The sequence below is a fragment of the Rhincodon typus genome, chromosome 25, assembly GCF_021869965.1.
Source record: "Rhincodon typus isolate 14 chromosome 25, sRhiTyp1.1, whole genome shotgun sequence".
Lineage (NCBI taxonomy): Eukaryota > Metazoa > Chordata > Chondrichthyes > Orectolobiformes > Rhincodontidae > Rhincodon > Rhincodon typus.
In genome coordinates, this window is record NC_063356.1 from 15192544 (window position 1) to 15320596 (window position 128053).

Consider the following 128053-nt stretch of genomic DNA (forward strand, 5'->3'; position numbering starts at 1 on the left):
CTTTCCTGCTCCTCTGATGCTGCTTGGCCTGCTGTGTTCATCCAGCTCTACACCTTGTTTTCTCAGAGTAGAGGAGGTAACGGCCTAGTGGTATTATCACCTGGACTGTTAATCCAGAGATCCAGATTACGTTCTGGGGACCTGGGTTCAAATCCCACCATGACAGATGGTGGAATTTGAATCCAATAAAATCTCTGGAATTAAGAATCCAATGATGACCACGAATCCATTGTCGATTGTTGGAAGAACCTATCTGGTTTACTGCTGCCCTTTTGCCATCCTTACCTGGTCTGGCCTACAAATGACTCCAGATCCACAGCAATGTGGTTGACTCTGAACTGCCATCTGGGCAATTAGGGTGGCCAATAAATGCTGCCTAGCCATTTCCCAGGAATGAATAAAGGAGGAAAAAAAAGTGGGCCTTAATTATCAATACATTCCTCCTGTCACAATCGCAACACTGTCCAGTTAGCATATTTACATTTCAAATAGCAATGCTTGAGCAACACAGTTGAGGTAAGTAGTTGAGTTTCCTCACTTCCAGCACTTCTAGATACATGTCACGATTAGTAAGGCCGGCTTGGGCAGGCAACTTTATTTTTCAGGTTCATCAGATTGCTGTTTTAAAACAACATACGTGCTCTTGATCATAATAATTCAACTTTTTCTGTTATCCGGGGTATCTCAGGCAGGTTTGTTATGATAAAAAATAAATTATTTTACTTTTTGCACCATATTAATTGGCTGTTAATCTCACTGCAATTTGTGGGATATTATTGTGTGCTAAATTTAAATATGTTATCAAAATGTGCTGGACTGTAATTTACTACAATATTTCTTGTTGCATTAATATTACTGCAAATATATTTCAGATTTGGACATGATCTAATTTCAAGGTGTTTGCCTAGCTTTAGCAAATAAAACTTCCAACTGATTATAAGTTCAATGGTTCTGTGAAACAGACAATGTAAACCACTGCATCCATCAGTTTTTAACTTCTTTTTATTTTCTCTCTAAATATAGGATAGTGATTATAATGATAATCATTAACAGCTATCAGTAGAATTAATGGGCTGTATTTCCAAAACCCCAAACTGGAGCCTCTTAAAGTTTTACTTCAACCACTGGTAACAGTTGCAGGTTCTTGTAAAATTTTACAAAGCAGAATCCATGAAAGAAATACATTCTGCAAATGTTCAAGAGCACAAGTGGAGAAATCAACTAATTAAGAGTTCAACCTTCTCCCTTTTGTCTGATGCCGAGCTGCAGCGATCCATCTCACAGCCACAGAAATATAATTCTTATTTAATGGAAACCATTTTATCTTTTTACTCTTTTTATTCTTAAACTATTCAAAATGATGCCGGGTTGTGGTGACAGTTGAAGTTTTTCACTGTATTTTACTGTATTATTCGCTGTAAAATGCAAGTGACAATACATCATTCAAATTCAAATTCCATTGTTTTTAGTAAATCTGAGTGTTATCATGTTTTTCTATTCCAGGCTGCGGAAAATCAAACACAGACAACAGTCATAGAGTAGCTACGGATATTGATCAGGGATGGTGTGCCAACAAAGAAATTGGTATTTACCCTGACCCAACAGATGTATCCAAATTCTACCGTTGTGCTAAGATAGCTGTGCATGAACGCTGTGCTGGAAACCAGGTCTTTGATCAAAAATGCAAGTGTTGTACATGGCCTCGACTTCAGACATATCAAGACCCAACATGGTGTTTCAACAAGCGTGATGGTTTCTACCCTGATGAAAACAATGTTTCGAAATTCTATATCTGTGCTGGGCACCAGGTCTTCTGGAGGGAATGTGCCAAAGGACTGGTGTTTCATAAAGGTTGTAAATGCTGCAATTGGCCCATAACCAATAGGCAAGGTTACAGATAAGTTACAGGAGATGAAGGAGTCTTTAAGAATCTCTGTTGATCAATACCCAACCACATAACAAATTATTTTCAAATTTAATTTCTATTTCCACCTCTTGCCACCTTCCTCATTATTAGTACATCAGCCAAATGAGAACCTAGTGCATAAAACATGTCAGTTAGTTACAGCTACAGTATGAATCTCAATACATTGCCTTCATTTTGTTTTTCTTAATATACCAGGGTAACAGATTGACCAGTCATTAATTTCAATCTTGTTTTATTGTACCCTAATTTAACTAAATATTTACCATCAAGCTCACAGGACTTTGGCTTCCATCACAGGCTGAATACTTTGGACTTTTTTTACAATTCAATTTCTGGCTGAGGAATTACGTAAACGTAAACTCAAATTTGACCTAGTGAATGTTGAATTTAAAATTCTTCGCTGTAAGAAATAAAACCAAGACTTACTGCAAACTGTGGTGAGAATTTCTGTTCAGTAGCTTCTTTAAAAAACATTAACTGGTGGATCATCTGTCGCACTTTCAATGATAAACCCACTCCCACAGTTTCTGAAGAAGGGTCCAGACCAGAAACATCAGTTTTCCTGCTCCTCTGATGCTGCTTGGCCTGCTGTGTTCTTCCAGCTCTACACCTTGTTATTCTCACATTTGTCTCTTGTGTTATCTCCTTCTTTCCTTCTCATTCTGATTGTATTTTTTTTCCTCTCTCTCTCCCTCTCTTTCCGTTTCTGCTATTCTTTCCTGTCTTTTTCTCCTTCCCCTTGTATCATACCGAATTATGTACAATGCAGCAGGTTATAATGACGGTTTGCAGAACATGTACAATGGGAGAAATACAGCCAAGGGTACAGGCCACAATTTTGAAATCATGAGTCTGTGGAGAGATCCAAACTGCACTGACACTGATGAACCCTGAACAACAGTCAGGAAGGAAAAAGGTGGTGAGCAGAAAGTCTCAAGTGCTTGGGAGTGTTCATGATGGTGACTTGGTCAATTAACATAATTTCAGTTGTGGGTAAATTGTTGGAGTCAATTTATGAAATTTTGCAGATTAAAAAGACAACAGGTTAAAGCTTTGAACCTATCAAGTAATTTGCAAGTATATCAATGTAAAAGGGAGCAACAATTTTAAACAGTACAAGAATAGAGCACTGATTTTTTTTTGCAAGTGGACTGTGATTGGTAGAGGCATTGCCAAAGAGAATGTGCCAGTTAGATGATGACTGACAGTCAGCTGCCAAGCTTTGAAACAGGTGCAGTGTGCCGACATGTCTTTTCTGTCGGCAAAAAAAAATGACCATGTGTAAACGTATGCAACTTCAGTACATGCAAGTCTGCCACATGCTGAACACTACTGACAATCTTAAATTGGTTGTCAATTTAATTCTTAGCACAGTTGGGATTACCTAACAAATGTTGCCCATTTGCAGAATCACAATAAATCAATTTTATTCTCTCAGACTGAATTTGGGAGATAGTATAAGCATTCATTTAGAAAAGTAAAGATTAATTAAGGAAAGTCAGCCTAGAATTTTTAAGGGGAATCATATCTGACTAATAGTTGAAGTTTTTGTAAAGGAAGTAATCAGATGTGAAGAAGACACTGCAATGAATTCAGTTTACCTAAACTGGACAGAAAAGTAAAAGCCTTTGGGATAGAACGGAAAGTGGCAAATTTGATCCATAATTAACTTAATGATATGAAGAAAGGGGTATTCATTGGTAGATACTGTGCAACTGAATAGCTGTAAACAGTGGCCTTGCTTAGCACTCAGTACTTAGTGGCTTGCTTTTTATAGTTTAGATAATAAATACATTGAAAATGTGGAGGATAGGACACAAAGGTTTTAAGGTGATATAAAGCCAGGCTGTATGGTTGACAGTGATGACGAAAGCACTGGACTACAAATTAGGTGGTCCGGTTAGTTGGACAGAAAAGTGCAAAATAGAATTAATCTGGAGAAAGCATTTTGAGAGTATAACAAGACCAGGGAATACACAATAAATAGGACATTCTAAGTAGTGTGCAGGAACAGAGAGACCTCATGCCTACAGAACCATAAAGGGATTGGATTGATAAATTGATGAGAAACATTCCTGGTGGGGCATTCTAAAAGTTTGTTTGCAGTCCTCAGAGAGGTTCTGAGATGAGATCTTGAGGTCAGGAGATCCAGAGCAGCAATGACTACCTTGGAGTTTGGACTGATTTCTGTAAGTTGCAAGGCCCCTTTAAATACGGTGTTTTTGTCTGTTGATGGTGTGGCTTATTGCCTACTTTCTGAGGCTGTTGCGAAAACACTCCATGAAAAGATGTGGCATTACACAATACATGTGTAAAAGCCTGTATTTTCACCAGGTCCTCTGACAGTCAACTCCAGTGACTCCACACATTTACCCTCTTGCTCTGCCCTGTCTAAAAGTAAAATGTCATGGTCCACCACTACAGAAAGTGAAGGATCGTGCCCCCCTCCACCCCCAACAGAAATGAAATCACATCTCCCCTTTCAACTTAACTCATTTCCACTCTACAGACATCATACTACCAAAATTTCACTCTGGGCTCATACCAAATCTAAGGCATTAAAATGGGGCCATATCAAGAAACTGTTTGAGTGCGCTGGTATATGACATTCTTCCCTTCATTAGTTGGTGCACAGACTATAAGCACAGAGGTTATGCTTGTATGCTTGAACTATACCCAAAACTAAGCGGCAGAAGGATTCGAGGGGATGTGAGTTAAAACATTTTTTTTTAAACACATGGGGTGGTGGGTGTCTGGAATTCACTGCCTGAGTTGCTGGTGGAGTCGGAGAGTCTTACCTCTTTCAAGAAAGTACCTTAGGTTCTATAAGCTGCAGGGCTATGGGCCGTGCACAGGAAGATGGAATAGAAAGGGAATCTAGGAGTCTTTGGATCAGCATCGATGAGATAGAGCAAATGACTGCCTTCTGTGCTGTATCATGTTTCTATAACTATTTAGCAGCAACTTGGGCATTGTGAACAGTTCTGGTCAAGTGATGTACATTTGTGCTGGAGATGCTGCAGAGGAGATTTACAAAAATATTTTCAGGAATAGAGAATTTTAGCCTTGAGGAAATATTGGAAAGACAGATCAATTTCCTTGCCAAAGAGGAAGCAGGCTGGTGATTTAATTAAGGTGCATAAAATTATGAGAAGTCAAGATAGAGGGTTGTTAATTACAGGGAGTTGAAGAAACTTTATTTCACCAGATGTGGTAGAGATCTGGAACTAACTGCCTGAAAAGGCAATAGAGGCAGAATCGCCCACTGTGCTTAAAACATGCATGGGAGTCTATCTGAAATGCTATGCACTGCAAGAATACATAAGAAAGTGGGGTTAGGCTGGCACTGATATAATGAGCCAAATGGCCTTCTCTGTGTCATAAAGTGCCAATGATTTCTATGTTTGTATGCTTGGCAGAGAAGGGATAGGCAAGACAAGAATACCATAGCATGTGGAGGACCAGACAGGATCAGGACAGTGCCCCAGATGTGCAACTACCAGGTGGGGAAGGATTACTGACTTCAAGAATTGATAAGACTCAATTTTAACTCTTGTGTGGGAACGCAGCAAAAAAAACAGGATACCCTTCTGGCTGGCAACAGAGAGACTTACCTGATTTAATATGCTTAACTGACACCCCACCTGGCTGTTAAAATCTAAGTGAGAGCTGCAGTCGTTAAAATTATAGAATCCCTACCATGTGAGAGCCGACCATTTGGCCCATTGAATCCACACACACACCCCCTCCCAAAGAACATCACACTCAGATCCACCCTCCTATCCCATCCCTGTAACCCTGCATTTCCCATGGCCAATCCACCTAGCCTGAACATCCCTGAACACTAAAGGCAATTTAGCCCATAGTGCTCCTATAATGGTTCAACTATGGTTGAAGTAGCTTATCACCACCTTCTCAAGGGTAATTACGGACAACTATGTTTTAGTTTACCTTTCATAGAGCCTGCTACAAGGTAGTTGCAGGACCGGAGTGGGGGGAGTGTGTGTGCTGAATCGTACTAGGTGACTAGCTCATTAAATATTCCCCCATCCCTGCAGCCATGATTGCCAGAGAATAATCTCAGGAGCTACAGGCCATCTGGTGGGTCTTTTCACAATGATAACCTGGCAACTGTGGACTGTTAAACTTTCTAAGGTCTTCAGAAGACACTTCCATCTTAAGATACCCTCTCGTTTTTCAGGCCTCCTACCTCTCCTGGTACCCAAAGCCTCAGGCATGCTGATTGGTTGCCCAGCTCTAGAGAACTCTAACCCTAACCTGTCCTTCGTAATTAGATGGTGCTGATGGAGACAGTTTCTTAATTGTCTGCCTCTTTCAGGATCACCCTAGGGGTTGTGTTACTGGCATTTCCAAGTAGCTGACCCCCATCTTTATCCTGACACGAAGACTGTGAGGTAGGGACAAAAGATCCTCCCCAATAACTATGCAACAGATTAAATAAAAGGAACATCCCAAAATTGATTCCAGTCTCTGCAACATCTGATACACTTGTCTAAGCTTCGTACATTAATTTTGTTCATTTCAATTCCCCTTCTACGTATTTCATAAGTCTGATTAGACATTGCCTTTATATGCTGAACCTGAAGTGAGGGGCATTTTAGAATAAAATTGTCTCAACTGGCCCTTTAACAAGCTCAAACATGGTGACCTATGACGTTCCGTTATAAGAACATAAGAAATAGGAGTAAGAGTAGGCCAGTTAGCCTGATGAGCTGCTCTGCCACTCAACATGACCATGGGCTATAACTCCATTTTATCACCTGCTCCCTGGATCCCTTATTTCTCTGGGAGACAACAAATCTTAATATTAAGTGTATTCAATTATGAAGTACCCACAATGCTCTGGGGTAGAGAATTCCAAAGATTCACAACTCATTGAGAGAAGAATTTTCTCCACATCTCAGTCCAAAATGATCAACCCCTTATCCTGAGACTGTGTGTCCATGTTTGAGATTCTCCAGATAGTGGAATCAACTTTGTAGCATCTACACTTTGCAGAATGTTATATATTTCAAAGAGATCACTTCACATTCTAAACTCTGGAGAATATAGGCCCAGCTGGACAAGTGATCAAGGTTCAATTAGTTTTAAAAGCATAAACCTTCCATAAAAATTAAAGTTCTTAATTGGTGTAAGGCAAATATTAATGGTATGAGACAAGAACTTACAAAAGTCAATTGGAGTAGATTGTTCACAGGTAAAGGGGACAACTGACAAGTGGGAGGCTTTCAAAAGTTTGATAACAAGAGTTCAGAAGTATTATGTTCCTGTTAGAGTGAAAGGTAAGGCTGATATTAATAGACAAGAAAGATGTTGAGGTTCTAGCCAAGAATAAGAAAGAATCATATAATAGATATAGACAACTGGATCAAATGAATCTCTTGGAGACTATCAAGACTGTAGAGACATTCTTGAAAGGGAAGTCAGGAAGGCAAAGAGGGGATATGAAATAGCCTTGATGGATAAGATTAATCCAAAGATATTCTACATGTACATTAAGAGCAAAAGAGCAACTGGAGAGCGAGTACAGCCCATTAAAGATCAACAACGTTGCCTATGTGTTGAACCGCAGGTGACGGGAGGGATACTAAATGAATATTTAGCATCAGTTTTTACTGTGGGAAAAGAAATGGAGGCTAGAGAGCTCGGGGAAATAAATATTGATGTTTTGAAAACAGTTCACATTATAGAGGACAAAGTGCTAGATGTCTTAGAAAACATAAAGGTGGATAAATCTCCGGGACCTGATCAAGTATATCCCAGAACGTGTTGGGGAAGTTAGGGAAGAAATTGTGAGGCCCATAGCAGAAAAAAATCTACCATCGATAACCACTGGTGAGGTGTTGGAGATGTGCAAGTTGGCTATATTCTGCCTTTATTTAATACAAATCGGGAAGGAGAAGCCTGGGAACTATAGACTGTGAGCTCAACATTGGTGATGGTTATGTTGTTGGAGGTGATTCTGAAAGATAGGATTTACATGCATTTGGAGAGGCAATGGCTGATTAGAGATAGTCAGCATGGTTTTGTGCGATGGAAATCGTGTATCATCAACTTGATTGAGTTGTTTGAAGCAGTATCCAAAAAGATTGATGAGGGCAGAATGGTAGACGTTGTGTACGTGGACTTTAGTAAAGCCTTTGACAATGGTCCACATGGTACACTAAGTAGTAAAGTTAGATCACATGAGATTCAGGATGACTTGCCAACTGGATACAAAATTGGTTTGATGGTAGGAGACAGAGGGTGGTGGAGGAAGGTTGTTTTTCGGACCCGAGTCCTGTGACTGGAGTCCTGTGACCAGTGGTGTTCCACAGGGATCAGTACAGGTATTTATATACATTTATATGACTGAAATGGATGAGAATATAGGAGGCACTGTTAGGAAGTTTTTGCAAGACATCAAAAGTGGTGGCATAGTGGATAGTGAAGGTTGTCTAAGATTATAAAGAGATCTTGATCAATTGGTTCAATGGGGTGAGAAATGGCAGATTAAGTTTAATTTGGATAAATGTGAGGTATTGCATTTTGGTAAAATAAACAAGGGTAGGACTTATACAATTAATGGTAGAGCCCTGGGTGGTGATGTAGAACAGACAGACCTAGGGGTTAAGGTACATAATTCTTTGAAATTTGCATCACAGGTAGACAGGGTGTTTAAGAAGGCATTGAGCACACTTGCCCTCATTGCTCAGACCTTTAAGTAAAGAATTTGAGATGTCACGTTGAGGTCGTACACGATGTTGGTGAGGCTTACTTGGAGTACTTTGTGCAGTTCTGGTCTCCCTATTATAGGAAGGATATTATTAAATTGGATAGGATTCAGAAAAGGTTAATCAGGATGTGGCGGGAATGGAGGGTTTGAGTTATAAAAATAATCTGGATAGGCTGAGACTTTTTCCACTGTTGTGTAGGAGGTTTAGGAGTGACTTTATAGAGGTTTATAAATCATGAGGGGGACAGATAAGGTGAATAGAAGGGGTCTTTTCCCTAGGATGGGGGTGTTCAAAACCAGAGGGCATATTTTTAAGGAGAGAGGAGAAAGTTTTTAGAAAGGACATGAGGGGCAACTTTTTTTATACAGCGAGTGGTTCATGTATGGAACAAACTGCCAGAAAAAGTGGTGGATGTAGGTACAGTTACAGCATTTAAAAGAACTTTGGGTAAGTACATGAATAGGAAAGGTTTGAAGGAACTTGGGCCAAACACAAGCAAGTGGGACTAGTTTAGTTTGGGAACATGATCGGCGTGGACTTGTGGACCAAAGGGTCTGTTTCCATGCTGTATGACTACAGGCAGGAAAAAGAGAAGGGAAGAATATTGGATGAGAAATGAACAGTGGAATTGGGACACATTAGAATTTGTTTCATCTAAACATAAGTACCCATTGGATAAATTAAAGTACAATGAGTTTACATTCAGAAATGTGAGGGAGGGAATAATTAGTTACCATTATTGAGGAGTAGTATTTGAGAGCAAGAGTACAAAGAAAGCTCAAGGAGAAGAAAAGACTATTTAATTCAAATGAATTGATCTCTGTAGTATTCCAATTAATACAAGTGGCACCCAACAGTACCAAGGTACTCCCCCAATATCATTAACTTCACTAAACTATGTGGAAGATCATTCCAAACGTTTACCACTCCCTATCATAGAAGTTTATTTGTCCCATTACTGTAACTTTGTGGTTAATAATTATCTGTTGTAGGAACTGTGGAGGCAGTACATGGTACCTCCAGTACCTCAGTGTCATCAATTACAACAAGTATAAAGCTGGAGAGGCAGTGACTCAGTCCAAAAATGCGGAGAGTACTTGTTTTAATTGGTAAGTTTGATTTTAAAGAAAATAGCAAGAAAAATCAAAGCTCTATTTTCAATTTTTCAACAGTATATAAGATTAAATTATTGCTGCAATGTGTGTGAGAAAGATTTTCTGTAAACAATGGGCAGAAAATACTAAAATGTTAACCTTTGGCTTACTTGCTAAACTGTGTGCTAGATATACTTTATCTTATTGTGTAGAAAAAACTACTTGCAATAGCTTGTTTTTAAAGTAAAACTGTGAATCCCAAATGCTATGAAACATGAGAATTATGTCTCCATACAGGCTGCACCCTGATGTTTGATTGCCATTTTTCTGTGAAGCCAGATTAGTTGTAGTGGTAGTGAAATCATATTAAAAAGCTACTTAAAAGGTATGGAAGTGTGCAGTGCAAATTTCATTTAATTTAGATTGATTCTCTGACTGATAGGGACAATGTACAGGAACGTGAACTGAGGGGATACCAGATATAACTCTCAAAGCCCTACTCAGTTCCTGTCTTGAGCTCCTCTGTTAGGATGAGCAGAGCAGAAGTCAGGCAAACAAACAGGAACAGTTGAACAGATGGCTTAGTGACTGACTAAATGGCACCAGTATTGGCTGTCTTGGAATAGGCACCCAATGCAAACTTTCTGATGGCTGGCAATTGTATACCATACAGCAAGCTTGAACAGGGAGAAAACAGCCTGCTCCTATTTGGAGAGGGATGACTACATTCTTTATCAAATACATAGCAATTAGTTGTATAGATATATTATATTTCATTCATCGGCTTGTTTCTAATTAATCCTATTATGACATGTTACAACTTTGAACAAACCTTTCATAATTTCAAAGTTGATCTACCAGTGCTACTGGCAGGAGTTTTATTTTTGGGGGAGGAGGAATGGTTTATATGTAAACTTGATAGATCAAGTAAAACTGTTTCTAAATCTGGTAGTGTAGTGGTCATGTTACTGAGCTAGATATCTTTACTAGTAATCCATGGCATGTGTTCAATTGGTAGTTTATGAATTTGAGTTCCTACAAATGAATGCTGAAGATTAATGTTGGTATGAGTTTTTTTTAAGAGACTGTGAATCTATCATATGATAAAAACCCAACTGGTTCATGAATGTCCACAAGGAGAGAAAACCTGTTATCCTAGCACTATCCTTCCACTATCCAGTCTAGTCTCTTTTTGACTACACACCTGCAGAGTTAACCCTTAACTACCTTCCGAAGTGGCCTGGCAGCTCAGTCAGTCGTTTCGAACCTTTCAGGATCACCAAGGCTGGGCAACAAGTGTTGGTTTTGCCAGCAAAAGGCATATCTCAAGAATGAACAAGGAGCTACATTTCAAATCTGAATCTTACAATAAAGCTCAAAACTAAACATTTAATTAATCTAAGATATCGCTGCAGCAAACGCAGGAAACATTTTTTTCCATCAAAACTTTGAAATTAGAAGGACAAGTTATACACCACTAATCCATCAATGATATCACTGTTATTCACTGTAATGACTGGGTGCACACTCACAAGCACAGGTTCACATCCGTTGTATTACAGAAGTACTTAGTTCTAGCAGAACATGTATATGAGAATGCCCAGTCTCAGAAATGTTCGTTTGAAAGAAGGCATGGCCCAAGATAAGGAAAAAGATTTCATGGAAAGAGGGGTGTCTTATATATTCAAGAACACTTCCCCTGTCTACACTATTCCATTGTGCATTAGAGAATATTTCACCTCATTGTTGATAGTTGAGCATTTTGAAATATGTGGCACTCATGAAAAAAATCCTAAATCCAGTGTTTTTTTTAAAAACAAACTTCATGCTTGTTTTCTTTTTCTCTAGTGGGACTCATCCTGTTGTCCCAGCTACAAGTTGGTAAGTCACATTATTATTGCCAAATGAAAGTATTTCTACCCATTGCCTTTTGATTGTGGTCTATTTTCCCAAAGGTTCGATTTAAGTTTGAAATCCATGTAACAATCACTTTGAAGCAAAACCGGAACCAAACTTCATACATACACTTTTTCTTTTCTGAAAAAGCTAATAAAGTTGAACAAGGTCAGTAGTTTGATTATTTCACTTTCTGCTTTTAGGCATTGCTTTCAAACTGGTTTGCTACTTTGCTAACTGGGCCCAGCACAGACGGGGAATTGGCCGGTTTATGCCAGAAAACATTCCTCCGTGCCTGTGCACCCATCTGATCTATGCATTTGCTACCATCGATAGTAATCACAAGATTACTACAAAGGAACAGAATGATGAAAAACTTTACACGTCATTCAACAACCTCAAAAAACAGTGAGTACACATGTATTTCACAGCTGTTCTTTGTCAGATTAAGGTCTTTTCCATCTGGTTCCAGAAACATCTGTTCTGCCTCCACCACACCCCGTCTCAGCACCTTACGCCACCTAAAGACATGATGTTGGCATCACCCAAAGGCCTCCATGGTGCCAGCTCAACATGATTCCATATAGTGGTTTGCCATTCGATCGTTGAGTTGTATCACAGTGAAACCTCAAACTATTCCTACCTGTAATGGCTACACCCATAAATTTTTCAACACAGTTATAAACAACACTTTCATTGCAAAGGATTTGAAAACAGGAGCAAGGATGACTTCCTGGAGCTATACGTGGCCTTGGTCAGACCAAACTAGAGCATCATGTGCACTTTTGATCTCTTGACCTAAGAAAGGATATCTTGCCACATAGAAAGAGTCTGCAGATTAATATCTGAAATGGTCAGATTGTCATGTGATGAGACATTGAGTCAACCAAGCCTGTATTCACAGGAGTTTAGAAAATGGAGAGGACATCTCATTGAAACATATGAAATTCTGACAGGGCTGAACAGACTGCAAGTAGGAATGATGTCTCCCCTATATGGGGGACACAGGGAAATGTCTTGAACAAGGGATATGGGGTCAGTCAGTCGAGGAGAATTTTATTCACTCATATGGTAATGAGCCTTTGGAATTGTCCAGTACATTAGGCTACAGAGTTAGTGAATGCATTTAAGAAAAAAAATATATAAATTTCTAGATACTAAAAATGTCAAAGCATTTAGGGAAAAGCAGAAGGTTGACATTGAGATAGAGGATCAGCCATGATCATATTGAACAGCAGAACAATCTCAATGGACAGAATGACCTACTCTTGCTCCTGTTTTCTGTGTTTCTCTGAAGGTATCAATCTTATCTCAGAGTGATAAACTTCCAGATTCAATCCAACTCCAAGGCTTGGAACATAAATATAATCAAAGCCAATAGCAACAGTATTTCTGAAGGAGTGCTGCTACATTGTCAGAGGTGCTGATTTCAGTTGAGATGGTAAACTGAAGCCTGTACAGATGGACGTAAGAGATCAGGTCCTTCCCTGTGTTCTGGTCGATATTTGGCCCCCAATCAACATTTTAACCATTGATGCCATTGCTGTCTGTGGGAATTTTCTCTGCATGTTTTTTTTTTCTATATTACTACAGTGATGACAATTCAAATAGTATTTCATGGGTTATGGAAAGCTTACAAATATTGAGTGGTAATAGAAAATTCAATATAAATACAATATTTTTAATCCATGCTAGAAGAGGAAGAAGTCAATGAGATTGCTTAAATCGCCATCCCACCTAAGATCACGTAACAGAGAACAGAACAGCAATTATCCTCCAGGAGTGTAGCTTTCCTCAAACAAGTTAAACATTCTTCATTAAAACCCACTTTTAGATTAATTTTTGTCAACATTCCTTCAAGTCATGGCTAAACATATAAGTGCCAACAATCCTTGCACTGCCATTAAGTTCCTTCAATGCTGTTAGAAAGGAAAGATATGTATTTCTACAGAAAATTTCATGTCCACTGAATATCCCAAAGCGTTTTACAGCTTTTTAACAAAGCAAATGCAACAGTCAAATTACGCACTGCAAGTTTGACAAAAAAGTAAAGTTACCATAGTCCTACAAGACCATAGGGCTGCTCTCTCTTTGGAAGGAGAGAGATAACTGATGGTGATTTAACCTGAGGATTACCGCACCTCAGGGAAGGGGAGAGGTTGAGTAGGAGCATTCTTCATGGTAACTTCAATTATCACAGACCAGCTGCCCAGCTAACTGAGCTAAGCTCCACTGACAGTAAAGAAATAGATAACTAAATATGGTGTTTAATCAGGTGGTAATTCTCAGATCAGTGTTAGCCAAAGCAGGAGAACTTCCTCCAATGATGTAAAATCAAGAACTGCGGGTGCTGGAAATCTGAAACAAAAACCGAAATTGCTGGTGTGTCTGTGGAGGGAGAAACAGGTGTCAATGATTTGGGTCCAGTGACCTTTCAACAGAACCCCTTGTTCTTTTTTGAGTAGTAAGTGAGTTACTTTATGTCAACCATCAAAAGGCGTTGGCAGATTCTGGGATCATAATCTCCAGAACCAGATTTTAAATTTCCATTTTCTAACTCAGACCTGTGGGCCTTCATGCTGATCCCCACCTCACACTGATACAGCTCTTACCATTGGTGGTGGATCACAGTATGGACTCTTTCCACAGGGTACATCATTCTGGCCTCACTTCAGTTCCAACATTTCTAAGGCAGTCACTGGCCTCAGACTCAATGAAGGAGAGCTTTCTGGGAGTGACCTCACTGCCTATACTGGCACTGTGCTTTATCCTGTACCTCCATTTCCCTAGATCCATTGATATTATTCCTTTACAATTACTTATCACATTCCTTTTAAATAATTTTGTAGATGCCACCTTAATAGTCACTTCTGGTGAGGCTTCTAATAGCCATCAATTAACTTTCTCTTTATTTACCTTGGTTCTTCCAGCTTAAGTCTCAGTCTGAGTGGTGGCTCAGTGGTTAGCACTGCTGCCTCACAGTAACAGGGACCCAGGTTCAATCCCAGCCTTGGGATGACTGTCTGCGTGGAGTTTGCATATTCTCCCCATGTCTGTATAGGTTTCCTCCTACAGTCCAAAGATGTGCAGGTTAGGTGGATTGTCCAGTGATGTGGATTAGCCATGGGGAAGTGCAGATTTACAAGGATGGGGAGTGGTTTTGGTGTGGACTTGTTTGGCCAAATGGCCTGTTTCCACTCTGTAGGAATTCTATGATTCTCTGTTCCATTATTTTTTATTATGTTTGCCCAGAATAATTGCATGAGTTTCACTCACTCATTTACTGGCTGTCCATCTGCTAATAGTAGCCCACTCACCACGCTGTTTGTGCCACTCCCGGTCCTTGTGGAAGTTCTGGTTCCTCACAGCCCCTAACATCCCATTTTTCCAGTTGGCTCAACCTCAGGTTTCATTTTCTTCCCGATTTTCCCCATTCCTGTCTCCATCCCTTTCTTGATATCTAACCTAACCGCCAACCTTCAGACCTTGCACGCTACCCTTCCCCAAACCCTACCCTCACCAACCACCAAACCGTGCTTTTCAATATCATTTCACAGGCTATTGCCCACCACAACTCATTCCCCCATTCCAGGTTGTTCATTGGAAACATCAGGAGATTAAGCCAGACCGTTTGCAACCTTAGTTTCATACTTGATCCCAAGCTGAACTTCCAACTTCATATTCCTGCCATCATTATGACATCCCAGTACTAAGTCAATAACATCTCCAGACACCACTGCAGCCTCAGCAGATCTGGCGCTGAAACGTCCATCCATGCCTTTCTACCTCCACATATAACAATATCAGAGCACTCTTGGTTGGTCTTTACAAGAGCATACTACTCCTGTAAACAGAAGGTCATCCAGGGCTGTTTTCACCTTGTCTTAATTTGCAGCCAAATCCCCTTCCACAGTCATTTCTGTGCTTTCTGACCTACAAAGGTTCGCAGTCAAGCAATGTCCTGATTTAAGAATTCTCATCACTCAAATTTCAAATCACTCTTGCCTCATTCTCTCCGATTTCTGTAATCTCATACTGCCTCAGAGCTTTTTATACTGCTCCAGTTGTGGCCTCTTGTACATCCTTAATTTTAATTGCTCTACCTCTGGGATGCTCTCACTTTGGCTCTGAGCTCACTTTATTCCTTTAAAACCTACCTCTTTGAACAAAATTTTGGTCATCTGACCTAACATCTTTTTATGGCTCAAATACTTTGTTTTGTGGTATTCCTATCAAGCATCTTGTGACTTTGAGGCACAAGACTCTTGAGCCATCCATCCATTCTCTGGAATTTCCTTTCTAAATTTATCTCACTTTCAATTTTTCTCTCACCCTCTAGACCATCTGAAAACCTCTTTCTTTTATGCTTTGGATCACTTTTCACAATGCTCCGAGTGTTGCCCGATATTTGTTTTTACTTTTGTGGAGTGCCTTTTAACATGTCACTTGACTAAAAGTGCTAGATAATTAAATGCATATAGTATAATAGATATAGGGATAATCTTGTGTATTTTTGGCAAGTTATTTTTGCAAGTTACATGAAGTTCTTTGAAGACCTTAGCAAATTTTCTCACTATATCTTACCAAACTTACCTGATTACCTACCTACCCCACCTCTAGGGCATTACTCACATCCCACTCCAGCCCTGTCTTCGTACACACCATTCAGGAACAACACACTACTGCCAGAAAATGCCAGAATTAACTGGCATCCCCTGCACCTATGTCATCTCTAAAAGTCCATTATGCACACAGACAAACACGGTCAGTCTGGAGCTGCCCTGTACACTTCTTAATATTTGTCCTGGATATGGCAGACAGGGGGAAATCAGTGCCCTGTTTTGTAGATAGGGACTTTGAGATCCTCCTGGATGAGGTGGTACAGAGGAGGGACTTGATCTTCCTCAGGGCAGGTAGTGAAGGTCACAATCCTAAACCTTGCCAACCTAGTCTGAGGTTAGCTCTTGGGTTAGAGAAGCCTCAGCTGCCTGGAGGAAAGCCCAGCACTATGGGAAGAAGATCAATGTCCTTCTCCATTCCACCTTCATAAGTTCCACTGTCTTCTCTCTATCCCTCACACTCATTCGATCTCTGCTGCTATACACAAGTGATGGAAAGTTGATGCTCTACCACTCTCACTATTCTCCCACTCACCATCCCCTACACCAACCCCTGACACCACTAGCTCTGCATGCCCACTGCGCTCCCTACTCACTTGTTCAGCACACACCTCCCCTGATATAAAAGTAGCAGCTGTACCACCACCAAATTTCATCTCCCTTAACACCTACCTCTGTCTCATTCCAGGATGAAAACAGCTCCCAGTGGGACAGAAAGAGTCAAGACAGGTGGTGAGCTTCCTGACATTTATCTCTTCATCCCTTACGTGAACAGCATCCAGACTGTGACTGTGCCCAAGTGGCTGACGAACTGTATGCCCGAGCCGATGGGCTGGTATCAGAGGCTCCCTTGACTTATCGTGCCAGGACACCCTGACCAGTGCCTATCCCCCTTGACTTGACTGCGGTCTGCTGACAACCGTGACAAACTTCCTGCCTTCGTCACTGCACTAAACAGCAAGGCAAGACAGAAGTGACATGAGCTAAGTATCTCTAGAAGCATTACAATGATGGTGACCAGTGGAACCTGAAGTTTAGCATTGAAGTACAGAAGCAAATTTGTAAGTGGATCACAGATGTTCCATAAGGGTTCTTTGGCATTTGACATGTGTCAGCTCTATGTCTGTGAAAGTGATGAGCGTATCCTAAGGTGTTGGTGTCCTGTGTCCAACATGGAGGCCCTTCAGAACAAGCAGCAGGTACCCACTCCGACTTCCACCTTGAGATTTCTCAATGTTTAGCTTGTTTTGGCATATTTAGTAAAATAGAAAACTAAATATTATTGAGGTGATTGGGGTCATTAGCAAGGTACTTAACAAGCAATACTGCCTTTAATTGGCAACTTGCCACAGCCCAGCAAGAAAGTTATCAAAAGGACAAAAGATGGAGTGAGATGCTTCTGACATGAGGATGAACCTTGTTGGAGGTCCAGCTTGATTCTGAGTGGAATGGAATTGAATTAGCTTTATTGTCATCTATTCATGAGTGCACTGAAACATTTACAAGTTGCCACACTATGGTGCGATCTTAGGTACTAAGGTACCTCAGTCCAGATTCTTAAGAACAAATTCTTAGGACCAAAAGTTAGAAAACTATAGAAGTAACAAGTGCAGCATTATAGATCATAGGAATAAATTAGAAAAATAAAGAAAAAAAAGCTCAGAATAATAGACTCTCCAACCCAGATTCTGCTACAAATTTCACAATAGCCTATGTTACTCAAGCCCTGACAAGATTCCACCCATTATCTGCAGCACAAATAGATCATTCCACACGACTGATCCATGTTGACATCAATGCTCCACGTAAGTCTCTCTTGTCATCTAATACTCCAGGATAAAGCATTCCCAGCTCTTCTCCTTCATAAACATATCAAGCTTCTCTTTGAAGTCATCAGTGCTATTTGTCTCAGCTACCCTTTATGGGAGCTCATTCCAAATTCTACTCATCCCCTGGATAAAGAAATTTCTTCTGAATTCTCCACTAAATTTATTGCTAATTATCCAAAATTTGGCCCTTGCATTATATCCCTTACACAAACAGAAACATCTCATCATTATGAAAGGGCACTATAGGATAACTAATTTGTAAGTTTTCTACTAGACCACCTCAGTCGTTTCTCAAGAAAAGAGCCCGAGCTCTTCCTTAGAAATATATCTTCTTTGTTCTGGTCTCAGCTCTGTGACCTTTTTTCGATAGTATGCATTTGAACATCTTTCGAAAAAGTAATGAGTGAAACTAAGGCTGCCTCACCAATTTTTCAAAATCATACAAGTGGCACATAGAGCAGGATCACAGCTTTGTCCAGTAAATCATTAAAAATAAATGTTTAAACATTCATCAAGGACCAGGATCTTGCTGGATGATGCAATGGACTAAATGAAAGAGAATACATTGACATTACAAAGGAAAGAAACATTGTGTGATTTGTCTGATGCCAAGACAATAGGAATTTAACACAAAGTAAGGCTGTGTATTCACTTGGTCAATTATTCTGCAAAATAAAACCAAAGCATCCATTGTCAGCAACTCAGTGCAGAACATAATATTAAAATTCATTCCTATGGGACCATTTAAGTGATGCACTTTTGCACTGAAGGTGATAAAGTGCCCATGCAAAATGTTCTGGATATTTTCTAATCTACCTGTTCAAAAATGCAGTTACACACCACTGAAGCAGGTGGAACTGAACCCGGGCCCCCTGGTTTAGAGGTGTGGTACTACCACTGTGCCACAAGATCCTCAACGCTTAGACCTACTTCATTATGTTTAGATGTTGCACTAAACAAGATTTTGGAAGAAAAATCTTGTTTTCGGACTGGAAGCCTGTAACCAGCAGGTGTTCCACGGGGATTGATACCAGGTCTGCTTTTGTTTGTCATTTATATAAATGATTTGGATGAGAATATAGGGGGCATGGTTAGTAAGTTTGTGCAAGACATCAAAATTGGTGATATAGTGACCAGTGAAAAATGTTGTCTCATCATGATCAATTAGGTCAGTCAGCTGAGGAGTGGCAGATGGAGTTCAATTTGGATAAATGTAAGGTATTGCATTTTGATAAAACAAAGAAGGGCAGGATTTACACAATTAAGGGTAGGGTCTTGGGTAGTGTTGTAAAACAGAGAGACCTAGGGGGTTCAGGTACATAATTCTTTGAAATTTGAGTCACATGTAGACAGGGTGGTTAAGAAGGCATTTAGTACACTTGCCTTCTTTCTCAGACCTTGGAGTATAAAAGTTGGGAAGTCACATTGAGATTGTACAGGACAATGGTGAGGCCCCTGAGTATCGTGAACAGTTCTGGTCATCCTGCTATCGGAAGGACATTATTAAATTGGAGGGGGTTCAGGAAAGATTTACCAGGATGTTGCCTGGAATGGTGAGTTTGAGTTATAAAGATAGGTTGGATAGGTTAGGATATTTTTCGGTGGAGCATAGGAGGTTGAGGGGTGACCTTGATGAGGTTTATAAAATGAAAGATGAGGCGAATAGCAAAGGTCTTTTCCCTACAGTGGGGCAACTTTTGTTCTTTACACAGAGAGTGGTTCATCTGTGGAATGAACTGCCAGAGGAAGTGATGGATGTAGGAACAGTTACAACACTTAAAAGACATTTGGTTAAGTGTGAGTGGGAAAGATTTGGATGGATATGGACCAAATGCAGACAAGTGGGAGTAGTTTCGTTTGGGTACATGGTTGCATGGGGTTGTTGGACTGATGGGTCTGTTTCCATGCTGTATATCCCTATGACTTTTAATAGGACGCAACTGGTGCATACAAATTCCGAGGTCCTCTTGAAGTCTCATAGCACTTTTCGAAGAGCTACAAAATTCTGCTGTGTGCACTCACAGACATCTCTCAGCTAACAAAACGGATTACCCAGTTATTAATCCTGGTACAAATTGTGGCAATTTATTGTGTATCAATTGGTTCCTATATTCCTCTTCATTACAACATTCACTGGAAAGTTCCTTTATAATATCTTGAGGTTATGAATGTTGTTATGCAAATCCAAATTTTTAAAATATGTTAAATAAATAAAATCTAACCTTTCCAACTGGATTAAAAAAAAATTCACCAACACTTGTAACCTTATGTCCATCTAGTCCTTTGATTCTTTCCTTCTATGCATTCCTCACTGATGTTGCCTTAAATGTTGATGACAGATCTTGACAGTTCCTTATAACAGTGTGGAGCTGGAGGACCACAGCAGACCAGGCAGCATCAGAGGAGCAGGAAAGTTGACGTTTGTCACTGTGGACTTTACCAGTTTCAAAATCTCCTCACCCCCGGCCTCATCCCATGACGAACCTTTCCTCTCATCCCCGCCTCCCTGACCTGACACAACCTGTCCATCTTCTCTCCCACCTATCTGCTCCTCCTACTTCACTGACCAATCCCCACCACTGCCTTCCTGCACTCACCTATCACCATTCCACCTACCCTCCCCAGCCCCACCCTTCCTCTCTCTATTTATTTTGGAGCTCCCTTACCCCTCCCCCATTTCTGAAGAAGGGACCTGCCCTGAAATGTCAACTTACCTGCTCCTCTGATGCTACCTGACCTGCTGTGCTACTTCTGCTCCACACTGTGTTATCTCAGACTCCAGCAGCGGTAGTTCTTACTAACTCTGGACAGTTCCTTCACTTGTACATCTATCCTAGGCCTTTCAACCTTTCCAAACATTCATACAAGGTCAAATTTGATCAGCTTTAGGCTACCTGCACTAACTTTTTCACAAGCTCTAGGAATCTAATTTTCATCAATGTACTGTCTTACGATATTTTCTCTGTTTAGAAGCACAACATAAATGAAAGATTGTGTTGTTTTGTTATTTTTTTAAACTTTGCTGACTTTTTCTCTAAATGTTTTCATCTAGTGTCTATCATTTGGACATTGTGGTTCATAGTACATTTCATTTTGGGATACTAAAAGAAAAAGTAGTCTTAAAACTCAAATATAAATTAAATCCTAAAGGAATGAGACTCAGACCTTGTAAAAATTAAATATTTGGAGGTTATTTTGTACCATCGACAGCCACAGTCCGGTGCCAAGGACAGGAGGGTGACTAATGTGGTACCATTATTTAAGAAAGATGGTAAGGAAAAGTCAGGGAACTATAGGCCAATGAGCTTGACATCATGGTGGGCAAGTTGTTGGAGGGGATCTTGAGGAACAAGATTTACATGTATTTGGAAAGGCAAGGACTGATTAGGAATGGTCAACATGGCTTTGTGCATGGGAAATTGTGTCTCACTAACTTGATTAAGTTTTTTGTAGAGGTATCAAAGATTGATGAAGATTAATTTAAACGTAATCCAGAGGAACTAGCCAATTGGAGACAAATTTGGCTCGAAGGTAGGAGACAGAGGGTGGTGGTAGAGGGTTGTTATTTTAGGCTGGAGGCCTGTGATCAATGTGCTCCAAGGATCAGTTCTGGGTCCAATGCTTTTTGGCATCTATATGAATGATTTGGATGTGAATATAGGAGGTATGGTTGGTAAGTTTGCACCAAAATTGGAGGTACAGCAGACAGCCAAGAAGGTTACCTCATAGTACAATGGGACCTTGATCAGATGGGACAATGGATTGAGGATTGGCAGATGGGGTTTAATTTAGATAAACATGATGTGTTGCACATTGACAAGGCAAACCAGGGCAGAGCTTATATAATTAAAGCAGGGGCCTGGGAAGCATTGTTGAACAAAGAGACCCAGGGGTTCAGGTGCATCATTCCTTGACAGTGGAGTCACAGGTAGACACGGTACTTAAGGCAGCGTTTGGCACACTTGCCTTTATTTGTCAGTGCATTGAGTATAGGAGTTCAAACATTATGCACAGGACATTGGTGAGGCCACTTTTGGAATACTGCATTCAATTCTGGTCTCCCTGCTATAGGAAAGATGTTGCTAGACTTGACAGGTTCAGAAAAGATTTACAAGTATGATGCCAGGATTGCAGGATTTGAGCCATAGGGAGAGGCTGGAGCTATTTTCCTTGGAGTGTCAGAGGCTGAACGATGACCTTATAGAGGTTAATTGAATCAGGAGGGGCATGTGGTCTTTACCTCACGATGGGGCAGTCCAAAACTAGAGGGTATAGATTGAAGGTGAGAGGGGAAAGATGTAAAAGGGAACTAAGAGGCAACTTTTTCATGCAGAAGGTGGTGCCAGTATGGAATGAACTGCCAGAGGAAGTGGTGGAAGTGAGCACAATTACAACATTTAAAAAGCATCTGGATGAGTACAGGAATATTAAAAGGTTTAGAGGGAGAGGAGCCAAATGCTGGCACAGGGGACTAGATTCAATCAGGATATTTAGTTGACATGAACGAGTTGGACTGACGGGCCGGTTTACGAGCTGTATAACTCAATGTCTCTATTTGACAGATCATACAGATATTCACTCAGACCTGCATACACTAACTTTAACTTTTTCCATCATATGCAATATTTTGTGAGAAAGTAGTGCACCAACACAGCAAAATCCATGCCTTTCCCTAGATTTTAATGCCAAGTTGATTAACAACAAACCAAATTTGTGCAGCTTGTGGAGAAACAGGATGACTCTAAACCTCTGGATCTCCATTTTCAATTCAGCACGTGCAGACTCTGGAAATTGCTGCACAATTTACTCTGTAATGACTGTATATGCCATTAGCCTACCCATTATATTGGGTCAGTTAGCTGGGCAGCTGGTTTGTGATGTAGGTTAATGCCAACAGCATTCAATTCCTACACTGGCTGAAGTTACCACAAAAGGACTCTCCTTCTCTTCTCAGTACCTTCCTTCACCAAAGCCGTGGTGACCCTCAAGTTAAATGCACCATAAATCATCTCTCTCTAATGAGAGAGCAGCTTTATGGGACTATGGCTTACTCTCAATGTCAAATCCAGACCTAATAACTTACCAGGAAATGAGTCTCAGAATGATAACATCTCCCTCACATAACAAAGATAACAGTTTTTAATAAAACATTTATGCAGGGACAAAATCTGAATGCTTCCCACCATGAGGTTGATATTCCACAGATACCAATTCCTTCTTTGCTCACTGACCTTCCATGATTATGAAATTTTATTTAAATTATTTGTTAACGGAAAGACTTGAAATTTATCATTTATTCTTCCTAACAGGAGACCACAATTGAAGACACTCCTGGGTATTGGAGGATGGAATTTTGGTACACAAAGGTAATCATTAGCACTGGTGCCAGCAAGCATTCGCTTCTGATCGGCAGGCCAGTTTACCTTTTCAGTATGATCTGACCTTACGCAACATCAGCTTGTGGTTTTTATTTCAGCCAAGACTGATATGGTCACTCTTTTCACGTGTGTTGGAAATCTAAAAATGGCAGATACCAGATACACATTTGAAGCGTCACATTCTGGAGGCTTTCTATGCAAATTAATATCAATGTAGAATTTTATGAGTAGTTAGAACTTAGTTCTTTCTAAGTGCTCTACCAGTAAATGTGCACGAACTGTATTGAAACACTAGTAATTTACAACACATTTTTATTCAGAGTGGATTTCATACACTTGGAATTTTAAAAAACAACTCCAGGCAAATTTAAAAAGGTACCCAAGGTCACATATTGATACAAAATTTTCATTTCAGAAAGTGATGATAAATTTAAGTTTTAAAAATGTTTTCAACCAGGTAAAAAAAATCTGCAAACTTTTCATTAACTCTCCCTATCTTTTCAGATTCACCAGTATGGTTGGCACCAGGAAGAATCGTACAATATTCATAAACTCAGCAATTGAATTTCTTAAGAAACATAATTTTGATGGTTTGAATTTAGACTGGAAGTATCCAGCAGCAAGAGGAAGTCCAGCAGATGACAAAAAAAGGTACTCTATTTTGCTTATGGTGAGTAAAACAGATTTGATTTTTTTTTGCCTTTATCTTCTTGAGCACTTACATTTCATAGGAGTATTGTTGCAAGAGTGCAGCCCGTAAAACCTCTCCAGGCATCCATTTCTCATACAAGACATTTTCATTATTTCCTGGAATTTGAAATTTATTGGCAAAGCTAGTTGACTATTTGTTGCCTTTCCCCAAATCACTTTAGAGGAGGCAAAGTTGAACAGTCTTGTCCTCCTGCAGTCCAACCACTGAGTGCTAATAGGGAGGGAGGTCCAGGTTTTTAATCCAGTGACAGTGAAGGAAAAAAACATTAAATATGCTTAGAAAATCAAAAGGCGGGGCTTGGAAATGAACTTTCAGGTGGTGGAGTTTCTACAGCACTGCAGTACTTATCCTTCTCAATGGCACAGGTCACAGAAGGAGCTGTAAAAGGAGATTTTGCGGCAGTGTATCTTGAATCTTGCCTGTGCTAGTGATAGAGGGTGTGAATGCATGAGGTGGTGGGGCAGGTTCAATATCAACCAAGCTGCTTTGCTCTAGGTGTTGTCAAGTTTCTGGAGTGCGTTGGAGCTGCAGTCCTGACTTGAGTCTTGTAGGTTGCCGGCAGGCTTTGGGGAAGTCAAGAAATGAGCCACTCGCTATGCAATTCCCAGGTTCCGGCCTGACCTTAGTGCCACAATATTTATCTGTTTAGTATCTGGGGGGTGGGGGGGGGGTCGGTGAAATATTTTTTCCCTTCCCCTTCTAAAACCTCCTTTGAAGATTTTCTCAGGGATTACCTTTTGGTTTTTGGAAACGTTTTTTCATTCTCATTAGGTAACATTGACATCTGGAATATTTAGATTCTCAGAAGCAGAAGAATTCAATAATACTCTCAACAATCATCACCACAACTCAGAGGGAAAGTATCAATTTCTTAGATTCCTAGTATTTAAACTGACGTGAGATAACAGGCATACATTTTGCAACAATTTTTTTTTTTTTTTAAAAGAAATAACAGACCAAAAAGCCATTACTGTAAACATGGTTTCCACAGATGGGTGCAGTCTCAGCTAAACAGCTGTATGTTTATCTCTAATAGAGTCATTGGATATAAAGTAGGTCATAGTACGTTAGACTCAGATGTGATAACACAAAGATTTGCATTTACGAAGTATAACTCGGTTTCCCAATTACAATTGCAATGCCAATGAAGATTTAAAATTTCCCTCCCTGCCCTCAGGCACTGTCACTTTTCCCCAAGCCCCATTCTCTGTAGTCTGGTGGTCCCATCCCATCACTAGTTCCTCCAGCATTGCTGCTCCTCTTGCTTCCCCCCACTCTTTCTTTCTCCACTTTGAAAGACCTGCACACCATCATTACTCAGGTTCCTGCTGCTCCTCCTTAGAATCTCTATGAGCTATCAGTAGCAAGCATGGGAGGGAATCATGCTGTGGTTGGATGAGTAGCTTCTTTAAGATTCTGTGTATCCAATGTATAGAGAGAATCTTCTCCCCAGTTGGCTACCCTCAAGATGGAATTCTGCTGAACATGTTGGCCACTTTTGGGGGCAACTTCACTTCTGGGGGCAACTTCACTTCTGATTCTGGAAGTCACTGAAGGACACAGGACTCAGTTCTGATGAAGGTTCACCAGACTTAACTGTTTTCTCTGCACAGATGCTGCCAGACTTGCTGAGCTTCTCGAACAATTTGTTTTTGTTAATTTGAACAGCTATGTAGGTAGGAAAAAAACATGAACTGATATGTTACACAAAACAAATCTGAAAGTGTGCATTCAGAGCAATAATTCAGGTTTTCAGTTTTATAAAATGAAATAACTATGTCTGATACTACCAAAATAAGGAAAAAAAAATTAAAGCATATTTTCATTCTTAAGTGTTTGACCTTCATTAACAAAATTATCCTATCCAAGGGTGAAGGGTGACTTGAGTGAAGTGTAGAAGATCTTGAACAGTCTTGACAAGGTGAAAGGATATTTTCACTTGTGGCCGAATCTAGAGCTAAGTGGCATGATTTCAAGTATTGCCTATTTAGAACAGAGAAGAGGAGAAATAATTTGCCTCAGAAAGTAGTGGAGGTGGGTTATTTAAATATTTTTAACACAGACATGGATAGATCGTCATTAGAAAAGACAATCAAATATGAATTACGGGGAGAGATGGGAATGGATGATTAAGTTCAAGGGGCCAATCTACTACTTCTCATATTTCATACTTGTACTTACAGTCATGACCACGGTATTTTTGCAAAACTCTGGGGAAACAACGGGGATACTGTTAATAGCAGCGGACTAGTAATTTAGAGACACAGGCTAATGTTCCAAGGATATAGGTTCAAGTGCCACCACATCAGCTGGTGGAATTTAAATTCAATTAATAAATAATTCTGGCATTGAAAATTCTGAAATTGTGACCATGAAAGCATCATTGGCTGTCATAAAACAACACCCAGCTGGTTCATTAATATTAATCAGTAAAGGAAATCAATCCTGTACTGGAAGCCATTTCAGACAGGAAACATTAACTTGGTTTCTCCCCCCACAGAGCTTTCCAGTTATACCGAGTTCATCCAACATTTTCTATTTTTAATCTGCCACCCTTACCTGGTCTGGCCTACGTGTGACTCCAGACCCACAGCAACGTGACTGACCACTGTTAAGTGCTTTTTGAAATGTCCTAGTAAGCCATTCAAATGAAGGTGGGCAACAAATACTCTCAGCCTAGTAAAGCAGGAAACCATAAGCTAGTTAGTGTAACATCTGTCACAGGGAAAATGCTAGAAGCTATTATGAAAGGCATTATAACAGGGCACAGATAAATTCAAGGGTAATCAGGTAGAGCCAACATTTATCAAAGGGAAATCATCTTTAACAAAAAATTGGAGTTCTTTGAAGTTGTAACATGCTTTGGATAAAGGGGAAACAGTTGATTTCAAGTTTCACAAGGCATTTGTGAAGGTGCCACAAAGGCCGTCACAGAAGATAAAAGGTTATGTTATAGGGAGTAACACATTGGGGAAAAGAATGAACTGTAGTTGCTGGAAATCTGAAACAAAAGGGCAGCACGGTGGCTCAGTGGTTAGCACTGCAGCCGCACAGTGCTAGGGACCCAGGTTCGATTCCAGCCTCAGGTGACTGTCTATGTGGAGTTTGCACATTCTCCGTGTCTGCATGGATTTCCTCTGGGTGCTCGGGTTTCCTCCCACAGTCCAAAGATGTGCCAGCTAGATGGATTGGCCATGCTAAATTGTCTATAGTGTTCAGGGATGTGTAGATTAGGTGGGTTATAGGGGGATGGGTCTGGGTGGGATGCTCTGAGGGTCGGTGTGGACTTGTTGGGCTGAAGGGCCTGTTTCCACACTGTAGGGATTCTATGAAAAACAGAAATAGCTGGGGAAAATTCAGATCTGGCAGTATCCACAGAGAGAAAGCTGAGTTAATGTTTCAGGTCTAGTGACCCTTCTTCAGAACTGAATAAGTGGGACTTTTTCAGACTGGTAAGATATCATGAGTGATGTGTCACAGCAATCAGTGTTGGGTCCTCAACCCTTTGCAATTTTTACAAATGCTTTGGATGAAGGGATCAAAGCATAGCAACAATATTTGCTGATGACACAAACTTAGGTAGGAAAGTAAGTTCCAAAGAGGATAGAAGGAGCCTATAAAAGGGGATATAAATAGTTTAAGCGAGTGAGCAAATATCTGGCAAAGGGAATACAATGTGGGAAAGTGTAAAACTGTCCATTTTGGCAGAAAGAATACAAAAGCATATTGTCTAACTGGTAAGAAGGCGCAGAGCTCTAAGATGCAAGAAGATCTGGGTGCACTAGAGAGTGAATCATAGGAGGTTAATATGCAGGTATAACAAGCAGTCAGGAAAGCTGATAGAATGGTATGGTTTATTGAGAAGGGAACTGAATGCAGCCGTGGGGAGATTACATTTCATTCACAGGTGAGATCACCTCTGGAGTACTGTGTACAGTCCTAGTCACTGTACTTACAGAAGGAGGTTAATAGTTTGGAAGTTTATAGAAGGTTTACTAAGCTCATAACTGGAATGAGTGGATTACCTTATAAAAAACACTGGACACATCAGGTCTGCTGTCCCTGGAATTTAGAAGAGGTAGAGGTGACTTGACCAGGTCGACATTGAAAGATGTTTCCACTTGTGGGAGAATCTAGAATTAGGGTTCATAGTTTAAAATAAGCGGGAGCCCATTTGAGACAGGAATGAGGTTTTTTTTTCCCTGAGGGTTGGATGTCTTTGAAATTCCCTTCCTCAAAAAGACAGTGGATGCAGAATCTTTAAATATTTTCTGACAGATGAAGATAGATTCTTTGAGTACCGAGGGGATGAAAGATTAATCAGGAATATGCAGAAATGTAGATGTGAGTTCAAATCAGATCAGATCAGATCAGATCAGTCATGATTGTATTGAATGGTGCAGCAGGTTCAAAGGGCCAAGCTACCTACTCTTATTCCTTGGTCATATGTAAATTTCCAATTTTTTTAAAACTTAAACATCCAGCTGTCCAAAAGCATCATGGATGATTCTTATTCTATAACTATTCCACTGACCTTCCAAGGCAAGAATTTAACTCAGCATCAGAAAGATTATAAAATTGTTCCTCAAGTAGCAGTGTGTTATTTCTCATGCAGTGCTCACTACTGAATGGTACAGGCATTACACCTCATGTCACACTGACAGTTGTTTTGAGACTGGTCAAAATTGATTGCAATAATGTGTTACTAACTTGCTGTGTTGTTAAAGGTCCACTTCACTATGAACGGAGTATAACATCAGCAGCAAAAATAGATTTGCTTCTGAACATATGTTTGACCACTCACTTTGCTGTTAGATATGCGACGGGAAAAAAAAGATTTCCATTTGATCGTGTTCGGAGCGATGGAATTGCAGAGCTGACTGAAAAACAATAGAAAGGAAAACATCCCGAAGTGTTGGTGCTGAAATGCACACACACGTCACATGCACATTTACATTCAGTGGTTAACAAAAAACAAATCCAGAAAAGCCCTTGCAATCATAAGCTCCTTTATTCCAATTCAGTCTGTAACCACTATGTAAAAAAGAAAGAAACATGCTGCGCTTTATTCAAAATCCATATTTTATCCATCCCCACCCTAGGAAATGAAAAAGTCTTTTCAGCGAGAAGCAAAAAGAACTAACAATGTCCAGCTACTCATTTCAGCAGCTGTAGCAGCCAGCAAAAAAAAAATTGATGCTGGCTTTGAGATTTCAAAAGTTGCTAAGTAAGTAAAACATTCCTTCAATAACATTGTTCTTTCTTCTGCAATTCTCATAATAGTTGCTGAATAGTAATGTTTTGATTGAAGCCAACGCGACAGGACAAATGTAATTAGCCCCGGAATATTTTCCTTGAATCCAGGTTAAACAAAGCTCTTCATTTACTTTTGGCAAAGGAAGGGTCCCAGAGCACTGGAGAATAGTCAATGTTTTTCTTTTGTTTAAGAAGGGCAACAGGGATAATCTGGAAAATTACAGGTCAGCGAGCCTTACATCAGTAGTGGGGAAATTACTGGAGAAGATTCTTTGGGAGAGGATTTACAGGATGTGGGAAAATATGGACTTATTGGCACTATAGACAGTGTCACAAGAGAGAGATATATCTAAGTTTCATTTAGTGACATAGGTCAGGCCACCACAAATGCAACTCGAACAGGGTAGGTATTGAAAAGTATAACCAGATGGGGAGGTTTCAGTAACGGGCAAGTCATGATTAGAGTTTAATCTAGGATGTGCTGACATTCTAATTATTCTTGAAGTTACAAATTAGTACTTTTGCTTCTACAGAAATGTTGACTTTATCAATTTGGTTTCATATGGCTTCCATGGAGCTTGGGACAGGTTTACAGGACACATCAGTCCTTTATATCGTGGCACTACTGATAAGGGTGCTCATGCAAATTCTAATGTGGTATGTATACAACCACCAAATATTCACCAATTATTTATGGATGATTAGGCCATTTCACTCATTTGAATAGGTGTTCAGAACAGCCCTACACACTCCGCTCCCACATTGCAGTATAGAATGGATTCTTAGAAATTTTTCAGCTCCACAATACAATTTGCTAGTTTGATTACAATGCACTCTTGGTTTACTCAGTGTTCAAACAGTATTCTGGGTTAAACTTGCTCCTAACCATTAACCAGTTTGCTTCAGCCAAAACTCCTAATATTGAAGGTTAGACTTGTAGTTCTGTGCAACAACAACTTTAGCCTTTAATATCTTTCTCATACTTCAGAATTAGAACTGTATGTAGAATTCAAGGTGTGGTCTCTCCCGATTATTGTACACTTTGATCACCATTTAACTTAATTTCATGTCTACTTAATTCAATATTTTATTGGCTTTGATCAAAAAGCAAAATACCGTGGCTGCTGGAAATCTGAAATAAAAACAAAAAAAACTGAAAAATAAAAAAAAAACCCAATCAGCTAACATTGATGGAGAGTAAAGCCAAGTTAACATTTCAGGTCAAGAATTTTGCATCAGAATTTGGAAAAGCGTAAAGTTTGTCTGGTAGTTTGTGGTTTCAGTCTGAATAGTAGATAACCATTCATCTCCATTGCAGCATTTTGATGAAGTAAATATTATTATTGGTGGTCTGGCCATATTTACACGGTTATTTGGTAATTAGAAAAAAAAACTTGCTTGTAAAAGGGATATAAAGTTGCATTATGGGAGTGATCTGCATTGAACTCAAGTATACACAAAAAACTTGATATTCGAAAATATAAATCAGCTCTTTACTTCTGCTGCAGAATTATGCTGCCAAGTATTGGATTCAAAATGGTTTACCAGCGAAAAAAATGATAATTGGATTTCCAACTTTTGGGCGTACGTTCACACTCAAGACTTCCAACAAAAGTGTTGGTGCTGCAGCAACTGGTCCAGGACCCCCTGGCAGCTACACAAGAGAGGCTGGTTTCCTAGCTTATTATGAGGTGATGAATGTTTATTTCTAATCCACTAATCATTTGCACAAATGTCCATGTGATATTTTTGGAATAAATGCAAACAGGATACTTCCCAGTATTATTTTGCTCCCACCACATGACCAGTCTCTGCTGGAAGAAGACACCCAATGGGAACTTTCAGCTGCAATTAACCACTGCATCACAAATTGCTGAAAGTAAATGCTGGTGAAGGTGCAGAGACACAAACAAGTGTCTCTTTGGTGTGACAGGGCTATGCAGACTATTACCTTAGACAATGAAATTCAAGGTTCAAGAAACATAGTCAGTCACACAGTTAAGTGAATATAAATTAGATACAGAGAAAGATTAAGAGGGAAAGAATGAATTGAGAGAAGGGGCAGAAGGGAAAATAGGTTCTAAATATCAAAGACTTTATGCAGGACTTTGGTTCCAGTTTCAATTGGAGCTTTTCCAAGTGGCAAGAGCACAAATCTTATAATTAATAGGGTCCTTATGTTATGAAATACCAACCCTTATTTCCTGTGATGAGTTTAGTTAATATTTACAGTACTGCAAGTTTTTTTTTGAAAATCACTGATATTGAATGGGAGGTCTTGCAACAAGACAATGGTAAATTGATACAAACCATCCAGCAAATTTTGGAAATTTAGAATAGTCAGTCTCGCTCCTCCTAAATTGCTGTAATTAATCCGTTTAATAATGTTTCACACCAAAATTAGCCGTTATTTTGCAAATTCCACCCCATTATAATTACCATTATAGCAATATTTTTGTTAAATATTCCACTGTATTCAAAAGGTCAGAATAAGCTTTTATATAGTATCCATCATATTTTCAAAGGTGTTGCACAAATATCAGCAACTAGATTTTAACAATGCAATCATCCAGCTAATTTATACATATCACAGCCCAAAATAATTAAATAAAGGAGGGAAAGAAGAGGAAGAGGAAGAGGAAAATTCTCTGCTTCCTAAAAGTTTTATTTGACCACTACACACACCCCAAGAAGGTAAAGAATGATTAGCTTAATGCCCACTTAAAACAAATAAAAACGGTAACTGAATGCAATGGGAAATGACAATGCAAAAGTCTCTCTCTGTAGCACTGAGGTGGCAGCCTACATGACATACAAGAAAGTGTTATCTAGAGATATAGCTGTAGATACTTATAGGTAGATAGACAGAGAAAAAAAGTATTTTTTCTTCTTACGGAAATTGTATTAAAAATATCCAATCAATCATTCTCATTGACAGGTTTGCGACTTTTTGAAAAATGCCACATCCAAACTGATTAAGGACCAGATGGTTTCATATGCGGTTAAGAAAAACGTATGGCTTGGATACGATAATCTGGATAGCTTTCAGACTAAAGTATGGCTTGTGTATTATCAACTATATTGTTCTAGCTAAGATAATTTTGAGGAAATATTCTGCAATATTTGTACACTAATCTACACGTTCAGGATATTCAAACTTCTTGTTGATATGGGTCAGACAGATAAACATAGTGGAGTCTTAGATGCCAAACAATTGCTGACTAATACATTTATAATTATCGATGTATCCACTATTTAGGCAAAAACATTTCATTTCAAACCAAAGATTGTCAGTGCCATGTAGCCCACAAGCTGCAGTTTTAAAATAACAATTTGCATTCTTCTGAACCACGGGTCATCTCAAAGGAATTTCACATCCACTAAAACAGAGATCACATAACCAAAATTTAGGAATTAGATAGGTGGTTGAAGGAAATTAATGAGATACAACAGCAAGATTGCAATCTAGATTAGATAGAGAGCTTAAATGAAGAATAAACATATACACAGAATGTGTTTAATTATATTTTACAATGCAATGAAAATACAGCAACATCATTCTTTCCAAGGTTATTAATTATCTACAGAAAACACCCAAGTCATTCATGATGTTTGGAGATCTGTGCAAGGCAAAAGCTACATAGTGGGCTCATTACACTTAATCTCTCAACTGACTTTATTACCCATTTGTAGAAATTATGAATGCTGAAATCTGGCTGGAACAATATTCATCATAATGATAATTGATATGTCCCAGATGCTTGAAACTTCAACATCATGGAACTTCACCATGATGGCTTTGAGTCCTCAAGAACTTGCATCCTAATTAAGGGTAATGCAAATTGGTTGGGTTACTATTTACCTGTATTGCCTCAACAAAAAACTAAAAGTTAAGTTTGTGAATGCAAAAGAATATACAATTCCTCTACAAACAGGAATTGAAACCACCTGTTTACTGCTATTTCATTATTATAGGCTCAGTGGCTGAAGAGGAATAAATATGGAGGTGCCTTTGTGTGGACAATAGATCTCGATGATTTTCATGATCATTGCCAACAGGGAGTACTTCCTCTAACAACCAAATTGAACAAATTACTGAAAATAAATCCAGGTGAAATATTTACCATTATCATTGATAAAGAATAGCATTTCACAAGTATAATGTTATTGCACGCAGTCATTCTATTGATATTTCAAAATTCAATTCTACTTATTGCGAACTAAATTACTGATGACTGAAACTATAACGGCTCAGTTAACAAAATAGGATTTAGATAGTTAACTTAGAAAGTATCTACCATCTGTGCGCGCTCTGGGCTACATTCAAGATGTCCACCAAGGAAAACATTCAGCTCATGTAGAACATTTATTTTGCCGTATTTCTGTCCTTTTTTCCCCCCAATTCCAAACTTGAAAAAACAAAATGAAGGGCAAATTCCTATCTCTAATCTGCAAGAAATTCCTCACTGTACTTGAAAACAGAACAATTGTAATAGTACTTATAGTTGTAAAAATTGGGCTGAATTTCAGAAATCCTAGCACAGCCTTTGTATTCAAGGAAGACTTCCGATTAGTTGTAGGTCAGTGAAGTATTGTAAAAGTAAATGCTAACACTTAAGGAAAGTGAGACACTACTCTGGTCAGTTGAGGATTCATGACCATTACTGCATCTTTAATGCACTGTAGTCACATGATTGCAATTGTCATAGAAAAATAATTACTTAACAGAGTGAATCTCAGTAAATACAAATATTGTATTTCTCTTCCAGGCTGTAAAATAGGAAATTCACCTTCCAGCAGTGAAAGTACCAAGAATAAAAATAATGACAACACAGAAATACGTATTAATGGGCCATGGTGCCTCAATAAAACAACTGGCATCTATGTTGACCCAAAAGATTCTACCAGATTCTACCGCTGTGATCAACTAACCACTCATGAGCGCTGTGCTGATGGATTGGTCTTTGATAAAAACTGCTTGTGCTGCAATTGGCCTAAAAATTCAGATTTCCACAAGACTGTTACACCAGATAAGTAATGCATATCACCCTCCCCCAAAGATATCATGTGCCACATCACCCCTTAATACAGCTAGCAATAGTAAGGTACCATTAGTCATGTGCCTCCCAGCTGAATCACATTATTTTGGCTGCAAGTTTGAATCCTATTTCAGCACTTGTAACATTTGCTCTTATAACAAGATTTTTCTTGAACTATCTTGGTGTTAGAACATAGAACATTATAGCATGGTACAGGCCCTTTGGCCTACGATGTTGTGCCAAACTTTTACCCTAATCCTAAATTCTTTCTAACCTCCACCCCTACCTTATACTATCATTCATATGCCTATCTAGTAGCCGCTTAAATGCCCGATGAGGCCAACTCCACTACCCTCTCCAGCAATGCATTCCACGCCCCGACCACTCGGAGTAAAGAACCTACCTCTGATGTCTCCCCTATATCTACCATCACTCACTTTAAAACTATGCCCCCTCATAATAGCTACCTCCACCCTAGGAAAGAGTCTCTGGCTGTCCACTCTATCTATACCTCTGATCATTTTGTACACCTCTATCAAGTCACCTCTCATCCTTCGTCGTTCTGAAGAGAAAAGCCCTAGCTCTCTCAACCTTTCCTCATAAGACCTACCCTCCATTCCAGGCAACATCCTGGTAAATCTCCTCTGCACCTTTTCCAACGCTTCCACATCTTTCTTGTAATGAGGTGACCAGAACTGGACACAATACTCCAGATGTGGCTGAACCAGGCTTTTGTATAGCTGGAGCATAACTTCACGGCTCTTGTACTCCATCCCTCTATTAATGAAAGCTAACACACCATACGCCTTCTTAACAACTCTATCCACCTGGGTGGCAGCTTTCAGGGAACTGTGAACATGAACCCCAAGATCCCTCTGCTCCTCCACACTGCCAAGAATCTTTCCGTTAACCCTGTATTCTGCTTTCAAGTTTGTCCTTCCAAAATGAATCACCTCACACTTTTCAGGGTTAAACTCCATCTGCGACTTCTCAGCCCAGCTCTGCATCCTATCAATGTCCCTTTGTAACCCAGAACAGCCCTCTGCACTGTCCACAACGCGACCCACCTTCGTATCGTCCGCGAACTTGCTAATCCACCCTTCCACGCCTTCATCCAAATCATTTACAACAATCACAAATAGAAGAGAACCCAGAACAGATCCTTGTGGTACACCACTCGTAACCGAGCACCATGTTGAATATTTTCTGTCCACTACCACCCTTTGACTTCTAAGGGTCAGCCAATTCTGAATCCAATCTGCCACATTTCCCTCTATCCCATGCCTCCTTACCTTCTGCACGAGCCTACCATGGGGAAACTTATCAAACGCCTTACTTAAATCCATATATACCACATCCTCTGCTCTACCTTCATCCACGTGTTTGGTGACCTCTTCAAAGAATTCAATAAAGGTTTGTGAGGCATGTTCTACCCCTCACAAATCCATGCTGACTGTCACGAATCAAACTGTGCCTTTCCAAGTGATCATAAATCCTATCTCTCAGAGCCCTTTCCAATAATTTGCCCACCACTGATGTAAGACTAACTGGCCTGTAATTTCCAGGGTTATCCCGATTCCCTTTTTTGAACAAGGGAATGACGTTTGCCTCTCTCCAATCTTCCAGCACTATACCAGTTGACAGTGAGGACGAGGAGATCATCGCCAAAGGCCCTGCGATCTCTTCCCTCACTTCCCACAGAATCCTTGGATAAACCCCATCAGGCCCGGGGTACTGATCTATCTTCAACTTCCTCAAAATTCCTAGCATATCTTCCTTCCTAACATTGACCTCGTCTAGCCTACCAGCCTGTTTCACACTGTCGTCCTCTACAACTAGATCCCGCTTAGTTGTGAATACCGAAGAAAAGTATTCATTAAGGATCTCTCCAATCTCTTTAGGCTCCGTGCACAAATACCCTTTACAATCCTTGATCGGCCCTACCCTTTTTCTGGTCATTCTCTTATTCCTCACGTACGGGTAAAAAGCCTTGGAGATTTCCTTGATCCTATCTGTCAAGGTTCTCTCATGCCCCCTTATAGCTCTCCCAAGCCCTTTCTTCAGCTTCTTCCTGGATAACTTGTATCCCTCTAGAGCCTTTACTGTTCCTTGTTTCCGAAACCTTACAGAAGCATTCTTCTTCCTCTTAACCAGTCGTTCGACCTCTCATGAGATCACCGCTTACAGCACCATCTTAGGTACAAAAGGTCCCAAAGTACAGCTTTTGCAGTTACAGTTCTTTGCCTTAAAGTCTTTCTGAAAGTTTAGGTAGAAAGTATGTACCAAAATGCCCCTCATTCGTGACATGAAACACCAATTTAAAATAAAACCCATTGTGTAGGGAATTACCTTTCTTCTGGAGCCTGCATTGTGAACTTCAATGGCTCTATTCCTTCTCCAGTAATTATAAATGGCATCTCTTATGATGACTTGTTCATTGGCAAGATGATGCATCGGGCAGATAGAACTGTTAGTTCCCTGGCATAGATTTGTCATTAAGTTTCTCCTCCTCCCAGCCTACTGCATGGCTATTCTAGTGTCAACCAACAACCAAGCAAATACTGCATTCCTGCTTTTTCTCCCCCCAACTCAGATTCCCAGAATCTCAACAGTGTGGAAATAGGCCCTAACAAGTCCACACCGACCCTCTGAAAAGCATCCCAACCAGACCCATCCCCCTTCCCTTTCCTTGTAACCCTGCATTTCTCATGGTTAACACATCTAATCTACAGATCCCTGAACACTATGGGCAATTTAGCATGGCCAATCCACCTAACTTGCACATCTTTGGACTGTGGGAGGAAACCAGAGCACCCGGAGGAAACCCACGCAGACACAGGGAGAATGCACAAACTCCGCACAGACAGTCGCCCAAGGGTGGAATCGAACCTGGGTCCCTGGTGCTATGAGGCAGCAGTGCTAACCACTGAGCCACGACCTTCCAGAGAAATGGTCCCTAAGGGCTAGTGTTTTCTGATGCAGGAAAACACTACAGCTCATGCTCAAAATCAGAATGCAAGTAAAATTCTAATATACAGATCTAAAAAAGTGTTCAACGTTGAACACTAACATATTTTTTCAAATTTTACTTCTACCTCTTGATACTTTCAATTTATTAGTCATTACAAGGAAAAATCAAGGGCATAAAAATGTATCCATTAGTTATAGCCATGGCACAAATCTCAAAAAGTGACCTTTAAGTTGCTCTCCTCCCCACCTCCCTCCAAGAAGCTAGCATAATGTTGTCAATTATATTGATTTTGGCATTCAAATTCTCATTCTATTATATCCTCATTTCAGTAAGCAATTGCTAGGAGCTCTCTGAACTTTTCTTTTAGTTACAAGTCAAATCCTTTGGATTTGTCCAATGCCTACTTTTGGACAGCCTAAGGAATTAGCACCATTCACTTTGGAGAAGTCCTATTCTCAGTTGTTAAATCTTGATCATATATCAAAATCCAATAAAATCGCATAGCAAACTGGAGAATTTTTTTTTTTTTTTTTTTTTTTTTAAAAAAAGTATGCTTTTGAAAATATATAGACCAAAACCTCCATCGTTCTGCCAGTGTTAAGTTCTCAGGACAGTCTTTGCTTTCCAGTTTTTTGCCTCCTTGTATCCCCTTCCCACCCTACACACTTCCATAATTCTATGTACAGTTGGTAGATCCTGTAATGGGAAAGGCAGCACATTGTGGCGATTGCTTCCACTGGCTTGTGCATTGCAGTGTGCAACTGTTATAATATCATGCATGACTTTTGATCTTAAAGCCACCGACAAGTTCGATGTGCATTATCAGGTAGCAAATGCTGCAGAGTGAAATATGGTTAGAAACAAAAGCAAGCACAAAGGGAACAAAATAGTAAAACCAATAGGTTTGAAATGGATGCTCAGAAAAAAAAAAGGGACATGCAATTCCAAAGCACTTGTAACACTAGAGCTTTGTTTAGACAAGATCATCAAGAAGCAGCCAGCCAGCATGTCCATTGACAACTAAATGGTGCAGAGGAATTCAACTGGGGGTTAAACAGCACTGGCGTTGGAGCCTTTTTAAAACAAAAACAGCATTTACTGTTTTGTTGGCAGCTGCCAAGATATAGTATAATTACACCACAAATTGCAAGACATATATCCTGATGCCATTTGCTTTCAAATTCAGCAAGTTGCACAAAAAAGCCGAAAAATGTACAAATACATTAATAACAAGACAAAAGATACTAGTTGAGTTCCATTGATTGGCGTGGACTTCAGCAGAATTACTACTGTCTTTTTGATTTTAAAAAGTACAACAGATGAAGTCGAGTTAAATTTTGAACACAATAGGCAGCTGTAATAATTTAGTCAAGATGAAATGTTTAAAAAAACGGTTGGTGATGAATTTCATGGCCTGGGTCTTAATAAATATAAAATGCTGATTGAAAACAAATTCCCTTGACAGCTGGTGAGGAAGCTAGTGTTGGTCCCTCTTCGTTGATAACCCATGCGGCAAGCTACTCCAAATCCTTCACCCATTTTCGGACTTAGTTTTAACGTTAGCATGGCAGCACCCTCTCCCCAGACCTCAAGCGTCAGTTAAACTTCTGGCAAGACAAAAATCTGCAGTTCACTTAGGTGATCGAACAGGAATAGTAAACATTTTACACAAGCAATAAAATGAATTATTGGCTCAATAATCTATACTCCATTTAACAGTGACACCAAATGTATTGGAGCTAAAAACCCAGCAGCGTGATAGAAAACAAAAAACGTTAAGGTATTTGGATACACTGCTGTAACAAGAAAATTAGTGAACGGTTTGGAGTAGCTTGCAGCATGGTAACCAAGTGAGAGAGAGGAGCATTAGCCTCTGCACTAGCTGTCAAGGAAATTTGTTTTCAATCAGCATTTTATAATTTAATAAGCTAGGCCATGAAATGAACCAACCACTACTTAAACATTCTCATCTTGACTGAATTATTACAGCTGGCTATGGTGCTCAAAATTTAAATCAACTTCATCTGTTGTACTTTTTAAAATCAAAAAGACAGTAGTAATTCTGCTGACGCCCAAGTTGATCAACCGATATCGCTATCAATTTTTGTCTGTTATATTAATGTATCTACACATTCAGCTTTTTTGGTGCAACTTACTGAACATAACTAGGTTTGGTCAAACAACACCATGCAGGAGAAAGATGCTGCTGGAAGCAAAGGAAGGGAAAGTTTAAGAACCAATTAAAAATGCAAGATATGGACGGGCACCTTCACAAATGATTGTTTGGTATATGTTCCTTTCAATTTGGACTATATGTCTCAAGTTCAATTAGATCATGATCAAATATTCCAAATCGGGGTGAAAGTTAAATAAAGCTAAAAAACATTCCACAAACGTGCAGCTAAAATAAAAATATTGGAGATAGACAACAGGGTTCCAGTTTTAAATTTCAAAACAATGATCTTCCAAAACTATACCAACTTAAATATTCATGTAAAAAACAATCTTGGTCAAAGTCACTCTGAATTAATATGCAAGAAAGATGAATACTAGAGTAGCTAAGATCCAGATGAGTTTATTCACAAATTAGAAAACAAAATGCTTGAGCTTTAAATCATTGAAAATACACCAGCATTCATACGATAAAGCAATAATTCAACAACATTCTTCATATTGCTTTCTATTAGCTTTTGAGATGCTAATTAGGTTCTTATTAAAATTGACAAAAAATCAAATCATAAATTAATTCTACTATATATGAAGTACAGATCATGGCTGATGTATTAAAACCATATAGTACAATAATCAATTGTGGAAACATAATGTTGCTTTCCACAGGCCTTTTCCATTTGCAATGTACAATTTGAAATTTATTGGCAAACAAACAGTTTAATTCAAAATATGCAAGGGTTGATTTGGAAGGGAACAAAACAATCAATTTCATTCAAGAAACACACCATGTATTTTACTGACTGACATCTTTTAAAAATTCAATAGAATATGTTGCTAACTCTTACTCCTGGCCAGTAGCTATCGCTCATGTGAACATCACAGAGACGGATTATCTGGTCTTTAACACATTGTTCATAACATTCATAAGTGATGGCAGAGCATGGATGTTAGCCTGTGCTTTTGACACAACCAAAACAGAAACATGGTAAGAACAGCAATGAGTTTAGCAAAAAGAGGAAGACTGAAGGATGGTATTAGCTGTATTAAGAGTATAGGATGCATGTAAGAATGTTCATCTTAGCTAATGATAACCTATCACCACTCCACTTTATATTTCTAGAGATGACTAGCCACCACAGATCTTCAGAACATATGGTTCTGGTTTAAAGATTACTTCCACTCAAGAAATACAAATATCAGGTGGGCAAGGTATTCCTATACTGCCACAGCTTCAAAGATACATGCACTGAAAATCATAAGATTGATAGTGGTTTCTAAAGCAATAAAAAGGTTTTCCAACTATGAAGGAAATCAAATGCAAAGCAAGCAGTTTTACAAGCATTTATATGGGCAATGATAATGAGATGCAACTTGTCATAACAAACCCACTCCAGTTTCACAGATCAGATCAGTATTAAATCTGTGCTATCCAAAGCTTCAACAATACAAACCCCTGTAGCATCTGCCCATTATAGCTACAAAAAGTCGTGGACATAACAATAATGTCATTAAAATCTGAGCACTTTTTAAACAGAAAGTCGGATAAATATTTGCAACAAAATAAGATACAAAACTATGAAAATAGTATGGCAGTGGGATTCATTTTAGATATTTAACAAAAACCCATTGTAAACACAGAGCTGAGTAGCCAACTTATTAGCTAAAACTTCAATTGTTTGACTTGACTATATGTGCAACTCCAACAGTCAAATCAAACTCCTTCACGGATTGTAGAATGCAGCTTGATCAAGATTTTTTGAAATATAAAGTATAATCATTCATTTCTGGATCATGGTGATTAATCATATTGATTAGAAAACAATTTAAAAATATGTATATTTTGTCATACTAGGAATTCTCCAAATGTAGCATCATAGACTTATTCTAAGGCCTTTCAGAATCATAAACAAGATGAAATTAAAAAAACTATTTATATAAACCAGAACAAATCAAGTGGAAATTTAAAAGCTTAACAAAATATATGCCTTAATCAAAGATATAAAGTTTATATGGCCCTCAATGTGTGCATACCCACTTGAATATTGAACTGTCGGTGATCTAATTATGAACTGTGCAGTAATTTTAACAGCCATGATCTGAGAATATACAATGCTTCTAAAAAGAGCTAAGGTAATAAGAATGGAATACTTCACTGAATCCTTTAAGTCATATGTGGACAGAAGACTATACAATTTGGAACATGTGCTGATAATGTAATCAACAGCTTCTGACACCACAGCAGTACAAAAAGTCCTAAGTCCAACTTCACATCACTTTTCCATGTAGTATAGAAGGAAGGGAGTAGCACAAAACACTTATGCAAAGAAAATATATTACATATAGACATGTTATAATGTTGTCCAATTCTAAAAACTAAATATAAGTGAACAGAGAACTCAAAAGCAAATAAATTAACAGCCTAGTCATAATATTGAAATAGGTATTCACCATCCGAATTCAGTTCATACTCCAATAAACTAGCTATTTCTGAAATCAGATAACATTTCTGCTAAAAATACTTTAAAAAGTACATGTTGTAATGGTTTCAAACTAATTCCCAGATTACCATAGATAAATAAATATGCAAGGTAGAATATTAGATGTAACAAATTATGCAGTAAATATATCTGGGTATGTATCTGATGTTATTTTTAAGTTACTTTTATAATCCATGCATTGTATTTAGTTTACACACCATTTTTTTTACGGCAGCGAGGAAAGAAGCAGAAGTGCAGCAAGTCAGGGCACAAGCATTAATTTTTAATTCATTAAAATTAACTTACTTGACAATCAATTAAGATTTTGATATTCTAAATGTGAAAAACCCTCATTTATACATGTTGTGAGGCATAAAACTTTAAAACATTAAATTAACTTCTAAAGTCAACAGTAGATCTCTTACTTAATAAAATACTGGAAGGTTTCATCAGTGTCTCTCTGATATCTTTTACATAGATCAAGTACATAGGAGGTGTATAAATGAGAGTTCTTGGCAGGACAATGCTCAAAAGACTTATCAGAGTCCTGAATTAGGAAGTTACTAAAATTGTTATGCAAGGGAAACTATTACGAGGCCAATAAAGAAGTCACATAATATGAAAGACATCTTGGAAAAAGCAGTACAATAAATGTCAACTTCTGTAAATTGACAACTGGGATTTTATTGAAGCACATTATCAGGGATCCTGCATTTAGTGGCTTTTAAAAAATATGCAATATTTGCATAACTTCAAGAATTTACTGCTTACATTTGAATTTGACAAGTCAGTCTTGGTGAGAAATGAAAGAGATGCTGGTTAATGCAGGAAGTTGAAGAATGTATAATCGTACAAAAAGTCCACAAAAGCTTGGAGCGAGGCATCCAGGAGCAGATTTTAAAATGTAGTTCTGCAAAATTAGTCAGTCATTCATTCTCCAAAACTACTATTTTCCCAATTTTAAACATATGATTATTAACAATTCATTCTCCTCTAGTTTACCCCTCCTCCACATATATCAAAGTCTTCAAAAACAATTCCAACACAGGAGGACCAGAAGCATCTGTGGGAAAGTTCTGATTGTAGCTCTAAATGCATCACATTCATAAAAATGTCACATTGCTGTTGCATGATGCTGTAAAATCATAGTGTAGGTACTTGATAGAGAAACAGATGGTGGCAACAGCATCTCTAAATACTATGGTGCTGTTTGTTTGGCAAAACAGCATCTTGTATCACCAAAATTTTCTTCAAACAAAATCAGCCTATTCCAGAAGATCCTAAAGGGAAAAAAAAAAAGTGGGTTTCCATGCAAAATATTGATTCTGGCAAGTTGAATTTTACAAATCATTTCCATACACAACAGGGGAAAGGGTACATATGAACAATTTCAAATCACTCAATCTAGTTCACCTTAATTTCAGAAAGCAACGCCAAAATGCATTCTTATTTTAGGTGTATAAGACAGTACTCATAAAAATTAGTGTAACTAATATTTCATATGTATTCTACATAGCCTTACATCAACAAATAAACTCTACCCTTACTCATGAAGGAAATGTCTGAAAAATGAAGAAGTTATTTCATAATCAGATAGCAACCATATACAGATTGCATTCTCTACAGATGCACTAGCAATTTCATATTATGAAATGTTGAACCCCATTAAAGTTCTCTAACACAAACAACATAAAGTTATACACAAAAACAAAGCTCACTTTATGTAAACATTTGTAAGTTTATTACCCCACTCCTAACTTTGGACTTAATACAAAAAAGGTTACATTTCTGGACTCTGCATTATAAATTTGATTTCTCAGAAGAAACCAAAAAGTTAGCTTGTGCATAGAATGCACCCTCCTGCAACTTTCACTTTATGTCCTTGTACAAAATTCTATCCAAATTTCATTTCAGGATGTTGTTCATTTGCTCAAAAAAATTATAGTTAAATAAATATCAAAGAAAAATAGCTATAGGAAAAAAGTTTTAATTAAAACTATTCAGATGTGAGTAGAACATAACAGGTGAATCCACGTGAGGACAAAATCTTTATATGCAGCCCCGTGCAAAAATGTCAGCTTTATTGTTACAACTGAAGTTAGAGTGGACTGTCACTCTCTAGTCCCACTACTACACATCACAACAAATTTAAAATGCATTACCCAGTTAACAATATGACCAATAATATATTGTATATACATCAAATATTCAAGGCAGCTATCAACTGGTGACCTAGCACATAGATGGTTGTCACTGAACACAGGTAGTTTTCACTGGGACATCTGCAGATGCAGTTCATTCAGGAACCAACAAAAACTCAGCCTTTTTAGGGGACCAGCTGCATCAGTTCTTCAGGTCTCACAACAGACTCTCAAATGGTTTTCACAGAAAAGCAGAGGATGATCTAGGTTGCTTCTTCGCCTCAGGAGGCAGTATCCCAATTGAACTCCATGCAATATAAAAACAAAACTCCTGACAGCCATAAATCTAGGCAAGTGATTTCCAGTCAACAAGTCCAAGCATCAGATTAAAGCTACGGGATACCAACAAATGTCTTTCAAAAATAAAAGATCTTTTATTGACCTCCCTCTTTCTTTTACTTCTTTAAAAAAAAAAAGTGCCTCTTCTGACTGTTCAAATAAACTACAGTCCACAATGCTTCAAGTATGCTTCTTCAAATAAAACCTCCTCATAACAGCCTACATATCTGAAGTGTGTAATCAATTATGAAAATTAATAGTTATTGCATGTTTCACAGTGTATAGAACAAGTTGTTAGTTCTCACTTGCAGATTTGACTCACTTCTTCAATTTAGTATCAAAATGCAGAAATATTTGTGAATATATTTCTGAAAATTAAGTCAAATCAAAACTTGCATGGTTAAAAAGAAACAATTCATATCTCGGTCTGGCATGGCAGTCTTGTCCCAGCAAAAAGGTCTCCTTAGTCTTCAGCTTTGGTTTCCAGGTATTTCAGCAGCCCAGCACAGCGGTCTTCTTTGGCGGTGGCTTCCAACTCAGTATTCCAGCAGCCCAGCGTGGCAGTCTTGTCCTGACTATGTCTTCAGGGCTTTTTAATCGTCCCTTTCCCATTAACTGAAATGTGATGATCTTGGTTTTAAATTTTACTTTTTTAAAAAAAATATCTTTGATTAATATTGGTGCCATGGTAGAGTGACTTAAACTTTTCACTGTATTTTTCATGTAAAAGTACAGATAACAATACATTTCAATTCTATTCTCTTGGTTTCAGATAGCAAGTAACCAGACCATGGGATATAGTTGTAACAAGCTCATTTGGAACTTTTCCTTTCTAGGCATAGTCAACAGAATTTATAACAGACAAATAGACAGTCAGAAAAACCAATACACAAAACTGGTAAAACCATTCAAGGTTTTGTAGACATCAAGTGCATGTAGATATGGCTTTTCTTTTAAAGTGGGTGCTAGAGATGTATTTCTATATAACGGACTGGATTTTCTAAAGCTCTTTTGATGGCCTTAGGATGCCCAAGAACACTTTACAAATGAATTGCTCTTAAAGTATAGTCAGCCTTTTGCAGACAAACAGAAGGCAACTTGATTACATTGCTGCCATTTTTAAAAAAATGGCACAAACATTAATAGGGTGCCCTGCTTTCCAAATAGTTTCTTAAAATGTCTAAACCTCCAAAACAAACAGTTAGGTAAGGTCTAGCTCAACAGACACCTTACAAAGCCACAACGCAGTATCAGTATAGTTTAGTTGCTCAAATTCTTAAGGGCTTTACCTAGTCTTGACGTTTAACTCAAACAAAAGTGCTATCCAATTGAACCAAGTAAATGCAAAAGCAAATTATGAATTTTTGTATGGTATTTAGAAGGAAAAATGATACCACATATACCTCATCAGAGTCATCATGGTATTCTGGCTTATTAGCAACTGCAGCAGTGTTCAGTTCATCTGCTGTAGTAGATTCTGCATGCTGTTGCAGGACTGAGTACCGGTGTACCAAGAATCTAAAGGATTGATTAAAAACAATTTGAAGAGATTACAGTTGACAAGTTAAATAGAAACATGTTCTTTTTATTAAAGGTTTGAACGCTTCACATAAAAGTGCCCCAGCCTAAACAAATCATATTACACTATTGAGAATAATGATAAAACAGTAAAAATGAAAAAATCTGAATTACGTATTTTAGTAGCATTTGAGTAAGACAAAATTGTGTCCAGAGCCTCCTGCTCATTTGTTCTTTCAACCTGCATTTTCAGATTTTATGTTCTTAGTTCAAAATACAGTAATTGCACTGAAATTCTTCATAACAAAACTGAGGAATTAATCAAGACAAGGCCAAGCAGAACCCATTTGTGTGGGCTTCTAACTCTCAACTACTGCAGGTTTAGTTTAATATTTAATAACTACCAAACTGAAAGAAAGAGAGTGTATAGAAAGGTGAACAATTTCAGTTCAGTAAATAAAAAAACTGCATTAGTTATCTAATGATTTGCTAGGCAATTTAAACAATTTCTATGAAATCAGCCCTACGTAATCTCAAAATGACTACAGAGATCAAACTGAAGTTGTAGTTGCATTTATATTTATTTTCCCCTCAGTCCTGAATTGTGACACCGCCATTACTTTCATGCTGTAACACTTTGTTCTAATTGAACACATCAGCCACTTAAATGTGCCAGCATTTGTAGTTTGAGAGATATGCAAATGAATAGCAGTTGTTGAATTTTAAGGGTCTTGTAAAGTTCCATGGCTAGGTTATCTGGAATATCTTATTAGCATTAGCACCGGAGGACTATTAAAGTTTTGTATAAATGCTCCCTTAAATGTTTGTATTACAAGAAATGCAAATGACATTGCCACATTGTAACTAAAATGGTCTCTTCCCTTCAATTCCTCTGGCAGGAGCAAGAGACAACAGGCTAGTCCCAAGACACTAAATTGTTCTAGGTAATTTGCACATCAGCTTCCTTGCAGACATTTAGTATCAATCAAATAAAATCATACTGTAAATATCAAGTACAAAAACTCAAAACACCACTCTGAGCATAGGCTGTTGGTAGTTATTGTGATAAGTGCATCAAAAGAAATCACTTCAGGGCTTGGGATAATTTACCATAAATACACAGAAGTCAATTTTCTAACTTTGCAGAAAGTCATATGCAGTACATTCTGAATTTCTTGTGCATGTTCAGCAGGTGAAGCTTGTCAGTAGCATAAAGTGAGGATATTTTCTAATCATTCTGTTCAGAGATGTTAATACTCACTACTGGTGCAAGTGGGACTTGAACCCGGTTCTCCTGGCTCAGGGGTAGGGACACTACTGCACAACAAGAGCCATACAAAGTGGGGAAACTGCACATCAAAACTCAATTACACCTGTTGTCATATTGTTCTTTTAATTAAAAATACCTTCTCTGCTGTGTAAAAATTGGCTATCAACTGGTCTAGAACCATCTGACCAAGGGTCACCGGGCTTGAAGTGTTAATAGCTTTCACTCCACAAGCAAACACTGCCAGACCTGCTGAGTTTCTCCAGCAATTTCAGTTTTGTTTACTCTAAATATCTACATTCTTCAGGATTAAAATCACTTACCTTCCACCACACACGTATTTCTTGATGAAGATCACTCCAAGTATTAACAGCATAAGTAATAATACTATTACAGTGGCAATAATTGGCACAGAGCTGGTTCTGCGGGAATCAGACTGAAACAAATGGAGGATTTTAAATTTTGAATACTATTTGAACTTAATTTTGGAAAAGTACAATAAATGACAAAGCAAGGACAGGTCAGATCTGTCTTAAAGATAGTCTTATTGAGATGAGCAAATGTTACCACAGAAATATAACCATCTTATCATTGAAATTTGTCCTGAAATACTATGTTGTGCAACGTGCAGTTATCTTATTTGGGTTTTGAACTACCTCATTCCATCAGATCTTACCTTTAATAAACCCAATGCTCTGCTAGACAAATTGAGTTGTAATGGTGCACAGGTTGGCTAGCTTGGTTTCTCACTACTAGATTTTGCTTGACTATTTTAAGCTTTCCCATCTGTCCCTCTCATGGTCCTGAAGTATAAGATCTGACAATCTTGGAAAGCAGCTATTGAAGGACATTAAATTATTACCTTACCAGCAACGTCTGTATCCCATTAACAAAAAAAAAACTGCAGTTTCCTAATTAGAGAAATTTCACATTGACAAGATCAGACCTGCAGTTTTGCATACACTTTTGGTGATGCCTGAATGATTATACAATATATCAATTGTTCTTATGCATACTTTGACCAAGAATTCATGCTACAGTTGTTTCATAATTTAACGGCTATTCAAAAACTTACCAGTTCTTCAGGTGCCAGCAAGTTACTGACGCATTTCTTACTCATGTCTTTCATCGAACGATTTAATTGCACCCCTCCATAACACTTATCTCCTGGAATTTTTCGGTATCTAAGAAATGACAAGTTGGATACAAATCTGATAATATACCAATTGTTAAAAATTAAGAAATCTCACATTTAAAACAAAGCTAGGATTTTTTAAAACATTTAAACAGTACGCATATATGATGCGGAAAAAGCTAATCTTCAATCTAGTCAAATAGAGGACAGAATAGCACTTTCTCCCATCAAATAGGAAGTAAATGCCATTTTGAAAACAAAAATTAATAATTAGGCATAAGTTATAGCTCGTAGTCAAGGGGGCCATGCCTAAGAGAAGAGATTTCTAGTAATTTACAAGTTAAACTACTCCTGGTCGGATCTGGAAGCTCCCAAACATAATGGATGACCTTCCACAGGACAGGGAGAAATTAGAAATGTTAAGAATTCTAAGCAACAGAAAGCAAGGAAAGTGTGAAAAAGAGCAAATGGGAAGGTCATTTAATCTTTCCAGTTTAGTATATAATTTCGCTGTGGTTCTTTTTCCCATCCCTTCACCTTCTCTTGCCCAAAACCTAGTTTCCACCTTTCCAAGTGCTGATGAAAAAATAATTCACCTGAAATGTTAACTGTTTTTTTCCCTCCACAGCTGCTGTCAGATTGATGAGTTATTTCATATTTTATGTATTTATTTCTAACTTCCAACTTCTATGGTATTTTACATGTGGTGGAAGTACGGTGTTTTGTTCAAATTTCTGGTTGAATAAGGACAAGCACTACTGTAAAATGCTTCCAAAATATTTGTATTTGCTGTATGAAAAGCCATATAAATTGCTATCAATACTAACATTTCCAAATCAGAGATTAAAGTTACTGCTGCACAGTCAAGAATATGTTAAGAACCGAACCCTTTAGGCTGGCACCTTTTCATAGCTCCTGCTATAAGTGGTTGTATAAAAATTTGTACAACACAGTTCTACAGGAAGTATTTAATTTGCTGCTAAGCATACTGATCATAACTTAGAAAACTGAAATTTGTCTGCCACCTGGTGGATGGGATAAGTTAGTTCCTGCAATGAAAGCTGGTACAATAATAATTTGCTTTCCCACTTCCTCCATTTATTGTAGATATTTCCAGTTAGGGGCACAGTCCAAAAATTTCAAGTGTATTCAACAAGCACAGTCAGTTTCTATAAATAGGTACACTACACCACATACAAAAACCACCATGGATGTCTGATGAAAGCCTTTAAAAATAAAACTGCAGCAACAATGCTGCCAGCTCAGAAAGACGATTGGAGAGAAATCTTGTTCAATACCATGTATGATTATATCTCTCCTCACTTTGTTTTCAAATCTAAATCCAACTGTAAAATGTTCACGATTAGCATCAGAGTGGAGATGACTGCAGCTCTCATCAACCTTTATTTTCATTTGTATTTACTCTTGATTTTGAATTCTTAAATGACAGTCTAAACAGAGTTAGTTACGTCAAGTCATACTAATAGTCTTAGAGTCAAAAATTCCCACAGTCTTAACTGAAACAATACACTACCCATTTGTCTGCAAAATTTCTTTCTTTCCTTGTAAACAGAACTCCAGATCATGGCCTTGCAGATCAGCCTGCTCCATACATTCCGAGCTGTTTTCTTCTCGATAGTATCCAAAATCACTGGCAGGGAGAAATTGTATATTTAAAGTCATTCCCTTCTTTATTACACAGCATGAAACCAACACAACAATTAATAATGAAACAATTCGGTCAGGTATGTTATTTTGATCACCAAAAAGCTTACTCCAAGTAAACATAATGAATCTTTCAATTAGAAACAACACATGCTTATAGCATCCATTCTGTGAGACTATCACATTAACTGAATTAAGTTGGATTTTGAAAACAATTACAAGTTAAGAATCAATGGGCAGAGGATCTATGAAAAGGTCATGACCAGGAAAAGCAAAACAATGATCTAGGACCTGCCTGATGCACTTGTCCTGTTCTGTATTTTCTTAACTTGACAAAGCCTGTGTTTCAACATAAGTTAGCCAAACTGGATTAACGGGTTTTCGTAATGAATCATTGGATAAATAGCAAAGACATACCACAAATAATCATCCAGAGTGCACAGACAGACATTGGGCTGTTTATTTACAACATAGTCATGTCCATTTCGACAGACGGAAGATTTTCTTAAACGCCGGAACTTCTCCTTGTAACCCAACATACAGCCATCATTAGGATCATTAACATTACTTGAATGTGCAAGCCACTGGATATAATCATCATCAGAACCTGAGGAAATCAGAGAAATATGTATTTTTTTTGAAATATTAATCCTTTCCAAAAGAAAGTTTTGTTTGCTCCCCTTGATTACAAAAGTAGAAGGTTGAGCAATTGTCAGTTCAAATCCCATTACAAAACTGGAGCACAAACTAGACTAGCACTTCAGTTAGCAATTGATGACTAGGCCAGTATTATATCAGGTACGGGTGAGATTATAAATTCTAAAGTGGACATAAAAATGGAGGGTCAGAAGGTGACATTAACACGGGGCAGTGACAGGTGTGCAGAAAAAAAAAATTCAAGAAAATAGTTTAAGCAGTGAACAGAGATAAATGGCCAAAAAAGAGAATTAAGTGCAGAAGAGTGAGCTATGCATATACAAAAAGGTAAAAAAAAGTTACCTCTTTGGCACATGAAGTAAATGAGAGTTAGAGAATGTAGATAGTAGAGGCTTAAGAAGCTACAGCTGCATTGGTTTGAACAGGGTCCAAGAAATGGTGAATCTGAAGGGGGTCAAGGACATGGAGTGCTGAAGATAATGATGGTTAAAAGGTGCAATTGAACCAATAGGAATACTGTAATATCAGCGTACTAAAAGCGGAAGGGCAGTTTGAATGTGTTGAAAAAGGAAGTATGGCTGGGCAAAGGATTGGTTGCTGACATTCTTTTGCTTCTACAGGTTATATTTCAAGCTCCAGGATTTATATTACAACATTTCCCTAACATTAAATTTGCAAGACTCCAGAGAACAGTATTAACATGTATCAGTGGTTCAAGTAACTTTTCTCCAGTGAAATCCATTCACCACTACATCATTGTACCAAATACCATCAGAAATTTATTATAACCAAGCAACTCCAGCATTCTCCAAAGCAATATGTTGGCTGACATAGCTGCAATTTAATTTAAAATGTAAAGGATTTGAAAACCATGAAGGTTTTAAAATACAAATGGCAGTAGTAAACAAGGCTGAAAGTAGGTTTGATATAAATTGACTTTGGTGAAAACAATAAAATTAGGTCAATTTAAAAAAACTGTTTAATTTGTCTAAATCTACCGATTCTCAAACCAATTAAATCTGAACTCACAGTCCCTTGTGAGGAGTTCCTCAAAATCGATGGTTACAGATACCCAGTGTTGAGTAATTATGAGATCCACATATCCCCAGATACTGACATTCATCGACTTGGCACCTGGCTCTGAGGCAAGGCCAGTAAATACAATGGGTTTGTCAGTGAAGTTATGAGAATACCAGCACTGGCCTTCATCAATAGAGAACCTAGGAATTAAAATAAAGACATTTAATTTAAAAAATGAATATAATCAAGTGCTTCCCCCTATGTGAAGCTTGGAAAATTGCCACTTTCCTCCTGCATGATTATTTTTAAAAAAAAGTGTTCTCATGACTAAACAAATCAAAACTAAATAATATCAATTTGATATCTTCAAAATTACGAGAGGGGCTTGCAAAAGTTAATTTTGCTAAACGGTCCTCTATTGGAGCAGTTCACAATACCAGGAAATTTTAAAAAAAGTGAGTACCAAGAAAGGAAATCAGGCAAAAGTTTTCATTCAAGCATTTAAGTTGCAGAATAAATCCAGAAATGTTGAGAAAGCTGGTCACTAGGGTTATTTGGTCATAAGTTTGATTAATTGGTCTTAAAGAATCAAATTATATAAATGAATGAAATAAGAAGTGTTCAAGTTCATGCCACAATAAAACAAACTTATAGCATGCAGATATAAAAAAGTATGATCAGAAGTGTTTGTTACCCCGCAACAATACTCACTTTATTGTATTGACACTGCTGTACTCATTGTGTTCAACTGCAACTATCAAGCCCCCTGAATCCAGAATGGTATAGTGATGGGGTCCTTTTAAAGCTTTAAACCAGGAATATCCACCATCATCAGACACATACACGTCAGGCATCATTACAGAAATTGCATCCCCAACACTGCCTAGAAATGAGAAAAAACATGGCACTAAAGTAACAAATGTAGAACCTAATTTTGAAACTGCTCAATTGCTGTTTCCCCAAAACAAAAGCTAAAATATTTGGGATAAATTCAGGACTTGCAGTGTGACTTCGCAGGAACTAAATTTGAATAACAGTAAGTCTATAGGCAAGGTGAAAAAAAATGTACACAAAATACTAGATTGTACTGAGCATTTTTATTCTAAATAGTCTTAATTATTTTTCAGCAATTAATGAAATAGCTACAAAATTCTGTCTACATAACGGCAGGCATTCCTAAAATTCTAACAGCAATAATATTCAAGATAGAGTGTGAGCAATATTTTGAAAATCTATACCAAAAGTTAGCTAAGCTTACTCTCTTCAGATGCTAAGAAAGCATATTTTACATTCCCAACATCAACTGTCTTTTCTAAGAAAATTCTTAGAAAATTCCTAGAAAATTCCAATTAAAACGTTATCACTTTCTGCCACTCAAAACTGACTTCCTCATTCTTGTCAGTTTAGCACAACTATTACGTTAACTCACTGAAAAAAGGGTTAGCAGGACACTATTCTTCCTGCAACAATATTTTTTAACCTTTTTCAATTTATCTACACCATTCATAACTTTTGTGCACAGCATCAGCCTTGCTGAAGCAAAGAGTAAACTATAAAACTAAGAGTCAAATTCAGCATGTTTATAAAAACACATTCCACAATAAAATTAATTAAAACGAACAACTGCATATTAATTGCTCCTGTTGTTTTAGGAGGATTTCAAGCAGAAATTACTCAGGGCAGTGGCAGCACTTGAGAGGGAAATATAAGCAGCTCACCTGCCCTTTGTCCGGGAAGCAATGAAGCTATAAAATAACTAACAAAACAAAGTAAAATATCTTAATACCATGTGCTATGATTAGGCCAACTGCATTTGGTTCAGACAGCGGCAGCATTGGTACATTCAGTTTCTGAGAGATGCTGTACGACGCATGGATATGCAGACTACACTGTGGAAATTCATAGACACAAAATTAGAATGGATCAGCAATGAATCAATTTGTCAGACTTAAGCTACTTATGTAAAAAAAAAGTTTAACATTTTAGGGGACAGCAAAACAGAATACATCAGTTCAACAAAAATACTTCAGGATAACATTATCTAGCATTTTATTAAACAAACCCAACACTGGAAAAATTGGAACATTCAACACATCAAAATATTCAAACTGCTTTGTATACAATGAATCTCATTACAAGTTAAAAAGTGAAAGCATCGCTACGCGTGTAGACACGCAGGACATCTAGGTTAGCACCTTGGAACTCCTAAGAAACCATTTCAGAGGCTCACTTTATACTGCCCACCACTTGCAGCTGGCAGTAATTGAACTATTGATGCTACCTAAAAAGGAAATTACCATATTGTGAAAAAGAACAGTAAAATTGGGAAGTGTGTCCTTCAGTGAAATTTCAATAGTGTGTTAAGATATTGAAAATTAACAGAGGTAGAGATGTAAAGTTTATACCAGTTATGAAAGAAATATGCAAGGTGTTCAAGATGACAAATACATCTATATACCCAAGATGGTGGCAGAGTAGGACACTTCAGTTAAGCTCTTCTGCTCCGTTTCGGTTTTTCCTCTCTTGGTAAATTCTGACTCCCGGCAGCAGGTGGCAGTCTTCTGGCCCAGGGTGGCCTTAGTGCGGACTTCTGGGGTGATTCCAGAGTGGTCTCTTGACCTCAATAGCCTACAAGTGAAGCCCAGCAGTCTGGAGTCAAGGTCCAACATGATGACATCTGAAGGCTCGGTGCTAGAGTGGTCTGGGTTGAAAGTAATGTTGTTCTGAACTTTTTATCTCTCTACTTTCAAGTTCATTCCTATGATCTGAAATGCTAGATTTTTTATTTTTCTAATTTTTCCTTCCCGTAAGAACTTGTACTGTAGAATCTGTACCTTGTACCTAAGATAGGGCAGCATGGTGGCTCGTTGATTATCGTTACTGTCTCACAGCACCAGGGACTCGAGTTCGATTACACCCTCAGGGAACAGTCGGTGTTGAATTTGCACATTCTCCAGCTGCCTCCGTGGGTTTCCTCCGGGTGTTCCTGTTCCCTCCCACAGTCCAAAGATGTGCAGGTTATGTGGCTGTGGGGAATTGCCCAAAGTGTCCAGAGATGTGCAGGCTGGTTGGGTTATCCATGGGAAATGCATGGTTACAGGGTAGGGAGATGGATCTAGGTGGGACGTTCCGAGGTCAGTGTGGATTCAATGGGTTGAATAGCCAGCTTCCACACTGTAGGGATTCTATGATGCCGTAAGTGGCAACTTGTAAACTTTTCACTGTATGCATTTGAATACGTGACAGTAAAACTAACTCAACATAAATGTCATATTCTTGTTCATTATGCTGTTTCCCTCGGGGTTAGTTGAGGGTTCTTTCAAAATGCTAAAATTTCAAAAATTATTTTAAAGCCAATTTTAAAATTTTGCACTTTTTTCAATTGGTAGCACCAATACCTTGATCTGTTTACATTACAGTAGACCCGAGAGGCATACTGTATTCATCCATTAGACTGTAAGATGTTGGAGCAGAAGTAGGCTGTTCAACCAACATTTTCCTAACGAGGTGCCAGCTTACCCGAGATTGTGCCTTCTGGTCCTAGACTCCACAAGAGGTAACAACTTTTCTCCATCTACCCTGTCAATTCCCCTAAGAATCTTGACCGTTTCAATAAATTCACTTCTCACTCTTCTAAATTCCAACGAGTGCAGGCCCAACCTACTCAACCTCTCCTTATAAGACAATCCTTCTGTGCCCAGGAATAACCTAGTAACTTTTCTGGACTGCCTCCAAAGCCATTATATCTTTCCTCAAATAAGGGGGTAAAAACAATTCAGTCCTCCTGGTGTGGTCTAATTAATGCCTTGTATAATTATAGCAATACTTCCCTCTTTCAATACTCACTTTGCTTTTAAATAAGGCCAACATATCTTCTGTCTTCCCTATTACCTGAACTTGGATGCTAGCTTATGATTTATGCGTAATTCCCAAATCCCACCATGCTGTAGCTTTCTGCAGTCTTTCTCCATTTAAATAATATTTAGCTCCTCTATTCTGACTGCTGAAGTCCATGATCTCATTCCCCAGCCACTTACTATTAATAATTATAATGATCCTCATCTTGAGGAGAATGAACACCTACAGCCAAGGCACATCAGCAGAGGGCAGAAGTCCTACACACACACACTGTCTACGTGTGTGGAAATAAACTGTTGAGCTTGTACCCTGGTTTATTTATTATGTCAGAAATGTCACACATGCAAATGCAGGGATCAGAAGTACTCATAAGCATGTGATGTTTCTACTTCCTAGTAGCAAGGCCTCAGTCAGTGGGGACTTGCCAACAAATTAGCACCCCTTTTATCCTCTATGTAATAAATTGCAATGGTTGTTTGAACTTTGAAATTTCGAGTACAAGACAAAAAACTTCAACAACATGCCTCTTTTCAGCAATATCCAGAATGTTCAGTGTAACCAGGCCATAACAAAGTACTGAAATCCCAAAAGATTAGGGATCTGAACAGTCAGGAATATAAAACACATTAAAAAAAAGGAAACGCTATGCAATTTAGCTAATATCACAAAATAGACAAGTTACACAGAAGAAAGTAATATTTTTGACTAAATTTACTACAATTAAATTGCAAAAATGTCTTTACTGTCATTAGAACATAACACTCCATGGGTCGGATTCTGACATTAAATACACAGGGCTCAAAAGCTGCACCAATTTAGCACTGAAAATTTTTGGATAGTGAACAATTACATTAAATCTTAAAAATAGATCTGAGAAAAAGATATTTTTCATGTCAAGTGAACCAGAGCTAAATCAAGCTTGGGCTTCTGCTAAACTACCATTTTCAAATTGATTCAAAAATGGCTTCAGGTGCACATAACACAAAAATGCTGAACTACATATATTTCAGTATGAGTGCAATGTCCTTTTCATTAAGGTCAATGGAAATAATTGACCTGACCACTGCATTAAGGTCAGTCTTTGTTCAAAGTTCAGTTGCTGTATCTGAATTGACTTGTACCTCACCATTTAAAAACAGAGATTGTTTTCTGTAGCAGTGGTAACATCACTACCACTAGGACGCAGATCTGCATTCAAGGCCCACCTGCCTTGGAGGTGTGTCATAAAATTACTCAATCTGTCCAAGCATGTTAATACCACAGTGGTATTAACTATCTTTTCTGCAAACAACATTCATTCAAATCCAGTCAGAACTTACATTCAGATCCTAATAATTCTCGAAACTGTTGTACACAATGAAAACTTTAGCAGAACGTTAAAATAGGAGGTAAACCAATACACAAATGACATCTTATACTCACCTCATCCTTATTTTTAGCAGTGGAATCACAATCACTATTCTCTGGTTTCCTTAAGGGCTTCCACTCCCCTCCTCTATCAAATGTAATAACAGACTGAACAGAACCATCTGAAAAGAATATTAAAGCATGCTAAGAAACATAATCTGAATAGGGTAAGTTTTCCTGCGAATTTCTGAGAACTAAATTAGGCTAGTGGCGAGTTCCAACAATACCAATAAATTCTAAACTGAATCACGACCTCTGACCAACAGCAATTCTCATTTGTAATAAAAAGTTAATGACATTTTCTGACCAAACTCAAGGGCAATTTCAAAATTATTACTTTAGCCAACAAGTCACAATTTGCTAAATCACAAAAGAAAGTTGTTTGTGGGGTGGGGGGGGGGGGGGGGGGCGCAGTGTAGCGAGAAAGTTACATTTATTCCCATTAAGAAAGCATCCTTAAGGATCACTGGTTTACAAATAATACATAAGCATATGCCCTCCTAGCATCCAAATTAAGCTGTCAACATAACTAGTAAATACAAGACTGGCCACTGAACAGCCAGTAAACTATTTCATGCAAGTACCTGAACCTTTACCCCACTACCAAAATAAAACTAAATCAGAAGCTACACTTAAATATCTTCAGCAGAAAATGATATTTACTTAAAGAGCCTTTTGCTTCTTTGCCATCTGTGCACACAAATTTCTTTGGCTATAACTTCATATTTGATTTTCAGATGCAACACATTTTTGCATAGTAAATGGAACTTAAAAAATTCAATACTGAAATGCCATTTGATATTTTCAATTTTGCAAATTCTAAACATTAATTGAAATAAAACCAGATAAAGTTTTACAAAATTCAAACTTGTATACTTACCTTCAGCAAGTACACTAGTAACGTATACTCCACGCAATGAAGTGACATTTGTAAAATCTGTCTCGCCTCCGGTTGCCGTGTACAAATGTCTCGAGAGAGATTTGGAATACACTATTCCACGATCATCTGAAACGTAAATTGTTCCAAAGCCAGTATCTATTCGGGGGGTTGGATGGGTCAGTGGGTGAAGAGGAGAAGAAAACGAATCATTTTGATTAAATAAGCCTGACTGGACAATTTCTCAAATTTGTAATTAACATAGTACAGCATAGTATAGGCCCTTCGGCCCACGTTGTTGTGCTGACCTATTATCCTACTAAGATCAATCTACCCTGTGTACCCTACATTTTACTATCCTCCATGTGCCTATCCAAGAGTCGCTTAAAAGTCCCTAAATTATCTGACTCCACACAGTGTGGTGGGAGTGTGGAATGCGCTGCCAGCAGTGGTAGTGAAGAACCTACACCTTCCTCCAATCACCTTAAAATTATGCCCCCTCATAATAGTCATTTCCACCCTGGGAAAGTCTCTGGGTATCCGCTCTATCTATGCTTCTCATCGTTTTTGTACACTTCTATCAAGTCACCTCTCATCCTTCTTTGCTCCAATGAAAAGAGCCCTAGCTCCCTCAACCTTTCCTTATAAGACCTGCCCTCCAGTCCAGGCAGCTTCCTGGTAAATCTCCTCTGCACCCTCTCTAAAGCTTCCACATCCTTCCTATAATGAAGCAACCAGAACTAAACACAATATTCCAAGTGTGGTCTAACCAGAGTTTTATAGAGCTGCAGCATAACCTCTCGGCTCTTAAACTCAATTCCCAGGCCATTGAAAGCCAACAGACCGTACACCTCCTTTACAACCCTATCAACTTGGGTAGCAACTTTGAGGGATCTATGGACATGGACCCCAAGATCCCTCCATTCCTCCACACTGCCAAGAATCCTGCCATTAACCCTGTATTCTGCATTCAAATTCGACCTTCCAAAATGAATCACTTCACACTTTTCCGGGTTGAATTCCATCTGCCATTTCCTTGCCCAGCTCTGCATCCTGTCAATGTCCCGTTGCAACCTACAACAGCCCTCCACGCTGTCCACAACTCCACCAACCTTCGTGTCATCGGCAAACTTATTAACCCACCCTTTCACTTCCTCATCCAAGTCATTTATAAAGATCACAAACAGCAGAGGTCCCAGAACAGATCTCTGCGGAACACCACTGGTCACCGAGCTCCAGGCTGAATACTTTCCATCTACTACCACCCTCTGTCTTCTATTGGACAGCCAGTTTTGTATCCAGACAGCCAAACTTCCCCGAATCCCATGCCTCCTTACTTTCTGAATAAGCCTACCATGTGGAACCTTATCAAATGCCTTGCTAAAATCCATATACATCACATCCACTGCTCTACCTTCAACATGTTTTGTCACATCCTCAAAGAATTCAATAAGGCTTGTGAGACATGACCTGCCCCTCACAAAGCCATGCTGACTATTTCTAATCAAACTGTGCTTTTCCAAATAATCATAAATACTAGCTCTCCGAATCCTCTCCAATAATTTGCAGAAGACAGACTGACCGGTCTATAATTTCCAGGATTATCCCTATTCCCTTTCTTGAACAAGGGAATGATATTTGCCACCCTCCAATCTTCTGGCACTACTCAAGTGGACAGTGAGGATGCAAAGATCATTGCCAAAGGAAAAGCAATGTCTTCCCTTGCTTCCCATAGCAACCTTGGGTACATCCTGTCTGGCCAAGGTGACTTAGCTATCCTCACGTTTTTCAAAATTTCTAGCACATCCTCCTTCCTAACATCAACCTGTTCGAGCATATCTACCTGTTTCATGCTGTTCTCACAAACGTCAAGGTCCCTCTCACTGACAAATACTGAAGCAAAGTATTCAAGGACCTCCCCTACCTCCTCGGACTCCGTGCACAAGTTCCCTCCACTATCCCTGATTGGCCCTACCCGCACTCTGGCCACCTTCTTGTTCCTCACATAAGTACAGAACGCCTTGGGGTTTTCCTTGCTCCTACCCGCCAAGGTTTATATCCCCTTCTAGCTCTCCTAAATCCATTTTTCAGTTCCTTCCTGGCTACCTTGTAGACCTCTAGAGCTCTGCCCAATCCTTGCTTCCTCAACCTCAAGTCAGCTTCCTTCTTCCTCTTGACTGGGTGAAATAAAATTAATTACCAATACTGCAGAAGCCCCAAAATCAAATTGAACACACCCAATCCATAGCAATAAGAAAAGATAAAATCTAAGCTGTGTGGAGATAGAAATTTCATTTTACGGAATGCCCATCTATGATTCAGTGTAAACATCGGGAGGGAAATCAAGCATGCAAAGCCTAAACCAGCAACCAACTCGGAATGCCAGAAGTTCAATAGTACGTCCATTCCCTGTTGCTATCCTTCACTTTGATCAACACAGAACATATTTTTAAGTATTGCAATTTCTTTCTGATGTGGTCCTGTTGTGAATGTTTTACAGGTTTTTTTCATTTTCATTCAAAGTTATAATAATAGCCATGAGACCTGACATAATAAAAAGCAGTCTTGTTCAACCAACCAGTTATGCAATCCAAGATGTCAATGAAGATTTAGCATTGCTCTTCTACAAGAATATTGCAATGTCCGTTAATACAAGTTCCAATTATACGGTACTAACAATGCACAAGTGTCTGTCAAGCCGCATTACAAACTAATAGGCACTCAAATAGAGAACTATTAGGAGATGATGAGAGTTTTAAATTAGAGGAAGATGGTGACTCAGATCAAAGTTGCTTGATGAATGTGCAGGACAATACAGGATGACATTTGGATGGAAGGTTACCGAAAAATTACATTACAATCTAGGGGAATTGGAAAACTGGGCACTAGAGTCAGGAAATGTCAAAAATTAAAAGTTTCAACAATGACAACACAATTTCTCTTTCAGAACCAACACAGTGTGGAGCTGGAGGAGCAGGAAAGTCAACATTTCAGGTTGGGACCCTTCTTCAGAAAATGGGGAGGGGGAAGTGAGCTGGAAATTAAATAGAGAGAAGAGGGGTGGGGCTGGAGAAGGTAGGTGGGATGGTGATAGGTGAGTGCAGGTAGGGATTGGTGGGGCAGATGGGTGGGAGAGAAGATAGACAAGTGGCCAGGTTGTGTCAGATCAAGAAGGTAGGGTTGAGAGGGAGGATTGGACGTGGGATGAGGTCGGGGTGGGGAGATTTTAAAACTGGTGAATTCTGTGTTTAGGCCATCGGGCTGTAGGCTCCCGAGGTGAAATATATGAGGTGTTGCTCCTCCAGTCTCTTCAGAAAACCAGGTTAGCACTGCCTGATTACCATATACTTATCCAAGATATTTTCTCACTTGTTGGAATGCAGTCCCACAGAGAATAAACAGGATAGGGACTTAAAAGATCAGTCCAGAGTTAAATGAGGCATGCCGATAGCCTGGTTCAGCCAGAGACAATAGGTAGAAAGAAGCATTACATCAGTGAATAGGGTGCAGAGGGTGAGGGCAATAACTTCAACCCTTCCAATATTTAATTGGATTCATTCAAGAGTCAAATTTTATACAAGCAATCTGCCCGCACAATGACAATCTAATAACGGCAGCTCAGCATTGCTGGTACACAAGTGGAAGTAAATCCACGTTTGTAGATAATGTCACCAAAAGACATCAGGCAAGTGAGGAAAACAAGACTGCTAAAACACATGACAGGCATCAGATTCTAAAATCTCATTGCAATTTAATTATTTTACACCTAAAAATTAACTTCATGAATTTTTAAAAACTCCAATTTCAAATCCACAGAAATAAAATGTTCGTGATTCCCAATTTGAACCCACATTGTATTACACACAACAAGAGAAATAATGGGGATTAACAAATCCATGTTTAACACACAATCATAAATCTGAAAGTAGGTTTAACACTATTGCTTCCAAAAGGAACATCCAGTTTTAAAACCTACCACCAGGGTCATCAACATGCATGAATACCATGTCATCATTTGCAGCCAGAATGGAGTAGAACTGTTCAGTGCTGACATGAGGCAACTGTACCATATTCCAGGTGTCACCCATATCCAAGGAAACGTGGAGTGCCCTTAAACTGACCTATAAAACAATAATATAAATAAACAACCATTTTTCATCCCTAATATTGAGAAAAATTCAATGAAAAGAATTTTTTGAATAATACATGTATATTAGGAAAGAATGCACAACTGAATTTTTTTTAAAGGAAAAAAAACATCCTTTTGGTCACCCAAACTGAAAGATATATAACCAAGATGTATAAACACTCATTCTGTCCAGCGGGGCTTATGCTTTGCCAATAAAATTCCTAAATGCTCCCAATATGCAAAATTCTCTATGCAACACTTTGAATCTCATTGAAGTAGACTCATTAAGCAATGTAATTTTGCTATCAGAAATATTAGTTAACAAACAATGGCCCAGATCTTCCATTTTTATATCAGAGACCAGATGCATATCCAAGTTGCATCTTGGGGCCCTGCAGAAGTCCTGACTTGCAGCCGTCTGTGGGTACAGTCCAGAAACTCTGAATTCAAATGGGCAACTCCCCTGTGCCCCAGGGACCTCTATAAGAAGTTCCAGCTAGAGTCAGATTCACGAGGCAGTTACACAATACTTACCTGGAAGGTCTCCCAGACCCATTAGACGGCTAATGTAACTTTGCCTGCCTAACTTCACAACCGATCCCCATAATTAGTCACACTGACCCGCTTTTCCCCAACTAGATTCGTTCCAATCTAACTAAACACAAGCCACCCAAATACCCCTCCCGACGACATAACCCCCTCAGCCATCTTTACAAACCCACCCATCGCCATACAAATTTATCCAGTTTACTCACATGCCCTACCCATTCATCCATTAACCAATTCCCTAACATTCACACTTTAAATTTGCCTAATGGCATCAAGGGCTATAAAAAGGGGACATATCCAGTCTATGCCTGACACTACAACACTATGAAAAAGCTCATTTCGGGGCACAGCAGTCTGCATTTCTGGTGAAGCCAGGTTCAGAAGACACAGCAAACAAAAATGCATTGCAGCATCAGGGTGAGTAAAAGTTCAAGATGAATTCTACTTTGCAGAATGCCACTGGTTGACTGAAGCACTTAATTGATCTAAATAAAGGCATACACAACAGTTTAGTGCTGCTTTACACCATACTATGAGCATATGAAAGGTTCCACTTAAATAGGGTGCTAATTCTGGTCTCCACCTTGACTGGCTGATCAAGAAAAAGGCACTCTTAAAAAGCAAATATCTAAGCTAATAACTGCTTTGGATAAATTTCTGCCCATGGATCTTTATTTATTAAAATTTGTTATTTGACAATTGCAAAAGTTAATAAGCAAAACAAACACTCAGCTACATCTTCAATTAGAGACCCAAATTTTTATTTATTCCACATCCAGCTGAAACTTAAGATTGAGGAAGGTCATTTTTCTTCTTAGGAATTCCAAAACCAGAAAGGTTTCATCCCAATGAATGATGTTATTTAATATTCACCCCCAATACCCATGCATATTTTAAAACAAGGTCACTGCACTGGCACAAGCTGTTTACTGCCTAGAAAATACTTGGAAATATATTAAAGAACTAATGATTTACTAGTCAAAATGACACCAAGTAATTGAACACCTGGAAGAGAATTTACTCGATTTGTAACAGGAAGTCTGTTAGATTTGAATATTAAACTCTTAGAGAAGACCGAAATGCAACTTAAAATTAAATTTTAAGTTGCCTTGCACAGAGGGAATTTTGTTTAATATACCAAGATAACACTAATCAATGTTAAGTTTAAAATGATTCTGGAAGAGGAGTACTGGATAGATACTGCATTTACATTTGGCTGTATATGAATGCATACAATTGGAGTTAAATAAGTTGGTGTAGATACAAACCCAACTACATTGGCAAATAAAAGTTTCAGAATCTTCTTGAATACTAATTTGATTCAGAACAAAAAGTACAAGATATTCTTTCAAAGGAACACTTCTAGCATAAAGATGTATGCAACTCAGCTTTCCCAGCATTGCAACTTCTTGACTTGTTGAACACCTAATAGCCAAGTTATTTATAGTTTGAGAGCATGTATATCTTGCCTGACTAATAATAGGGGTCATTTAGTACAAAATCAAAATACAATGATTGGCTGGAAATTTGAAATAAAAACAAAAAAAAAATTGGAAATCATTAACTGTCCAGTAGCATCTGTGGGGAGAAAAAAAAATTGAGTTTTAGGTCAAAAACTGTTAAAAGATCAACAACTTGAAATTTTAGTCATGGATATCTCTCCACTGATGATACATAAGCAATCTGCCTCTCTTTTTAAGTTGATTACTTAATATTATAGTGCACATTACAATGCTATTCAAACAAATTGAGACATAACTGCATAACCTAGATATAATTGTAGGCTATAAAATCTGGGCAAGATTTTATTTTACCTTCTAAATATGTGTAAATAAAAATTTCAACAGTAGGGTTTCTTAAACCCAGCTAGTTTCTAACTATTGATTCTATGTACATGGACAGAAATTGTTGTCACACAGACTAGAATATAATGACAAATTTAATTACTCAATAAAGTTCACAAGCTGTCTTAAGTACATCAAGCACCTCAAATTCAATTAAGTTGACAGCATTAACTAAAAAGTCAACTTAAAACATTATTAGTTGCTTTAACAAAGATTTGAAATATTAGTGCACAAATAGTATGAAATATAATTTAAACTAATGGATATTTTTCTTAAAACGTCAACAGTTAAAATGGTTAGAATTTTATTCTTGCAAATAAAAGGGTTATATACAGTAAATTGAAACAAATTGTTTGCATAACTCAGTAATGCTCTTCAGTATTTGGTTTATTTTCTATCAAATTAATTGCTGATATCATTTCAAATTCTGGAGTTTCAACATGGCTCAGTTTAAAGTTTTAAGGTGCTAAGAGTGGAGATGGCCTTCAATATCTGCTCAATTACTGTCATGGCAATTCACTCCTCTCTACATCTAGCCTTCAGGCAGTGATTGCTTACCACATGCAAGTTGTTATTACTTGTTTACAAAACTCAATAGGGAGCCTCTAGACTACTCCACTATTTCAGATTACCCATTTACAGACAAAAACTCTTTCTAATCCTAGCCAATTACCATATTCGTCCAACAGGATGCACTGACTAGCAATTAGGTGATTAGCAGAAATTGCTTCCATAGATACCAACTCAGATCCAAAGAAAAACTGCTTTCATGAGCAACATTTGGCATTAGCCAACCCAATATAGCCCATCAATTTCCTCTGATAAAACAGTAAACTTCACTTACAGAATCAAATTATCTTTCATTGTTTGTGGCAAGAAACATTGGTAGGTTGATTAAATAACTGGACAGAAAAAGGACTACAATTAGGTGCTTTTTAATAGAAGTTCCTTCAAAAGTCATTATCAAACTGCTTTCACACTTCCTTGCGGCAATGACTTGGGAACAAACTACTCTCTGCCATAGTGGTATCATAGCTTGGGGAGACTAGAATATGAAGTAGTGATTCTACTTGTAGTGGGTCTACAAAAGCAAATATTCTCATGTACATATGCTTGTGAGAATATATATTTTAATAATCTAATTGTGAAGCAATAGATTGTTCATGTGCAAAAGTTCTGAAAATTGGTAAGTATCTATATCTTTACCTTATCAGTCATAACAGAAGCAAAGAGGAAATGTCCTCCTAGTCCAAACGAATATATCTTTGATCCAATAGTTTTAAATGTTCTTCCAAAATCATCTGTCCTTTTAAGCTCCAAAAGGCCTCTTGCTGCTACAAAATAAATTGCATCTTCATCAGTTCCTATACCTGTTGGAAGCAGTGGCCTTGAGCATGCCAAAAAAACTTTAAACCCACATCCCCAAGAATAGGAATATGTTAATGCATTTGGGTCCCAGCTTAACTGAATAAATACAAACTCCAATAGCTGTTTTGGTACTTATGTACCAGTTAGAAACCAAAATTTAAGTTGTTCTACTGAATGGCAAAGTATGTGGGGTTAAAAAGAATATATTGCAAGAGATCACAGTTAGCAAAAGCTAAGCAACAAATAAAACAATGAACACTTTCACTCAGCAGTCACATGATGAAAGAATATGCACACTTTTAGTGCTTTCCAGCATTATTACTGGCATACCATTAGTATCTGTGCAATGGAATCAAAATTCTTGCAATTATGGGCTCAAGAGTTCTGGCAACAAGTCTATATATTAAAAAGACTACCTACTGCCTTTGTGAATGGCACTCACACAGATGTACTGAACCATTATCAGATGCAAAGAAATTCAATATAGAAAGTACCAGTTTTCTTCACTATTATAGAAAGCTTTTTATTAAAGAAAAACAAGTGTAAGCATCACTTGTTGAAAAAGCTGATTTTTGCATTACCAACTTTAGACATTAACTTAAAATTTGTTGGGTCTGCCAAACTGAAGTTAAATAAAGTTAAATGAAATGAGGAACAAACGTGAAACTTGGTGATGACCTCATGATTAGGAAAGGTCAAGATTTTAACATGCTTCAGTGTTTTGCATGCATATGTGTGTGCGCTGTTGCAAAGTTGGGTAGAGTACTTGTAGATTGGAAGGCAAGAAATTAGAATTTGGTGTTTGTAAGATGTTGGCATTTGTAAAATGCTATGGGGAAAGCAGTGCGTGGTCCCTTTAAAAATGATGCTTTTTCTATGCTCAGAGATTCAAAAATGATGTCTGTGGGTTTGCAGGTTCAGAGTACCTGAATTGATTCATTCACATCAAAAGGCTGTACAGTTAGCAGGCAAAGCAGCATTTTTACCAAGACAACAGGTTTTTGAATTTAGCAAATTTAAACCAGACCTTTAGATACCAAATATCAATTAAATTTAAATCTGATGGTTTTGACAACATAGGACCAATCCTAATGAAATAAATTTATCTCTTATATTCTTGATGACATGAGGGCATTTGAAAATCAGGGACGGCCAACCGCCATCTGCCAAGACAATAGCTCTCAGCTCTAAAAGAAAGAATCATTGACTCTTAGAATTCTCCAAGCCTTAGAGCAAGCACCATCTAAATTACAGCACAACTAGTTCATGTTCCTGACATAAGAATTTGAGAGAGAAGGCATTCCTGACACAAGATCAGCGAAGACACAGAACATTCCGGAAGACGTAACCGGGCTATAATTTTGAGAGACTAAACTCTAATTTTTTTTTTTTTTTTTAATTGTTTTATACAAGTGGAACTTGTATTTATTGGAACAGCATACCATTAGAATCTGGTTTTATTCAGGAACAGTTAGTAGTTAGAAGGGACTTATTTGGTTTGTTAATAGTTTAGTTAATTTGTTCACTGTTAGAGTTAGATAAATAAATTGTTACTTGATTATAGAGTGTAAGGGGTTTATTTTATTTAACCACTCCTTTATAACAGATTGGGGGCTCTTAACAGATTATAGGGTGAGGCACACCTCTCTGGGTGTTTCGGTTTTAGTTATCAGAGGGGTTGACCTCCGCTTTATAACAGTGCGCATGTATGTGTTTAGGTCAGCATATTGTAACAACAGTTTTGGACTGAACTATCACAGTAACACTGGAAAAAGTGATACCTTGTTTAAAAACAGTAAATTGGAAGTGACAATGCAGACTACTTATCAGCTGAATTTGAGATTTTCCTGAAGTTATGCTGTGCAAGCATCATGCAGTTGATTAGATGACATAAAAGTAGTGAACAACAACAGCAAGCTAAAGCAGAAGTCAAAGTTCATTCAAAGCAAGAGATAAGCCTCGCTCAGGAGAGGTAAGAAATTCCTGATTTGGATTGATCAAAGCAACATGGAAAACATGAGGCATTTGTGATGTTTATCAGTGTTCAAACTGAATATTTGCTGGAGACTGCACAATTAGTTTGAAAGCACAGCTTCTTTCTATGGAAGAGTATAAAATCCCTTGTTTCCCAGCACAATTAGTTAGTTCAGGAAGGGGTTGTTTGAGTAACAACTGGATTTGGGGGACAGAGCAGGCTGATCATCTGTTTGGGTCTGATCTTCAGAAAAGTGCAAGTAAACAGGTTCACTGGTTTTTTTTTAAAATTCATTCACGGGATTAGGGCATCGCCAGCTAAGCAGCATTTATCGTCCATTGTTCAGAGTCAACCACTTTGCTGTGGGTCACCTGTAGGCCAGACAAAGTAAGGTAGCAGTTTCCTTCCCTAAAGGGAAGGGCACTAGTGAACCAGATGGGTTTTTCTCCGACAATCGACAATGGGTTAACGGTCATAATTAGATTCTTAATTCCAGATATTTTTATTGAATTCAAATTCGACCATCTGCCGTGGTGGGATTCGAACCCGGGTCCCCACATTGTTATCTGGGTCTCTGGATTAACTGTCCAGCGATAATACCACTAGGCCATCACCTCCACTGTGGTTGAAGGGATTATAGAAGTACAGTTATTGCAGTATTTTATGTAGTGTACTTTGCTTTGATAAAGAACATTGGGTAAATTCCATTGTTAGAACTGCCTTGGGTTATTGTATCATTGAATCATAATATCCAGATTAATCCTATCGATCAATAAAAATATGAATAAAAGCCTACACAATTCTTATGAATACCTGTAGCATTTGATCTGTAGATCTTTCATCCATACATTTTTCATAGATGTGCTAAATGAAATGTTAATAAAAATAAATCCATACAAATTTCTGGAGTTGCAAGATAAGCAAAAACTACAAATTAAATCTAGCAAGAATCAAAGATAAACCTTAAACAAAAACTTGTAATCAAATAATAATCCCATATGCTTGTAAAGCACTGAAAAGACAAGATTTTGTCCAATAATAAAGTACAGGTGCTGATATAACTTACTACAAGACCCATTGGGGTGGGTTGTGAAGAAAATGGTGTCATTTTGTCCCCTAAAATAAAATAAAGCAGAACAAAGACAAATTAAACGGACAACAATGCTTGCAAACAAGATATGATCATCATTTAAAATTGTTTTAGGGGGTGGGGGTAGAGCGAGAAGGGTAGGAAAGAGAAACATTTTCAAAAACATAATACGAAATGTTAATGATTTAGTCATAGTCAAACATTACTAAAAACCTGTTCATGGACAATAAGTAACACACTAATATACTTCAGCAGTTCAATGTATTTCACTTTCCATCTCAAAGTTGAATATTTTTACTAAATGGTATCTTACATGTTTTTCCCATCAGTTGAGTGAATCTGCTAAAAATCAGAAGAAATACTGCTAGCATCTTTGGAGGCCAGTATTCATCGTCAACTAATAGCAAAAAAATTGTGTTTTTATCTACAAGACTGGTCAAAGAATCTTGGTCTTGTCAAACATTAAGATAAGGTTAAGTAAAAGCCAAAAGAACTGCAGATGCTGTAAATCAGGAACAAAAACAAAAGTTGCTGGAAAAGCTCAGCAGGTCTGGCAGCATCTGCGAAGGGAAAACCAGTTAACGTTTTGGGTCCAGTGACCCTTCCACATAACTGATAAGATGAAGTTCAATTTTTAAGCAGTGTCGCAGCTAACTGCAATTTATTTGAATTCTGAGTAAGAGTCATACGGAACTCAAAGCATTAACTCTGTTTCTCAAGGGGACCAAAGGGTCTGGAGCAAAAAAAAGTGAAATGGGTACTGATTGGATGGTCAGCCATGATTATACTGAATGATGGGGTAAGCTCAAAATGGCTGAATGGCCTACCCCCGTACCTATTTCCTATGTTTCTCTCTTCACCAACACTGCCAGACTGGCTGAGGTTTTTCAGCACTTTGCTTTTATGCAATTCAATTTTCACAGTGGTTCATGCTGCTTTCAACTTGCATTTTCCACAACTGCACTGAAAACATAAGTAGTCACAATACAACATTGAATAAGCTGTATTTTGTAATAAAATAACTTGTGTTCATTCAAGAAACCTGTTTCATGAATCCTTTTATTCCATATCTAATATAGGGAAATCATACAATTGGTCATATCACGAACAGGTTAAAAATCATGTGTGTTGTGATCCATACAGCAGTGAGACTAGAGAAAGATCGTGTGCTCCTCCCATCTCAATCATAACACATGAACACAAGTTCTCTGCTTTCCTCCCTTGTCCTCCATTCTAACTTGGAAATAGAACATTTAAATCAAATGCTTTGTCCTCCCTAAACTAGTACATCCCCCCCGTCTCCACACCTTCAATACCTAACACTTTCAATCATTTTTAATACCATCACAAAGAACAATGGTGATTAGTAAAGTGCTTTGGAACATTATATTAAATGAATTACCACATACTTGAATAAAGCAATACATTCAGTCACTGTAGTTACTATTAGTTAAGCTTTACTTACCACTTAACAAGACAGACAAAGTTGTGAATATTTTCCCATGTTTTGCCAAAATTGGAGGAAAACCACAAAACATTCTGGAATATTGCAAATAATGATGTGTCAGAAAAAAAAAGAATAAAACCTTGAAATTGCATTGAGTAAACTAATAAAACCAAGCAACATACATTTTGACATATAGATTTTCCCATTCACACAAATACCATTTGTGCACGTTTTCTGTGCACATTTACCAGTGACTACATCTGACTAGTACTTAATTGACTATAAAGTTGCATGTCATCTAGTGACCATGCAAAAGGCGCTATATATAATATGCAAATTTAAATTCATCTGCCCTTGTTCACATTTAGCCAACATATTTTGTCCAGCCATTAAACAGTCTGCTTAATTCATTGCAGAATTTTTGAATTAAACAGATTCGGCTGTTTTGTGTTGAGCTTGTGAATCCTATTCAATGTAAAAGTAGAAAGATAAAAAGGTCCCAGCACTGATCCCTATTACCCTTCAAAACTTTTCCTCATAAGGATCCTTCCACCAATCTTCTTTTTCCCAAAACGCATGCTGCTTTGTTGCTTTAAGCTCACAAGTAGCCTCTCGTGAAAGTTGTCAGGACCATTTTGAATTTTTATTAAAATGCAGCATGTTGCAATGTCATTCCCACAAAAAAGATTGATGTTTGTTTTTTAACTTCACATTGTAATGGCTGCTCCTTAGTTACCAGATCACAACAGAAAATCAATAAACTTGGAAATTACTTATTTTACCCAAGACTAATTAGCTCCCAAAGTTAGTTTAAACTGAGTACAATTGTACTTTTCCAATTTACCAAGGCTTTTCAGAGTTTATTCATTTCCTTATAATTGACCATCAATGCATGAAAAACAAACAAATGTATCAAATCTGATCATTTGGTCACCTGTTTGTGTATCTCTTCAAAATTTAAAAAAGAATTCCTTCATAACATTAAAGTTCAACTTCTACTTAATGCCAAGACAGTAGCAAATTTTTATATCCCTAAGCAACGAAAGCCACTAACTTTGGTCATGTCTACACTTCACATGTGGCACTTCTATAGTTGGAAGTAGGAAATTAAGACTCCATCCAAAAATGCAAGCTAGACATCTCTAACCACAGACACATCTGAATACCTTATATTCTGCAAACAGTGTCAGCAAGAGGTATCTAGAAATATTAAGTGACAAATACGTAGAATTTAAAACATTTGAAGCATTTTTAAATAGGCACAGGGTTTTATTTGAGAGTTCAACTACTATTAGGCTTCCTGTCAATGTAGAAACAAATATGATACTGTTGGCTTGCTCGCTAAGCAAACAAGCCGGTTATTGTACAGACATTTCGTCACCATAATAGGTAAGATCATCAGTGCGGCCTCCAACGAAGCGGTGTTGTTCTGTTGCTAGTTTCCTAGTATCCCAACAACTTCATCCACAGATGCCTACTAGATAGACAAAGCCAAGAGGACACCCCAATACACTGGCCACGCTACCTGTATCAAGAACATATCAGAACTGACGAGACTCCTGCGACCAAAAGGAATCATGGTAGCACACAAACTCAGCCACACAATGACAAACACTCAAGGACCAATGATATGCAGGACCAATGTAATTTACAAAATACCTTGCAATGGCTGCAACAAATATTACATTGGCCAGACTGGAAGGAAACAAACCATCGGGATACACGAACACCAGCTAGCAGCAAAATGACACGACAAACTTTCCCTCATCTCAGTGCACGCAGACAACGAAGGCCATCAACATAACTGGGACAACGTGACCATCTTAGCTCAAGCCAACCATAAAACACACACCGGAATTCCTAGAGGCCATTTTTCAACCCATAATGCAACCAACATGTGGAATTAGATCTCATATACAAACTCACGAAGAACAGAACTGGAAATGACACAACCCAACTTAACAGACCGGATCATATAAATACCAAGCGGAGTAGAACAATATCACTTCATCGGAGGCTGCACTGATGACGGTACTTAATATGGTGATAAAATGTCTGTATGATAACCAGCTCGGTGAGCAGGCCAACAACCTCATCCACAACCTGAGTTAAAAAATCTTCGCAAGAACCTGAAATTGTGATGCTGTTTGTATAGTTACTCAAATGTTCATACTTCTACATATATTCACATATCAAAAGACATCTACTTCTGGAAATAGACAAAAGGATTACTTTTGTTTTTGAAACAGGTGTAACCATTGCAGCTGCTTATTCCACAATAGAATGCTATTGACATTTTCAACTCAAAAGTATTTTACTTTACACCTCCTGAATGAACAAAATCAGTCAATGGATAAAATCATTCTCTTAGTTGTACTTACATGTATGCTTAATGCTAGCAGATGGTCAGAATTTTTGGAATGGTACAAGATCTGCATCACTGGATGAAAAGGAAGATTTACAGTGTCAAAGTTCCAGCCAAAATCACTTGACCTGAAGATCCTTCCACCATTGCTCTGCCCAGATACACCAGCTGTAAGGATCACCTTAAAAAGAAAAAAAAATTCTTATTAGAACATAGAACAAAGAACAGTACAGGCCCTTCGGCCCACTGTTGTGCCGAACTTTTACCCTAATCCTAAATTCTTTCTAACCTCCACCCCTACCTTATACTATCATTAATTATCATATGCCTATCTAATAGCTGCTTAAATGCCCCTAATGAGGCTGACTCCACTACACTCTCCGGCAATGCATTCCACGCCCCTACCACTCTCCGAGTAAAGAACCTACCTCGGATGTCTCCCCTATATCTACCACCACTCACTTTAAAACTATGCCCCCTTGTAATAGCTACCTCCACCCTAGGAAAAAGTCTCTGGTTGTCCACTGTATCTATACCTCTGATCACTTTGTACACCTCTATCAAGTCACCTCTCATCCTTCGTCATTCTAAAGAGAAAAGCCCTAGCTCTCTCAACCTTTCCTCGCAAGACCTTCCCTCCATTCCAGGCAATATCCTGGTAAATCTCCTCTGCACCTTTTCCAACGCTTCCACATCTTTCCTGTAACGAGGCAACCAGAACCGGACACAATATTCCGGATGTGGCTGAACCAGGCTTTCGTATAGCTGGAACATAACTTCACGGCTCTTGAACTCAATCCCGCTATTAATGAAAGCTAACACACCATATGCCTTAACAACTCTATCCACCAGGGTGGCAGCTTTCAGGGAACCGTGAACATGAACCCCAAGATCCCTCTGCTCCTCCACACTGCCAAGAATCTTTCCGTTAACCCTGTATTCTGCTTTCAAGTTTGTCCTTCCAAAATGAATCACCTCACACTTTTCAGGGTTAAACTTAAAAACTTATTGAACACTTAAGCGATGCTACGTTCACAATGGAGAACAAATTCCCAAAAAATGGCTCAGTTGTGCACAGTATAGTTGTTTATGCTGAAGACCATAAGATATAGGAGCAAATTTAGGCCATTTGGCTCATCAAGTCTGCTCCACCATTTGATCATTGCTATTATGTTTCCCAAGGAACTTCTGAAGGATGCAAGGTCACAAACTGCTTTCACATTAAAACAATTAATTTTCTTTTTCTTAAAAAAATGAAACCAGATTAAGTACTGTTTGTGAGCATGATACAAGTTTTCAGAAGGCTACTGTGGAACCATGCTGGCCAAATGAAGCAAACTTTCTCTTTACAGTTTCATCCATGGTCAGTACAGCTTCTTCTGCTACTCAGGCCGCTGGCAATGACAGAAAATTCAAGTCGGCCTTCACCTCCAGCAACAGCATGCTGTGACAGCATTGGCCCAGTGCAGAGTTAAAACCTTATGTCATGCAAACTGTCCATTTCATTCATTCAGCCACTGATAGTAACCTGAAAGATGTTAGCCATCCGGTAAAGCAAGCATGATATGTATTCGAAGCATATACTTAGTTTTGCACATCTCCTGTTCATATGATAAAAGTTCAAAAACTGTGTGGTTACAGTTTCAGATTATAATTTGCATGACAATTCAGTACTCTTCCTCACATATTATGACCCTTCAGCCAAGCTACAAAAAATATTATCTATCTTTCTGGCAGGTGGAATCCTCTAACAGTCACAAGCAAGTTCCATGGGAACTGAATTTCTAATGACAAAAAAATGCCAAAGCCAAATGACAGACCAACTCATTGCAAAATTGCCATATTTGGAGTTAACCTTTGATGAACAAGAGTGTGTGTGGAAAAAAAAACAGAAAGACATCTTCTACACAAGGACAAGTACGAACAGATTGAGAGTGGGTTGTCGGAGAAATGAGGGTGCAAACTAATTCATACCATTTCACTTCACAGTTTGCTTACAAATTGTTTAACATATGACTGCTATGGGAGAGAAATTATACAGGTCTTTCAGGAGAGGAATCAAATGTAACTTGTCTTCGTTAGTGATCTTATGATTGGCATGTACCACATTCTCCAAGTTCATTTCTGCTCCATCTCATTGTTTAAAGAAAAACTCCTTTATCCATTTATTAGGGTATTCCTGGATCCAGTAACAAAGCAGGCTACCTGTGATCGACTCCTGACCAATGCCCCTATCAAACACTTTCCTGAACCGTGTAGCTGGGAAACGTAAATGCAAATAACATGAATATTTATCCTCAACGGGCTGCAGCAGTTCAAAACAAAAACAAATAACCATCACCTTCTCGTGAGGAATTAGGTAAAGACGGTAAATGTTAGCCTAGCCAAAGATGTCCACATCCTATGCAACAAGTGAAGTGCAAAGTCTAACACGATTCTGTCTTCAACTCTGTCACTGCAGGGAACAGAGGTTCAATGTGCTACCAACAAAAGATAGACGCTAACTCTCAGTACAGAATAAACTTGTAGTTGTGAACCTAAATCTCAACCAAGCAGATCCAAAACTAATCCAGTTTGAGAAGCTTTAAAGTAATAGCTTGTGCATGACAAAATGTTACATTGGCAAGTTATAGTTTTTGACCTTCTAAATAAGATTAGCACACAACATTAAAGGATTACCTTTCCAGAATTCTCAGGGCCAATTGCAATTCCAAATTCAGTACGGATGAAAGTGTTATTGATGAGCTTTGTTATATCAGAGAAGCTCTTTCCATAATTCTCACTGAAAGAAAGTTACCAATTAAAACAATGCAGCATGCAACTTTCTGAACAAGTAAGCAAAATCTAAAACTGACACACAGTAAAAATAACCTTGATTAAATTACCGAGATGCAAAAACAATTCTGTTTTACTCTAGATCAGATACGCAAAGTAAGTCTGAATATTTACAAAGTAAATGTAACTGTTCATTGATAGCACAGAACTGAGGAAGTATTGCCAAAGGGGGGAAAAAAAAAAAAAAGATATTTTGTCAAATCTTTTCATCCTGCACTCTGCAGAACATTTTCAGGAATAACATATTTTATAGAAAACAGTGCTGACTGGTTGGCAAGTGGACTGATTGGTACAGGCATTGCCATGGAGAATGCACCTGTTAGATGATGGCTGATTGGAATGAAGTTTGACAGTTAACAAACTAAACCAGGTAGATTAACTATTTCATCAAGGTATTGTCCTGAACTACAGAATGGCTGTCATCAAGTGCAGGGTGTACACGTTCTTCCTGTCAGCAAAGAGCCCTGTCTATTAATATATGTAGCGTCCAGGTATGCACAAGTATAAGCAAGCCCAAATGGCAATCCTAAATTGGTTTACAACATAATTCTTCAGGCATTTGGAATTATTGAAGCGATGTTATCCAATTGCAGAATTGTATCTAATATTGAACAGAGTTTTGAATTTTACAGATATAGGCTTGTTGAGTCAATAACCTGCCTGTTTTATCCATTTTTTGATACAAATGTGTCATCTTAGAACATGTAGACTACATATATAGCATCATACCAGCAGTGAAGGTTTGAGCAACAGGTAACACTAGCTATTTCACTGTGTTACTGTGCAGTGGCAACACAAGTCATATTCACCACTTTCACAGTTGTTGCCCCCAAGTCAAGAGTTCTGTCATCACACAATAAGCAAAACGGTAAATGTATTGTAATACCAACCAATCAGCACTCTCCTCTTGGACAGTATAACTGTTATTACCCTTTACATTGATATTGCTTACAAATTGTCATCGAGAGTGCAAAAGAAAAAGCTTTGACAAGTGGTGCATTTTTCAGCTCATTGTTTTAACTAGCTCCCAACATGGTTAGTTGTAGGTTTTCTGAATCAGATTTAAAACCAGGTTTGTTCATCAAAAATAAAACTGATTTCTCAAAACAAAAATATATTCCATCAAGGTGCAAAACTGATTAACACACCATTTGTAATGTGAAAATATAAGTAATTATTTCTCTAAATAATCCAAAATACATACATAGGTAAAAGCAAAAGATAACTGATTTCTCTCTGCACAGAATTACTTTGGGGAAAAAGTACTTTCGGGTAATAAATCTTAGTGCTTGAAGACAAAAAAGGTAAGGTTTGCAATGTTCAAATGCTGTCAGTCTGATATTCCAGTAGATAGGCATCATGAAACATAGGCAGTTGACTCTGGCAGAAGCAGCTCGCTCCAGAAATATAATACTGAGAAGAAGTCTTCTAGCTGCTCTTCAATAGGACAACTGGTAGTCACAACAAGATGTTTTTCAGAAAGTGGAGAGCTGAGCCAGGAGTTCCTTCTTTTCAGCAAATCCAAACAGATTGCAACTGTAAACCAAGACATGTGACCAAGAAATGTCTTGTTTAAAAAGTTACACTCATTCCTCTGACCTCTTTCTTAAAAAGATATCCGTAAATCTTTCAAATTAAAACCGCACAAAAAATATTAAACATGAAACTTTAACAATTAGGAAGCAGAGATCACATCCAGAATGAGAGACTGCCCATATGAGTATACAGTTCAGGAAATCTGGAGGCAGAGAGGGAATATTACTATTAATCTTTCTTTTCTTCCCCATTTTAAACAGTTTAAAATTCAGTAGTCGAGAGAAAAGGCATTAGGAGGTAGTGTAAGAATTCATTTCACAGGGGAACAGGTGCTTTTTGGCTCAGAGTTCAAGGTGATTTAAAAAAAAAACAGGATAAACTGAAGCCCAGAATCAGGGGCCCAGTACAAAATACTGATGTCATAGGTAAGTGGCAGTTCATTGGTTGGTGATAGTCAAATTAGTAAGCTATTATAGCTTACTTTCAGATTGAAGGTAAATAGGATAAATGTTTACACGCTACAAACTAAAAATATCAGTAGGAAAAACTTCTAAAAATCAAATTAAAAGGACTAAGTAAAATGGAGATGCAGGGCCAGGCAATGTGTTGTGACTGCATGTTGTGGGAGCGAGCGTTAGTTGTTTGAGGAACTCTGCCTCAGAATTGATGAGCTGAAGTCTGAGCTTTGAACAGTGCAACATATTAGGCAATGGAAGAGTCACCTGGAAGCTGTGTGTTTCAGGTGACAGTCAAACCCCTTAGATTAACCACCTTGACCTCAGCGATCAGGGATACAAGGACGTTACTGCGAGCAAGACAGGTAGAGAGCTCCAGGAGGTAGTGCCGAAGATGCCTCAGCCCTTGAGCTTCTCTAACAGGTTTGAGATTCTTACTCCTGGCGTGGATGAGAGAAGGGGCTGGAGGAAGGGTGAACAAACTGACCACAGCACCGGGAGCCATTCAAAAAGTAGGGAGAAAAAAAATGTTGCTGTAATTGGGGATAATATAGTCATAATATAGACTATATTCTCTGTAGCCAGCATCAAGAGTGACGAAGGGTGTGTCAGCTGTCTGGTGGGGGATCTCTCATCTGGGCTGTACAGAAACTTGGAGCGGGAGGGGAAGATGCAGTTGATCCAGAAATGAAATTAAATTGATACCAAGAAGTGATGTAGGGTCAGAAGGCGTAGAATCCGTGGGCAGAGTTGAGGAACCACAAAGGGAAAAACACCCCGATGAGATTTGTGCACAGTCCTCGTAGCAGGATGTGGGAAAGAAAATAAATCAGGAGATAGAAAAGGCACGTAAAAAAGGCACTATGATATGCAAGTGGACTGGGAACATATCAGGTGATAGCAGATCTCAAGAAAAGAAATGCAAGGAATGTTTAAGATGTTTTTTTTTGGGAGCAGCTTGCAGTAGGATCCACGAGGAAACAGTCAATTCTGGATTTGGTGATGTGTGAATGAAGCAGACTTGATTAGGGAGCTCAAAGTGAAGGAACGCCTGGGGGCAGTGACCAGAGACTAGGACCCAAGTAGACAACATCAGAGTGAAGGGACAACCCTTTAGAATGGAGATGAGGGTGAAATACTTCAGAGGGCTGAAGTAATCCGAGGTTGTTGACTTGCTCGCCGAGCTGGCTTGTTCTCGTTCAGATGTTTCATCACCATGCTAGGTGACATCACCAGTGGAGCCTTCGATGAAGCGGTGTTATTCTACTCTACATGGAATTTATACTGTTTGGTCCGTTATGGTGAGTAGTGTCATTTCCGATTTTGATCTGTACGGGTTTGTATACGGGGTCCAATTCAACGTGTTTGTTGATTGCATTACAGGTGCAGAACCATGCCTCCAAGAATTCCCGTGCGTGTCTAATGTTTGGCTTGGGCTACTATTGTTACCTTGTCCCAGTTAAACAGATGGCCTTCATTGTCGAAGTGGACGGATACTAAGGAGAGTTTGTCATGCTGTTTTGCTGCTAGTTGACGTTCATGTATTCTGATGGCTAGTTTCCTTCCTGTCTGTCTGTCCGATGTAACATTTGTGGCAGTCAGTGCATGGTATTTTATAAACCACTTTGGTTCTGCATGTTGTGGGAATGGGGTCTTTAACGCTTGAGTGCGCTTGTCGTAGGGTGGCTGTGGGCTTGTGGGCCACCATGATTCCTACTGGTCTTAAGAGTCTTGTTGTCAGTTCCGATATGTTCCTGATGTATGGCAGTGTGGCCAGTGTATTAGGGCTTACTGTGTCCTCCTGTTGTTGTCTGTTAGTAGACATCTGCGGATGAAGTTGCGGGGATATCAGTTTATAGTGAGGATTTTGTATAGGGGGTCTTCCTCTTTCCCGCTTGGTTCTGGAGTGTTGCAGTGTGTCCCGGCCTGTTTAAATAGTGTCGTAATGCAGCTTTGTTTGTGGGCCAGAAAAGCAACCCACACTGATCAAATCCTCAACTTCCACAGCAACCACCCAACGCCCGTAGCCACCCTACGACAAACACTCAAGGAGTAAAAACCCCATTCCCACAATATGCAGAACCAACATGATTTACAAAATACAATGCAATCACTGCCACAAACATTATATCAGACAGACAGGAAGGAAACTAGCTGTCAGAATACATGAACATTAACTAGCAGCAAAACAGCACGATGAACTCTCCTTAGTATCGGTACACTCAGACAATGAAGGCCATCAGTTTAACTGGGACAAGGTAACAATAGTAGCCCAAGCCAAACATTAGACACGCACAAGAATTCCTAGAGGCATGGTTCTGCACCCATAATGCAATCAACAAACATATAGAATTGGACCCCATATACAAACCCATACAGATCAAAACCAGAAATGACACTGTCAATATAACAGACCAAACAGCGTAAATTCCAAGCAGAGTAGAATAACACCGCTTCAGAGGCTCCACTGATGTTACCTAGTGTGGTGACGAAACATCTGAACAAGAACAAGCCAGCTCGGCAAGCAAGTCAACAACCTCACCCACAACCCAATCTACAGATCTTTGCCAAAACTTTGGTAGTTAATCTGTATTGCCACAGAAGGAGGTGGAGGCCAAGTCATGGAGTGTATTTAAGAAAGAGAAAAGATAGATTTCTGATTAGAAGAGGATCGAGGGTGACGGGGAGAAGATAGAAGAAACATATCAGCCATGTTCAAATGGCAGAGCAAACTCGATGGGCCGAATGGCCGAATTCTGCTCCTATACTTATGGTCTTATGCTTAAAGTATCATTGGGAAGAGTAAATTACTGTGTCCTACAATGGTAGAAATTAATTTTGTAAAGTTTCCATTAGCAGTATAGCAGATTCTAATTAGCATTTCTTCATGGACTATTAAAACTGCTTAATTACTAGTTGCAAGTAGAAGAAGTAAAGATGAGGCCTGTGAATAGTTAACCAGAATATGTTACAAATTGGCTCAAGTACAAATAGGCTCTCAAGTACAAATAAAGGCTTAACAGGTAACGTACATGTGGTAGTCTAACTAAAGCAAAACATAATTAGATTAAAACATATTTGTATTATCCTTGTTTGCTTCACAGTTATATATTTATCATTTCCTTTCTATTCATCTCTAAAAACTTAAAAATATTCCAAAAGCATAAACGGTTTATGTCATGGCGTTGCAACAGTTGACAGAAGCTATTGCAGCATACAACAGTAATACAGAAATGAATCTAAAAATTCTTAGTGGAAACCTAGCTTCTGTTGCAAACACAAAGGATTTATTATAATCTAAACGAAACTTTTGTTAAGCCATTATCATCAATGGTTACCGACAGTTCAAAATAGCATACAGGAAGCACACCAAATATTTTCTGTAGATTCTACTACACGTCAGCTTGCAGTCAGAGATTGTTAAAATACTAAATTTAGAGTGGTTAAAGAATGAGGAATAGCAGAGCAATCACAGTTCCTTTACAGATGGCTCTAGCTGAATTAGAAATAATTAGACACTTTTGGCACTGTATAGCAGCTACAATATAAATGCAAAAGACAAACTCTCATTGCTTTGTTTCTCTTGAAGGGTCTCAAGTTTGCTCAACTCATGGCAGAAGATAGGTCACTGAGAAACTGAATCATCTTTTATTGATACTGTAATGAGTTAGACGACTTGATCCTCTATGCCTGCTCACATCCTTTTGCAGGAGTGTTATTTTATCAGATTCTATTCTGATAATAGTGGGCATGATATTCAGCAGAGCTTCTTCTCAACAGCTGAATTGACTGTCATGTATTTACCTTCAACTCCTGGTCATTGTAGTGGCAAGGATATCCAATAATCAGATTCTGAAGATTATCTGCAGTTGAATGAGAGTAATCCCTCCAAATTTGCAAAAATCAGCAATAGCTTTTGATCTCATTAGAATGAAGAGTTGTTGCACACCAGTGTAATTAGTCTCCAGTGGAATATATTTTCTTCAGGTACAGCAAGCAGAGGTCGATGAAGTCTCCCTCTTGAGGGAAGTTACATTGATCACTGGTATTTGGTTGAGCTAGGTGAAGTTCTTCAACATTCTGTAGAATTTGGACAGCAAAGCATGCATTTCTACTTAGATGTGAGAAATGTTGATTACTGATGATATGCCTCTATTCCACAGCATCAGTCTCTGTATTTTCAGAGTGTTCTCAGCAGTTCTTTGATCTTGAGCAATGAAATTCATGCAGTTTTGTCTGAAGCTCAGGTTCATTCTGCTCAACCAAGTTTTTTCAGCCAACAGCGTAACTCAGATAACAAATTTAAAATTAGTCAGGTGACTGATAACCTGTATGAATTGTATACCTGATTCAGATCAGTTCAGCTATTACCCCAAAATTGTAACAATGCCCGTTTGCTTAATACATGATGTTTTAACCTTCTACTAGCCTCAGTCTCAAAATTTTCTTTTAAATACAATTTTTACACCCTCCCACTAAGAGTAGTAACTCAAGACAGGTGACTGATTTCAACCACTGTATCCTGGAAATATAATTTTGATTCATTCCCCTGTAGCTTTGGTGAGGCTCAGCTTCGCATTCACCAACTTTTCTAACTGATTTGAGCTTTTACAGGTATGCATAGGGCTCTTACGGCTCTAGTAGATTTTAATTGTTTGCTGATATTGCACAAAAGCTGACAGACTGTGTGCACCTTTTAATATTTAGAAGAAATGAGCTCAATTTTCTGGCCAGAGTTTCTCTTCTTCTCCTCCCCTGCCGTTTCTTCTCCTCAGATGGCTACGGGTTTCATAGATCTGAATACCTTTTAAAGCTAACACTGTCTAGGCAGAAATTGGCACTGCTGCTACAATCTTATGAAAGACAATGAATCATGCTCACCACCTTGTAATTGATAAAGTCCTCACTGCTGCATATCATCTGTGATATCTTGGGTCAATACACCATCTCTAATCCTTCTTACTGATACTTAGCCTAAGCTATCGATACCATGAGAAGAGAAAAAGTGCTTACCTCAACAGGCAAAGTGTAAGTTGAAGTTTAAGCTTGAGCTTGATGAACAGTGAATAGGTTTATTTCAAATTATTTATAAGCTAGTTACAGCACATTTAAGGTGCATGACTGCCTTCCATAAAAGAGGAGATACAAGGCTCAACCTAACAATAAATACACATTAGTGTTAACAGCACATGGTTATAGTCCTAAGAACAATCACTGAAGCGCACTGGAGAAGATATCAGCACTGCCTAGCAGCTCCCAGACAGTCATTTATACACTGGTCACAGCTTACCTTGGGATGTCAGTTAATGGAGGTAAGAACTGTCATATACAACACATCCAAAATTCAAACAAGACATACAAAAGTTGTTATATATTTTAACAAAGATATTAATTTGAAAGGCAAGAACCACATACTTTACCTTCTATATAAACGTGACTGTCCAAAGCTAACTCCCAATAATGGCAGCTGGAATGTTGTTAATGCCAAGAGTACCTGCACATGAAAACACAATTAAATTGATCTAATGTGTTGATGTTGCTTTCCCCCAAATCCACAGTTCTATTCAACAGAATACTTGCACATTATTCACTAACACCTCATTAGAACAGCTTGCTACGCACTCACCAGATCAGTGATAATCTGTGGCACTGTGCACAGATGCTACAAATGGGAGTCAAAACTAAAGGCTGAACTAACAACAAATCAAGTAACCATCACTCATACCCACATAGGTTTTCTGCAGGCAAACCTCTACAAATGTTTTGCATGTTGAAGCAGTTTTGCAAGCTCATAGTCATGAGACTGATTACATTTCTGATAGTCATGCATGCCAACCCACAAATACCAACTTTCAGTTGTAAGTTGCCCAAATTCTAACAAAAATAAATCATACAACAAACACTTCCTTCAAAGATTCATGACCAAACAGTTTTGATTTGGAGAAACATAACCAAATAATTGAACATCCTTTTATATACTGACTGTGACTGACCATAGTGGACATCTATGAACAGCAACTTTTTTAAAAAGTTTGTTTTTCAGAAAAAAGACTAACCTTTCAAAATAACTTCAGATAAGAACCCTCCAAGAATAAATGCTTGGTAATGAAAGGAACTCAGTGATTACAAAGTGGGAAACTGTTAGGACTATTTTACAGATCTGATGGTGGGGTAATCACATGTCATACTTGAAGTGTCCAGATGACCAGAAGAGCACATGATAGCAGCTTAAGTGTGACAATTGTTTTTTTTTTGAAAAAGGATGTAGAAAGGGGAAAATTGGGTTTTAAATCATATTCTATTCTAAAGGACAACTGCGATCTCAGTGAAACTCAGCATTGAATACCGTACATCAGGTTATTTTCTAAATAGTAGCAAGGCAGCCACAGTGACTACTTTTTGAAGAGTTTGCTCCAAGTTGGAGGCAAGTACAGCTTGGTGAATAGGATTACAGAATAACTTGGCTCACTCAATTCTGATTTTGGCTGAAGATATCACAAACCATTGTGCATGAATTTTGGCATGTAGGACACATAGGTTCCCAAGTATTTGAAGTGGTAACTTTGAAAGGATTTACAAAGGTTAAAAAGTGTTACATTATTTGACACAAAAGCTGGTATTTTATTGGAAATGTATCATTCTGAAATTGCATAATTTGGGTCCCCATAGGGTCCACAATAAGGATATAATGAAATTTATAACTTCAAAATGTACTTTTGTAACTACACACATTTGTGTTGTATATTTAACCATTTTCATGAAAGTTTTACTTATAAACTGTCTCCAGTCTCTCCAAAAAAGCATAGGTTTGGATTCTAGACTGATAATACTAAGCTGAAGTTGAATCGTGTGGTCCGAGCATACAGTTCATCTAGTTTTCAAGATGCGTCAGTACCATACTCACGATGTTTTGATTTGGAAGTTGTGAAAACATCTCTCAAATTTGTAATGATTGGTTGTTTTGGAAAAATCGCAAAAGCTGAAAGAATGATGGTATTAGTACTTTCATTCTACATTTGTAGCAGTTTCTAATGTGTCTGGAAGTAAAATTCAACATAATGCTTGGGGCTTGCAAACAGCACATGCACAAATGAGGTTCAAAGACATTGATCTCTTCTCCCAACCCTATGTACTGAGGAGTGCAAACACACTCAGTCTGACATTCAGCACTTTCAATTCACTGCAGTTGCATAACTATAGAAAGCAGCTTGGTGAACTGTTGGTTTCTGAAAAAACATCCACCTAGCGATTGCAAACCTGGTAACACCAAGTAACTCTGAAAAACACAAATCAAGGGAAAAAAAAGACTTTTAAAAACCCTAATATTCACACTTGAATAGCAGGTCACCAAAGAACAAATTAAGACCACCAAAAGAATTTCATATAACAAAGTTCAGGGCTTCCTCAAAATTTATTCGTCTGATAACAATCATTTCCTGTTAAATCAAAGTACATGTCAGGGACCACTACTGTAGTCAGACAGAAGAATACGTATTGCAGGAAAGCTATGATTGGATATATCCACAGCTCAGGAGGAACTAGGATGAGGGAAGAGCATTTTAAGTCAGTTCTGTCATTTACTGCAAGGAGTTCTTGTTCAAGTATTTTTAAAAAGGTAAGAATCTGCCCAAAAGTACAAGTGGTTAGCATAGTATAAGAAAAATGGGATTAAATTGATGTCAAATCCCCAACATTGACAAATACTACTTTAGTAAAAACCAGCACTGAGCACTAAATGCATGGCATTGTAGACATGACAAATGGAGGAACAAAGCGAAGATTTTCAAAAGCTAAACTGTTTTCCCCACAAGCTTATACTAGCCTCTGTGCATGGAATAAGGGAATCTATAATTTAATCTATAACAAGATTTTTTGGAAAACCTGCAATACAGCTTAGTACCAACTACCTCATACTCATGTCTAACGAGTGCTAATAAGTTTAGAGATCAATACTCTTCAAGTAGATTAGCATAAAAATCTGGAGCAAGCCCTGGTTGGTAATGCTCAGTTTGGAGGCCACCAGGGTCACTCAGTTCTTGATTTTGTTTAGCCAAGACTGCAACATGGGCAAAAAAGAGCCCAACTCCAGAGGTGAAACAATAGTCACTACCTTTGACATCAAGGCAGTATTTGACAGTATGGCATCAAAAAACCTTATCAAAACTGGAGTCAACTGAAATCAGGAGGGAAAATTCTCCACTGATTGGAGTCATGCCCATCACAAAGGAAGATGAGTGTGGTTGTTGAAAGCCATTCATGTCAGTCCCAAAATATCATTCCAAGCGTTCCGCCCAACCAGCTTCAGTTATTCATGAAAAGAGCTTCCTCCATCATAATGTCAGAGTGGGGATATTAGCAGATGATTGTAAAGTGTTCAGCACCATTCGACTCCTCAGATACTGAAGCAGCCAGGGTCCATTCACGTCAAACCCGGACACTGTTAAGTGGGAAATGGTATTCCTGCCTCAAAAATGCCAATAAGCAGGTCAAACAAGAAAGTATCAAATCATCTCCCCTTGTCAATGAAATGGCATTTCCATTTTTGATTTAAATAGTATAGCCATACAGCCATGTGGCCATTGGGAGGTCCTGCATATCACTTGGCATGCTGATATATTGACTTCCACATACAGAAGTCAGTAGCACATCTGGGCCTTGGAGGTCCCTGCAGCAGAAAAGTAATTAAACAAAAGAGTTATGAAAGGGTCATGTGGAGGTTACAGAGCCATTTGGATAGATGGTGTATGTAGGAAAAAGGTAAAAATCTAGCAGATAAAGAATCTGCGAGATCTGAAATTGTTCACTTTTGCAGCAAGAATAGAAATGCAGAGTAATACACAAAACACAACTGTAAAATTCCAAGGTGCAGAGGGACCCAAGTATCCAGGGATGTGCAGGCTAGGTGGATTAGCCATGGGAAATGCAGGGTTATAGGGATAGGAGGATGGAACATTCCAAGGGTCAGTGTAGATTCAATGAGCTGAATGGCCTGTTTCCACACCATGGGAATTCTAAGATTCTATGAAGTGTTCTAGCGCACAACTCTAAGAAGTTACTATGCAAATACTGCAAGGAACTAGGGCAGCTATTAAAATGTTATCCTGAGAGGAACGGAATACAGGGGACATTAAACCGAGGCCCTGTTTGCTCTGTAATAAAATGTAAATAGATCCTGCAGCTACAGCTTCCTACAGAAGAGCAGGGTGTCCCAAGGCCAATATTTATCCCTCAATCATCACTAAAAACAGAACCTGGTCACTATTCTACTGCTGTTCATGACAACGTGCTCACTGCCAATTGACTATCAGGTTTGATACATTACAACATTTCAAAAGTGCTTAATTGGTTTCGTATTTAAAAGGCTTTGAAATGTCCCGAGGCTGCAAAAAGTGCTATAGAAATGCAAGTCTTACTTATTGGAAGGTCTCAGAGTTTGCTGAAACTGCTAAGTATCTGTAGCGCACAAGAACTGTTTAACGAACGTTCAGTTAAACCACTGTTTCGCTTCCTAGTTTCATTCTTCTGCATTATTAAACACAAACCAATAAAGCTGCAATTGGTATAAAGCTGAGAATTTTCTGTCAGCCCAAATATATTTCCTTTTTGTCACTCGTGAAAAAAATAGTGCAGCACTCACTTGGTACTGGCAAATTGATGTAGCAACTTCTGTGTCTGTTGTGGGACTCAAACCCACAGACTTTCCTCCTAACACTGCATCTCTCTCCTCCTTTAAGACACTTAAAACTTTTAAAAGCTTAGTGAAATCACCTGCGCCCACGATAAAGCGGCAAAATATCCTGAGGTGCTCCAGTGTCTCTTCTGGTTTGGTGTCAGGTTTTGTTTGAAGGTGTACCCATGGAATACCTTGGGGTATTCTGATGCTTTATAAATACAAGTTGTCGTTGGTACAGGAGGCATCCGTTCTGGGAAATCGATGCAAAGATGTGAACTGTTGCAGCTGCTTTACAGTCAGTCTTCTTTTATTGGAACAGTCCATTAACAGGTAGCTTAGTCACATTACACTAATAATGTGCTGCTGTGTCTACAGTAATTCTGCACAAACAAGGCCACCAGACAAAAAAAAAAAAAACAGGCTCTCCGAGCACATCGTAAAGATCCCTACATTTCAAGAAGTGCAGACAGAGTACATCTCCAGCTACAATTACAAGATAGGAGGGCTTGAGCTATAGGGAGGGGCTGAATAGGCTGGGGCTAGTTTCCCTGCAGCATCGGAGACCAAGGGGTGACCTTATAGAAGTTTATAAAATCAAGGGACATGGAGAGGGTAAATATTCAAGGTCTTTTCCCTAGGGTAGGGGAATCCAAACCTAGAAGGCACAGGTTTAAGGTGAGAGGAGAAAGTTTTAAAAAGGGACCTAGGGGGCAATTCTTTCACACAGAGGGTGGTACATGTATAGAATAAACTGCCTCTGGGAAGTGGAGGAGGCTGGTACAATTACAATATTTAAAATGGCATCTGGATGTACGTACGAATAGGAAGGGTTTGGAGGGATACAGGACAAATGCTGGCAAATGGGACTAGATTAATTTAGGGTATCTGGCTGGAATGGACAAGTTGGACCAAAGGGTCTGTTTCGTGCTGTACATTTCTCTGACCCTAAGAAAGGGTGTTATACAGGACATTAACGAGACCCACAACACAAATAATGTATGGAGCTTTGTTTCCTTATTTAGGTAAGGATGTGAATACATTGGAGGGGGTTTAGGGGAGGTTTAATAGACTGATAGCTGGAATGAATGGGTTATTCTTTGAGGAAAAGTTGAACAAGCTGGGCTTGCTTTCAGCGGAATTTTGAAGAGTGTGCAGTGCTCAGAGCATTGACTTTCAGTTTTGGAAGCTGCAGCCATGCATAGACTTCATAGGTCTGCACAGCAGTAAAGAATAATCAGAGGTAACATTAAGGGGCAAGTTGACTGAAGTATCTAACATCCTAAAAGACCTTAACAAGGTGGACATGGAAATATTTGAGGGCAAGTCCAGAACTAGAGGACACTATTTAAAACTTAGAGGTCTCCCTTTTAGGACAGAAGTGATAAGAATATTTTTAAGGGTTGACTGATTTTGGGACTGTCTGCCTCAGAAGGTGGAGAAGACAAGATCATTAAATAGTTTTAGGGCTGACAATTTTATTAGATGACAGAATCAAAGCTTATCTTAAAAAATGCAAATATGGAATTTAAAATAAGATCAACTATGATTTTATTCAATGTCAGAGCAAGCCCAACAGCCTGATTTATATTTAATTCATATGCTTGTACAATACTTTGGGGTTATCAATCAGAAACTGAACTGGAGTAGCCATGTAAGTATAGTCAATACTAAAACAAGTCAGAGGCTAGGAATTTGGCGAATAACTTACCTCCAGTCTCCAAAAACCCTGCCATCATCTATGATGCACAAAAGTCAAGAAGAATGTGATGGAATACTCTCCACTTGCCTACATGTGCCCAGCTCTAACACTCAAGTTCAACATCATTCCAGAGAAAGCCGCCTAATTAACTGGAATTCCATTCACAAGCTTCAACACTAAGGGACTGTGCACACTGCTGCAACTACCTACAAGATGTGCGGCAATAACTCACCTAGGTTCCTTCGACAGCAACTTCCAAACCCTCGACCTCTACCACCAAAAGGACAAATTGCAAGGAGTCACTACCACCAGCAAGTTCCCCTCCAAGCCACGCACCACCCAGACTTGAAGTTATATTGTCTCCTCTCCTCTGTCACAAGTCAATACCCTGGAACTCTTTCTGATAGCTCTATGGATACATCCCCAAAAACTGCAATGGCTCAAGAAGGCAACTCACTACATCCTCAAGGGCAACTCGGGAAAGGCAATAAATGCTGGTCTTGCCAGTGACACAGATCACATGGAAAAAAACAGCTAAGGCGCACAGATTTTACATAGCACATTTTGCTTCATCACTTCTTTACACCTGAAAATATTCAAATAACTTGCTTTTTTAAATAGATCCAGAGTTTAAGAAATTCTACATGAAAAATGGCTCCATTGGCAAAGTTAGCTTAAAAATGCAATTTGATTCATATGAGACTTGTAAAAGGGAGCAGAGATCCAAATCGTATTTAAAATGATCACATCAAGTAATAAACCATGAAAGTCTCGTCTATCTACTGAAAATATTTTTTAGGAAATCTGAACAGTCAGATTCCTGGTCTGTAATGCCCTATATTCAAAAAGAAATGTCATTTATTAATTAGCATAAGTTCACATCACTATTTGAATAATTTGTTTTCTTTTACAGCTTCCTGTTCCAGGGATTCCTACAAACAAACCAACTTTCAGTACCTCACTATTATGTAAGGGCTTTGACAATACATGTCTGCAGTCAATTTGTGGAAGTCGAACAAGCCTGATCTTATCCTCAATTATATGTGCACAGACACAGGTACCAGCAAGAAAGTTGCACGAAAAATCTGCAGGAAGAATTCTGACCATTTTTATCTGAGCTACAGAATGAGTTTAATCAAGCAAATCGTCAAGAAGTTCCATAGCCAGACAGTAGCAATTAAAAGAATCCAAAGACATAAACTCTAATTATTGGCACAGCTTCTAGAAATGTCTGCACTGGTGATTATAGAACCCAACTGCACTGGCACTAATTCTAGCACAATATTCTCTCAGGAGATAAAATTTCTGTTGTTTATAAAGGTAGTAATTTGAGTCCAGTTTATTATTATGGTAAGAAACTAGACTGCAGATTTCATGCAATTTTGAAGATCTAATCAAGATTGACTAATGATTATTCTAAAAAAAAAGCAAGCTTTAAGCCAAAGATAAACAAATCTGGTTAAAATATACTATTTAAATATGGGAACAGAAAGACTTTAACACACCAGAAATTCTCCTGCATTTTGAAAGGCAGTGTTAACCTATTTATTGATACAATATATATTTTAAAAATCTTAAATTTTACACCAAATTTAACTCTCACCTCAGAAAACCTATTTGCACACTCTGCAGAATCAGTTTAACATCCAAACACACTTCAAATTTTTCAATATAATTGGCTCAGCGATTATTCCTTTTTTTTGAAGAATTAAAGCAATATTAAACTTTGCTAATGTACAATTGCACAACTTAATTAAAAACTAATTATCATTGCAGTTGAATTGATTAAAGAAAAAAGGAGTTCACATAATACTTACACCAGTTCCATCTCCAACCCATGCTAACGTGACAGATCCACTCAAATCCAGAAACTCATACTGGAAGGAGAGGTGGGAGGAAGAAATCAGAAATCATATTTAAGCACTTATTATAAAGGACACACTCAGTTACAGAGCAGACAACACTCAAGTGTAATTATTACAGTCACCCAGTAGGCTTCAGTCAGGCAATAATTGTTTAAAAAAGATTTTTCTCTTGCAATTAGTGCATTGATGAGTTAATTTATACAACTTTACTTTAAAAATGAGTCATTGATGTGAAATAATGTCATAACTCCAATGTCATCTCCGTTATAACCGAACAGTACCTCAACATGACTACTATTTTACTAACAAATATAGTACATTGAATCATAGGTTATGAACCAAAATTTGCTACAGTTTATCAGCATAGCTGGTTCCCATCTTATGACTCTGGTAACAGAGCAGGACTAAATAAGTCAGAGATAGTAGGAACTGCAGATGCTGGAGAATCCGAGACAACAAGGTGCAGGGCTGGATGAACACAGCAGGCCAAGCAGCATCATAGGAGCAGCTCCTACGATGCTGCTTGGCCTGCTGTGTTCATCCAGGACTAAATAAGTGTTCAGTCTACCATGAAGTCAGGCAATCATCCAGCAAAATTTAGTCAATCCACAAAGTTAGTTATTGTGTTGAAAGTAAAAAAGACATTAACAAAGGAATTTTGCAACAATGTGTGTGCCATAAGCTACAGTGGGAACTCTGGACTGACCACAAATTAAGTCCAATCCATTGGGTATGGGAACAACAGGGTTAGGGACGTAAATTTTTGCTTTTCCCTTGCAGCCTTTCTACTATAAAGTTTGCCTAAGCTGTACAGTATAAATCAAGACTTGCCAATGGTGGCAAAGGTGCAAGCAAATGGTCCAGTTGACTATGATAAGACAGCCCCTAATCAAGGGAGCATCAGCTCTCCATTCATTAGTTGTTAGTGCTCGACAGTTGAACTGACATTAAAAAGAGAGTGTGGGAGATCAAAATAGCAAATCATTCTCCCATCACAGAGATGCAGGGCATTAAAACAACATGATCGAGATCAGAATGCAGCTTCTGATAATTTTATTCCACCTACCTGATTTTCATGCTTCGTCCACTTAATTGAAAAGCGATAATTCATACAGGAGTTCCAATAGGATTCCAAAACAGCTCTGTCCTAAAAGTGTACATCTAAACTTTTTTTTTTGAACAAAATCTTTTGCATTATTCCATAATGAATGAGATTTAGTGGAACACTGCAAGATAAGGGCAAAGGAAACAACTCCTTCCCAGAACTGCAACAGCTTAGTCTTGTCCTCAGCTTGTCTTCTTCCAGATTCAATGGATCATACCATAATTTTCACAACCTTCAGCCTGGTGGCATGAAAAACATCTCCGCCTCCTTTCCTCAACATTCTGAAAGGATAATCACTCTTCATCGCTCCTGAATCACTTTTAATACCTTATCTTCTCCCAATGCAGTTACAGGAGATGAAAATGATAATTGCTTTTTATCTCCTCCCTCCCCATCCATAGCCTCCAATATAAGGACTCAGATTTTGTGGGAGTAATGACAACAAAACAGTTGTGTTCTCAGTCATTACTTTTCTGGAAAGGGACAGGAATTTCTGGGTTTCCCACATGTGCAGTTAAACATGGAAATTGAAGGTGGTGCACGGAAGCTGCAAAATGCAGACTGGGCGACCGCGTGGAAGAATATTTTTGTTCTGTCTGCAAAAATGACCCTGAACTTCCAGTTGCTGGCCATTTCAACACATCACTGTGTTCACAGGCCAACATCTCTGTCTGGAAAACTGTAAATCAATATATTAAAAATAAAATATACTGAACAAATAAAAACTTATGTTGTTTTCAATCAAGATTGTGGCCAATAGAAAAGGGAATACAAACAGAAAACACTGGTAATACTTGGAACACTTAACAATACCTTTAGAGAGAGAAAGAGAGTTAAGTTGCAGGGTTGACACAAGGTTATGGGCCTGAAATATTACCTCAGTTTTTCTCCCCATAGATGTTGCCAGGTCTGCCGAGTATTTTCAGCATTTTTTTTTTTAAAAAAAGAAAATCAACATCTGCTCTTTTTGCTTGTGGAAAAATAGAATATGCATTTGACAAAAAAGGCATTTTATAATTCACAGAAAGTTCATTACAAATGAAACACTGAAGAAATAAAGAAGTTTATAAAGAAAGTGTATTAGCAGACTGGAAGAGTTCGGTTTTATTTTTCACAGCATGTGGGAATCACCTACCAGGCCAGCAATTTATTGCCTTTGAGAAGGTGGTAGTGAGACACCTTACTGAACTGCTGCAATCGTTGGGGCCCAAGTATATCCAGGATGCTGTTAGCAAGGGAGTACAAGGATCTCACTTGAATTGCTAGGGGTCTAATTCAAATGAATGTGGGAGGACATTCAAGTAACTCAGTCTGTAAACTGAACTGAACTGAACTGAACTATGTTCATTGTATTTTTAATACCTTTAACAACGGATTAAGTTATTGCAATTATTAGCATTCATGTTTCTTGATTCTTGCACAGAATCTTTGTTCAAAAAACAAACAAAATAATCAACCTTGCAGTCTGATTCTTTCCAAAAGTACTTAAGTTTTCAGATTTCAAAGAAAAACAATTGCTGGTTTCTATCAGGATAATAACACTTCACATGGTCTAACTGAAGCTATATGCAATTCCAGCATAACCTTTGCCTCTCTGTATTCCAATTAAAACAAGGCTACACTTGCATTCAAGAAGCTACTATTACTAACGCTCGAGGTTAAAGTGGCATGCCTTTAGGTACACTTTACAATTTCTTTGGAGGGTCCTCAATGTAACTCTTAATCCTGTTATTTGAAGGGGAAAATTTTGATGGAAATGTGGACAATGTGCATGGGAGTGACACAATTCAGATGTTCCTGAGCATTAGCTTGATGGGCCAAATGGCCTCTTTTCATGCTGAGAGATTCAAAAACATTTCACCACTTCAGTACCAGTGCTTCTCTAAATTAACTAGTGACAAATTCCAAAGGCAAATGGCCTTATAAAATAATCAGATTTGTTCAAAGTCTTGTCTGAATATTCTTATGCACAAGAGTCAAAGTATTCCTCAGGGTAGATATTTTCTAAATCAACCTGTTCAATGATTTATTACACACCTCAAACAGATGGAACTTGAACCTGGGTCTCCTGACTCAGAATGTCTTGTATACACATACCTACTTCAATTTTTGTCATTAAAAACAAACAGATGGTAATCAACTGTCAAAGAAGTGAGCTCATTCTGTTTAACAGGCAAATTCGGAGCAGGTATGTTGAATAATTAACTGAAAAAAAGCCAAGAAAAAAAATATACTCAATATGGTGGAAACATGTAATAAAACATTATCTGTGCTCTCCACAGATGTTGGATGACCTACATTTTCAGCATTTTTTTTATTAAAATCCAAATTTACCATAACTACAGTACATTGTACAAGTCATCACAACTGGGAAAACAAAGTTATGACCTGGTACTAAGGTCAAGAACAATCACCTATGACATCAGGAATTCTCACTTAGCAGCTATCATGCTCTCTTTATGGAATTCTTTATACCTCAGTACATACCTGAATGACATTGCAATAAGCCAATAATAAACAAACACTGGCACCATTTCATAATAGCCTGGTACAGGAAGACAAGACATTGATGTATCTATAAAATTTTGCTGCTGAATAAGTACATTCAACAAACAAATGAAATAATAGGGCAAAGTTAAATTGCTTAACTAAAATACTACCCACTAATTTATTAACAATGTTTACAAGTATCAGTTTAGTTCATTTGATTCCACTCCTACACTTCAGTCAGAATTTCCATAAGGACCTTTAGCACATAAATTAGCTGGCACTTGCTAGTTTTACAGAATACTTTTTACATGAGATACTAAGTTAACTATCTATTCTGGCAGTTCAGAAAGTCACGTCACTATTTGAAGAGAAAACAGTCTTCCTGGTGTCCTAACCAACAATCTTCCTCCAGCCAACATGGAGAAAAAGAAGTGTGTCTATTTAGTCAGTCATTCACTCTGTTTAGTGATCTTACTTCAAAATCAAAATCTCATTGCTTAATTGCCAATTTGGGAATACTTACAGGCATGAGAAAGTAATACAAAAAATTGTAAATTTATTCTTCACTTCTGAAAGAGCTGCATTCAAATTGCTAAACCTTTGCAGACAACTTCATTCACAGGCTATGTTCAATAGCTTTCTGTGGAGTATCCTCCAGTGTTGATACAAACTAATGAATAACCTTCAAGGACAAACAGCTTTTCTACAATTCAAATCCAATAGTGCAAAGTTTAGAAACCCAAGAGACATTTTGATCACCAAGCTCACCACAACCACAAAAACTGCAGCCTTGGATAATTCAATCCCTCAAGACTTTTACTGAAGGCAATGCCTCTGATTTAGTCTAAACCCTTTGGGAAGAAGTTCACAAGTTTGGTGATCAGCTTCATGCGATAGTAAAGCTATTAATTTAAAATATTTTAGATTCTGACAGAACAGTGATTGTAAAAAAAAAAGTAGCAAAATCAAGCCATTAGGTCTAAATACTAAGAAACATCAAACAAGTGAAACAAGATGTCCCGTGAGCCAGCTAGAGTGAGGTGACAATTTTTTGAAGCAGTATACACAGAAAGATGTACCTGCTTCAATGCAGCAGTAAATCCACTATTTGCAGTCATGTATCTCTTATCAGATACATCAAGGCATACACATTTGTTGCCCAGTTTAAAGTGAACCATGCTAAGAGCTTTGTGACAGAAATTTCAAATCGCACAGTTCAGTCGAACCCAGCAAATGTTACTCTGTTGAAATGTTGAAAACCATGTTTATTCTGCTTGTAGTGATTTATAAACTATTGACCTGCATCACCTATTTCAAGCTATATTACTGTAATTAATAATACCAAAAGAACTGTACAAGCTATTCTGCTAGCAATCCTCAAAAGTTCTAAGATGACCAACATGCCAAATACACTCAACCAATGCTGCTTTTCATTCACATGGCAATCAAAGTTCAGATACTTTTTGTTTTATTCATGCATGGGACATGGGTGTTGCTGGCTGACCAGCACATATTGCGTCCCCACAGCTGCACTTGAACTAAGTAGTTCGCCAGGCCATTTCAGAGGCTGGTTGAGTCAACCACATTGCTGTGGGTCTGGAGTCACATGTAGGCCAGACCAGGTAAAGATAGCAGATTTTCTTCCCTGAAGGGCATTAATGAGCCAGATAGGTTTTTATGACAATTGGCAATGGTTTCATAGTCGTCAGTAGATTCTTAATTCCAGATTTTTTCTTATTCAAACTTCAACATCTGCCATCGGGAGATGTGAATTCAGATCTCCAGGACATTAGCTGAACATTAAATACAATAGGTGGTATCACAATAAAAACCTGGACCACAACCTTAAATTTTGATCCATTTCCCCTGCAGAGTGAAAATCACAAACGGTGGCTCAGTGGTTAGCACTGCTGCCTCACAACTCCAGCGATCCAGCTTCGATTCCAGCCTAGGAGTAGTAGCATCTTCACCCATTTTATCAACAGCCTTCCCTCCATTGTAAGGTTAGAGATGGGGATATTTGTTGAGGATTTAAGGATTGCAGTATTCAAGAAGGCAGCTCATCATTACTTTCTGCAGAGCAACTACGAATGGGCAATAAATGCTGGCATAGCTAGCAACATCCACATTCCATGAACAAGTATTAAAATGACTGCACAGTTTTCAGCCCATTCATGACTCCTTGGATACTGAAGCACTCCATGTCCAAATGCAGCAAGATATAGAAAACATTCAGACTGGTCTGATAACTGGCAACTAACATTTGCAATACCCAAGTACCAGCAATGAATATCTCCAATGAGAGGATCCAAACATCACCTTTGACAGGCAATGGCATTATTTTCACTGAATTCCTGACCACCAACCTCCAAGCGGTTATCGTTAACCAAATACTGAACTAGATCAGTCAAGTGAATACTGTGGCTGTAAAAGCAGATCAGAGACTAGAAATTCTGCACTAACTCACTTTCGGACTCCTCAAAGTCTGACCACCATTTATAAAGGCAAGTCAGGAGTGTGACGGATGACTAAATAAAAACTGAAAGAACTGCGGATGCTGTAAATCAAAAACAGACCCTTCCTCACCAGACCCGAATGTTAACTCTGATTTCTCTTCACAGCTGCTGCCAGACCTGCTGAGCTTTTTCAGCAACTTCTGTTTTTGTGCATAATGAAATACCCTCCACTTGCCTAGATGGGTGCAGTTCGACAATAGTTGCTGGCCTAGTCAGTAACACTCAGGTCCCGTGAATTAATAAAACTGGAGTGACACGATGGCTCAGTGGTTAGCACTGTTGCCTCACAGCACCAGCGACCTGGGTTTTATTCCAACCTCGGTGACTGTGTGGAGTTTGCACATTCTCCCAGTGCCTCCGTGGGTTTCCTCCCACTGTCCAAAGATGTGCAGGTTAGGCGAATTGGCCATGGTAAATTGCCTGTAGTGTTCAGGAATTGCAGAATAGGTGGATTAATCATGGGAAAATATGATTTGACAAAAAACCCCAATAGAAATTGTTCAGAGATTGAGCTAAACTGTATTAAATTATGTCACAAGCATTAATAAATCATCTTCTGCCAATTTATGATTTTATATTTCCTATACTTTAAAAGGGAAAGTAAAGGAATAGCCAAACCACTTATTTAAACAAAGTGAAGTTGATCTTAAAATTTAAAGCTGGTTCTGACTAAGTGTTTGATATCATGGCTTTGAATCTATTCCAGTTTCCTCCACCTACCTTTTTTGATTACTGTATGCCATCAGTGCCAATATTAAGGCACCAGCACCAACTAGAAGTAGATTAACAACTGGGTAGACAGGACTTCAAGAAATGCATTAATATAATTTCTTAAAATTAGAACAAAAATAATTACTACTTCTAAACAGAAAGCTAAAATGTAAATAAACTTGTCAGCATCTCCCATAGAAGCAATAAGCTAAAAACATTAAAATAGCAAGAAGAAAAATTTCTCAGGTGAAAAGAGATGCAAAGGATCTCAAGCAAGAAGCACCGAAGATAGTTCAAGAAGGTGAACGTGAGTTCAGCTACACAAATTAGATAAATAGTAATTACATTATAAACAGTGCACCACAGAATCATGCAGTACAAAGGAGGCCCTTAAGCCTATCAAGAATACACCAAAAAAATAGTTATATCTGAGTACAGATTTAAAGTCAGTGTGGAGATGGAGGAGCACAGCAGTCCATACAGCGTCAGAGGAGCAGGTCAGTTGATGTTTTGGGTCGGTACCCTTCTTCAGAAATGTTCTTGAAGAAGGGTCCCGACCCGAAACGTCGACTTTCCTGCTCCTCTGACGCTGTCTGGCCTGCTGTGCTCCTCCATCTCCACACTGGGTTCTCTGACTCCAGAATCGGCAGTTCTTACTATCTCTAAAACTGTACTCATCCCACTTTCTACACTTTACTACTCGAGATGAGATGCCCAACTAGAAACAGGACATGAAATGCTATACTCCTACTTACACAAATTTACAACAGTTTTGTGAATGCAACAGAAGTGCTGCATAACTCACGAAGGGAAGTTATCAAGCACATACAATAAGAACACAGTTGCAGGATTAATTTCCCCTATATTTTCACTTTTCGTTAAAGTGTTATCAGCATTGATTAAAAATTTAAGTGATGTTTTTCAAACTATTATATCCAAAAAAGTGACTTTTCATATTTGCTTCATGTAGCTTAACTAATTCTGAAAATTTAAGAGTTTGGATTCACAATCTATATTTATCAACACACTCCTGAAGCCTCACTGTCACTTAAATTTCTGCTCTCATGAGTGCAGTTTTATTTTCAGCATCATAAAACCAATCATGAGAGTGTGGATATTTAATTGTTATCATTTTATAAGAAACTCCAATAAACATCTCTCCCGAACTTGACGGTAACCAAATTGGACGGCAGGTTCCCAATAAACGGTGGTTTGAGAGAATCCAAAACGCCTAATTAAACTACGGTAAACGGGCTGGATCTGAAAGCTCAGGAGAATACCAATTAAAATCTTGACTTGCCGTTTGAAAATTACATTCATTAGGGTTCATTTTTTAAGGCCTGTTTTGGGCAAAGACTGCAGTGAACATGTTTACTAATTCTGATGCACTGAGCGCTATTTTTAAAACTACACTGACGCTTTACGTTTCTCCCTTCCTCCAAGCAGCACTGCGCCTGTTCCCATGTGCCAAGGAAGGCAACTCGCCACTACGTTCTCCAAGGCAATTAGGGATGGACAGTAAATGCTGGCTCACATATAACGATTGAATTAAAAAAAAACTTTTGGGGATTTGGGGAGAGGTGGAAAACAAGCGTTGGGCATATTCGTGATAATTGTTAAAAAGGACAAAACTCTAACACAACCTTGTCAGGTAAGAGAAAGAAAGGAGATACTCTGATGAGCAAATTCAACGGATTGAAATACGTGGATTATTTCAGTTTTTGTTTTATTAGGATGTCCACACGGAGGAAGGGTCACTGGACCCGAAGCGTTAACTCTGCTTTCTCCCTCCACGGATGCTGATAGACCTGCTGAGTTTCTCCAGCATTTTCGGCTTTTTGAACAGGACACACGCTGCGACTCACCTTGTGGGTGTGGGCTGTTAAATTCCTCTGGAATCCTTGCCAGTGTTGGCAGTTAGTGGTGGTGGAGGAGATGTTCCTCTTGTGCAGCCTCTGGCCGCTGCTGCCGAGGAGCTGCTTCCCGAGCGCCGCCGCCTCCGAGAGTCTGCCCTGGAAAGCAAACACGGAGAGGAGCAGCAACAACAACCCCGCCACTGCCCTCATGGTTTAATCTTTTTCCCTTCTTCTAAGCCGGTCAACCTTCAGATTTAAGGTTGCTATAGATAAACATATGTACGTGCAAAATATCAGAACGAAATTACAAAACACCACGACATTCCAGCCCCCGCAGGTTTAAAGCACCAACAACAAACTGACACCCGCCCCACCGGACGTCCCGCCCCTGGCAACGCCTTCCGCCAACCAGCATCGTGCCCCACCTCTCCACGCTGCCTATTGGCCTCCCGCCCTGTCAATCAGTACACGTGACCTCAGGCCGGTGGAATCCTGGTCCTTCTGCTCCCTACAGGTGCTCGCGTTGGTGTTTGCTCCTTCCACACAGAATCCTGGATGCACTGTCACGGATTCAATATTTACCTTTCACCCTCCGTCAAATGTGATCGTTCCTTTGGAGATAGTAGGAACTGCAGATGCTGGAGAATCTGAGATAACAAGGTGTAGAGCTGGATGAACACAGCAGGCCAAGCAGCATCAGAGGAGCAGGAAGGCTGACGTGTGTGCGTATACGTGCATATGCTTGAGAGAGTGTGTGTGTGTGTGTGTGTATGAGACAGGGTCTGTGTGAGTATGTGTGTGTGAATGCCTTTGTGTGAGAGAGTGTGTGTGCATGTGTGTGTGGGTCTGTGTGAGAGTGTATGGTGTGGTAGGGTCACCTGTAGTGCAGCATGAACCCAAGATCCCGGATGATGCCATGTCATGGGTACTGAACTTGGCTATCAGCCTCTGCTCGGTCACTCTCTGTGTTGTTGTGTGTCCTGAAGTCTGCCTTGGAGGACATTTACCCAAAGATCCGAGGCAGAGTGTCCTTGACTGCTGAAGGGCTCCTCCATTGGGAGGGAACATCCCTGCCTGCCGATTGTTGTGTGGTGTCCATTCATCTGTTGTCGTAGTGTCTGCATGATTTCACCAACATAATATGCATCGGGACATCCTTGCCTGCTGCATATGAGATAGACATTGTTGGCTGAGTCATGTGAGTATCTGCCATGTACATGGTGGGTGGTGTTCTCACGTGTGATTGTAGAATCCATGTTGATGATCTGACATGTCTTGCAGAGGTTACCATGACAGGGTTGCATGTGTTGTAGTGGATGTTGTCCTGAAGGCTGGGTAGTTTGCTGTGAACAGTGGTATGTTTAAGGTTTGGCAGTTGTTTGAAGGCAAGAACTGTAGGTGTAGGGAAGATCTTGGCGAGGTGCTCATCGTCGTCGATAATGTGTTGAAGGCTGCAAAGAACATGGCGTAGTTTCTCCGTTCCCAAGGTGTACTGGATGACAAATGGCACCCTATTGATCGTATTCCACGTCTGTCTTTTTGAGAAGGTCATTACAGTTTTTCACTGTGGCACATCGGAACTGGCGATCGATGAGTTGAGCATCATATCCCATTCTTATGGGAGCGCCCTTCAACACCTTCAGGTATCTGTTGCATTCCTCCTCATTTGAAAAGATCCTGTGTATGTGTAGCGCTAGTCCATATGTTTAGGGTGGAAGCTAGAAAAATGCAGCATCGTGAGGTTATCCTTGGGCTTGTGGTAGAGTGAGGTACTGAGGTGTCCGTCCTTGATGGAGACGCATGTGCCCAAGAATGATACTGATTCTAAAGAGTAGTCCACGGTAAGTCTGATGGTGGGATTAAACTTGTTGATATCACAATGTAGCTGTCTCAGTGATTCCACAGCATGAGTCCAAAGGAAGAAAATGTCATCAATCTATCTCGTGTATAGTGTTGGTTGGAGGTCCTATGCAGCAAAGAAGTCTTGTTCAAACTTGTGCATGAAAACGTGAGCATATTGGGGGGCAAATCTGATTCCCATGGCTGTTCCATGTGTCTGGATGAAGGACTTGTTGTTGAAAGTGAAGACGTTATGGTTGAGGATGAAGTGGATGAGTTGTAGGATGGCATCTGGAAATTGGCAGTTGTTGGTGTTGAGTATTGAGGCTGTTGCAGTGACGCCGTTGTCATGGGGGATGTAGGTGTAGAGTGCCAAAATGTCCATTGTGATGAGGAATGTTCCTAGTTCGATTGGTCCGTGGGTGCTGAGTTTCTGTAAGAAATCTGTAGTGTCGTGACAGAAGCTGGGGGTTCCCTGTACAATGGGTTTCAAGATGCCCTCAACATAGCCAGAGAGGTTCTCACACAGGGTCCCATTGCCTGATACAATGGGACATCCACCTGTATTGGCTTTGTGTATCTTCAGAAGCAGTAGAAGTCTCCAACGCGAGAAGTACACAGGATGGGAGTGCATAGGGTACTCTGAAGGACGGGATCAAAAGTACTGATCAATCTGTTGAGTTCACGAGTGCGTTCTTTGGTTGAATCGGCAGATAGTCGTGTATAGTATTTCTGGTTGTTCAGTTGTCTATATATTTCCTTACAGTAGTCTGTTCTATTCTGTATGATGATAGATCCTCCATTGTCTGTTGGTTTGATGACAATGTTGCGATAGGTCTTGAGAGCATGGATGGCATTGCGTTGTGCTTGGATGATGTTTTGCGCTACCTTATGAGCAGGGCTGATGAGTCTGGCATTCATGCATTCCCTGGCGGCTTGAACATACATGTCAAGCCCAGGGCAATGGCCCTCCAGAGCGGTCCAATTCAACTCCTTCTTTGGCCACTCCTCCACAGATTTCTCCGTCGACTGTTCTGGTTCATTTGTTGTCTCACTGGGCTCGCTGCTGTCATCTTGGAAGAATTCCCAGAGTCTCATTCATCTGATGAATTCCTCTGTGTCTGCAGGCAGACCAGTGGGTTCCATTTTGGTGGTGGTGCAGAAATTGACCCCTCAGCTGAGAAATTCAATTTTGTCTGGTTGAAGGGTGTGGTGAGATAAGTTGATGATGAATTTCCCCATGGTGGTACCATATTCAACTGTGGTACCAGGGGAGGCTTGGTTACTGCTGGTGGTAATGCCAAGTTTCTTGTTTTGTTTCTACTCTTTAGAATTAATCTCATTCTTGGACACGTGCATCTCCATCAAGGACAGACACCTAAACACCTCACTCTACCACAAGCCTATGGGTAACCTCATGATGCTGCACTTTTCTAGTTTCCACCCTAAATATATTTTAAAAAGCCAGCCCCTACACTCAAGCCCTATGCATACACAGGATCTGTTCAGGTGAGGAGGAATGTGACAGACACCTGAAGATGCTGAAAGACGCCCTCATAAGAACAGGATATGATGCTCAACTCATCAATCGCCAGTTCCGACGCGCCACAGCAAAAAACCATAATAACCTCCTCAGAAGACGAACACAGGATACAACCGATAGGGTACCATTCATCATCAGTGCGCCCCAGGAGTGGAGAAACTACACCATGTTCTTCACAGCCTTCAACACATTATTGAAGATGATGAGCACCTCGCCAAGATTTGCCTTATGCTTCCACTTCTCGCCTTCAAACAACTGCCAAACATTAAATATACTGTTGTTTGCAGCAAACTACCCAGCCTTCAGGACAACATCGACCACAACACCACATCCTGCCATGGCAACCTCTGTAAGACATGTCAGATCTTTGACATGGGCACTACCATCACACATGGGAACACCACCCACCACATGCATGGCAGATACTCATGTGACTCAGCCAATGTTGTTTATCTCACACACTGCAACAAGGATGCCCACATTTGTGGTATATTGGTAAAACCATGCACATGGTATGACAGCGAATGACTGGACACAATCGCCAGACAGGGATGTTCCCTCCCAGTGGGGGAGCACTTCAGTGGTCAAGGACATTCGGCCTTGGATCTTTGGGTAAACGTCCTCCCAGGCAGACTTCGGGATACACAACTTCACAGAATCGCTGAGCAGAGGCTAATAGCCAAGTTCGGTACCCAAGAGGACAGCCTCATCCGGGATCTTGGGTTCATGTTGCAATACAACTGACCCCACCACACTATACATTCTCACACATACACTCACACACATGCATACATACACACATGCACTCTCTCACACAAATATCTTCACACACCCACACAGGCCCTCTCTCATACACACTCTCTCTCTCTCACAAGTACACACACACACACACGCACGTATAAATCAATAGGGTGAATTTGCATTTGCAGATTTGTAATTGCAGATACATTCTATTTTGTTTAAACAGCACACAATTTGTATACAATGTGGCATTTTATAAATTCCTACTTTGGAAATAAAACCAGTCTGACTCCAAGTTAATACACAGGCAGATTCTGAACAAGGCCTCACAAATGCATTGTCTTACCTGAGATGTCATCTCTGGTATACTGACAAAATCTTTAATTATCTCGGGGCAGTGATTTGAAAGAAATTCTGGGATTTGCACATTAATCCTATTAATTGATTAAAGATTTAACAGCCATCTTAGGTTTGTTCAATACATTTGCATCAGTTCTATCACCCTTTGATCTTTTGCCTTTAAATTCTGTGTCTGATGCCACCTCTCTCACTGACACCTGAAGAAGGAGCAAGACTCCAAAAGCTTGTGTCTTCAAATAAACCTATTAGACTATAACTAGTGTCATGTGATTTTGACCTCATATAATGTATGAATAGTACTGCTATCCATTCAATGGCAGCCTTCCACCTTGTAAGATAGTGGCTTGCATTGTGATGGTTAACGCTTACTTAAGCATCATTGGTGTCGGTCAGGAGGCAAAATCTAACATGGCACTCCATGCTGCATTTGCTGCAGTGGAAGATCGTGAGCTGAGAAAGTGCAAGATACTTTAGCATTGAGAGATAACAAGGTGTAGAGCTGGATGAACAGGCCAAGCAGCATCAGAGGAGCAGGAAAGCTGATGTTTCGGGTCTGGACACTTCTTCAGAAAAAATCATTAGCATCAGTTTTCTTTGGGCTCTCTTAGTCAGTTGAGCTTTTTGTTTATGAACGCCTCCAATCACCCTTTAAACAGTTGTCCTCCAAAGGTTACAGTCATTAAGAATGCCAGTCAGTTATCCCTGTACATATCAACCATTTTCATATCTCACTTGCAAGTAGCTATGTAGCCAGGGTACAGATACACAGAAGGTCATGACCCAGTACCAGTGAGCTGCAAACAATGTTTCCCAGTATACGGTTGTCATCTATCTGATGAACATAGTTGAGCTAGCAGCGGTACAATTGGCTTACTGAGGTTATGATATCACAAGTGCAGCAACAGTGTCTATCAATCTTCAGCGCTGATGGAGAGTCATCTAGACTCGAAGCAACAGCTTGCTCTCTCTCCATGGGTGCTGTCTGATCCACTGTGATTTCCAGCATCTGTTATCAGTACAGATTCTAGCATCTGCAGTAATTTGCTCCTCTATTAAGCTCTGTTTTGTTTAATATTTATGAATGCAATTCATGACATCTGAAACCCAATTAAGGCACACAGCTAACATATTGAACAACATGGATCTAAGATGCAGTGACAAAAAAAACCAAGGTTAACAGCAAAGTAACAGTAATACAGTGAATGGTTTTATGTGTGAAGTTTGGTTCCTTTTCAGAAATTCACAGCCTGATTGATACAACACCATTGCAAATAGTTATGCAAAGCAAGTTACCAGTTTGCTAAACAAATGGATACAAGCTGAGGCAATGGAAAGATTGTTGCACCACTTCACATGTATCAGGTAACTATACGTTTGAGTTGTAAATTACCCAATTTGACTACAGTAAAATGAAGGAACAAAAACTATATTCTATAAAGTAGTGTATGTTCCAGATAAAATGTTGAGCCTTCCTTAGGGAAAAAAATCCCTTTTGCAGTTACCGAGCTCCTGCAATGAAGTTGCAACTTGTATGTAAATAAAATCATGGAGCCTATAAATCTGGTCCTTTCTTTACAACAGTGATAATGCAATTATGAACTGCTTTGTGGAACTGATATGCTAAAGAGTAGTCTCATCATGTTATTGTCATCAGATTTGTTTTCCAGATACCCAAACTAATGCTCTGCAGATATGAGTTCGTATCTCACCATGGTAAATAGTTGAATTTGAATTCAATTAATAGATCTGGAATGTTCAAAAAAAATGCTGGTCTCATTGTTGATTGTTATAAAAACCAATCTGGTTCATTAATATTCTTTAGGGAAGGAAATCTGACCTCAATCTGATCTGCATCTGACTACGGACCCACAGTAATGTGGTTGACTCTTAACTGCCTTCTGAAATGACCAAGCTACCTACTCATTTCAAGACCAATAAAGGATGGGTAACAAGTTCTGGATCCTGCTATAAATACTCAGATTACTTGTAGGAATAAAATAAAAAAAAACTTGTTTCTGTGCACCAGCTTAACAGTAGGTTTCAACAGATTGTTAAGTTTAACTTATTTCAAATGGTGTTGAATCGCATGAACAGACAAAGGCTGCATATATCACTACGTATTCAAGTTCTTGCTTGATAGCTATTTTGAGGTATGGACCCATACTTTTGGGAGCTTGCAGAATGAACAGTTAACTTATTGGAACAGTGAGGAGGGTTCAGAGATGCTTCAGTGTGATTTAGACATTGAGTGACTGGACAAATACATAGCAAATGAAGTATAATGTGGATAAATGTGAAGTTATCCACTTTGGTAGTAAAAACCGGAAGTTAGATTATCTGAAAGGCAATCAATTGGGAAAAGAGTAGGTGCAAAGAGATCTGGATGTCCTCGTACACCAGTCACTGAACATAATCGTGCAGTTGTAGCAGACAGTGAAGAAGGCAAATGACCTTCATAGCAAGAGGATTGGAGTAGAGAAATCTTGCTGTATCAGTTAAGACTCTATTCATTGAAGTTTAGAATCACGGTGGTGGATGTTCTCATAGAAACCTATAAAATTCTAACAGAACTGGATGGGGTAAACAGAGGGTGGATATTCTTAATGACCAGGAAGTCCAAACCAGGAATTACAGTATAAGGACATGGGGTTAGCCATTCAGAACTAAGACGAGAGAGTGGTCAGCCTGTGTAATTATCTGCCACAAAAAGCAGTTGAGGCCAAAGCATTGAATGTTTTCCAGAAGCAGTTAGAAATAGTTCTTAGATCTAAAGGGATCAAAGGACATGCAGAGAAAATGGGCAGAGGATGCTAAGTTGGGTGATCAGCTATGATAATATTGAATGGCAAAGCAGGCTCAAAGGACCAAATGTTTAACTCCTGCTCCTATTTTCTATATTTCTATTAAGTGCTGGGATTCAACTGGAATTAGGTTGTTTACATCTTTTTGAATCAAAATATGTTTTTTGACAGAAAAGTTAGCCAGAAAATACGGGTGAAGTAATTGAAACTGTAACTGAAGTAAGAGAAGTAGTTGATTGAGGAAAGGAGATATCAGAAGGTCAGAATTCTGAGATGCACGAAATCAGGAATATGTGATGAAGTTAAAAGTAGTTTGTTAGGCACAAAATTATTTTAGGTGAGAGATGACACAAGAAGAGAACCTTTAAATATAAAACAGTAACATGAATAAAGAGTAGGAAATCAGAAATTGTTTGAACAATAACTGGAAGTTTTCTTTTAACAAAAGACAGTGATGAGATTAGTGATCAGGTAAGAAAAAATAAATACTTTGAGACATTATTCACGCATTATTAAGAAAACATTGGATTGGAAACCACCAGTTAAATTTGATGATATTATAATGGGTCAAGAAGCAGACAAAGAAGAGCATGCACATAATGTGATACGACACTGGTTTAAAGTTAGGAAACTGATGGAATCCATCCGTGGTGGTCAGAAAGTATGGAGTGCAAGTCATCAAACTGCAAACCAAAGAAGATGCATTGGACTTTTTTAAGCAAACAATAAAAAGAGCAAACTGCTTTTCAAAGCTGTGAATAAATGCTCAATCACGAATTAAAAACTGTTATAATTTTGAAACAAATAGCAGTGTGTCATCAAAGTTTTTGGACCTGCATGTTAGCATTAAGTATTTCATAGATTTACGTGTGCTCAGAGACATTTCAGAATGAATAATTGAATAAAAAGGAGCAGGAATAAGCCATTAAGTCCTTTGCCCACTCTGCCAATCAATGTGATCATGGCTGATCTACCTCACAACCATTATCCTGCACTGTCTCCATATCCCGAGATGGCTTTAATATGTAGAGATCTATCAATCTCAGTCTTGAACATGCTCAGTCACTGAACTGGACTAGCCATTTGGGGCAGAAATGTCCAACTGTTCACCACTCTCTGGTTGAAGGAATTTCTCCTTATTCCAGTCCCAAAAAACTTGACCCTTATTCTGAAACTGTGTCCCCTGATTCTACACTTTCCAGCAAAGGGAAACATACTTCCTGCATCTAACCTGTTGATTGCTGTAGAATGAGAGGCTTTGCCTTTCGTGACCTTATCAAGTTTACCTTGATAAGAAAAGAAAAGAACAACATTGTAAAAACAGTCAGTTGGTGTACTACAAAAGCCAGAAGAAATTTTCAGGTAAGAACTATATTTCAAGTGGTAAGCATTTAATGGCTGCTGCAAACTGCATATAAAATCACTTACAGCAGAGCTAGAGGTCACATGATTCCAGCAAGCCACTGAGTACACTAAGTATAATGACATCTCTTCAAACATTTTACTTTTCATAAAAGAAAACGTGATATTATTTGGGGCGCCACAGTGGTAAGCACTGCTGCCTCTCAGCACTGGGGACCTGGGTTCAATTTCAGTCCAACCGCCTGTGTGGAGTTTGCACATTCTCCCCATGTCTGCATGAGCTTCCACTGGGTGTTCTGGTTTCCTCCCACAGTCCAAAGATGTGCTGGCTATGTGGATTGGACATGCTAAATTGCCCATAGGGTCCAGGGATATGCAGGTTACATGAATTAACCATGGGAAATATAGGGTAGGGGAGTGAATCTGGGTGGGAGATACTCTTCAGAGAGTCAGTGTTGTTGGGCCAAATGGCCTGTTTCCACACTGGACGGATTCTATGATTTCCACTTGTAAATTACCCAAGTTACCCAATATTCAGAACAATAAAGAAAATGATCATGTATTAATAGAACTCTCTTAACTGCTAGTCAGTTCTATTTTGTCAGTCTTTGCACATGCAATGTGTATACAGTCTTTAAATTGCACAGATCTCCTAATGGTATACATGTGCAATATCATTGATTGTACCTCTGGCATCTACTTATTCCTGGGGTGATGTTTCTTCTCCAAGGAGTGCCATTTCCATGGCAAGTGCTTTTGCTGTGGTATCTGTCCTAGCTGATCCATTTCCGTAGCTGGACTGTTGCTTATTCTGTACTTGATGCAGGTGGTGAGATCACATCTTCCTGATTAGTTGCCTGTAGTGACGGCATTCTTTCTCTTATTGTACCTAGATGTTTGGGGTTGTGACAATGTATCTGATATTTCACATTAAATGCATACAATTGAGGTGACAAACACACAACACTGATCCAAAATTACCATGTGGGTGACTTTGATTAAGAGTGTTGAATGTTTGCATTCAGATTGACTTTCCAGTGATCAGCTCTAGCAATAACTTGGCTGTTTTATCAAAGTGAAGCTTAGCGTTCTGTCAATCTGTCGATTTTGTCATTCAAATCTGTCACTGCCTCTAGCTTCTGTGGTTCTTTCACTATTGGAAGAGTAATTTGGGTGTGATGTGACATTACTTTTTGGAATGAATAACCTTCCAAATGTTCACTAGGTGTACTTCTGCACTAAAGGATTGCCTTATTCATGTCTGTGCTGGATTTGCTCATTTCTTTCTTATGCCACTGGTGATTTTCACTGCAGCCTTAACCTTTCCTTTTGACTGAGGATTGTGTGGAGATGATGTACGGTGTTGAATTTCCTAATCCTTCAGGAAGCATGTGAATTCTTACTCATGAATTGAGGGTCATTGTCAATCATCAGAATGTTTGGAATTCCATAATGACCAAAGTGTGCTTACAAGCATTCTACAATCTCAGTGTAGTGTTACACTACAGCTGGTCTAACTCCCAGTAGTCAGAATTGTTGTCAATGGTGACAAGATAATCAATTTCTGAGAGAATGAAGTGGACCACTCCTAGTTTAATTCTGTTTTGGAAGCTGCTTCTTGTTTTGGCCTCCAATGCCACTGCACATCCTTAGCAGTTACCTAGCACAGAGGTTCACACTCTGATGGCAAATTAGGCAAGAGCTTTGCTAAATAATTCACAAATCCAATAAATTGTTGCACTGCTTTTGTATGTGTTGGTTGCTACATTTCTGCTACTGCTCTCTCCTTAAGATCCGAGTGAATTGCTTTTGCTGTCATTATATTGGTCTATGTACAGGCCTTCAGGCATCTTCATTTCTGCTTTTTTACTTGTTAAACTTCAGGTTAGTCTGGTGAGCTGTCTCTTGCAGTGGCATTATATTCTGATTATGGTCTTCAATGGCTTCTTCCACTGTGTCTCTACTTCCAAAGACAAGCAGATCATTCACAGTAGTTGCCAACCTAGAAAGCCACTGGCTATCATGTGTTGTCTGCATTCATACTCATTGGAGCAGTGGAAATGTCAAACGGCATACACAACCTTCTGTATCTGCCGAACGGCATGCAAAATGTAGTTAGAAAATTGCTGCTTTCACCAAGCTTCACTTGCCAGTGACCATTCCTTGCCATGGCAAGTTGTGCCAAAATTTTGTTAATAGTTGGCATGGGATTGGATAGATCTCTTCATAGCTTTATTGAGATCCTTTGGATCAATGCATAATAAGTATTTTTTCATTTCTACCATGCTACTAAGCCAGTCTGTAAGACTTGTCAGTTCCTTGATTACTCCCTTCTTTTCTAGCTTCTCTAACTTGTCTTTCAGACTGGACACACAGGTCTGCAAAGGTCATGATATTGCACAAAGTCTATCTGACACTTCAAACTTACTTGAGGCACTCCTTTTGCAGTCATCATTCTAACAATCGCAAACTGTTTAGCACCTTTGGACCTGACAATGCCAACTTGTTATATGGTGTACTATACTGATCCATCAGAATCATCAACTGTTCACTCTCCAGCAGCCATCTTTATAGAAAATGAGTTTCTCCAGCACTTTAGCCATCTTTATGTATATATATGTTTTGCCTCCTTCTACCAATGCAAGGTATACAATGTGATTCAGCTTCTGCATGTAGAGCACTGCTTTGTCCATACTGGACATGTTTTCCTTGCTTTTGAGTCAAGTCTTCCATAATGGTTTCATCCTGCCCTCAGGCTTCAATCTTTCTTCTAAGCATTTCTGCGATTTTTAAAAATTTAACCTACTTTTCTAATCAACCTGTTTAGTGATGTTATTACACACCTCTGGAGCATATGGGACTTGAATCCAGGTCTCCCAGTCCAGGGGTAGGGACATTACCACTGCTCCACAAGAGGGCCCCACTAAAAATATGGAATGCTTCACAAATTTGCATATCATCCTGCATTGTTCTAATTTTAGTATATGTGCTGCCAAAGTAAATATCTATTCTCTCTTTTAAACATGTTTCTTTGGATTGTCTCTTAGCATAATGCCTCATCTGTTCTCTCAATAACATGCACTAACTAAAGATTACCACCTCAGAAAGTCTCCACATTTTGAAAGCTTTTTTGAGAGTAACTTTCTTTGTTTTCAGCAGATGTGCACTCATAGCAGGATCTCTCATGTCAAGGACTTTCTTAACTTTGATAAGATCAGCAATTTCATAATTTTGCCACTAAGCATGGAAAAAATTCCAATGCTGTCTCATACCTCCCTTCATTTCCACAGCTGTAGTAAGTGGAAAATGCATAGCTATTTTGACTCACCCAGTAATTCAAAGCTGCAGACTTCTAATTTAATTTACTTCTTCCATGTTATGTCTTTCAGTAGCTCGTTCTCTTACAGCCCTGAAAGTCCACACATTTTAAGCAATGTGTGTTTGATAGCTGCATAGATATTTAGAGTAGAGGTCAAAGTCAGATGACCACAACAAATCTGCCAAAATGCTTAAGTACAATTACATTTCTCCAAACAGTTCTAGTCACTCTTCTCTGAAGTTCAATTTGGAGTAAATGCAATTTCAGTGCTGGTGGAAAATAGTTTAGCTTTTCATCAAAACAGCACTTAATAAATTAGAGTTAACATTTCGAGTCCAGTGACCCTTCCTCATTATCTGAAGAATATATGTAAATACAGGTCCTGACTTCAGTAGTATTCACTGCTGTTAGCACTCAAGTGTCTGAGGACAAAAATTAAGACTGGCGTGCCTGTGCAATACTGAGGAAGTGATGCACTGGCAATGATGCAGTCTTTCAGATGAGATGTTAAAACAATATCTCATTGTCTGTTTGGAGATATGTAAAATATCCTAGTGCACTGTTTCGAAGAAGAGCAGGGGAGCTAACCACTGTGACTTGTCCAAAAAACATCGTTCAATCAACAACACAAAAACAAATAACATTGTGAAAGTTTGCTGTCAGACGATTGGTTGTTGTGACAATAGCAGCAACACTTTGTAAAATGGTTTAAGAGTTCAGGGGTTGTAAAGAAACATTTCATAAACAAAAGCCTTTCTACCTTATTCCTTTCTCACCACCGTAAACAGTGTTTTGCTTTATGATCCCTTGGAGTTTGAACACTCACTTATACTCCACCACTTTAGCAGCAGTTTGTATGTATCAAGAAGAGTCACTGAACTCAAAACATTAATTCTGTTTTCTCTCCACACATGCTGTCAGCCCTCTGAGTTTCTCCAGCAATTTCTGTTTTTGTTTGTTTCAGATCTCCAGAATACACAGTTCTTTGTTTTGTTTTACTATGCACTAAACCTGTCATATGAGTACACTGTTACCTGCCTGTTGCATTTGGAAGTTCTGCTGCAGTCAGCATCCATAAAACCAACAATGTCTAAACAGCGATGTCTAAGTTGTGTATATGATTCCATTCATTCAGAGGGTCAGTTATTAATAAATAAGATGATTGCAAGTGATCACCATTTGTTGGCAGCTGTCTATATTCTGCATTCCAATGTCATTGACATAGATGTCCCTCAATTCAAGGGTAATGTCTACTCAGGATCGAGGGTTTCTGCAATGCATCTTCATGTGACTGCACAGGCTGATTCTTGACCTGCAAATTTTTTGGGCATAAGAGGCAGGTTTTTTTATGAGGTGTCTTCCTTTTTTTTATTCTCTATTGTTGCTGTATCTCATCATTTAGGCATTTGGACTTAAAGCTGTTGAAGTTTGATGGACAAATTGTCATCATTTTGAACAATTGGTACAAGCTCCTCTCAGTCATTAATGTCAATGCTGCCATGTTTTAGTAAGAGCAAAAGAGTGTCTTTGAGGTGTTTTCTTTGTCCTTCCCTGGAACACAGGCCACTTAAGAGTCGAGAAAACTGGACCTGTCAAGGGAGACACCATTCAAGCATGCATCCATTGTGGTTGATATTGCAGGAAGTTTTATTGAAATCTGATAGAGGTGGTTCAAGAAGGATGTTATTGTTTGTTTGATGGCTGTGTTTATTATGAATGCCACTAGCAAGTGGGGAACAGTAAGCATGCGTGTGTACGAACATGGAGTGACATCTTGGCATCATCATCTGTGTGTGCCTCTATTTTATCTGCCAGTTTGACATTTGGAGGAAGAGGTGGATCATACCTTGTCCAAAATTAAGGGGGGAGCAGCAGGTTGAAGCTTATTCTGAAGATATGAATCAGTTTCAGTCTGTTAAGGATTAAATCTTCTGTCATGCCCGCCTTGGGTGAAATGCAGGCAATGCCAATGAAAACTGTGGGACAACGGCAGATAACGTAAAACACCTGGAGGGAGAAGTGTGGTGATTACAATGAGTAAGTTGTAAAATTTTGTACAAGTAGAGGTTGCTGTAGCCCAGCAGAGATAGTTTTACACTTCACAAAGAGAAGACTGGCTCTTCCTACGTAAACATGCAATGAATGATCGTTTGACCTGATTTCCTGAGTTCTCTTAAAATTTTGTCAGGTTATCTGGTATAAGCATTGGTGCATGTACAGCCACTGTCTCAGCCCCAACCACCAGGCATGGTCTCCTAGTTCTGCGAAGGACCATTCCCCTTCATCAGTTAGAGCAGCTAGAGAGGGCCATGTAGTGAGGTAGCAGCATTTTTGGTGTTATGACTGATCACTCTTTTCAACGTCATTGAATCCAGAGAATTTAATAGAGATATTGCTGGTGGAATTTCCCCAATGCTTTGTGTTGCTGACACAGAGTGTAGATCTCACTGCATTACAGGAGTGTGGTGTGACAAATGCTCCAAATTCTAGGATGTTTGTTGATGTTTGGAAGACTTTGTTGCCAAACACTTGCTTCTGCTTTTGGATCAATGTCAATGGTGGCTTTTTGAGAGGGCTGGCTGCCAATGGACAGGAAGCACTTAACATATAAGAGAGTCTGCCTTTCATTAAAGGCATCCACTTTAGGTCTTATACTCAAGGCAATTGCGATCATATCAGCATTTGAGGACTGTGATGACATTTCTTACACATCTCATATCTGAAGGACATCCCACAGGCAAGTGGGACTAGTTCATTTTAAGAAACCTGGTCAGCAAGGATGAGTTGGGCCGAAGAGTTTGTTTCCATGCTGTATGACTCTATGACTCTATGACTCAAACCTGCAGAGTCTTGATGTGAGCAAAAGTCCATTAGCTCTGAAGGCATCAGCTGGAAATAATTGGAGCCACAAGTTTTGTTGTTTTTCTTCCATTTGATTGCTTGTTGCAGCAATCTCCCATCAATGCTGCTCCACACCATTACTGCAGTCTACCACATGGTTTTGGGAGATAACCTGGGGAAAATATGCTGCCACAGTGAATTCCTGGTTGAGGTGTTGTTTGAAATTTACTTTTCAGACTTGAAGGATGGCATTGTCATTCTTAAGAAAAGAAGCTTGATCCTATGAGTGAAGGTGTTTTTGTTCATTTGACTTCCATCTATAAAAGGCCCTAGCGGCTTCAAGAAAGTTCTGTATGTCATGGCGATCTGTTGGATTTCTCAAGTTTTCTCCTTCCACTGCCTATTTTATTTTGTAGATTTTTCTTTGGGTGTTAACCTTGAGCAGTTGAAATACTGCATTCTTGACTTGTGACACGTTTCTACAATGACTTGGAGATAACCTATAAGTAAATTGGCTATTACTCTGGACGGAACAAAATCACACATTGAATAATTCTTCACATTTTGCGTTTGGTGTTAAATTTTTTGTCAAGTGTTTATAACCGAAAACAAATTGGATTTAAATAGAAATAAGTGATTCTGTCACAGTATAAAACAGTGCAAAGTGAATTAGGATTTGTGTTGCATTGATGTAGATTATGCCATAACTCACAAGTGGGGCAATGGCATCCAAGTTATATAGTGTAATTTACGTAGTATTTCTAAGTTACTTTATATTTTATTAAAATGATAAATATTCATCGAGTTAATCAAAGTGTATTTAAAATATTTCTTGTTTTTTGCTTCGAGGTAAAGGGGCTAGCAGTACTGTTAGTGTCCTATGAGTATGGAATGTAATGCATTGTTCAGAAGCATGCAGTGAATATGAAATAGATGTTCATGTAGACCATGACATATTTTATATTTCATTACATTTCTCATTATTTATAAGTGCACTACTCTAAGAACCTTCAATAATACCAAACCTACTTTTCACTTAAAACTACATTCCCACTTTTTACAATTTTTGCAAAACCATTATGATGCAGTACACTAAATTTACATCATAATATTAAAACATTGTATTTATAAAGCACTTTTTCTGACTACTGAATGTCTCAAAACAACTTTACAGAAAATGAAGTACATTTGAAGTGTTGTAATTTGCTGTTTTTAGGAAGTGCTATCTCTATGATACTGATGTATAAATATTAACTGACATATTAGGAATAATTTGTCTTCTTTCTGCAAAACAGTAGCATGGGATCTTTTACCACCACCAGAGAACCCAGACAGCGTCACTGTTTAACATCTCATCTGCAAGACAGAGTATCACAAAATGCTGCATCCCCTCAGCCCTGTACTTTTGTATCAGCCTTGATTTTGTGTTCAAGTCCTGGAGTGGGGCTTGAACCAACAACTCAGAGCAAGGATGTTACTGACTGAACCGTAAGACATTTGCTGGAGGAAAATGGATTCCTGTAAGTGAGTTAAAGGTATTATTTAAATTGTGAGTATTCAATAATGCTGTCAAGTTTCTGAATAAATTTCAAGGATAAGTTTCATCTAAGAACCAAAATCGGCTTACAGCCCTAAATTTATTCTGACTCCTCTCTTGGCTGCCTCTATATGCTTTCATCTTTGATGTACAGTAAAGAAAGTTCTTTAGGGGGATTAAATCAATCTGCTACTAATAAAAGGGAGGATTAATGTATAACCTTTTATATAAGAAAAATCTATGTAAGTCCTACACAAATAATAGAAATTGTAAAATGAGAAGGAACACCTCAGAATACTTAGCAAGATGTATCTTTGACTAACAGAATCCCTGTGGTGCAGAAACAGGTGATTCAACACATCAAGTCTGCACAGACACTCTGAAGAGTATCAGACTGGACCCACCCTATCCCCATAACCCTGCATTTAGCAGGGCCAATCCACCTAACCTGCATATTTGTGGTCTGTTGTACAAAACTATAGCACCTGGTGGAAACCTATGCAGACATGGGGAGAATGTGTAAACTCTATGCAGACAGTTATCCAAGGCTGGAATCAAACCCAGGTCCCTAGTGCTGTGAGGCACAGTACTAACCACTGTGACACCATGCCGCCCATTTAGATTATGAAAAATCTGAAATATGTAAATTAACCACTACTATGAGAGTGTCGGGGAGGCAATGGCCTAGTGGTATTATCGCTGGACTGTTAATCCAGAGACCCAGATAACATTCTGGGGACCTGGGTTCGAATCCCACAACAGCAGATGGTGGAATTTGAATTCAATAAATATCTGGAATTAGGAATCTAATGATGACTGTGAATCCATTGTCAATTCTTGGAAAAACCCATCTGGTTCACTAATGTCCTTTAGGGAAGGAAACTGCCATCCTTACTTGGTCTGGCTGACACATGACTCCAGACCCACAGTAATGTGGTTGACTCTTAACTGCCCTCTGGGGGATTAGTGTTGGGCAATAAATGCTGCCTAACCAGTGATGCCCTCATCCTGTGATTGAATAAAGGAAAAAAAAACAGCTTCAATGTTCTGTACTGGTAACTCACAATCCACACACAACACATGTTAGAGATGATGAGTGCAATCAATGGTGTTGATGTCACTTTAATTATGAATGTTAATGTTGAGGGATAATTGGCCTGTTTACAAAAAGATGAATTGTTGGAAAATCTCAGCAGGTTCTTTCACATCTGTGGAGAGAAATCAGAATTAATGTTTCTGGTCCAGGGACCCTTCTTCAGAACTGATGGTAGCTAGGAAAAGGATCCTTTTTGTACAGAAGATGGCGTGGACAGAGGGGCAAGTTACACGACAAGTGGAGATAGAGCCCAATGTTACTGATGACACTAATGTCAGTCACTAATAGTCCCCATTAACAGCTATTCATTCCCCCAGTCTGACCTTTAACCAGTCTTCTGACAACAGTGTGTGGAGCTGGAGGAACACAGCAGATCAGGCAGCATCAGTGGAGCAGGAAAGCTGATGTTTTGGGTCTGGACCCTTCTTCAGAAATGGGAAGGGGGAAGGGAGCTGGGAAATAAATAGGGGGAGGAAGGGTGGGGCTAGGGAAGGAAGGTGGGATGGTGATAGGTGGATGCAGGTAGGGAGTGTTTGGGATTGGTCAGTGGGATGGGTGAGGAAGAAGATGAACAGGTTGTGTCAGGTCAAAGAGGCAGGAATGAGAGGGAGGTTTGGCCATGGGATGAGGCCAGGGGTGGGGAGATTTTAAAACTGGTGAATTCTATGTTAAGGCCATCGGGCTGTAGGCTCCCGAGGTGGAATATGAGGTGTTGCTCTTTCAGTTTGCGTATGGCATCATTGTGGCACTGGAAGAGGCCTAGGATGGACATGTCATCAAGGGAGTGGGAGAGGGAGTTAAAATGGCTGGTGACTGGAAGGTGTTGTCAATTATCGTATACAGAGTGCAGGTGCTTCACGAATCGATCCCAGTGTTGAACTGGACGTCAAACTCTCTTCCGCTGCCTCCACCTCCATGCCTGCTTATTTGATCGGGAATCTAACCCACCCTCTGTAGACCCCTTCTCCCACCTCCATCAAACCTCATCCTCCTGGACACCACCCCGCGGCCTCCTACCCTCCTTCTTTATTTCCAGCCGCCATCATGACATAGATTGCCTTAATTTCTCCACCCCTCTCACTCACTGCAACCTCTCCCCGATGGAATGCACAGCCCTCCGTTCCAACCCTCACCTCAGCATCAAACCCGAGGATAAGGCGGAGGGCGCACTGACCTCTACATCGCAGAGGCCTCTGACACCTCCTCCTACCATGCCCTCAATTATGACCCCACCCCTGACCACTAAATCATCGTCTCTCAAGCCATTCATAACCTCATCACCTCAGGTGACCTCCCACCCACAGCCTCAACGCCGACATCTATTTCAAACCCACTGACTCCCGTAGTTACCTGGACTACGCCTCATCTCACGTACCCTCCTGCAAGAATGCAATCCCTTATTCCAAATTCCTCTGCCTCCACCACATCTGGTCCCAAGATGGAGCGTTCCATTCCCAGACATCCCAGATGTCGTCCTATTGCAAGGACCTCCAGCGATCAAAAATGCCCTCAACCACATCTCTTGCATTTCCTGCACTTCTGACCTCAAACCCCCTCCCCCCAACAAAAATAAAGAGAGAATCCCCCTTGTCCTCACATATCACCCCACCAACCTCCACATCCAGTGTATCATTCTCTGCCACTTCCGCCACCTGCAATCCGACCCTACAACCAAAGAGATATTTCCCTCCACACCCCTATCTGCCTTTCGTAGGGACCGCTCACTCCGTGACTCCCTCGTCTGCTCCACTTTCCCCACTTACTCCACTTCACCCGGCACCTTTCCCTGCAACCGCGGGAAGTGCTACACCTGCCCCTACCCCTCCCCCCTCACTTCCATCCAAGACCCAAAGCAAACTTTTCACATCTGACAGGGGTTCACCTGTACATCTTCCAACCTGGTCTACTGTATCCGTTGCTCCCAATGTAGCCTCCTGTACATCAGTGAGACCAAGCGCAGACTCGGGGACCATTTCATGAAGCATTCTTATTGCGGTAATCATCAACACCTTCTGGTTGCCAACCATTTTAACTCCCCCTCCCACTCCCTTGATGACACGTCCATCCTGGGCCTCTTCCAGTGCCACAATGATGCCACACACAAACTGGAGGAGCAACACCTCATATTCCACCTCGGGAGCCTTAACATAGAATTCACCAGTTTTAAAATCTCCCCAACTGCAGCCTTATCCCATGACCAAACCTCCCTCTCATCCCTGCCTCCTTGACATGACACAACTTGTTCATCTTCTTCCCCACCTATCCGCCCTACCCTTCCCATCAGTCAATCCCCACCACCCCCTACCTGCATCCACATATCACCACCCCACCTACCTTTCCCCAGCCCCACCCATCCTCTCTTTTGCCTCCTTGACCTGACACAACCTGTCTATCTTCTCTCCCACCTATCCGCCCCAACCATCCCATTGACCAATGCCCACCACTGCCTACCTGCATCTACCTATCACCATCCCTTCTACCTTTCCCCAGCCTCACCCCTCCTCCCTCTATTTACTTCCCAGCTCCCTTCCCCCTCCCCATGTGTGAAGAAGAGTCCCGACCTGAAACGTCAACTTTCCTGCTCCTCTGATGCTGCCTGGCCTGCTGTGTTCCTCCAGCTCCACACTGTGTTGTCTCTAACTCCAGCATCTCCAGTTGTTGCTATCTCCGAGTGACTTTTAATCAGTCCTTTGTCTGTCCTAATGTTTTTCTCTCTCGTTGGGCTCTGTGTTGATCCACTCCTTTTATCCTCTCCTGTTCTGGTGATTTTACTGCTGTTCCACCCCCTACTAAATTCTCAATTAAAACCAAATTTCGAATTAAACTCACTTAGCTGCTGTCTCAATCAGGTGCAGGCTCCCTCACATATACCATTTCCCTTTATTGATCACACTGTTTAAAATCTTTTCTTCTACAGATCTTGGTCCAAGTATTTACATTAACGAGATGGTTTAGAAAATTAAATCAAATTGGTCAAATTCACAGATGAAACTGAGCTTTGGGAAGAAAACAGGAGTTAAAAAATATATTTATATTATACCCATCACTTCCTCAAGACATTCTAAAGTGCTTTAAAGCCGTTAAAATTGCACAGAGATCTAGTTAATGGTTTTTCTAAAATAGGCAAACATGTTAATTTATACACAGCAAGATGTCACAAAAAGAAAGGTAAGTACTTTTTCTCATGATATGCACTGAGGACAAATGTTGGCCAAGATACTTGGAGAATTCTATGCTTTTCAAATTATGCGTTAGGTCTTTTTACACCAACCTGGGCAAGCAGGGGTGCCTTGGTTTAACATCCTATGCCAAGTACATTGTATTGTATTGTAGTTTTTAGAGCGGAGCTTCAACTTACAACCCTGTGATTCAGAGGTGAATATGCTACTACCCAGATAAAGTAGATAGTATTATTGTGCAGCCTGATAAAGTAATACAGACAAGTTCAAAACAGCACATAATGGAATGAAGAAATAGCTAATGATTAAGTGAAAAGGGATCTAGATGATAGTAGATTTGGAACTGATCATACTATATTCCACAGAGTAACAATAAATAAAAGGAACAAAGTTAAGGAATTCATTATTGCCATAGAAGTATTATTCAAATTATGCTCATAGGAAGTGTGTGCACACACAAATTTTTAATCTCCATACAAAATGCTAATGAGAAATTTAAGTGACTCTGTGAATCTCTTCTTTTTGGATGATTACTTTTCCTTTACTAAAACAATCATTGCCATCAATTCATTTTCTGGCATTGCTAAATCTCATACAGTAAAATTGCACACTCCAAATAGCATGTTTTACACATGTAACTGCAGGTACTGTTAGAATACTGTATTTACTGAAAATTATGTTTAATTATGACCCCTCCTATCAGTTTTCCTTAGTAGTCTACTCCCAGCTTAGAAGTACATGAGACATACTAAACATAACTTTTAAGCACAGGATTACAGTTGACTCCATTTAAGTGCTTACTTTAATTAAGTGAATACAAAATGAATATATTCTGTGTGCAATGCTGTCCTGTCATGGATGAGATAGAATTTTCCTCAATTTAACACTGGAAAAACAGAAGTGGTTTTATTTGCTGCTTGCATGTTAAATCTTCATCCCATCAGTGGAAGGTCATTCAGGATATGGCTGATGGTACACAGGCTCAGAGTACTAGATAAAATTCACATAACATTATTTCTTACCATCAGCACCCCAACCTCACCCACACTGCTGATGAAATGCATTTTCATGTTGGTTAACTTTAAGATCTAACCACTATGACAGTTAATTTATTGACAGAATCCAATATCAATTATAAGGAGTACATAAAAAGAATTGTCACTTATATTAAGAACATCTGACCAGGTGCCTCTGCCAAGTCCCTCCCTTCCATTAGCTCAACACATCACTTCCTTTAAAGCTCACCCTTTCCCTAGATCTGAACTTGCATTGTTCTGTAGTTCCTTTCTGATTTCCCCTTATGCCCTCTCCAGGTTCATATTGTCCATGAGATCCACATGCTGCACCATCAGCCCCAGCTGACCACCAAACCTTGTGTCTTGATCCTCATCTTATCAATATTTAATGGTTCTCTCAAGGAGTTGTCCCTTTCTCCTTTAAATCTCTCATTATTCACCCTTGCCTCAAAAAATAACTTTTCATCTGTCCATCCTTGCAAACTTATTGTCCCATCCCCAGGAAGACAGAACATGTTGTCACCTCCCAAATCTGTACTTAACTTTCCCAGAACTCCATGTTTCCAGCCCTTCAATCAGGTTTCCACCCTTGCCAAACACTGAAGCACCTCTTAATTACAAATGATGCTATATGACAAGGGTAAACTATCCTTTCTCATCCTTCTAGACCTATCTGCAGCTTTTGACACAGTTGACCATACCATTCTCCTCCAGTGCCTCTCCACCTCACCAAGTTGAAAGGGATTACATATTATTATTTATCTAAACCTAGCTGGACTATTACTTACAATAATTCATTTTCCCATTCTCCTGGTGCATCTCAAGGATCTATCCTTGTCCCCTCCTAGTTCCCCTCAGTAAAATCAGCTGAAAACAGTGTCAGCTTTCACATGCAAGCTCCACCTCATCCACTAAATCACAACTCCTTTTTGTTGTTGCTAAATTATCAGACTGCTTATCTGATATCCAGACTGGATGTAGGATGAACAAGTATTTCCTCTAATTAATTATTCAGAAAATTGTTGCCATTCCTTTTGCTTCCTGCTCCAAACTTTCTTCCCTAGCTACTCACTCCATCATCCTAGCAACTATCTGAAAACTAAACCAGATTGTGAATGATCTTAGTGATAAATTTGACACTGAAACAAGCTTCTGTGTATCCCTACCATCGCCAATACCCCCCTTCCACCTCTGAAACATTGCCTGACTCACTCCTACGTCAGCTCTGATCTCTACCACTGCTGTTGAAATCCTTATTCCTGCCCTGGTTACCTCTAGGTTTGACTATCTAGCACACGCCAGCCAGGCCTTCCACAAACTACAATCCATAAACTTGAAGTCATCCAAAGTTCTGTCACCCACAGTCCTTATTAGCACCAAGCCAGCTGTTTGCTGATCTGTACTGACACCTGGTTGAGGAACACTTCAATCGGTCTTATTTATTATTCAAATTTACTTGAAATTTTTTCTTAAAACCAATCCTTTTGACCACCCACCCTATTGACTATCTGCTCTCTGGTCACCTTTTCTAGTTAAGAATATAATTTTGCATTAAAAATAATCCAGTGAAGCACACTGGCACATTTTGTTCCATTAAAAGGTTGATGTTCAACTCTTCTTTTTGCAACATACCAATTATCCAAAACTCTTGCCTCCCAGGCCAATGTACCTGGACTTTCTTTTTGAAAGGAATGCTTTTAAATCACCCTATGTCAGCTGACAGTCAGGCACACTCTCCCATAACAACACCTGCCAAAGGTGTATTTTTGACTATTCCTTCAGTCAACCCTGCAAAGCTCTCCCTTGTAGTCCTCCATACTAACATCTAGGGGCTAGTGCCAAAGTTGGGAGAGCTGTCTCACACATTACCTAAGCAACTGCCTGACAGTCATACTCATAGAACCACACAAGATCCTGACAACACTACCACCATCCCTGGGTATGTCCTGCACCAACAGTAGGACAGACCCAGCAGTGGTGGCAGAGAGGTGTACAATCTGGAGGGTGTTGGCGTGGGAACCTTCAACATTGACTGCAGACTCCATCAGGCCAAACTTGGGCAAGGTACTCTGCTGATCACACATGTTGCCTCACCACCTCTCCTCCTTTTGGCTGATGCATCAGTCAACCTAATTGATTGAGTCTTAGAGTACATAGCTACTAGGAGTGGAAAAAAATGCTTGACCTTACACTCACCAGGGTGCCTGCTGCAGATGCATCTGTCCGTGTCTGCATTGCTAAGAGTGACCACCACACAGTCCTGCTTTCACATTGAGAATACCCTACATTGTGTTAGGTGGTACTATTACCACGTTAAACGGGATAGACTTCATCAGATCTAGCACCTCAATATTTAGCATCCATGAGGCAATGTGGAACACCAGAACTAAACTCCAATACAATCTCAACCTTATGACCCCTTATATGCACCAATTAATCCAGAGGATCAACCTTGGTTCAAATGTAGAATGCAGGATATTCCAGAAGCATCGTCAGACATGATGAAAAATATGGTATCAGCCTGGTGAACTAGCTTCACAGAACTCTGTTCTGTGCACAAAAAAAAATGGTAATTAGTCAGGTTGGATTTGTGCAATAAATAAAGTGGTGGAAGGAGTAATCAGCAGTGCTACTGAGCAGTACTTGCCTAGCAATAGTCTGCTCACTGAGGTTCAGTTTGGGTGCCAGGGCCAGTCAGCTCCTAACCTTATTACAGCCTTGGTTCAAATATGGACAAAAGAGCTGATTCCAGAGTAACATCTTGCCACATTTTACCAAGTGTGGTAGCAATGAGACTCAGCAAAATTTGAGTCAATGCGGAGCAGAGGGAAAATTATGGTTTGAGTTATACTTGATGCGAAGGAAGGTTTTTTGGTTGTTGGAGAACAATCATCTCAGCTCCAAGACATCTCTGCAGATGTTTCTCAGGGTGTTGTCTTATGCCCAACTATCTTCAGCTGCTTCATCAATGACCCTCCATCAGAAGTGGGGATATTGCAGATGGTTGTGCAATGTTCAGCACTATTTGTGACTCCTCAGATACTGAAACAGTCCATTCCAAATGGAGCAAGACCTGGACAAAATCCAGGCTTGGGCTGACCAGTGCCAAGTCACATTCGCACAACTAAAGTGCCAGACAATAACAGTATACAACAAAAGAGAATCTAACCATTGCCCTTGACATTCAATAGTATTACCATCTCTGAATCCCTCACTATCCACCTCCTGTGGGTTATCATTGACCAGAAATTGAATTGGACTAGCCATATAAATACTATGGCTACGAGAACAGGTCAGAGACTAGAAATCTTGCAGCAAGTTAACTCAACTTCTGACTCCCGAAAGTCCTTCCACCATCTACAAGGCACAAGTCAGGAGAGTGATGCAATACTCCTCACTTGACTGGATGAGTGCAACTCCAATAACAGTCAAGGAGCTTGACGCCATCCAGGACAAAGCAGCATGCTTGACTGCAACCACATTCACATTGACTCCATCCATAACCTATCCTCAGTAGCAACTGTGTACCATCTGCAAGATGCAGTGCAGAAATTCATTAAGGCTCCTTAGAGAGCACCTTCCAAACTTATCCAGAAGGGCATGGGCATAGATACATGGGAAGACCATCACCTACAGGATATCACCTCCCCACACCCTCATACCAATTACCATTTTGACTTAAAAATAAATCACTATTCCTTCAATGTCTTCAATGCATCAAAATCTTTGTATTCCCTCCCTAAAAGAATTGTGGGTCTTCCTACACTAAACAGACCGCAATGGTTCAAAAAAGGCAGCTTAGCACATTTTCAAGGGCAAATAGGGTTGGATAATAAATGCTGGTCCAGAGACTATCGCATCCTATGAATGAATTAAAGAAAAGTCAGTTCCTCAAATTTTTCACCTAGCACTGATTGTTGTCTATTTCATTTTCACCTCAAGTATTTTGAGATGCTTGACATATAATTTTCTATAATGAAATAAAGTGCTAAATTTGTTTACTGTATAAGTTGGAATTCACCACTTGTACCAGGAGTAAAAACAAATCAGCCTGATTTTATTGTAATGTATTCAATTACAAATAAACAAAACTTCCCTTAGTTTAATAAAATGCTCAAACACCTCAAATTTTTGAAAATGTGGTCATTTATTCAAATAATTCTTTCGTTATTTCATATTTATTCCCGACAGTGTGATTACATTGAAACCTAGGGAAAATTCAATTAAGCCTGAATGCAATAATGAACAATTTAGGCAGACCAGTAAAAGAATGCTCCATTATAGAAAGAATTCCACATGCCAAATTGCATTAGATGTGAGCTACCTCTCTATAATATAAATGAATATATTATTTCATGCCACAAGCAGCTAAGTTTAGTTGTGCCAAAACTGAACAACACATTCTAAAAAGAATTGTAAAAGAGGCCATTGTCATGTTTCTGGATACTTTTTTCATGCAAAGAAATTATTTGTGAATGGAGTTGTTTAAATGTTTTGAAATAGTAGGTTGCAGGTTTTTAAAAAAAAAAAAGTAAAATGTCAAACAGCTGCAGTGTCTGGGGAAGAATGGGGTCAAAATATTAACTAGGCCTTCTTGCACTGAAGAGAGTTTTACTGGGGAATTCAACATTTGTTAAGTCCTCTCAAATGCCAGAAAAAAAAAGGTTTTTGGGGACAATTCTATGTAGTATAAGCATAAGGGTCAGATAAAAATATAATTGCGAGAGGAAGTTTAGTTCAGAGGCTTGCAGGAAAATTTCTGATGGGGGAAAATGTCACACACCCTTTTTACCACCCATACAGACAAGGAGAGTAAAGAGACAACCATAAATTCAACTACATCTAATTGCCACTTTGCACGTTTACATTCTCACTTTAAAATAAAGCAGTTTCAAGATTACCTAGGTCTCAACTCTCTAAAGCATTTCAGTCTGCCTACTGGAAGATTAAAAATCAGTTTAACTAGGGCTCTTGCAAAAGCCCACGTTCTAGTCCTTCCAGAAGCATAACACACCTGAGCAGATTTACTAAAACTATCTAAAAAGACAGTTTTGCCAAAACAAAAAGGCACAGCTTAAAAACAGCACTTCACATTACTAGATTGCTGTGTAATGCACAGCATCTTGCTTGATTGTAATGGAGGCATGTTCCTGAAATGAAAAGCTAAGTATGCTCTAGATGGAAATTATCAGCATAGACAATTAAACCAGATCTGAAATTCAGGTTTGAAGTCTCCTTCAACCAGCTGGCAGTGTTAAATAGTATTCTTAAGTTACACTTGAAGCAAAATAAATTTTTTCCAGTGATACATCTGGCAACAACTGTTCAAATTTATTACTGTAAAATATAGAGTTTGCTGACTGTCTAGATGAAATTGGAGCTGCCTACTTGTTATTGGTATAATATGTAAAGAAACCAACTAATTTAAAATTGAGCAGCTTACCAGGCTAAACGTTCAAAGCCTATCCTGTCCCAAGCTGATTTGACCTCCGTCCTGGTGCATCCTTGATGAACAACAATAGGTACGGATGCTAATTCACCCTATAAATAATCATTCATTCATTCAGTTGAAATTAAAATAGGCACATTAAAATGTTGGTCCTAAAGAGATTGTGATTTTAAAAATTTATATTGTCAGAAGTTTGTTTAGCCACTGAACTCTTTCGTGTTTATAATAAATTGTGAAGGCTCAAAGTGAAACACAGGCTAAAGTGAATTATATACTATGTGTCTTTGCTTTTGTTTCAACCTTACGGATGCTCGAGAACTCCTATGTAAAGGTGAAAAGATTTGAACAACACACCTTCAGTAAGAAATATTTATTTAGCCTCATTTGTTTCATAACAATAGGTTTTCAATGCACTATATACAGTGATCTTTTCATACCCTTGAGATAAAAGACTGATGTAATCTGTAAAACATAAACAAAAAACATTGATATTGCTGTCCGACAAAGTGAGTTTTATTCCATGAACTAAATCTCCAACACAGCACATAACTGATTATGTTCCAATTCACACTCAAGGAAGCGGTGGTTCTGCCAATATTCAGGTTTGCAGTTTCTTTATTTCTTCTTCTAGCTCTTCCTTTGTATACATATGAAATACTTTTGAAGGTTCCATTGTCGCAAGCTGGAAAAGAATTATCAGTTATTACACACTAGCAAACTATAGTGATTGCAACTACACAAGTACTAAAACTGAACTAAGGTTACCAATCACACAATTTTTATGGTGAAGCTTGTTATTCGAAAGCCTACAGAAATTACAATTCCAGCCTTCACCACTTTCTAACTTCATTTACATTTTCAATTACCATTTATTTTTTCCATATTCCACTGCATGCAGTCTCTTCCTTTTGCCTGCCCAGATGCAATGTCTGGCCCTTTGAGAAAATATTTGTTGCTGCAGTTGTCTGGTTCTTCAGTGTTTCATCTCCTAATGGCACTCACATCTAATGAGTTATTGGTTCTTGGACACTGGCAACTCTCTGGTACCTTGCCCAAACAGACCTACCTCACACTTTAAACTTACAATGTGCAAAGAAACTAAAGTCTTTGGCATGTGAGAATGCATCATCATAGGTATGAAAGTCACACAACAGCACCAATCAAAAAAATCCTTAAAAGTGGCCAGGGTTGGTATAATAGTGGTGTCACTTGTTGAAAAATGCAGAACCCTGGGCTAATGTTCAGGGGAGAGGAGTTTCAATGCCACAATGGCAGTTGTCATAAAAAGCAATCTGGGTCACCAGGGACCTTTAAGGAATTGCTTTTGGGCAATTAATGGTAGACGATAAATGCTGACATAGTCAAAGATGCACACGTCCTGTGAACAAATTAAAAACAAAAACAGGAGCTGAGGACCAGGTTGTCTCTCTTCTACTTCCCAGTCCAGTGTAATAAGGCAAATTAAACTCAA

The 128053-nt window shown here is 39.0% G+C and overlaps 4 protein-coding genes and 1 long non-coding RNA gene across 6 annotated transcripts in view; 3 read left to right on the forward strand and 2 right to left on the reverse strand.

Annotated features, from left to right (window-relative positions):
* LOC125486083 (acidic mammalian chitinase-like) overlaps positions 1-1659 on the forward strand; it is a 46692-nt gene extending 45033 nt beyond the window's left edge. The window contains exon 11 of the mRNA XM_048612165.1: positions 1504-1659. Within this exon, the coding sequence (XP_048468122.1) occupies positions 1504-1542 (39 nt within the window). The 3' untranslated portion in view covers positions 1543-1659. The remainder of the gene's footprint in view (positions 1-1503) is intronic.
* Positions 1660-8051: 6392 nt separating this feature from the next.
* Positions 8052-34486, forward strand: LOC109926786 (chitotriosidase-1-like). The gene is made up of 11 exons (XM_048611824.1): positions 8052-8106; positions 11607-11639; positions 11858-12062; positions 23412-23468; positions 23985-24150; positions 29295-29419; positions 29982-30105; positions 30957-31139; positions 32387-32503; positions 33424-33559; positions 34218-34486. Exons 1-11 carry the CDS (start codon positions 8052-8054, stop codon positions 34484-34486), a joined length of 1470 nt encoding a protein of 489 aa, XP_048467781.1.
* Positions 34487-40017: 5531 nt separating this feature from the next.
* On the reverse strand, positions 40018-99873 carry sort1a (sortilin 1a). Of its 2 annotated transcripts, none has more exons than XM_048611945.1 (20): positions 99509-99873; positions 90774-90833; positions 83005-83078; positions 75438-75540; positions 72775-72939; positions 70412-70485; positions 68923-68972; positions 65720-65847; positions 61968-62112; positions 57995-58150; positions 57130-57236; positions 53636-53738; positions 52561-52732; positions 51859-52049; positions 50590-50779; positions 50042-50158; positions 48448-48556; positions 47696-47808; positions 45991-46105; positions 40018-43387 (listed from the first exon to the last, which is right to left on the reverse strand). In XM_048611945.1, the coding sequence occupies exons 1-20, from the start codon at positions 99707-99709 to the stop codon at positions 43373-43375; spliced, it is 2388 nt and encodes a 795-aa protein (XP_048467902.1). In that variant the 5' UTR covers positions 99710-99873; the 3' UTR covers positions 40018-43372. The 2 variants fall into 2 exon arrangements, with proteins under 2 accessions (XP_048467902.1, XP_048467901.1); XM_048611944.1 differs by lacking the exon at positions 40018-43387 and adding an exon at positions 43398-45202.
* Positions 99874-99963: 90 nt separating this feature from the next.
* Positions 99964-107553, forward strand: LOC125486069. The gene is made up of 4 exons (XR_007264754.1): positions 99964-100013; positions 105219-105344; positions 105637-105695; positions 105805-107553. It is a non-coding gene; the product is annotated as an uncharacterized LOC125486069 (long non-coding RNA).
* Positions 107554-126937: 19384 nt separating this feature from the next.
* The window catches only part of psma5 (proteasome 20S subunit alpha 5), a 21094-nt gene continuing 19978 nt past the window's right edge, over positions 126938-128053 (reverse strand). Inside the window, exon 9 of the mRNA XM_020526642.2 lies at positions 126938-127264. Within this exon, the coding sequence (XP_020382231.1) occupies positions 127181-127264 (84 nt within the window). The 3' untranslated portion in view covers positions 126938-127180. The remainder of the gene's footprint in view (positions 127265-128053) is intronic.

Excerpts from the sequence above, each read along its gene's own strand:
- LOC109926786 (XM_048611824.1), top strand. The coding sequence starts at position 8,052 with ATGGTAGACGTTGTGTACGTGGACTTTAGTAAAGCCTTTGACAATGGT. Across the intron at positions 8,107-11,606 it reads CTTTGACAATGGTCCACATG|TGGGACTCATCCTGTTGTCC; the intron begins GTACACTAAGTA and ends CTTTTTCTCTAG. Across the intron at positions 33,560-34,217 it reads ATTACTGAAAATAAATCCAG|GCTGTAAAATAGGAAATTCA; the intron begins GTGAAATATTTA and ends TTTCTCTTCCAG.
- sort1a (XM_048611944.1), bottom strand. The coding sequence starts at position 99,709 with ATGAGGGCAGTGGCGGGGTTGTTGTTGCTGCTCCTCTCCGTGTTTGCT. Across the intron at positions 72,940-75,437 it reads GCCCTGAGAATTCTGGAAAG|GTGATCCTTACAGCTGGTGT; the intron begins GTAATCCTTTAA and ends TTTCTTTTTAAG. Across the intron at positions 65,848-68,922 it reads CCACCCCAATGGGTCTTGTA|CAGCAAGAGGCCTTTTGGAG; the intron begins GTAAGTTATATC and ends TTTATTTTGTAG.